Source organism: Glycine soja, chromosome 10, assembly GCF_004193775.1.
Source record: "Glycine soja cultivar W05 chromosome 10, ASM419377v2, whole genome shotgun sequence".
NCBI lineage: Eukaryota > Viridiplantae > Streptophyta > Magnoliopsida > Fabales > Fabaceae > Glycine > Glycine soja.
The window spans coordinates 7,332,824-7,477,002 of NC_041011.1; the positions used below are offsets into that span (position 1 = coordinate 7,332,824).

The window sequence follows — 144,179 nt, forward strand, 5'->3', positions numbered from 1 at the left end:
CTTCTACTATCTTTTATATTAAATTTTAAATGTATTTTATATTTCCAATACATTAAATACATTATTTCTTATCCAATACTTATCATAAAAAAACATTAGGAACCAATGCGTCCGTGGGCATCTTTGGTTAATAAATCGAGTAGTACACATTGAATTAAATTCAACAATTATCTTAGCAAAGTTTTAAAGCCTAGACAATCTCCAAAGCAAGGCATATGCTTTGGAACACCCCAATAATGTTGCAAGCAAAAGTAGATATAATGGAACTACTGTAATCTCAAAATACCCCACCATAAGTTATATTATTGGTTGATTGGATAATTGAATAGTTAGTATTAGCTTTGATATGATACATTTTTATGAATGTTAGTACTCTAAGGTAAAATGAAACAGACTAAAATTTGAGATCTTTTATAGTCTTATTTGTATCTCACCAAATTCTTTGCAAAAAATGGGGCACACTTTTAATTTTAATCTAAAAAATAAACGTGTTACTAAAGAAGGAAAGATAGTTTTTTTTTTTTTTACTGCAAGAAGGTAAGATAGTAATATCAATAACAATGCTTTTATTTTAAACTTTGATATCTTTCAAAACTTAATTTGCTGAATCTAAAACTTGCCAAATTCTTGCAGGAGAAAACTTGGAGAATTGGAAAGAAAAAAAAAAGAGGAGAAAATATAAGGAAACAAATATTTTAATGGATTAAAAGAGAAAGAGAAGATAAAAGGATATTTGACTGAAGTTATTAAAAAAGAAAGAAAGTACATTTAGTAATAATGGAGGCACATTTAATAATTGTCATGGGCCATTTCCTACCTAGATCCGTCTTTTGGAGTTTTAAATGGACTCCCGTTATACGTAAGCTTTTGCTTTGGGCACCATCCGTATTGCTGGTACACCCAGCATTTTAAGTGAAGTGACAAAAATGTCTTTCACTTAAAATTTTAAAAAGCACTCCCTCTCCCTCTCTCTTCCTCACGTGCACTGTTTAGTCTTTCTCTTCCTCCTCCATGCCATCTCTATGATTTTGAGCTTCTGTGCCTGGTCCGTCTGCATTGTGCCCCGTCGTTGTTGTGGTCGTCGTCTTCCGCTGCCATAAAAGTGACACCCTCTACCCCACTCATATATATACTAATAATAAAAAGAATAAGAATGTGAAATTAATTAAAAGTTTTAAAACACATTTAAATAAAAACATTTCAAAAGGGTAAAAGGTTTACATTTATTTAGTGAAATCATAATAGAATTTGTTCAAATAAATGATAAAATTATCTCGGCTCAAAACAAGGTCGCCCATTCTGAATGAAGAGAATTCACACTAAAGGGAAAAACATAAAATAATTATATTATTCATGGAATTATAACATATGAAATAAAACCCTATGCCCCGATGTCACATTTATTAGAGCATTTCCCTAACATAGGCTAAGCTTCTTTGTCTCCAGCATGAAACTCATCATATGCTGGCTTACCTGAAACAAAATGACATTCAACCCAAACACCAACACACACCGAGAGTGAGTTATCACATTTCTAAATAAAATACGGATAAACAAAAACATAAGCAAAATACATTATAGAATTATTTATAACATAACTCAACTTAATACAATCCACGTCACTTCACCACTTTATAATTTAAAATTCATCTTTCAATCACCAATCACATTACACATGAATCACACAGTTGATTTAAAACATAACAACATTCACCAATTTTATGATAAACAATTCATAGGCGTTATGCAACAATTATAGTGAGACTTGAATCTATATGCAATGTGGTATCATGTCAGTGAAAAATCACACTTGGGCGCTTATGAATACATAACAAGACACGCCACACAATGGGTATGTCAGGTCACTCTCACTAAGTAAAATCATAAGGTGACCAATCAAGGTCACTTTATTATGAGAGAATGCTTCAACCGTATGAGATCAACATAGGTTTAATGAAGCACTCAAACTGAGTGTCTTTACTCCCAAGACCTAAACTCCAAAGAATCCGTTAGAATCTCATTTTCCTGATTCAAGTCCAACCCCTAAAAAATAACTTTTGCACGCAGACACTGTTCATGAATTATATAATACACACAACCTCACACTTGTGTTTCAAACACGTTTAACATATTATGCTACAATTTAACACTTCAAATTTCTAACTTGGAACCCTACACTTTTCTTTTAACACTTCGCGCATAAATATTTTTCTCAAGATAAACGTTAGTCGGGTTATTGTATAATTAACAACTTACAACACAAGTAATATCACATCAAATATTAACTACTCACTTATTCACAATCATATCTCATGTCCATAATTTAACATCCCACTTATTAACTAACTACAAAATATACTTAACAAATAGATAAGCATATATTTTAACAATAAGATATATCTAACTTCAAAGCTTATAAATATATTTACATGTATCAAATATATATAACACACCACTATACAAATACATGTAATACTTAATATGAACATATATATTAACGTACTCCTTGCTTAATTCATCAATTAGAAAATGACCCAATTTTTAGGATTCCCACTTAAGAGAGGAACACATCAATTTCATAACAATTTCGTATTAGGACACCAATTGGTCTGTCAAACACAACCAATTCACGATTTAAAACATAAGAACAAAATTACATTTCAAAAAACAACTCAAAATAACCCAAAAATTGATCCTCTAGGAATCCTTACACATGTTCATTCTAATCCTCAAGCGTGAGTAACTCATCACTTACCTCGAGGTAGTCACTTAAGCGTTCTCTGTTAGCAATGGTTACGTCTCTGGTGTCCTGTAGAGCTCCTCCTCCGATTGCTCTGTTAGGATTTTTGAGAGTCAGAGAAAAAAGGAATACAACATTTTGTAAAAGTGCTCTGGGATTAAAAGTTACTTTATATAGTGAGAGTTCTAATAACATAATCTTATTTTGATTGTTTATTTATTCATTTAGTTATTTAAAAGAAAACCAATGGAATGGTTGTTACATAAGTAGCCTAGGTTTCTCCCTCTTTTTATTTCTCCATTTGCGTGAGGAAGGTTGAGAATCCATATAAGGCATACCGATTATCCAATTTGTAAATTTATTTTAATTTTTTTATTTTAATTTGAAAGAAAAAATTATTTTATAATTTTAAATAAATTAATATTTTTGTTAATTTTTTTGTAATAAATAAATGTTGCTATATATATTTTTTGTTTTTAATTAAGAAGTTAAGTAATTTGTTTATTTTAAAAAAAATGTATATGTATTATTGTGATTTAATTTTTTTAAAAAAGTATAAGTAATTTTTGTTATATTTGATATTTTAAAAAGGTTTTTATAAATTTGTTAGCTATCATAAATTTAAAATTTTTATTAGTATATATTTGACAATTTAGTTTAACAAGAAAATGTAAATTTGTAACTATAATTTTTTTTATTGATATAGTCGTATATACATTATTACAGTCATAGTATTAAATATTTATATAAATAATGTTTAGAAGTATAAAATTAATTTTTTTTTCATTAGTTGAAAAAAATTAAAGTTATTGTCATAGTAATTTTTTGAAAAATGAAATAGTATTTTGTTAGAAATAAAAACCAAAATTGTAGTTTCATTTTGGTCATTAATTTAAGTTTACTAAATTAGTGTTGTCAACTCTATATATTTGAAAAAAGAATTTCTATATACATTTATGAATATATTAAAGTAACGAAAAAGTTATTTAAAACATAATTAAAATTTTATTTATGAATTATTAAATAGTAATTGATTGAAGTATTTTTTGAACGCTTACATAAATTGTTATGACTGTTTTAATAGGTAAATTATGGTTAGAACCAGAGGTTTGGGTCGGGCTTTAGGCAGAGTTATAGGAAGAGCCCTAGGGAGAGAAGTCAGTGGTGATGCGGATGAAGGCCCTAGTGGCGAAGGCCCACAGCATATGCATGGTAGCAATGAGAAGCTGCACCTGTTAATGAGGATGTTCAACATGTGAATCATGCAAATGAGAGGTTCATGAACAGCCTCGAGAAGCAGTTGTTGATGATGTATTTACTGATGCCGAGGGTTTTCCAGGCGGGTCCCATGACACATCAGTTTTGATGTACTATGTTTATCATGTGGCAACAAAAGTTTGGAATGAAGAGGAATTTATATTTTTAAATAAATAATTTTTTCATAAGTATTTGTTATTGTTGTGGAAATGATTTAAATTATGATTTTCAGGAACGTCCTAAGCTAAAGTTATCCTCCCATGGAAGGAAGGTTGATAAATTTGGCATGCCTGCTCCAAAGATTGAAGGCTTAGTGGTTGGCACATGATTAAGTCCTCTGATCGCATGTTCGTTGGACACTGGTGATCGGGGACTTATATTGACATTTGTGGAGAGGTGGCATAAGGAAACTACTAGTTTCCATCTTCTTGTAGGAGAGGTGGCATAAGGAAACTACTAGTTTCCATCTTCTTGTAGGAGAGGTGATTATCACCCTCGACGATGTGGCATCGTTGCTACATCTTCCGATTACAGGGGCCTTCCACAACTTCGAGGCTCTGCATGTGGACAAAGTTGTCTTGCTATTAGTTGAATTACTTGAAGTTAGTTTAGAAGAAGCAAGAGCTGAGATAATACAATACCATGAGGCATATGTTAGGCTATCCTGGATGCGAGACATATATCTGAGCAAATGTGACGCAACACTGTGGACTGTAGCAGCTCGAGCATATTCGTTGCATCTGATAGGTTGAACACTTTTTCCTAACAAGAGTGACACACACATTCATGTGGTATTCTTGGACACATTTCGTGACCTGATGCAAAGTGGAAGCTACGCATGTGGAGCTGTTGCACTGGTCCATATGTATGAGAATTTGAATGATGTGTCAAAGAGCCCCGCTATACAACTTACAGGATATATCACACTTTTATAGGTAATTTTAATTTTAATTTTATTTTTTTAGTTCTTTAGTTTATATTGAGTATTGTTTTCATTGTTTTTTGTTTTTAAAATATGTCTAGTGTTGGATCTATGAACACTTTCCTTTTGTTGCTTATTCTATTGCTGTCAAAGATTACCATGAAAGGAAACCACCTGTCTGTCGTTGGAAGTCTGGGAAGGCATTACCAGTTTCGACATATCACAAGCGTTTGGATAGATTGATGTCTAATGTTACGTGTTGGATTCCCTATGGTGACCACCGTGCATTCAGAGAGTTTGAGATTATCTCTTTATTTTCCAGACATATCAGATGGGGTCCATCTATTATCATACATCGACCAGAGAGGGTTGTACGACAATTTGGGTATGTGCAGACCATTCCTCCACACCCTGTTGCTTCTTCTCTATGTATTGAAGACATCGATGATAGATGGATTTAGTTTTCTAAATACATTGCACCAGTTGGTCAGATATGTGTTGCGCCTGGACAGTCTTCAGTAAACTATAGGAAGTGATTCTACCTGATATTTCATCCCTCCATGAGTCTGGCACAACCAGGGGATCCTCCTAGACATTCGCCCATGGTGCACAATAACACATTTGTTGAACCAGATGTTCCTCAGCACCCGATGGCGGCAACTATTATGGACAAAGCACTTGCAGATGCACATGTTGATGTAGACCAGACTCAACATGCAGTGGTATAATATATTTTCAATTGTGATTGTTAGTCATTTTATCTGAACATTCATTAACTCTAAACTTTTTCTGTTGTTCTCAATTTCCTAAGAGGCTTGCCTATCCATAGTTGAAAGGTTAGAAAGGTTGCTCAACCTAAAGATAGTGATCGAAGGGACAAAAACATACACTGTCATTGAAGACTACCTAAGGATCGCATGAGGTGTCATTGTGCAACGAAATGCATACGTTCATTCGAGACGAAGACAGCATATGGAAGACGCATGAAGACTTTTTTTATTCTTTAGGTTTTATATGAATTATGTATACAATTCGAATGAACAATGTTTATTATTTGATGTTATTGGATAAGCATTTTAATTATTTCCATTTAAATTGTATTTGAATTTAAAAGTAATCACCAATTTACATTATTATGTTAAACCTTTAATAACCCTAATTAGTCAAACCACCTTAATTATTCAAGTAACACTAAACCCTAAGTATTGAATTAACCCTAACCCGTAATTGCAAAGGTATAAGTAAACCCTAAATAGTGACGTAAAAACTTTCCTTACTTGGAAAGGTTTAGGTAAACCTTAATTAGTGACGTGACCGTAGACACTATGTACTATAGTAACCCTAAACATAACCCTAATTACTTACGTGACACTAAACCCTGATTAGTGAAATGTCTTTGTCATAAACACACTAAAACATACTCCAAGTAAATACCGTTTCAAAGTTAAGTGAAATACATAATTATATCAACGTCCAATGAAACACACGTATATTATCGTATTACATGACATCCGCATAAGTAACTAAAGGTTCAATCTTCACCTAAATCAGTAAATTCTATTTTCAACTTTGACTAATTTGTATACTGCTACATTTTACTAATATATGGTGTGAGCTACTGTTTTGCCTGATGATGACAATGTGTAGACCATAACAAAGCTAGTGGCAGTAACAAACAACAGTCTCTTAGAAATACTTGTTACATAAGGACATACACATTCAAAATATTAGAACATATTTTTTTTATACAAAAATTACACAAACAAGATGATCATGCTTTTACTTGAACAAAATGATTGTCATACACATGATCGATACATATGACACGATGCACAAAAGAATCTATTGGTGGTTGACTTCTAAGAGAAAAAAATGTTATGCTTTGTTGGAGTGAAAGAGAAACAAGGATGACATTATACCTAAATACAATGACATATCCCATGTCGGTTATATTCATCCGCTTGTCCATGGAAACCTACATGTAACAGTTACAATTATATTTATTTAAAGCAAGTTTAATCGAACAAAATGTAACAATAAACTTATATACCATGGATAATCGGACCGCTTTGATTCCTCAAATCTGTCTATGCCACCAAGCAGGTTGATGTACTCATCAAACCATTTTGTAAGTTCTTTAAGCAACTGGTTGCACACCAATGACCATGAATCTTCACTCATACCTAACAAGGCAACAATTACACAATATCCACAATTACCATCAGTTTTGACATCAACAATGTTTTCAATGAAATCATGAATGCATGGATGAAATTGATCCAACATCGGCATGGTCCTTCTTTGAATTGGTTGCTCAGATGATGATGCACTATGTTTGACTGAAGAATTACTATTTTGCACAATGTAATGCATCAACATACTCCTAGTAAGACAGATCACGCTTTGTTGATCTTTGTTTCTTGGTCATCGATTTCTTCTGAGCATATTTTGTTTTCACCTTTTTCGGAGGAGCACACATAGAGTTTAGATCAGGGTAGGCAATTTTCCGAAGTTTACTCTTCAGACTAACTTTACTACAAACATCAAGCTTTTCAAACCGCTTGGATATGGTTTTCATATCTTCGATTATGCTAACTTTAGGCTCAGATAACCCTTGGTCTAAAAAACTTAGCCTTCGCCAAAACATATGGATTGTCTTAAGTGGTATGGTACTAACAACATATCTAGTTAGCTCACATGCATATGGAAGACCGTGAGTAGTTCTCATGATACATCCGCAACGAGAAAGGTTTTTGCCAGCATAATGTACACATTCAAACTCAGCATCAATCTGGTTTAAAGCATACATTTATACCATGCCAAGTAGTCTCTTATGTAAGGTAACTTTAAAAAAATGTCTAACGACATGTTTACTTGTCTCAAAAGATGCCTTAATTTCAATATGTTACAGCGTGATCATGTTATTCATGGCTTCCTAAACGCTACATAGGTCTCCAAGGCTATTCTGTAGTAGTCTCTTTAAGGCCCAATGAGCAAACTTAACCCTGCATATGAAATACACGACCAAGTAAACTAACACAATTATTATTATCCATTCAATCGTGAACCCTACCAACAACAAAAATTTAGAATTTTCTTACCTGTTAATTGTTGTGTTTCCTAAGTGCATCACCTTATTCGTCTAGACTTTAACAAATCTTTTTTTATAGGGAATCAACCATGTTTGGTTGAAATAGTCAACAAACATTGGCCATGGTGAGCAAACAATTTCTAACTTCTTAAGGCACTAATTGAACTCTTGCTTAGAAGGACAATCGACCAAACTCCCCTAGGCATCCATGACATAATCTCATGCATTTTTTTTTACGAACCAAGGTTTTACACTTTGCCTTCACATTCTTATCAATGTGAAACCAATACAACAAATTGGTAGCCTCAGGGAATACAATTTTCACTGCATTCACCAATGCTAGATCTCTGTCGGTAATAATAACTCTAGGGAGTGTATCACATCTGAGGAAAAGACCTCGAAATTGTTGTAGAGCCCAAACAACATTATTCAGACGTTCTCCCTCCAAATAGGCAAAAGCAGCAGATAATGTCATCTCTGTTGGTGTCACACCAACAATATCAAGTAACTGTAATCTGTACCTGTTTGTTTTGTAGGTACTATCTATCAAAAATACCAAATTACAAACATTAGTTAATTTGATTGCATCAAGATGACTCCAAAATATATCACGTACAACATATTCATCTTTCAATCTATGCCAATGAATATACCGATCCTGTTTAAGAAGTTTCATTAGTTGTTGCATTTCAATATTATTGTCTCTTATGGAAGAACGGTAAACATTTATTGCATTGTATATTTTCTTGATTATTGTATAACTATTGACATTGTGCTCCTTCAACGTTAGAAGAATATTTCTTGGTTTCATCATTGACTTTGTCATATCAGCAACAATGGTCTTCTCATCCTTAGTTAGTTGACCAACATATGAATGTCCAACTAATGACTTCGCCAATTCATGATTATGACTCCCACAAATTAACTTCACCATGCATCCTTTGCCTCCCACAATTGGTTTCGTATGCACCTTAAAGGGTCACCCACATTTTCTACTGCCAGTAACTGTTTTGACCAAATCTTTCTTCTTGGCCATATACTGACCACTCCTTTCACAATCAATTAAAACAAATTAGGTCCTTCCTCTAATATCATTATTTGTGTCGGATCTCATAATCACTGCCTCAAAACCAATTTCATAAGCAACAAATCGAGCCCAATGTAGAACATCATCACGGGTAACAAACACCTGCAATGCAATCTATACAAGTTTAGTCTTCAAGGGATATTCATTTAATTACTTTAATAACAATATATCATATTAATATCTGAGAAGTATTGAACACATCAGAACAATCAACATGTTCTTCATTCACACTAGCTTTGTCTTCATTTTGTTCATTCATATCAACTTCTTCAAACATTATATTGTCATACATCCACTGATCTTCGTTCATCTTAACAAAATATTAAAAAATTTCACTGACAAACAAATAACCCCTAACCACACCATAATTATACTATCATATAATTTTCACATTTTTTACTATATTTATTAATATAATGCATTAAATTAAAAACGAAAAAAAATTGTGTATAAATTCTTTTCACATTAATATCACTTTCAAACTATACAAGCAACAACTTTCAAATGAATATTCAAACTATATCTATTTAAAAGTTTTTTAATTAACAATTCTAATTTTATCTAATTAAAAAATAAAATAAAATTATAAAAATAACAAATAAATTTTAAAAAAACGTGCGGATTGACAATTCCTAGGAAGCTTACAAATTACCAATCTGTAAGTTATATAGGATTATCGATCAATCCGTAAGTATTATGCGAAAAAAATCAAATCAAGAACTTACCTCTGTCGTTAATGGCCAAAGCAACCACCACTTGTCGACGAACCACCGAAAACAATGCACCTCCACCAAAGAGGACACAAGATCAAACGACAAACTCTCACGGAACACCTCTCATGAGAACGAAGGTGAAGGATAAAAAAGGTCACGTGAAGAACTGTGAAGAAGGAAAGCGTTGAAAAACAACTTATAACAGAGGGATATAATAGGAATTTTAAAAATTTATTTGCTGTACCAGTAATTCTACTAATGCCCCAAGGAACTCCCTTATACATATTAGTAATTTTTATCCTTTTTCAACTTAAGCATCCAATCTCTCTAACTTCCCATCTCTCTCTCTCTCTCTTAATATCTTAAATGAATCTCACCATTACACATTATTTATCTTTTCATCCCACAAGTATGTTTTATTTTTAATTTTTTTTACTATAATTTATTATTAAAAGTTATTTGTTAAGTCCTATTAGTTGTGTTAAGCATTGATGCTTCTATAAGTACTTAATGCTTGACAAGCACTACACTCTAATAGACAAAACTAGATAAGCATCAGTTTCGTTTAAGAATGGGTGTTTTTTAAGCATCGCGTTGTAGATGTCCTTAATCAATCTTTGAAGTTTGAAGGCTGACAAAAAAAATCTTTGAATTTTGAGTTCATGAATGGCGAAAAGTTGAGTGAGCAACAAATTCTCAAAATATCTAAATAAGCCACGATGAGGCCGAGATACCTAAAGGATTTTATGTGATGGTATACATATCTAGAAAGTTTAAAAAACTAGGGATTGATTAAGGAATCATTAGAGAATAGTAGAATATGGTGGGGAAATGATCATGGAATAATATTTTTTCACATCATTGTAGTTATCCTTAATCTCTTTGGAAATATCATTGGTGTTTATATTGAGAGTTGAGTATAAAAGGGCTACTTGTAGATCAAATTAATGTGCAATGTATCAAATACTAATAAGTGAGTCAAGCTATCAATGTATGAGAAAGGAGTTATTATTGAGTCAATGTCAATAAAGTAAACTCGTTAACACCGATCCTTAGAAGAATTCACAATGATATGAATCTTACATTGAGTAGAATAAGAAATTTGATGTCATACGTAAGTTATAAGACTCTCCCATCTAATAGACTAATTTTGAGTTGGACTTTTCTGGTATACTTAAATCATAGCATAGCCAAAATAGCACTAGATTTACCATTAGTATTAACTATAAGAAGTCTCTAAAACTTATCTTTCAATATGGTCACACAAAATCACTAGAGTAATTTTGAAGTAGAATAACAAAATAGACATTAAAGTGGAGACTGGAGTGATTTTCTTTAGTGATGCATAATTTCAAAAAATAATATATAGGAGAGTGGGGGACACCTGTCCAGCTACAAGCCATGTTCTTTCACACTTTAACTCATTAGACATTTCCATGGTCTAGGTGCTTCTATCGATTTGCATAATTTGCATATCCCTAGAGTATGGAGGTTTTGGGGAAATATCCTTCTCTTTTATACTTAAATAGGGATTTTCTGAGGGCTTGAAAGAAATTTTTTTAAAAGGAAAAAGTGAATATATTAATAAGTAGCACTAGTGCCATGATACAGAAGAAGTGTTTCCAGTAATGCAAAAATCCAATGTGAACACTTTAAACAAAGAATAACATCCCTACTTGCAAAGATATATTATAGCACAAATTTTGGAGCACTACATCCACAATAATCTTGAAATATACACATTGGATGCATATAAAAAGATACTAGGAATGAGACCACATAACCCTCTTTAACTACTCTATAATACAAAGCTCTCCAACAAGTTGCTCACGGACAAAGATGCACCTTCGAAATCTGAAATAACAAATGGCCATCATGCATTTCCAACTGCATAAATGTTCTTTTTCAACTGCCAGAGTCATAGATGACTAATGAAAGATACAAGGTCCAGTATTTGATTCCCATTGCACAAAAGAATAATCAAAGTTTGGCTCATAGGATTTCAGCCAAGACCAACTTTGGAATAGGTTATCATGCATTGGACTGTACCTCTGAAAACAATGTTGTTTCTCCAGTTCCAGATAATCCATATAGTTGCACACCAAAGAACCTTCCGAACTCTGTTCGATTATGTTGATCCTGTTAACAGAGTGTGTTGAGTATAGTGTTGATGAATGTGCTCCGGCCAAACCGAAGAAGTGTTGGACCATGAATAGCACCGTACCCAAATTTGTTGTATAGCACCACACCAAACCAAGGTATGATCCACTGATTCTTCCTCCAAACCGCATAAAGGGCACTTGAAATCAAAGTTTGGAATGATAATGCTTCTCTTTTTTATGTTATCAGATGTAGGCAGTGCTACTCATGATCCTTTCTAGCCATGGTGCTTAAAATAAGTTTTACATCATAAATGGTTTTCTTGTGATCCCCAACAACCAACAACCGTAGAAGGTAACTATTTTGGGTTGACTATTTTTTCAACATTTGGGCCTTCATCTATCCCTATATAAAGATGGCCATATGCTATTTACAGCCGTTATTTATGCTAAGTAAACTCCCACCTCCTTTTTTATTTTAATTATTCATTATACCCTTTTTCCTTAAAGGGTTACACCCTTTGGAACCTCCTTTTTCTCTTTCCAGAAATGTTATTTTGGAAAGACATTTCCAGTAGAATAAAACATATCTTAACCAAATTACTTAAGAGTCATTGTAACCTGTAATTGTTGATGTTATAAAGCTAGATTGGAAAATAAACGCTTCTTTGAACTTACTTAAAGGAGAAGTCATTGTCAAAAGCTTTGCTTTGCAATTAAGGTATATAATAGATGAAATTAGTGATGAATGTACCTTGACATGAAGTGTCATGTGAAATAAAACACAATGTTACCATTTTTTATATTTTTTTTCCTATCAGATTTATCCTTTTAAATCCATATCTTACACCCCATATTTGTTAGTCTTATTTTCATTCTATCATTATTGTTCTTTAAGTCCTATCTAAAATTTTATTTTCACCCTATCTTTATTATTATTTAAACTCTAAGTTTGAACATCACCTTCACCACATATTCATTATATAGTACTATGTATATTACATGTTACATTGTGTGTTTTCCTTTGAGGGACACTACCTTCTAGATACATTCATCACTAATTTCACATATTATATTCCTTAATTACAAAGCAAAGCTTTTTGAGAATGGCTTATCTCCTTTAAGCTTGTTCAAATAAGCTTTCATTTTTTTAATATAGATTTACAACATGAAAGATTGTAGGATGTAATGTCTTTTGAGTGAGTTGGTTAAGATATATTTTTTTTACTACCGAAAATATCTTTCCAAAATAACATATACCTATTCTAGAAATGTGTCATAGTTATAGAAATACATTTTTGAAATATGTATTCTTCTAGAAAAAAATTATTGAAAAGAAAAAGGAGGTTCAAAGGAGTGTAACCCTTTAAGGAAAAAGGGTATAATGGGTATTTAAAATATAAAAGGGGGATGGTGCACTTAGTAAATATAGTGGTGTATATATCAAGTGCCAGGATGCTTCCTCTTTTTATGTTTGGGCTCCTTATTTTTTCAATTTACTAGGTTGGGCTACTATCTCATCCATTACCCCCAATGAATTGATAATCAATTTCCTCTTCTATCCTATAATTTCAAGGGTTGCAATTTGCAAACCGTGACTCAAAATTAAGAGAATTGAGCGTGCATGAGATATCCCTCTATGAGGTGTCCCTTAAATCTTAATACGCATTTAATTGCTATTTCATATAAAAAAAATTAAATAAAAATAGAAAAAAAATTATAAAGGTTAGAAACATGAAAATTCAAGAATGCTAAAAAAATAAAACATAAATACAATTCCAAATTAATCGGTAAAAATTAAAATAAAAAACAAGAATATATAAATGGAATAAAAAGTAAATGAAAAGTAAACTTAGTGATATTAATATTTTTTGGCAATGGCAAGCTTGAATGTGAGTTTGTTCACTAGTCTGTTGGTTGTTGTTTCACCTAAATGCAAATCACCATAATTTTTTTTCCACTTTTTAATCTTATAATCTTTCAGTTTGGTAGCTTTGTGAAACAGAAGTGGGGAGTCTTGCTATTGTTACTTCATTATTTAACTAAGATGATGATGGCAACATTTTCCCATTTTGTTGGGTAGGTGGCTGTACGTTTGACTTCATGATATGATTTTGGTGAAAGTGAATCAAATACTCACTTTGGTTTCACACTTGAGACAAAAGAAAAGGCAAAGTCAGCAGCACGGGCGTTGAATTATGGTGGAGCAGCTTAGAGGAGTTGCTTCTCTGAAAACATATTAATTAATAATAATATAATCACTCTTTGATCATGTTTGACCGTTGCAGATTTGTTGGGGAGCGTTATACTTGCCACCATCCACCTGAACCCCCAAATTGCCACTATATATACATGTTACATTCCCTATGATATATGATGATATACCAAGAGACAAATTAAACCATGACTTCTTCACCTAGCGTCTAGTTGTATTGATTTAATAGAATGTATGAGTTATTGTAAATCTTCCAATATATGATTCTCACCAATAAAAAAAAGTCATGACTTCTTCAGTTAAGAGTTCAGAAGAGTACAAAGAAGTTTCTCATGATTTTGAATTGGAGGAGGAAGAGGAATTGTTTGAGATTGATCTTGAGGCAGTGAATTGCATTCCACCACCCCATTTCTTGGAAAGTTGTTACTACACTTCCACAGGGAATATTGCCCTTTTGGCCAATTGTTTGTTACCCATATCTGATGTCTCTAAAGCTATTCCTGCAGTGTCTTTTGAAGAGAGGACCAATGTTGTGTTGATTACAGAGCCCACATCGTTGGGGGAGTATCTTAGGCTACCCTTCTTGGGGACTCTTGGAGTTATACACGAGAAAATGGAAGCACAATTTCATTTCCAGTTTCAGCGTTAGTGATGACTAATTAAAAGTTGGAAAATGCTTGATTACACAATTTTATAGGCAGGAGAAACATAGGAAAATATCTAATTAGTTGCTTTTTTAGTACTTATCCTTCCTTTTTTTTAAGAGAAACTGCAGTTTGTGCAAATAACGTTCCTACTATTATATGACAAGGTTTTATCACGTTTACTAATTTTTGTGATTCATGAAATCATCAGTGCTGATGTTATGAGTAATAATACCATTATTTCTTTTAAGCAATGCTATTTCGTATGTAGTCTTGTTTGCACGAATAGTATACGAACTAAGATATGAGGATCAGTATATCGCTTCTTTTTTTTTTTTTATAAAAAAAAAGATATTAATTAAAGAAATCTTAAAATATAAATAAGCTTGGGACATAAATTAATTACATTAGTTAGAATTGGAAAAGGGTCAAATCTAAGCATAGTTTAGGCCCAAAACCTCAAACTAATTCATAAAATATAACTTCTAAATATTTGTTTTTTATAAATTAAAAATATTAATTTTTGTACATAAAGTGTAACGTAATTTTTTTAGTTGTTATTATTTTTTATTTTTAATAAATTAAATGAGAAACTAGTCAACTAGTGTTATTTTAATGAGAAAAATGGTAAGGGAAAAATGGTCTTTTTAATTTTAGAGAATTGCCTATATGTTAAACATAATACATTTTAGTGTAAACTACCATGAAATTAAAGTTTTAGGGCATTTTTCATAATTTTTTTGTTAATTTTCATGAATTTTAATTATTTAGTTAAGCTTGGGGTAAAAATGTGAATTTACCTCTAAAAGACTTTTAAATATTTCTGCAAGTACATGATAGGTCCCTTAGCATGAGATAATTTTTTTGTTAAAATATATCCATTTGAAATAGTTTTGTAATTTAAAGATTTATTAAGTTTTATGAAAAAATAATAGTATTAACTATTAATAAAACTTTAATTTAGAGTTGACAATACTTAATTTTATTTTATTTTGAAAATATTTAAAAAACTCAAGTGAAATCCATATTTAAATAGCTACATAAGAATTTATGTTGTACATTATACTTCATAGATAGAAAAAATGTGAAAGTTGAAAAGTTGTTGACAAAAAGTCGTAACCTTGTATTTGGATAAGAAATTTCAAAATTTGAAGGAATTTGAAATGTCTAGAATTTGAATTGCTTTGATTTTAATTTTTTTTCATTTTTCAAATTTGTTTGGATAGGACAATTCTTTGTTTGGATAGGACAATTTGATAAATCAATTCAAATTTCTTCCATTTTAAATTCTTTGTTTGGATAGGACAATTCAATTTCCTCCATATGCAAAATTTCGATTTTATATTTTAAATAAATAAAATTTTAATATTAAACTTTATAGAAAATAAACACAATCTAATTTTGAAATATTAATTAAAAAATATTTTCAATTTTTAATAATTTATAAATACAAAATATTAATAATTTACCAATGTCGACTAGGATTTGTTTGGCCGACACCGGCTATGGTCTTTTCGAATGACATTAACCAATGCTATTTTTAGCCAACGTCAGCCTAAAAAATTCTAGCAGGCGTTGACAAAAAAATCTACCCAATATTGGCTAAAAAATAGCTTGGTCGATGCCGACTAATAGAACCTACTTGATGTCGGCTAAAAAACATCATTGGTCAACGTTGGCCAAAAAATCTCTAGTCGAAGTTGGCTAAAAAATAGCCCTGACCAATGTCGGACAAAAAACCCTACCCAACATCGGCTATAAAATAGTCTTGGCTGATGTTGGCTAAAATATAGTTTTGACCGATGTCGACCGAAAAAACTCTAATGGATGTCTACTGTAAGAACCTAGTTGATGTCAACTAAAAATAGTCATGTCCGATGTCGGTCAAAAATACCTAGTTGGTGTTAGCAAAAAAAAACTCTAGCCAACATCAACCAAAAAACCTAGCTAATGTGGTTAAGAAATAACTCTGGCTCATGTTAGCCAGAAAACCGTAGTCGATGTCAGCAAAAAAATCCTAACCGACGTCGGCTAAGAAAATCTAGTTGACATAAGCCAAAACACCCTAGCTAACATCGGCTAAAAAATAACCCTAACCGATATTGGCTAAAAAATAGCTTTGGCTGATGTTGGATGGAAAAACCTAGCTGACGTCAGTTGAAAAATCCTAACAGGTGTCTACTCAAAAGTTAGTCATGACTAATGTCAGTAGAAAAAATCTTGCCAACATCGGCGAAAAAAATCATTGGTTAACATCAACTAAAAAAACCTGGATAACAACGACCAAAAAAATCCTTGGCCGACGTTGACAAAAATTTCCCATGATTGACATCATTGAGAAAATTACCCTAACCAACATCATCTAAAAAAAATCTTAGTCGATATCGGCAAAAAATAGCTTTGGTTGATATCATACAAAAAAATTCTAACCGAAAAAACCTTGGCCAACGTCAGTGAAAAAAAACTTATGTCAATATCGGCCGTAAAAACTTTGGTCACACGTAGTAGTGAGTATTGAGCCAGAAAGAGTCGTGAGTAATAACGTGAGTTAGAGTGAGCATCTCCAAAAAAAAGAATTTCAAATTCTATATTTTTTAAGAGAATTTGAAATCTGACTGTTTTAATCTATCAAAATGATTCATAAAAATACCAAAAATTAAATCTCCTTTTAAGTACTCTATCCAAAAGCTATTTTATCATGAATCATTTTAAATTCCTTGAAAAAATCCCTATTAAATTGTTCAATAAAAACACACTAACAAATTTTCTAATGTTATACCATAAGTTTAAGGTGACATTTTTCTTAGTACTTGGTGGAAAGGCCCGATCCATATAAGGTGATTGACATACAGTTAATGTACATAATCCATAGAAAAAGGGGGGAAATCTAAGCAGAAATGTTGTTGAAACTGTTGATTAAATATGGATGTTATTGGTTGACTATACATTTCGTACCTAAGTCATTGAGGAACGCTCGAAAATCCAGTAGAAGTACCATAGTATCCTTGGGGATATGTGAATGCATGAAAAACACACATGGTCGACACCCTTGTAAATTCTGAGTCGTGATGATAACTACCCACTTACGCATATCCTAACAAAGCTATAGTTACTTTGAGATCAAGATCGGTGCCACCCCAACGGTTTTCGGGGTGTGTCTCTTTGTGGATCTGTGTGGTCCTTTATTGCTATTGTTAAACCATGTTTAAGGGACATGCCAGGCTTATCACTCAAAGTATTAATTTGGAATCTCTTTGGAGTCATGTTTACTTTCATTGCTTGACTAATATCATGTTATTTTGAATCTTATGTTTATATGTTGTGATGCTGTATGGTCTTGTTTCTTATTAATGTGAATACAATAAATTTAATATTTAATAATCGTATTAGGAATGCATGCAAATCTTTGTTTATCTGTTAGCATTTTGTAATCTTATCATTGTAATGCATACTTATGTGTTTGACTGTAATGATCTCAACTATATATGTGTTCACGAACGGATCATACCATTCATCAATTAACGGACAAAAGCTAGATTGGGGTACCAAGAGGGTGCATGTGGTATAAAGGGGGTTTCACAATTATTTATACCGTTAATGGGGTCTCAATTAATGTTCTTTCACTCTGGATGTCATTATAGAGTCTAGGTTGTTCATCAATGACATGTGGAGATAGGATCGGTCCTCACGTTTTAGCAACCCAGAGGAAAACAAATAGATAAGGGACCCTTAAAAATTTTAACTGCAGTTTTAATCTATTTTAAATGTTTTTTTATTTCAAGAAATGTAAATTTTATGATTTAAATATTTTTATTTTACATTAAAAAATTAAAAATTATCAAGTATGATTACTAATTTTTAATATCCTTCAAAGTTCATATAGAATTTTTTTAAAATATATGGGCATTTATGAAAATTTTAATATTTAAAGTTTTCTTTTACTTTTTTATGCTTTTTAGCCGTTCAATATTTAAAGATTGAATGAAATTCCGGTAATTTAATATATCAATAATTCAAAGTGTATTTGTACCGACGTATAATCAGTAAGTGTTATTGAAAAAAAGTATCTCTTTGCTATCAAACGAACAAACCTAGAAAATAGTGGGGTTGCTTTATGTTATGTTTTAATAAAAATTAAATGCTAAGTCATTGGGAAGTTAAAATTTGGGGTTACGTAATGAGTAGAATCGGAAAAGCCACAAAGACAAACAATCACACTAGATTTCTCTTTTGATATATCCAGGGTAAAATAAAAATGAATAAATAATTACTTTTATTCTCAATATATAATTTGTTAATAAATGTGTTCCTAAAAGATAAAAATATAAAATTTAGTCTTCAAAAGAGTAAAAAGTGCAATAAATAAATCCGACCGTTAACTTCTATCTGTCATCGTTAATAAAACAACTTGTTTGGTGTAAAAGGATGAATTTGTGACTAAAATGATTGTCAACGTAATCATGTTGACTAAATTGGACAAAAACATCGATAAGATACTATTTTTGGACTAAATGTTAGTAATTTTTTGTTGGATAAAAATGTCCATATGTTTTTATTAGAGAAAAAATGTCAGTACATTCCATTGGATAAAAAATATTAATAAGTTATCATTATTAAACGAAAAATGTTAGTAATTTTTTATTGGACCTAAATATTAGTATGTTTCTATTGGACTAATTTGTTAGACCTGAAATTTAATTTCATTTAATGGTAAATTATAATTTTAGGATAAATTTTTATCATTACAAGCATAACATTACAATAATCATTTAAAAAAATATATTGACAAACATAAAAGATAAATATCCAAAATAAACATTGTACTAGTTTACCAAAATAAAACATTGTAACAGTGTACCAATTATTATAAATTTTTCCAAATTACCATAAAAGATAAATATATCTCATATTTCATTTCTTCGAATCTTGGCTATTTTATTAATCGTGATGGACAGAAGTTAACAGTTGGATATATTTGTCATACTATTTACATTTTCGATGACTAAATTTTGTATTTCCATCTTTCAGGGATGTCTTTGTCAGCGAATTGCACATTTAGGGACAAAAGTTGCTAATTACCCATTCATATTCCCAGGGAGTGGGACGACGAAAAGTTAAGAAAATATTATATGACAAATATGTCCCTATGTTGGGAATTAGAGATGACCACATTGACAATCATTTCAATGACAAATTTATCTCGCTGTGCCACATATGTTATTTTATTAACGGTGTCGAATGGAAGTTAATGGCCGGATATATTTGTTGCACTTTTTACACTTTTGGGGACTAAATTTTGTATTTTCATCTTTCAGAGGTGCATTTGTCAGCGAATTACACATTCAGGGACAAAAATGACTATTTACCCAATAAAAATTTGAGCCTCTTCCTAGCCTGGGCCCAGTGTGGTCACACTTCTATCCTATGCTCAAGATCGGGCTTGTGTGGACAACACACATCGCACTATCAAGAGACACAACACATGTTGGAACGTATTACAGGTTGTTCCAAGGGGTACAAAACCCAATCCCCAAAGAAGTCCTAGTAGGCATCGCGAAAGCCCTACTACTCACTACAAGAATTGTTGAGATTTGCTACAAATTTTAGCTACCAATAAATTTTGTAGTTATTTTAAAGCTAATTATCTATGTATTAGCTACTAAAATGATTTTCCTAGTTAAACTTAAATACTTTTAGACACCTTTTAACACAAAAATTCTTGTAACCAAGTTGAAATTTTTGCTCGAACCCAGACTCTCTCTCTCACCTTACCTTTGCTCCATCGTGACCAATGTTGATTCCAACCACCCTAAATCTTGTCCTCTAAGTCTAAACCGATAGAATCTCTCCTTTTACCGATCTCTAAGGGCCCCAAGAAAATTTTGCCTAATCGAAGTCGTGATTAAGCCATAGCTGCAACCATCAAAGCCATTTTCGACCACAACGATTTTTGATTCTCAATCCCGACATTGCTCTCTCACTTACGAGCTTCTCTCACACATGATTCATTCTCACATTTGTAACATCCTGAAATTTCGCTAACTATATATTGATGTTTAAATGTATTTATATTGTTATTTGATTATATGATTGACTTGGATGAGTTGAGGTATGGTGTGAATAAGCCATGTGTGATTTGCTTGATGTGGATGTTAAGTTATGTGGAGTTTTATTGACCTAAGTTGAAATTAAGAAACTTCAAATTTTACCTAAACCTATCATGGTAAAACCGCGATCCTTGATTCAATAACCGTTAGATCGTCTTCAAATTTGAACTGTAGATTTGTAACCCATGTGCACACGGTTTGAATGTCAAGATTTTTGAAATAACAATTGTTGACCTCTTGCTTAGCGCAACAAGCACACTAAGCACAATTTCAACCATAGAGGGAATTGCACTAAGTGCGAATTGTCGTGCTTAGCGCAAGAGGAATTGCGCTCAGTGTGAATTATCGCGTTCAGCACAAATCCCAACCCGAGAGGAATTGCACTAAGCTCAAAAAGTCATGCTATAGCACCAAAAGTGGACTCCCGCTTAGCGAGCTCGTCTCGCTAAGTGAGATCTTTAAATTATAAATATGTTCTTCAACATGAAAAACACGATTTTTCACTCTCCTCCTTTCCAAATGCCCACCCAAACCCTAACCCCTTCTTCTCCACTTTGCAAGGTAAAGTGGTGTGTCCATTGTCATGCTTTAATATTAAAGGACTCTTATATGAAGGGACATGTTAGAGATATAAAAGTCTTGTTTCTTAACATAACAATTTATTTATTTTTTGAGTAATTGGTCCTTTGCAATCCCAAGATGTGAATTTGTTAATGTCAAGATTGTTACTTACCACCCGATAATGAAATCTTGGAACCTCTCTGTGGCCCTTACATCTAAATATCAACCACTAAGGCATCATCATATTTGCTAGTTGCGTGTATTAAATTATATGCTATGTAACTTCATGCTAAGAATCTAAATATCAACCAAGAGTCTTATCAACAAATCAAGCTCAATAATCCACAAACAAGGGGTAAGAACAAAGTTTATATGTTAACCAAAACCTTTTTTTTTGGTACACGGGAAATAATGACCAAAATTGTTATTAACCACACTCCAAAGTTCTGAGTTAAAAAAAATAAGTTTGAGAACATAGTTATATACCAACTACCAAGGAATTTTTTACAATGCAGAGTATATCTAAATGCATGTGTCAGCTCTACACATTCAATTAGAGACCATATAGTCACATGTCGAAAGTCTAACCACAATTTGAAACCTTGAATATATAACCTCAACACAAAGAACTAATAACCTATTTTTATAATTCTGAAATGTTGCCAGCGTAAAATTAAATATTTCAAACCCTAATTATTTCCAAAAGCTAAAAATAACTATGCAACTGAAATATAGAGAAAAAGGTGTATAACACACATCATAAGCCTCGTTGATAATTTATTGGGTACGGCTGGCCAAGACGTGGACGGCAATGGCCTACACGCATGTCCCCACAATCCAAAATTAAAAAAGAAAACATAAAAAAGAGGAAAGATGAGAATGAACAGAAAAAATAGGGCTTCCTTACTCCTCTCTTTCACTCTGTCTCCTCGTTGGGCAGCCACCACCGACAAACCACCAGCAAACCACCAACGGAAGAGGTGAACCATCACACGACTCACCAACTACATGGACTCCGAACAAGCTTGGAACTTAAAAAATAGGTACGATATCCCTCTCCTCTGCCATTCTCTTAATCATTGCTACAAAATCAACAAACCCAGAGAAAGGAAGGATTGATTGAGGTAGCGTTGATTTAATCGCATCAGAACATTCATTGACATTCATATCCTCTCTCTCCCTAATTCCAATGGCGGATGAGAGCCCCAAACCAGAGACCTTCGAACTTAACAATGGCAGCATGTATGTCTTCCTCACCAATCTTGGCTGCACCATCGTCTCCTTATCTATACCGGGAAAAGATTATCTTTTTCCGTTCTAATTTTTCATTTTCATTCATTGCTATTTGCATTTCACTCTCTCTTTCTATTTACAAGGGGTGTTATTCGACGTCATTCTTGCCTTGAATTTGTTGAATCCTATCAGGTCTCATTTAATTTTGCTATTTTTTTTTATAAAATTCTAGCGTTAGCCATAATGGGTAATTTTGTTATGGCTTGCATAGGCTTAATTGGTTGATGGGCATTAAGTTTCACTTTTCAAAATTCAACCTTTCATGATGAAAAAATACTTCATGTTTTATTTTAGGGTAAATAGCCACTTTTGTCCCTCAATGTATAATTCGCTAACAAATGGGTCCCTGAAAGATGAAAATACAAAATTTAGTCCTTGAAAGTTTAAAAAGTGCGATAAATATATCTGGCCGTTAACTTCCGTCCGTCACCGTTAATAAAATAACATACGTGACACGGAGGAATAAATTTGTCACTGAAATGATTGTCAACATGGATTGTTAGCATAAGGGCATATTTGTCATAATATTTTTTTGATTTTTCATCTTCCCACTCCGCTGACAAATACGTCCCTGAAAGATGAAAATGCAAAATTTAGTCCTCGAAAGTATAAAAAGTGCAACAAATATATCCGCACATTAATAATAAATTGTATAAGAGATAAGCAAAAAAAAGGATTAAAAAAATAGTAAAATACAACTTAAGATTTGAACTCTTATACTTTGATTATCTATCTATTTATCCATCTATCAAATTGTTAATTAGTTTTTTAATTAATCAATATAACTACTTATTTTCCAAAATAAAATAAATTTCTTTAGTTTTATGATATAAAAAAATTGAGTTACCATTTAAAAAAATAAAAAGCCTTTTATTTCTTGTTTCTTCAATTAATTATTAATTTTTATTACGTACTCTATCACAGTATGTCAAATGGAATGCAAGGTTACTGTAACCCCTAAATCAGCGAGAGATACAACTCTACATCCCAAAGACAAAAAATAAATCTTTGTATTAGTTTTTTTTTTGTTTTATTTTGAAGTTAACCTCTGTATTAGTTTGAGCATTATTGTATTTTTTATTTAAATTTATTTGGGTTCTTTATTTGTTAGTAAGTGTTTTCGTTTCATTCATATTATGTATAATAAGTGTTGTCTCAAGTGAAAGCACATAAAGTTATCTAAGAGATTATTTCATATTTGAGGTATATATACACATTTTATTGATTAAGAAAAAAGACTTTTTTAAAAAATAGTTGATTAAATTCTTTTTTAAAAATAAATAAATTTGGTCTCGTGGCCGGTTGTGTTTATTCTACTCAAAACTCTCGACATGTTATTTTCAATCTAAATATAAGGATACTTAAGTTAGAATTGAGATATGAAATAATTTTAAAGATTAAAAGTGAGAAATTTAGTAGAAATTTGATAAAATTATAAGATATAAGATAAAGTTTTTTTTAACAGCAAAGATTAAGATTTGACAAAAAAATCAAAATAATTAATATATATATATATATATATATATTAAAAGGCAATTTAAAAAATATATTGTACAAGTACTAAACGAATAGGAATAAATTACAAACACATAATAATAATAATAATAATAATAATAATAATAATAATAATAATAATAATAATAATAATAATAATAATAATAATAATAACAATAATAATAATAATAATAATAATAATAATAATAATAATAATAATAATAATTAATCACAATCTATTATTAACGTCTGGATATATTTGTCGCACTTTTTATTCTTTCAGATACTAAATTTTGCATTTTCATCTTTCAAGGATGCATTTGTCAGCAGGGTGGGAAGATGAAAAGTCAAAAAAATATTATGACAAATATGCCTATATGTTGACAATCCACGTTGACAATCATTTTCGTAACAAATTTGTCTATTCGTGCCACGTGGACTATTTTATTAACGGTGACGGGCGGAAGTTAACAGCCGGATATATTTGTCGCACTTTTTACACTTTTAGAGACTAAATTTTATATTTTCATCTTTCAAGGACGCATTTGCCAGCAAATTACACATTGAGGGACAAAAATAACTATTTATCATTTATTTTATTTGTTGTTTTAGACATTGAATTAACTTGTTTGTAATATTTTTTAATGTTAATTTTACATTTTGCACGTTAATGTTTTATTTTGATAAATCATTGAATTATCTTTAAGTTTATAATAGGCTAGTGTTGCTATTTATTTCTCATGTTTTTTATAAAAAAAATTTAATTTTTTTTAAATAATAAAAAATATTAAAAAAAATTGTCATTTTCTAATCCTACCCGTATATTGAGGTTTTTAAATTTACCGTTTTTCTGTCCATGTCCATGTACCGTATATGTCCTTGTCCCTATTTTGGTGCATGCTAGGGTATTGAAACCTGCAGGAAAACCTGTCTGAAAGCCTTCCTAACCTCAGATTCAGAGGCACCTCGTTGTATTCTTAAGGTCTTGTAAGAATCTATCACAGAAGAAGAATAAGAGGGTTTTGCAAGAGATTCAAGACACACTCCCTCACTCTCCTTCTCTTCACCTTCCCCTTTCCCTTTCACTCAAACCACCCTTATCCAATTTTCTGGCGGTGACACCATTTTTTTTTTTTTATCTTTTATGCTTCTTCTCCTGCAGCCACAACACTCAACACCGCATTAGATCTGATCACCATCAATCAGGAACACATGACTTCATCTTCTTCATTGAGCCTGCAACTCCTAACCCTACTCCATCTCTGCCTCTTCTAATCCTTTACAAAACATGAATTCATAAATTGTTCCGGATCATAAAAAAAAACAACAAATTTGGAACATCAACAAACTTCTAATCCATGCCTAGAACAAAAATCCAGATCCAAATTAAGAAATAAGAAAAAAATAGAAACAAATCTGAGAGCAAAAGAAAAGAGAACGCTTGGGTACTGATTGTATTGAAGTCTGCAACAGCAGCATCGGCGCCGGCGGAGGAGGATTATTTTCTGGCGGCGAGCAATCCCAAGAAATCGCCGGGAGGAAGAAGTTCCGGGAGACGCGCCACCCGGTGTACTGCCGCGTGAGGAGGAGGGACTCCGACAAGTGGGTGCGCGAGGGTTTTGTTGAGTGGAAGAACGATGAGAGGGTTTCAGATGAGAGTTAAAATGGTGAGACAGACGAGAACAAGAGAGTCAAACTACATATTGGATTGAGTTTCAATAAAAATTGATGTTAACAAGTATTAAATAACATTAATTTTTTAAAAACTGATAATAACAAACTCAATTTATTTATAAATATGTCATTATTTTTTTTTAACATAAGTTTTGATAAAATCAATATTAAAATGATAATATTAAAAATTATATTTTATAGTAGTGATTTTATTCTCATTCTCATCATTTATATATATATATATATATATATATATATATATATATATATTTAAAATATTTATTTATTATAAATTTGAGTTATATAAATAATACTAGTGTAAGTATATTTTGTTAATCTATAAGATTTAATTATTATCGCAATCATTTATAAGAAATCTAACTTTTGTTTAAATTAATGATATACCAACGTCGCCATTGGATAAGGGATATGAAGTGATTGATGTCGAAAATTCTTCTCGTTAGCTTTAGATTGCTTGGTATAAGAGGAAATAAAAAAGTAAAAGTTTAAGAAAATGATAGAAAAGAAAAGAAGAGAGAAGCCAGAATAAAAAAAAATACAAAATATGTAAAAGAAGTTAAATATTGTAGTTTCTACATATTCTGGTGAAAAATACATCATCCCGCTCTCTTCTTCCGTATGTGCCAATTGGCAAAATAGAATCGTTTTCCCTTTTCAGCTCCTTACCATTCAAGAACATTATCAGTATCCATGGACGGATCCACCTTAAGCATTGTGGGGGCAATTGCACCTTTTATTTTATGAAGCTAAGGAATTTATATGCAATGAGTAGAAAGGATACTAGTATGCCAATATTGTGTGTTACACTTGATAGATAAATCAAGTTTGCACGTGATTTGAGGTTCAATTTAGGTACATGTTATATGTAAGAAAAAATATGTGTGGAAAGAAATTAATTACTTAAATATATTTTTATATATCTCAAGAAATTAATATTTGATTTTTGGCAAAATCGAGAATACGTACTGTTGACAAAAATAAAAGGATACTAGCATAATTTAAAATAAAATGTAAGAAAATGTACCTTATAATTAGTGACCAGAACCACTCGCACGTAATTTAAACCAATCGTAGAGGTGCATCCAGATATGTTAGAAAAGCTACTAGATTAAAAAGGAATGATAATGCATTTTGTTTTTCCGTTGTGAAGCTCCCAAATAGATGTTGAACCAAAAAGTAACAAAGTGAAATTTCTCACAAAACATGCATAAACGCACGTATATCCATTCATCCAAATTTAAAATCAAACACACCCTTCTAGTTTAATATTAATTTCCAACGAAAAAGAAAGACACAACTTTCAAAGAATCATGTTGATCCTGATTTTTCGGAAAAACCTTTGATTTGACATGTCATATATTCCAAGCTCAAATCTTGCATGCTTACTTGACATTATGGCTATAATAAGTGGAAAACTGATAAAATATATGACACGTTTGCTTCCACGTTTCGATACAATGGATCTATGTCCATCAGAAACCGTGTTTCAATTGTAACACGTGGTGAGAGAAGTACTTGATCCACGTTAACAAATTCATTCGAAACACACATATAGTTAACTCAGTAAATAAAAATTTAAGCTAGGATAATTTAATTTACCCATTGCTACTTCTCATAGGTTTTCTCCTCAGTATATATATAACTGAGTCATCTCAAGCCAATATATTAATTCTTAAACTTTGAGATAGCAGATCATTTTAATATTTTTCAGGAAGCTATATTATTAGTACGTTAAGACTAGTAACCTTTAAATAAATATTTCTCACTCTTACCAATTGTCATGTTGAGTGGAAGTTCATGTCACAATTTATTTTTCAATCGTGTTGTGTTAGCCATGAATGCTCAAACTCATTATATGGCAGTGTACATGTTTACTTAACGCTTGCACACATATGAACTCTACACTGTAAGATATGGTTATTAATTAGTCAAATATTCAATCTTTATCCTGGAAGCTTACACTGGAAACTTGGTTATGATTGAAGTTGTAAACACCATTTCATGCATTCCTGACAGGGTAATCAGTAAAGTTAACTAAAAGAGGGTCTCATATAGATGAATAGATATAATCAATCCTCACATATCTGGGATTTAAGAATGCATCACTTTGACTTTTCAAGAAATTCTCGTCATAAATTAGATTCATTTGTTGATATCCAATGTATAATTTAACAAAATATGTAATGTAGATGATTGGATCAAAATTGAATCCTTAAGGAAGAAGACTACTATCACATAAAACAAATAAAGGGAAGAAGTAAAATCTAGTCAATTAAGTCCAACATTGACAAATAATTATGTGTTTCCTGAATGAAAAATTATTAAATAATATTTTTGGACCATCATGTATTTATAATGTCACCTAATTAATTTTTACGAGATATGTAGTTTAACGTTTTTAATTTATAAGAAAAAAATTAATAATACTTAATTATGTTTCATCTAGAAACTATAGTTTGAGACCATAGTAATCCCGGATCATATCATAGTTTTTTTTCCTTCTGAGCATGCTATTCATTGTGTATGTATGAAAAATCTCACTTCAATTTCAAAAGTCTTTAAAAAAAACAAAGGAAACATTTGAGACTAATCTCTAGCTAGGTTACAGTTAAGAAAATAAAAAGGGTGTGCCACTCCTCTAATAAGAGCTAGCACCTCGTTTATAAAATGTTAAAAATCATAGAGCGGATAAGGATGCAGGCAGATAAAAACTCGTTAATCCTAATTAATTATCCTCACCTTCAAATTAACTCCAAATACATGAGATGGAGAATTCAAGAGAAATTACATAAATCTTATATATAATTCCATTTATTTATGAAGGGTTAGTTATAACTCCAAATAGTTATAGGAATGTTCAATTTCCACAAGTCTTGGAATAATTCACCCTTATGACACATGACATATAACTCTTCCTAACAAAACATACAAACCACATACGGTTTTTCACCAAACGCACCAAAAGTTACAAGACCAAAAAAAAAAGGACAACATTTGTGCAAGCCACATGAAGATTTAGCACTAGAAGAACTCCTCACACATATATAGGTCCCCCACGTGAACATATTTTATTTAGTACATTTAATTGCTTATTGCACTAGTAGCTATTATATCTAGCTACTAGCTAGCGTCTTCTTGCAGCAGTTTCCCTCTGTGCATTGAAGTAGACAGCAGCAACAGGGAGGCCAAGGTCATTCTCAGCTGAGAATTTGCGAGTGTTGAAGTGATCCCTTGAAGAAGGTGGACGAGTTACACACTGCCTACGTTTTTGCTTCAACAGGACAAACACATACCTGTGTATCCCAATGTTAGGGTTTGGCATCTCATAGCTCACCAACACTTTCCCTATATATGTATATATTTATATATATATACCCCAAAAAATATATAAAATTGGATATTAGATATGTGAATGTGAGTATGCATATTTTTTTAGTACATCATTAAATAAATAGAAGTTACCAAATGAGGCATTTGTTGTGCCTGGAATGTCTGTCACCATCCTGCAAAAGGGCACAATTTGAAACAATTAAGTGGCCTGTATAGGATATGAGACCTGAGAATTGTTATATGCTTTGCCAGTATATATATGTACAGTAAAGTTAGGTCTTATTGGTTAGAACTTAGAGCCCTTCTTCAAAAACAATTAGGTGCATAGAATTGATTAATTTTCAATGTCAAATTTATCAAAAAAATTAAAACATAATTATGTTTGTACTTCAAAACAATTTTTCTTTTAACATTCAAATGTCATTCCTAAAATATGAATTAATTTTTTTTGTAGCATTATTTTTTTTTAAAAAAAAATTATTTATATCAATGTCTATTCCAAATCCAGAATTGAAGTAAGTTCACCGGTCAAAAGTTTTTCCCTCTCTCAGTTCAGAATTCGTTTGGTTTTCAAGTAATGACAACATTATAACTTAACCTCAATAATTTTATTTAGCCTATATGAAGCAAAAATAACTTGTTAATTTCTCGCTATATATCTCTATTAAAATACCAGTGCAAATGCTCTCTCAGGTAAGGATCACTAGGGCCAGGGACATCCGGGTCTGTCATAATCTGCAAAGAGAAAAGGAGGCATTTATTTCGAATGATTGAAAGTTTTGTAAGGAGTACTTGGTATTATTTCAGGGAACATAAATTATAAATATATATATAAAAAAAAACACACACACAAAAAGCTCAAGTTTTTTTATATTCTTATTTTCTTAAAAGAAAGAGAAGAAAAAAAATTATAATATATACCAGTGTATAGAAGGACCTCATATCTCCTCCACCAATCTCAACCCTTGGCCTTGTGGTAATTGTGGAAGGGAAGAACTCGTACCCATTGTAGACTTGCTTCTTATTGTAAGTTACGGTCATTTTTATGGTTGGGGTGAAAGAGCCAAGAACATCTCCTATGACTCTCCCAATAATTAGAGGATCTGTCGACATCCTTGCCATTGTAAGGGCAACAAGAGAAAAAAAGAGAGGAAAGAGAATAGAACTTAATGATTGATTACTTGTGAAGGGAAATGGGAGCATGAACTACATATTTATAGCCTCTTAATAAAGGCAACTATATATTAAAATAGGTTTCTTTTAGGAAAAAATTATTTAGTTAGTTTTTAATTTTTTATTAATTAAAAAAATTTGTTTAATAGTTTGATAAATAAATTTTTTATTAATTAATTTTTAATATTTTTTAAAATGCTATGTGAAGTAATATTTTTTAAAATACTAGTTTTAAATTTTTTATTATCATTTTTTATCTTTAAAATATTTATTTAATTTTTTTATTATCTTTTTAGATATAAAATTTAACAGATAATTTTATCAAGTAATTATGATTTAATGAGTTAATTTAAAAACTTTCAATTAACAATTTTTTATTACCAATAAGTTTTTTAGTTAATTTTGTCAAAGATACCTAAAAGTACACGTTTCGATGTTAAGTCAGTTTTGTTGTTCTCTCTCTTTTTTTTCAATTTGGTTTTTTAACTTAACTTTTAGTTTCAATATTTTTCTTTATGGTAATTTTGTTACCTTATGAAAGTGCATGCATTTACGTTTTTGTACGTGACATTGATGTCGTTATTAAGCCTTTATTGACAACTAAATATCTCAAAAACTTGTCATTTTGAACAAAGAGAACTAAAATAAAAATTAATTAAAGTAAATATTAAATGACTAAATTGATAATTTACACACAAAAAATTAAGGTTCATTCTTTTTCATTGTATTCTTCTTTCACAGAATGTCTCACGATTAATGTCCACTGTGGGTAATGGCGTTTGCGGCAGTGTCACAGTGATTTGATATCTTTGGGATGTATAGGATTTTTTTTTCCTTCTCTATTATTGATCCACAATACATTCACCAATCCAAAATGTTGCAAAGCACATTCTTACAATTTGTCAACAATAAAGAATAATCGTCTTCTCAAATATGTTATTCTATTTTGATAAGTTGAAGTTTTAAAATTTACTAGTATATCAAAGAAATTAAAATCACGGTGAAAAACTATCTATTAATTACCTACTTATAGTAAGACAAAGTTACAGTATAGAGGTTGGTTCATGCTAAGCTTTGGACTAATTTGGTGTTTCAAATTACAATTTGTAAAGGGCATTAGTGGTAGTTTAGTGTCTAATTATAATGTTGTGTAAATGAAAGTGGAAAAATAAGAAAATTAAGAAGAATGATATGATTCAACGTTTTCCTTTGTATAAAATTATCAATTATCAATTAATTCTTTCATATTTGAAGGTTCGGATAGTTTGAATAAGGTTTTAGATTTATTATAAAAAAATAAGGTTTTAGATTTAAATCTTAATATCATTATTGTACAAAAGAAACATATTTAATTTTACTGAGTCTTAATTAGCAAATTAATATGGATTTCCATTAATTCGGGTAACAATAAGTTAAAACATATTTTTACACATGCAGGAACTGAATCAAAAATTATGTTTAATCAAGATTAAATTCTCACAAGTTTACACATTTAATAATCATTTTTAAAAGAAAAACAAACGAGACAAAGACTATATATTTTTTAATCTTTTAAGACATGTGCAAGTGCAGGTAAGTGATTTTTTCTTTTACAGAAAGTAAGTGATTTATTATTATTATTGTTATCATTAAAATCAAAGTAGAACACTAGATATATGGAAGACACGAGCTCAACGAGAAACTTCTGAGAATGAGCAGTACGGAACTCAAAACCAGGTGCGACCATTGGAATTTTGTTATTTGTACACGGACTTTCAAGAATTCTGAAAATTATACGGATATTCATAAATATCAGTTTAAAAATATAAGTGAAATATAAAGAAATTATTTAAAAATAGTTTAAAATATAGATCTGAAAATTTGAATTTTAGGAAATTTAAAATTAATTTAATTAATAAATACTATTATTCATCTATTTGCAAAATCACTACAAAATAAGAATTTTCTAATATAATTTTTTAATAAATATTAAACTATATTCGTTTGTTTCTTCCTTTTTTTTTTCCTTCCTAATGCTTACTAATATAAAATTTTACATGTGATTTCTTACCATTTATTCTAAAGGACTAAATTAAATCTAAAAAATAAATTACACAACTAAAAAAACTAATTTAACAAAAAAAAAACATCAAAAAAAGAATTCACAAATCGATCCCTCCTAATTAGATCAGTCAAATCGGGCGGTGCAATTTGATTTTTTAAAGAATGATAATAAATATTATAAATTATATATATATATATATATATATATATATATATATATATATATTAAATATGACCATATTTTTGCATATGATTATTATTAGTATAATAGATAAAAAAATATGCAAAATGTTTAGTTTTTAAAACAAAAGATACATTTGATTACAAAAGAAATTCTAACGCATAATATATTTTTATTTGTAAGTAAAGGGTACATACTATATAGAGATTATTATTATTATTATTATTATTATTATTATTATTATTATTATTATTTTCTTCAAAATATTTTACTATTAACGAATATAATTATAAAACCTAAATATTTTTTTAGTTAATAGCTAATTAAAGAAAATATTTGATCAAATATGCAAATATTCATAGAATATAATATACCACCTCTGTTTTTTTTATCCATATAAATTAAACACAATATTAAAAAATTTATAATGCTCACATTCGATTCAATTAACTAAATTAACTTCCTTGACTAATACCTTTATTCCTATACATAAAAAATAAATATCTAATTCACTAAAATCAATAAAAGTAAGTTCAATTAATTAATTACTATAATACCCCTTAGTTTTACTTTAATTATACATGTACCTTCTCGTTTTTTTTCCCAAAAAAAACCCTAACTTATTACTATCCGTAACATTAGCACTCCCTGTTCCCTTAACACTGTTAGTTCTATTAAGTCCAACAGATGATGTGCCTAGTACGTGTCTTTTAATGAATTTTTTTGTGTGTAAAATCTCCTTTGTCTAAAATTACCGTAAGAACAAAAACTGAAGTTGGTAATAAATCACCATAAACTTGCAATCTATGGTAACCCAATGAGGTTGCTGTGAATATATGGTGTACATATCAATCTTCACCAAACAATTAAGTGGGCATTAGCTTTTCTACATATGTTTGTGGTTCCCATTTTGCTGTACGTTGAATCTCAATTAGGAACTTTTCACTCTGTGATTCTTTCTTGAAAAATAATTAGAATAGGAATGGCAGAACATGAATCACCGAATCAATTACAATGTAAACTTCATTTGACAAAAAAACTGAATGATCAATTAACCACCACAAACAATTAAGTGATTGCTGCAATTGAAGGTTTATTTTAGTACAAAATCTTATTTAAGCAAATGGAGAAAAATTGAATCCCAATTCCTCTCGCAACCTCGATCAACCCCATGTCAATAAGGTCTGCGCAATTACCAACAAACAAAGATTGAAGCCCATGACAAAGTAACGTAAAACAAGGAAGGGGATGCATGCCTAATTCACTCTTAGAATGAATTAGTTTTTAATAGAGTAATCAATAAAAACTGATATAAAAGTAAGTGTAATTGAACTTACATTTATATTTAAAAAGTAATCAATTAAATTTTAATTATAAAACTAATATTATTTTTTGACAGATAATATATTAAAGTAGATAATATATTTGGAATTTTTTTTTTCCTGATACATAGGATTATTAGATGTCATCACTTTCAATGTACTGTTACTTTGACTCAATTCGACAAGCGTACTTCTCCTGGTTACTTATGACAAAATCATTTTCCTTTTATTTATATTTTACATTACACGTGTATGTTTAGGAATAGAAGCAAAAAATGGGACGGTCCTTAATACCCAGAGGAAACAAGAAACAACACTCTCCTCTCACGATATATGTTCAAATTATATTTAGAAAAGTAAAATATACACTTTTTTTAGAGGCAATTACGATTTATTATATAATTTTTAAATATAAATGTATATCTTAATTTGAATAGTTTATATTTAGAAATGTTGTGTCTCTTATAACTAAATTTGAATATTTCGTTATTGATTTTAATACTTTAAAACAAAAAATGAAGGTTTAATTTTGAAATATCTCATAAGCACTTTGTTTGGATGAAAAATAAAATAGGGAACACAAAAACAAAAGGAGAAAAAATGACATAGTGAGAAATAGAGTAAAATTAAGATAGAAAAGACATGCCATTTTTTAAGAGAAAAAGGCACGTCATTTAATGAGTAGAAATAAGAGATAAAAGAAATATATATTTTTTCTTTATTTGTCAGAATGAATACAAAAAGAAAATGAAGAGAAATGAATAGTTGTATACCTTTTATATTTATAATATCATTTAATAAAAATTAAATTTCTCTACTATTTTTTAATAAAATTATTTTAAATCTTTTTGTATTTTACATTATAGAAAAAATATGTAACATTAAAAAATTTCAATTAATGAATTGATTATTTATTAATTAACAATTAATGGTGTTATCTGAAATATATGTAAAGCAGTTGTTGTTTTTTTTTTTGTTACTTTTTTCACTTAAATTGTTTATTGTATAAATAGATTTGAATTTGACTCATTCTAAGTAAGAATAAAGTGAATTTTCTTTTTGGTATAAATAAGAACAAAGTAAATAATTTTAGTCACTAATAAGAAAATTAATAATTAATATTTCATCACATGTATAATAAATTATGCATGCACAAGTAATATTGACATCAATATCTAAAATTACTTATTCCACTTACTTATGTTTTTCTCTCAATTTTCCTTTCTCCCAACCAAAGAGATACCATTAATGTGGATTATATTAATTAATTTTAGTTTCCTGAATTTGAATCTCTAACAATGTAAAACAATATAAAAAAATTTTATAGCTTTCTTCATTTTTTTTTATCAAGTTAGCCTTTCAAAAATACAAAATTATCAACAAATTTATTATTTATGTAATCATTAATTTTAATCTTTCATATAAAAAAAAATTCAATAACAAATTTACCAAAAATATTTAAAAAAATACTAGTAATATGAAAACTCTTTAAATTTCAAAAACCCACTAAAATAAAAAAAAGCAAATTAAATATAAAAATATTTAAACAAAAATAAAATAAAGTCCCTCTCTGGTCTTCTCTGGCGCGCGCATACAACGTAGGGGTCCATTGAAGTGGTTCTTGATTGGGTAGTGTTTAGGGTCAGAAGCACTATGAGTAATAATGCATGTTGGTACATCCTACCTTTAGCAACTTGTCAAATCACTGCTGTTTTTATCAGAGAATGAATCTTTAATTTATTATTTAAAATATACAGCACAAGTAATATTATGGTATTACTAACAGAAATTAATTTAGTCAACAAAACATTTATAGAACAAAAATTGAATACATTTTTAATATTTGTACATAAATTTTTAATTAATTTCACTCTTTTAAGTTTTTATTTAAATTTAATCATCATGAATATTAAATATTTTTAAGAAAATAATATTATGTAACGATTAAGTGCATATATCATATTTCACCAATTCATATTTTAAAATAACATATAATTTAACATGATTAAATATATGCCAAATTATTAATAAGTGATGGCAAAAAATATAGTCACAAATATATTCCATAAAATTTTTCTGTATTGTTTAAAAATTAATTAGCAAAAATTTCGAAAAAGAAATGTTTAGAAATAGCTAGAACATAATTTAACATAAACTTATACTCAACTATTTATTTTTAATATCTGAGCAAAGAAAAACTGTTTATTTTTAATAGTTACATTATTTTTAAAGAGTTCAATGATCGATCCTGCATTATTATTATAAAATAATTTTACACTATCATTTAATTATAATTTATTATTGATAAAAATTTTAAAATTAATATTTATCTTAAAAGTTAATAAATTTATCATATATAATAAATTATGATTGAATGATAATATAAAACCTTTTACACGGCTAATTTATGTATAACTTTTTTTTCTCATTGTTGAAACAAAGTAAAAAGGGCAAAATAATCTAACCTTGTGAAAACTTTCACGTTTGTCACGTTCTTTAGCGTGCGAGTAATTTTGTTAAAAATGAATATTAATTAGGTTAAATTCTTATACTTTAAATATTATAAATGCGTACTGTACTTTCGAAACCTTTTCTAATATGGTTCCTATCTTAGGTTTTTTTTTTTTTTTGGCTCAATGGAGTAAGTTTTTAAAACTATAAAGCCATTTGGAGAGTTTATTTGAATTTTTGAAGAGGATATGCAATAAGGCTGCAGATAATATTCATCTAACCTAGCTTTTACTCACGGCGATCGAAATATATCGCGTTGAGAATGTTGCTCATCCAATATATTCTATTATTACAGCTAATGTATTGCATCTTTGAGTTAAATAAAACCCAATTCATTCCCAAAAAAATTATTGAAACAGTTTATGACGTAAGATTTTTCAAACTAAATTATTCTTAACTTATTCTAATATTTATACGACCAAATTCGCACTATACACATTTATGTGATGCAAAAGTTTATTTAAAAAGTCGTTAATCAAGTTTTTTATTCAAATCTGTCTTAAATAATCATTGACGCGGAAGTATAATACTTAAATTGTATTTCCCTTGATAAAGATTTTGATAATGATTTCTCTGGTAAAGATTATCCTAATTCTCAAATAAAGGTAAAAGAAATAAATACAAATAAGAAAATAAAAAAATGGGTAAAAATAATATTAAATAATCGTACAAGTATTTTTTGAGTATTGATGCATACGACTTTTCCATCCCTTTTAATTCATTTTTTTCCTCTACTGTGGATAGAATATTTTGTTTGATGAATTTTTTTCTATGTTTACAAATTTATTATTTTTCATCAATATAAATAAAAATAATTTATTTAATAAAAAAAATTTATATTTAATTCTCATAATAACAAAAAATATTCTTGAATTAGGAATCATTTCACACTACAGTCAAATCAATCTTTGACCCCTTAAATTGGAGAGAGACACATAATCTCAAACCTAAAAAAATATGCTTTAAGTCACTTATAATTTTTAAATCATAAAAATTATTAAAATCTTAAGAGAAATATAGTAACATAATAATCAGTTTAATTCATCCTTAAGTAAATTTTAATTTAAGTCTTGGTCCTTTACATAATATAATATATTTTATATTATTAGTGCATAATTTATTTTTTCAAATTTTATTAACATTTTTATAGCATAATATATTGTACACATTATATATATATATATATATATATATATATATATATATATATATATATATATATATATATAATATAATATAATATAATATAATATAATGAAGTCTATAAATAAAAAGAGAAGTTGTCCAAAAGTTAAAAATAGAGAGAGAAATCCATTAACATGTATAATCATATGATAATACACATATTTATACTCAAGTCTATCAATAAAAGCATAATAGAAGAGAAAGAAAAACGAGCCAATAAGAAGAGATGGAGCGCAAAATTGCAGACACTGGAAGAGAACATGCAAATGACAGTCTACTACAGGTCGTGAAGGTTCACACTCACAACAGTGGTATTTTATATTTTTATTTTTATTTTTATTTTTGAGGGAATTAATATTTTATATGTTGGACTGTATAGATATTTTATAAATTCAGAATTTTGATGATCATTTAATATATAAAAGACAATTTTATATACTGTTGGTTAAAAAAAAAAATCGAACTTCAAAATTTTATAAACACCACCTATAAGCACAAGTTTCACATATAAAGATTGAAATATGTTTTCTTAATTTAGAAAATTAATTTTGGATGGACTGATATTAACACAACTAGCTAAAAAAGTATGTTTTATTGTTTTTATTATAAAATGAGCGTGTTCTAATTTAGGTTTCTATAACAAAAAAGTCTCTATTTTTTGTCTTCTGAAATTTAAAATGATCGTTTTTTTAGCAATTGAAATTATCATTTTTAATTCTTATAAAATGAGTATATTTTGATTTTAGTAGTCCCTGTAAAAAATTTTCATCCCTCCAAAATCTAAAATCTCTATTTTTGGTTATAAAGTTAATTTTAAGGTAGAAAAATAACATTTATTTTAGAGATTTAAATTATCTTTTTTAACACTATTGTATGTTGATATTGTATCACAGTCACTCGTGAGTGTCATTTCGAAATTGGAATGGTTATTTGACATTATATTAAACACATAAACAATTAACAAGCCACATAGCAATATATAGGAACCGAAGATAAGGTTTCAACCTTTTGAAAAATGAAAATCAGAAGAAAAAAATTATAAGCACTAAAATTAAAACTCGCTAAGTTATATAGTGAGAGATTTTTCAAATTAAATTATAAAATTAAGTGATTTGATAAATTTATTTCTTAATTTTATTTTACATATATAAACATTACATATAAAACAACGAAAGTCGAAAACGAAAGAAAGAAATTGTGGGAGGGGGATGGCCCCCATGAAACTCAAGTAGCTCTACACCTGTTCACGAAGAATCTCCACATCGAAAAACGTTTTTATATTGAACGAAAAACATTATTCATACATAGTTTTTATTTTTAATTTTAGTATAAACTTTGAATAATTACAAAAATATTGTCTAATTTTTAATTTGAAAAACTATATATGAATGAAATAATGGTAATATGTTGCTTTACTTTTTTTCTTGTAAATTCCTAAATATAAGAAAAATAAAATAAATAAATAAATGAAGCTTTTGAAATTATTTATTGATTACAAAAAAAATATGTCACCTTAAATTATTTGATATTTCATTTATATATAGAGAGAGATTGATATAAGGCCCGAGAAAAAAGATAGTTTAGTTCTTATAAATTGCTTAAATTATGAGTAATTATTAATTATTGTTTTAAAGTGAGATTTTCATGGCCTAATCTCATCATCAATAGGTTATTTTTATTAGGGGTGTTAAGTTACTCAATTCTATTGAAAAATTTGAGTTGGGTTTGTAAATTGTTTTTTTACATATCCTATCCAATCCATTCTTACCATAAAGGTTAGGTTAATCGGATCTCAATATTTTAAAATAATATATTTAAAATTTTTTAGAATAATAATTTATTTTTTTCTAAAACTTTATCAATATATAATGATTAAATATCTTAAAAAATTAAATTGTGAGAATATTTAACTAAATAATTAATGATTTTAATGCTAATACAATATTTTTATTCTATATAGAAATAAGGTATTATATTAGTATGTAAAAACATAAAACAAAATCAAAATAGAGATAAAAAATAACAACTTAAAAAAGAAGAAAAAATTATGGGTGGTTTCATTTAATAATTTAATAAACTATGTGTAGGTTAAAAATTAATGAGTTTATATTTAATAATTAATTTATATATAATAAAAAAATAATTACATGATATGGGTTGGGTCAGGTGGGTTAAATTTTAAAAAATAAAATCTATTATTGAGTCTTAATTAAGTTGGATCGGATTTAACTTTAATACTTAAAAATTCATCCCAATATAATTGGATTTAGTTAGGTGATGATTTGATTCAAACCCATGAACACTCATATACTTTATCATGACAATTATGTCACCAGATCAAAGATTCTCTAAGCCACGAGGACAACCAAGACTTGGACTAGTCAAAATTGAGGTTAACATTGTTCTTTTATGATATATTTGGTTGAAGAAAAAAATATTGATATGTTTTTTGTTTGGTTGCAAAAAAAAAAAAAATTAATTTAATTCAAATTTGGATATTTTTTTTTCATTTCTCTCTATCATGTGAAATAGAAGTAATATTAACATGTATGTATTGTTTTCATCTTTTCATTTTTAATCTCTTTTTACCACATTATTTATTCTATTTATTTTATTTTCTATTTCTCACTTTCATCCTACCATACACCAAGCATACACTAGAAAAATAGGATAAGAATCTCCTATTTTTCTTATTATTTTTAAAACGAAATTACGATGTCTTCCAAGTGATAGTTAAAAGTGATTTTTTTTTCAAGACATTAAAAATTATTTAAATAAATTTTATCTTTTTCAACAAAGTCTTTTTATTTATCAGAAATCAAACTGAAACCATATTTGAAGAATCGGTCATTTAGCAATTATGTTGTACCTTAATTTTATTTTTAATGCATGGATACAAGTTTTTAAAAAATGGATGGTCCTCATTAATTAACTCACGAAAGATGCTACCGCATATTGCATACAAGTCCTTATTTCCCTGGGCAAGGTCACGTCCTCTTCTCTAAACTAGCCATGCATGTTGCTGTCACGTTCATGTTGCGATGAAGAAGGTGCTAAGGCCCTAAGTCCAAAAGGGGGCTTTTGAACCTTCCATATGTTGTTTGGGTTTTTGAACCAATTACGGTAGTTTTTATTTCTTTTTTTTCTTCCTATTTTTGGGGGGTTATGTTTGATATTGAAAGTGTTTTTGATAGATTCAATTCCTTTTATTGTTTTCAAATGAAAATGGGGTGGAATAGCAAACTTGGTCTTAACTCCTTATATCACTGAAATGTGAAACAGAGGTTGAAGATGATGAAGGAGCAGTGGGCTAGCTTCGCCTACTGGTGGGTGGTGTCGACCATTGGCTTGTACCTTGTAGCTCGCCAGCAAAGTGAAGCTTTAGTGGCAGATGGTGACAATACATGGATATTCTTTAATTTGTTGTAAAATTTATTTTAATAGAATAAGTTTGCAAATAAAAATATTGATTATAAATAAATAATAGGTTAAATGACTTTTTTGTTGTTTCGTTTAGTCTTTTATTATTTAAAAAAACATTTTAATCTTTTATTTTTTGAAATTAATTCAAAATGGTTCTTTGGTGTAATTAAGTCGATAATGAGATAAAGAAGTTGGAGGCTAAAAATCGCCAAAATTGATATTTTAGTCCTCTAATTTTCTCCAAAAAAATATGTGATGTTTTAGAATTTTAAAACGAAAATTTATGAGTATTAGTTTTTTATACATAGCAAAATTTTACGAGTATTACATGCAGTACTGAAGGATTTGATGTGTACCTCAAAGCTTTTCAACATATTGTTTTCCCAAGGTAATCGAATTCGATAATTTTGAATACAAACGAAATCTAGTTGATTTTTATCTCTCTCTAAAACAAGTCAGTTGGAACCAACAACTTAATCAAGGTTTAGCCAAATTAAGAGCAAAGAAAGGGAAATTTCTTACAAAGATTACTAGAACATGAGAAAAATAAAGCATATAAATTATACGTATAAAATAAATAAATACCAACTACCTCAAAGTAAAAAAATAAATAAAATCATGATGATACCAACTACCAACAGTACAAAAGCAAAAGCCCATAATGTCCATAACAATGCTGTTGATAGTCCCTTTTGCCACGTTGCTTTCTTTTTCCAAGTCAAAAAATATTAAATGTCCATAATTTCTCAAATATGGCTACATGTTCATGAAATATAAAAATTTAAACCATAACAAAATATTTAAAGCATTTCCTAAGAAAAAAAAAAACTTCTCAAACACAGACTGAGACAGTGTGTTAGTGTTTCAAAGAAACCATATCTCAAATTAGAAATAGCATATGAGATGGCCAAAGTAGAGGAGGTTTATTCCTCATATTTTCATCTAGCAACAATTTTTCAAATGTTTATTTTACTATCAGAAAGTACTGATTCTTATCACCGACAAAAGTTAGTACCAGATAAATCACTATCACATTTACATATTTATTTGCATCTTATCATTGACAAAAATTGGTCTAAGAAGCACATATGTCTGGTAATAATTATACTTAAACTAAATTTATATATTGCTCTTAGCCACACTAAACTATGCAACACTCAATGCCAAACGGAATGAAAATGCTAATATCTTAAAAATCAAATAGCATATCAAGTCAAATGTGCCCTCAAAATTTAATAACATAAATGGCCAGGGGGAGGGTGAAACTGGAAGAAGGTGAATGAAGGTTTTGTGAGAGAAGGGGAGGCGTGAAAGGAGGGTGAACTAAGCGAGAAAGAAAGGGGAATGGGAAATGAGGACGTTGTATATGACATAATTTTTTTAACAGAGGCACCAAGCTTGAACAACAAAATTAACTTGAATTAGATGCTAAATTCCTTGCTTTGAGTACCAAATTATAAGGACACCTCTATGGATCATAAATTCAGCATCTCACACAGATTTTTTTTAGGTGATTTTCTAGAAAAATATAGAAATCAAAAGCAAAAAATGGATTAGGGTGAGAAATGATAAAATAAGATCACAATTCCAATGAATTGATAAGTTGAGATGGAGATTCCTCATTTTGAATTAAAAAATTCAAAGATAAGAACCAAGAGAGAGTTTTTCTCTCACAAAACTTCAAAGTTTAATTCCAAAATGAGTCTAAATTAATTACAAGGTCAACATTTGTCCTATCCAAGGTCTATTACTAAAGGTCCAACAATAAACTAAAAATAATAAGGTCAAACAAACTAATGAAAGAGGCTTAAGTCCAATACAAATGACAAGATCCAACAAAAATCCAAATAAAAAAACTTGTCTAATCTATTATCTTCCAAGTGAAACTCCTTAGGTAGGTATTCATCACTAGACCTCAAGCTCCAAGGAGAAGGACCAACTTCCTTTGGAGGAAATAGGCTTGGCAAAATCATTGGTATATGTAAAGTTTGTAAGCATATTCTACTTCTCATTGATAAAGTCTATACATTAAAGGACTAATTATAATTTATTTAGCATAAGTCAATTTTATAACAATAGTTTTACTATGTCCTTTAGCAAAAGTTCATGCACAGTAAAACAAAGTATCAATTCTATTATTTATTTTTTTGCAAAAGGACACAACACTGTATAGAAGTTTGAACTTGAACTAAACAAACATAAAATAACTTGTTTAGTTTTCAGTTAAATACAAAGAGATAGAGATATGAGATGCATAGAGTTTTATAATGGTTCATCTATAGCACTAAGACTATGTTTAGTTATTGTATACCTACCAAGTTCTACTAACTTTAAATAAAGTTACAACTTATAAGTATTGTTTACTATCACTTATGATTCTTACAACCCAAGTTTATCACCAAGCTTGAAATCACCTAATATTTTTTGTTCTACCAAGTCACTACTGACTCTAAAATAATTAGAAGATTTGTTGTTGGTTGGTTTGCTCATTGACTAGTTCTTAACGTCTTATAGACGATTATACAATTTAAGTACTTAGTCTTTTCTCTTAGGATACACAAGATATTTTGAGAGCTTTTTACAACTTTGTAAATATACAAAGGTAGAGATTGAAAAGAGAGAATTAGTTCTTTCTCTAGCAAGTATCAGTTGTCTCTAAACAATTGGATTACTTCATTGAAGGTTGTGCATGAAGAAGTATCTATTGGAGCATTCAATTCTTGCATGTTCTCTCCATGTTAAAAAAACCACTCTCATTAGCTTTCTTGAAGCATACTTTAGAAAATCATGTATTTTTGCTCAGAGCAGGTTGTCACAATAGGTGTAGTAGGACACGTTTTTTGAGATGTTTGAACTTGAAAGTGCTGAATGTTCTCTTACTTCTTAGGACTTCAACAAATCCTAGGAAGAATATTTCTAAAACAATTCTTGCAAAATAAATCTCAAACACAACTGATGTTAAATGAAGTCTCAAATGCTTTATCAGAATTTAATGTGTCTGCTTCTGTCTAGACCATCAGACACATATACAATATTTTTCGTCTAACTACATATAAGACATAACTTTTAATCTTTGTAATTAATTGCATCTAATAAATATTATTGAGAGTGTTGATTTATCTTATGACTCAACAAATTCTTTTTAAATAAAAAAATGTTGTTTCCATTTCTGTGAAATATTGTTATATGTGAATATGGATTTGTTTGATCCTACAAAGATTATGTCTTTTTGTAACAAGTATAACTTTGTCGCTATATAAATGATTATTCAACATATGCACGTGTTTACTTTCAAGTATGTTTTTTTTCTGTCATAAATATAGAAACGTTCAAAATTCGTTATTGTAAAAATTTTAGTATATTTTTCGTCCTCACAAAATTGAAATATGTTATTTTTTGGCTTAGAATAAGGTTTGAACATCTGAACCTATGTACATGACTTTTTACGTCGGTTATATGCACAATTAATGTAAAAAAACTTGACATTTTACACCCGTTATATGCATAATCGAGGTAAAAAACCATCAAATATGCATTGGTTATATGTATAACCGATGTAAAACTCATCATTGTAAGTTTGAATTTATCCAAGCCTACATCCGGACCAAAAAATGATATATTTCAATTTTGTGAAGACGAAAAACGCACTGAAAAATTTGCAAAGATGAATTTTGAACATTTTCATATTTACAAGAGCAAAGAACATATTTTAGCCTGCTCTAAATGATCTTTGTACTCTAATTTAATAATTTAATGGCTTTTTAATCATTTTTTAAACCGTAACAAACTGTCAACTTTTTCGGTCCATAAAATAATAATAATAAATTAATAATAAAATTAAAATATTTTTTATTACAAGACATGAGTGGTATATGCCAGTATCCATCCATTCGTAAGATTCAAATCTAAAATCTTATTTAAGAAGACGACATTCAGTTCTATTTAGACCAATGACATATTGATATATTTAAATATATTTTTAGTCTTTATAAATACATATACATTTGTTTTTGAGTTTAATGGTATGCATTGCGCGTGTAAAATACTTTTACACTGTCATCTTATTATAAAGCATCGATAATATGATTTTTAAAGTAATTATCATAAAAGTCAACAAGCTTATTATACATACTGGATTGTGATTAGATGATGCTGTAAAACTTTTTACATGAGTATATTATTTTTTCTCTCATTGTTTTTAGTATTTTAAATGTTTTTATTTTTTATTTTTTTTCTTATGAAATAAATATCTCAATATTACTCTATTTACTAAAATTTAAAATATATTTGATGATATTATTATTATTATGGAAAAGAGACATTCTCTGTATTTATATATATATATATATATATATATATATATATATTAAAATTAAAACAAAAGAGGAAAAAATAAATAAAATAGGTTAAATAAAAAATTTATAAAATTAAGAATAAAAATGTCCTTAAAAATATACATTAAAATAAATATCCTTATCATAACTGTTAAAGATTATTATTTTAATTCTTATTATTTTTATTAATAATAAGAGAAAAAGAAATACTCCATACCATTTCATGTACTATTTTTTTTTAAAAAAATAAAATAAAAAATAAAATAAAAGGTTTAATTGCAAATTTTATCAACAAACTTTTATAATTTTGAGAATTTACAACCCAATTTTTCTTTTTGCAAATTTTACCATCCAATTTTCATTATTTCCTAAATCTTTCCACCAAAGTTTTCTTTTCATGAATTTTGCTATTCAGCTTTTTATCATTTTGCAAATTTTAGCATCCAATTTTTTTTTATTTTTTGTTCATTTTAATATTATGTTAGTAAAAAAACAATGTTTTTTTTTCTCTTTAAGGGTGAATTTGGTTATGTGGAAGAGAAAAAAATAGAAGAGAATTGATAAGAAATATTTGAATCAAAGTAGAGAGAAAGAGATGTGCGACTCATACTATTTTTAAAAAGAATCCTCATGGGCAATGGATGATCTAGAATTTATTTTAGTGGGAGCAAAAAATAGTTTATAATATTTTTTTTATAAATGATCATTTTAATCTCTAAATGTGTAAACAGGTAACAATTTAGTTAAGAACAAAAATTATGATTTAATTCTTAAATATGTAAAAAGTTTGACAATGTACTATATGTTAAGTTTTGTGAGATCATTTTATGATTAAGTGTAATGTTCAAACACTATTTTGATATTAAGTTATACTACTTTTCAATTATCAATTTGAGGTTGACTGTACTTTTTACATATTTGTGAATTACATTGATTTTTTTTTTCAAAGACTAAATTATTACTAGTTTACCTAAAACAAAAATATCACATGCTTTTAAAACTACATAATGTCATAACAAAAAATATTTAAAATATTGAAAAAACACTAAATAGAAAAGATAAAGTAAAACAATTATTAACAATATATTCTTTTTTAATTTTTTATATTTATTTTGCAATATAATTTTATGAGAGTGAGACCTATTTTTTTATGGAGACAAAATTTTCTTATATTACTCATATATTAATAAAAAATAAAACCTTATAAGAGTAATTATCCCACACTGGTATACATACATCCCTCCGGGAAATAATACTTTCGCAGAACCAAACCAAGACTCACATTTTGTTTAACATGTCAATCATAATAAAATGTGTAAAATTAAAATATTAGGTGATAAAATTGACGAAAACAAAAGCTAGATAATAAAATTTACAAAATTATAAAAATTAATTGATAAAAGTTACCATAACATAAAATGAGCAATCTAACTCCATATTATTAATTAATTACTTAATACTAATAATTAAGGATAATGATGTCCAACCCATCATCGCCTTGTCTAAATTTCTAACTTTCCGCTCTCCCAGGTCTTAGATCTTTGTCTCTGTCTCTGTTTCTACTTTGAGGCCTCCGTTGTTGGTGGGTGGGTCTTTCTTCTCTCAAAATGGCCACCGGAGTGAACAGAAAAATTTCTGCTGCATCAGCTCGGGCCCACACCAGAAGGGCAAAGAAAACCAATTCCCTTTCCCTCCCATCGGGTACTATCTCTTCGTAATTCCACTCACCCTTCGTTAAAGTTTCGTTTTTTATTGCATTTTAAGCTGTAAATGTTTCTGGGTCGTGCTGCATCAATAGTTAGAAATGAGGATATTAATCCCAAACATTTTGTTTGTTTGTTTGATGGGCACCGAGGATGCTTGGGGAGCTTTTCGCAGCGCTTGTTTTAATCAGGGTGGATAATTCTCTTTTCTAGAAGTATAGATAGATGCAGATTGTTTTTGTTTTTTGTTTTTTTTTATCGGTAGGAATCGAAGAAGACAGGTAACAACTGAGATAGACCCTCTTGTTACAGATTGTTTTGTTTGGACACGTAAAATGGACCATCGATTGTGTGTCAGTTCAATAGTTATGGCTTGAATTGAGCCTGCGGCATTATTAGTTGCTTACGAATTATGATATTCCTTTCCTCATACTTACATATCATTTATTATCACTTAAGTTTAATTATAAACTATTGCTGTACAACTTTTTACACTGGCAACCGATCAGAAATCACTCTAGATATGACTTTGAAAGAATTTTTTGCAAAAGTCAACATAATGAATTGGTAATCGATGATTGGATTACTATGTAAATAAATCTTTGCACTGGCAATGCATTCTAATTAAATTATTGTTAGTTATCAATAGAGTTGGTGACCTTTTATTTTGTCCATCCCTTTTCTTTATAAGCGGTTTATTTATTAGTAAAGCTAAAGTTTAGGGAGAGGAGAGTATCCCATTCCTAATCCTGGTATGCTACAAGCCTTATCCCAAGTTTATAATGGTACTTACAAATTGCTTGCTATGGGGGATTTATGGTAGGAGGAGTCCAACCTAAGCAATTTTAAGTATCTTGCTTCGATCATTGCCAACAGAACCAACCCTTGTTGGCTGTAGGAGTTTTATAGCTAGTCTCACCTGTATTGTATCTTAGGGTAATTATTAAGTTGTATTTTGATATTCATGCCTGAGTTATGGACTGCAAATTGTTGTTTAATCTTTATGTTTTAAGTTGTATTCATCTGTCTTTTTAATTTGGTATTATGATCTCTTAGGAATTCTTGGAACAGCACTAGCAGTGTTGTTTATTGGGTTTTTAGCATGGGCTTATCAGGTTATTCAACCTCCCGCTCCCAAGATATGTGGCACTTCTGATGGACCGCCTATAACAGCACCAAGAATCAAATTAAGAGACGGAAGGCATTTGGCATACAAAGAGCATGGCGTTCCAAAGGATGCAGCCAAGTATAAAATCATCTCTGTCCATGCTTTTGATTGTTGCAGGCATGATACTGTGGTTGCCAATACCCTATCGCCGGTAATTATTAATGTTACATTTTTTTGTCGTTCATAGCATTCTCTAATATCTTTGTTGTTTGTACTATTATATTTAAGATGGGTTTTTCCAGGATGTTGTTGAGGAGCTGGGGCTCTACATTGTATCTTTCGACAGACCTGGTTATGGGGAAAGTGATCCTGATCCAAATCGTACTTTAAAAAGCCTTGCTTTAGATATAGAAGAGCTTGCAGATCACCTGGGATTGGGGTCCAAATTCTATGTAGTTGGTGTCTCCATGGGTGGACAAGTTGTTTGGAACTGCCTTAAGTACATACCTAACAGGTATGACTTATCATGGTTATTTGTTGTTTTGTTAAAACTATTGTTTTTTAAAAACATATCACTATTATTTTTCCTTTTGCATCATTCGCTCTTTTGTTATGTTCACATCGACTTGCTTGCCTATACATGTTAGTGGTGTGAGACACAGCTGTCAACCTCTCTTTGTAAAACATATTTCAATGCTGACAGGCTGGCAGGTGCAGTACTCATAAGCCCCGTTGTGAACTACTGGTGGCCTGGTCTTCCTGCAAACTTAACTACTGAAGCATTTTCTAAAAAAAAATTAGAAGACCGATGGGCACTTCGTGTTGCTCACTACATACCGTGGCTAACTTACTGGTGGAACACTCAAAGATGGTTCCCTGCCTCTACTGCAATTGCTCATAGTCCAGATAACCTTTCTCATCAAGACAAAGAACTTGTGCCTAAGATGTCTAATAGAAAGAGTTATGTGGTAAGTATCCAGCGTTTAGGTGATTACAAAATTGTGAATCCATTCAGTGTGTGATTTAGCTGTTAAATTTGTATTGGTTAAATTCATAAAACTTTATTTGATTTTGAGATATGTTGATCATTGTTTTGTCAAAGATCAGAACTCTCACCAACTGCACAAATTAAGGTTGTGAATATATTCTCTTGGAATTTGACCACAAAAAAAGTGTTTTTCAGTTTTTGTAAGTGGATGTCTGCATTTTTTGAAATTGGTTGTAAACAATTCTCAACACCTAATGTTTCTGAATTCTCTGTAAGCATACTGTGTTTTTGTTTTTGATGTTATACTGATAAAAAAAAGTTTCATAACTTTTGAAATTAATAGCTACAACAGTTTGTCTTTGCTTACAACTACGACTATTAAAAGATATATGATACACAGAAATATAGACTGTAGTATTTAAACTATGATTATTGAGGCATTATGTTGGCATCAATTTTGGAGTAGATGCAGCATTTGTAGGCAAATATTAGACTTCTAAATAATATCTTGTTTCCCAAGTATTTGGTTTGGATCATGTCATTCATGCATTTTGTAATAATCAAGTCTTAATTGTGCTTTTGGTCTTCCTACTATCGTCATTTCTCGAATCCTCCTGCCCATTTTTTCGCATATTTTGTCTCCTACCATTTTAACTGTGTAATTTTGATCCATTCATCAATTTTTCATTCAATAAAAAATAACATACCCCGGTGCCTTTAAGGCTCCTCTCTTTGCGAAGGTTAGGGGGAGGGTAATCGTACGCAGCCTTCCCCTCGTATAGGCAAAGAGGCTATTTCCAGATTGGAGCCCATGACCAGCCAGTTACCAAGGCACAACTTTACTGTTGCGGCAGGACTCGCCCTCTAACTTGACATTCCCAGTATTTAATGACATTGCTATCTTGGCACTCTACTGCACATCCATGTCAGCATTTCTATTAAATATTGAATGTTAATTTAACGAATAAAAAAAATGCACACTTAAAATAGTGGGAGGATCAAATTCACAACAAAAAAATTGGGGGAGGGGGGGACCAAATTCAAAGATAGTAATGGGACCAAAAGTGTAATTAAGTCAATAATTAATCAATAAAATTGATATATGATAGAAATACTTACCCTGTATCCATGAATAGCTTGCAATATGGACTGTGGAGTATCACTTTATTGTTGGAACTTGATATCTTTTTACAGATACATCATCTGCGGAAGCAGAATAAATGAGTTGCATGATAAATATTTTGAAGCACTTTTTATCAGAGACGCAAAATGTTTGTTTGTGCTCGAGACTTTTTGTGCATGGCTCCTATAAGATCCTCATTCTATTAATTCTTTTATCTTCAAATTACGTAAGCTACTTATTTAGAAAATTGTTAGAGCACTACCACTTGTGACCTTGTTAGGTTGGCATAGCAGGTAAATCAATCTTCATGATATTATTGTCTTGTATTTCTCAAGTAGCTATTGTCTTGTGTTTGTCAATTTTTCTCTCTGCATCCCACGGATAACTTCCTAAAGTTTATTGATTTCACAGATACTATATTGAGTTCTTTCACAATTTGTGATGGATCTTTGAGTAACAAATTGAATTTTAAAGGTTCCACTGTAATTAAGGGATGCAGAAATTCTAAATTTTTATGCATGCTATTTCGTGTTGAAGCATTGCACTATGACATCATTTAATCTGTGTAGTTTATCCAACCTACAGGGGAAAGACTTTTGCCATGTATATTTTTGTTGAAACAAGACAATTTGTTACTTGTGCACACAGTTTGATTTGATAGTGCTTTGTTACATGCCCTTTTGATATTTGATTTTTCAGTTATCTGACTAATGCTAAAGGAACTTTTTACTTTCGTAAGTGCCCTGAATTTCTTCCACTAATAAAGAAATGGTGGTTTATTAATTGAACCATTGAATTTGATTAGCCTCATTTTAATTGAGCGTGCTTGAAGTTCTGTAGTTGTCTTCAACTAAATAATTTCCTCTCATAATATCTAACAACATGCCTTGTTTCTGTTAGCATATTTGGCTTGGAAAAGTTTTAGCTCTTTTAAGTCCCTTAAACATCAGTTTCTTACCTCAATTCTTTATAGAGATTTATAAATTTTGTTTTTTGTGTGGCTTCAATAGGCACAGGTAAGACAGCAAGGTGATTATGAAACCCTCCACCGCGACTTAAATATTGGTTTCGGTAACTGGGAATATAGTCCCCTTGATCTTGAAAACCCATTTCCAAATAATGAAGGCTCTGTCCATCTTTGGCATGGAGATGAGGATCTGATGGTTCCAGTTACATTGCAACGATACATAGCGCAAAAGCTTCCATGGATTCACTATCATGAACTCCAAGGTTCTGGTCACATGTTTGCTCATGCTGATGGTATGAGTGATACTATCATTAAGTCACTTTTACGTGCAAAGTAGGCTTCTTCTATGTTAGTTACTGTCAGTGCGAAGTTGGCGGCTTCTATATTGGTTACTGTCTATCTCAGGTCAGTTTCGGCATTTAATATCTCAGTTTTGGAGAATTCACTGTTGAACAGAATGATGTATGATCAACTTTGAACAATATTTGAGTACACTTAATGGTAGGAAGAATCCTATTACTTCTTAATAATTATATGAACTTTACTCTTTTGTGTGGGAAGTTATTTAACAGAAGTTGACTTGTTCAAGTTACTCTCAAGCTGACACAATGGCGATGAACATCACTATTTTGCAAAACCAGTTTTAGACTTCTTGGGTTATTATTTGGAAGCAGAACAATGTTCACAATGATTCAATTCTTATCAACGCTCACTCTGCTTGGCTTTTAAATGCCTGATTGTTCTATAGCAGAAATCAATCCTCAACGCCATGTACTTGACATTAATTTGGACACATCCTAATTATTTTCATTTTTCAACGGTTCTAAATGTCTGTAAAGTTTGTGGTTCATATATTAAAACAACTGACAGATATAGATGATGGGATAGATAAATAGATGAGAAAAAAAGGAAAAATAGTTCATGTTATGATCTAAATTGAACACCCATCATCCAAAGCAAGCATGGTTATGTTCAGCACCAGTGTTTGGAATTGAAATATTCGAATGAAATTTCCATAGACTTCAGTGGTGTGCTTGCAAGGATTTTGACGTTCAAATTACTCTGATTTGCAAATGGAGGATCACAGATAGAGAGAATATATTCAATCCCATTATGTCTATATATGCTTCTTGATTTGGTTATTTTGATGTTTCTTGGAGGATATTGTTCGGACTTTGGACAAAAATCTTATCAAATTCTTTACAATGCATCTGATAAAATTAATTAAAAAGTTAATTGAAAATTGAAAAATTAGTTGATAAAAATTAAAAAATTATCTTATTAAATTATAAGTGTTTGATAAAATTACATGTTACAGCAGTTGAAAAATATAAAATTATATAAAAAAATAATAAAATTTGACTTTAAATAGAAAATATTAAAAAATCAAATAAATATCTAAAGACAAAAAGGAAATAAATATACAAAGTAAAAAACTACTAAAAAAAATTTATTTGTCCAATAGTCAAATAAATTTTGTAATTAATAAAAAGACTAAAAATTAAATAAAATATCTTGTGAAATACACTTCTTCATATTTAGGTTCATTCACGGTTTAAGGGTTCTCGGTAAATATCTTTTTGAGATTTAGTTATTGGGTCAGCGCATTAAGGTTGTGTGAGTGTTTTTCTTTGTTTGGATGTTGTTAGGTGCACTCAGCATTTTTGATTAATATCCAAAATGTCCCTGACTCGTTGTTCCTTTTTAAGTTACTTTTTCTGGCTGAGTGGTGATTCGTAAGTAGATTTTTCACATATGAATCAATTTGATCCGTATTGGTTTTTTGGTTTTTTATTTTTATTTTTTTAATTCCTTAAAATTTTGTTTTTTTAAATTATTAATATGTTAAATAACTCATTTGTGCATTAAATTTTTTTACTATTACAAATTTTAATATATATTAAATTTTATAATAGTAAATATTATTTATTTATAAAAAATTATACGGATTAAATAATTCGTATAATTTATATTAAAATTAATTGTCATAAAATTTATTATTTAAATTTACATGCGTATTAAATATACATTAAAAATTTTAATATTATATATAATAATATTATTTATTTTATAATATAATTGACTCATTAATTTAATTAATTAAAACATTATACTAATAACCTAAAACGTCTGTATGAGTCATATGAAAAAGGTACAGAATACTGAGTGTTATTTGTCTGAACTTGAATTCTTTCTAAATTCTAGAAAGAGGGATATATAATTATCAATAATGTTTTTAGTCGATTTCACCCTTTTCCATGTCACGTGTAATGCCAAACATAATGCCACCCATAAGAATTCAGAAGTAAATTTGTAGCATACGAAAGAATAATTCGTGCGCGTTGCTGGGTGTCTCACGATAGGCATAGCTTCGGCTTTTCTGAATTGTAATCAAAACCATGTCCTCCACTTGCCAACAAATTAAAGAATAAAAAAAATGCTGTTTTCTCATTAATTTATAGATTTTGAAGCTTCATGATGTCATGTGTTTGTTTTGGCAGTGTTGCCTAAAATGTTTTTCTTAATTGGCAAAGCCTTATGATTGCTATCATCTCTTGCAAAAAGCCTATGACGACTTTTGAAGTATTTGGGGTGTAAAAAAATAGTTAGCAGCTCATTAGGTTGCCACGCAGCACTATTCCTTGTCATAAATCATATATCATCATGTGCTTAAGCAACCTTCATTCCTTTAAAATATCACCACCCAAGATATATTAAAAAAAAATATCACTAGTTCACCACCCAAAAGTCTAATTACCCAGCTTCTGGGGGCAAACCTTACATATATAATATAACTCCTTACTCCTATGTTTGGTAAAGGTAAAAGAGAGAAAAAATGAGTGAAATTAATAATAAAATAGTATAAAACTTATACTTTTACATCTTATTTTAATTTTGGTTTGATTCACTCCGCCAATGAGTTTGTTAGTATTATTATCCGATCAAAATTAGAATTTTACTTTTGATAAATTATGATTTTTAATACAATTTTTTATTATATATAAAAATCATTGAGATGAACGCCCAATTTTAATTAGAGAACAACAATAAAAACAATTAAGTATCTTAATTGAAAATTTTCCTATCTTTTTTTTTTTTGAATCTTATTAATTAACTTTATGGGGAGAGAGAAGGGATGGATTCTTTGCTGCTTCAGAGTTTCAATACAAGATAGTGTGACCAATCATATTCTTCACTTATATAGTATTGTAATACTACAACGAGACACAAAAAGTGGGACAGGGGGTTGAAAACTCTTCAAAACAAAGAAAGAAGCAAGAAAACTTAAACCCCAAGATATGACTCAAACCCTGAAAGGTAAATAGACCAACAGGAACTACCTTTATATTAATTATTTATCTACCTTGATGTCTTGGGATCAAATTTTTTCCTCAAGATCCCAATCTGCTTAGAACTCAATCCAAAAGCCTTCTGCAGAAGCTCCTCATCAATCCCTGAGCCAAACACAGCAGAAGGTATCTTCTGAATACCAGGGTTTTGGCTATTGAAGCTTCCAAACAATGTGGCAGGTTCATCACCAACGTTCATCATGAAGTGCACTAGCCCTTTAGGGAGCACCATGACCTCTCCTTGTTCAAGCACTCTAGCAAACACCCTATTGTTGGAATCAACAAAACCTGAGTACACGAGATTGTAAGATTGATTTAGTAGCCAAAAACAAAGAAAGAAGGAAGAGATCCTCACTACGAATTGTCCCCACTAACATAAAAAACTAGTATATACTTAATGTTTAAGATTATTACATATACATTCGAAAATATTTAATGAAACTAAAAATGATTATATTTGAATTAAAATTCTTATTCAATACCTTGATATTTGGTAGTTATACCATTAGTAATGAGTATTGAATAAGGGTATTTCTAAGAAAAATGTATTAATTGGACTTTAAAATCTTAAAACATTAATTATTTTTGGGCAAAAAATAGAAAATTAAAACATTAAAAGATATGGAAAATGAGATACTGATAATTAACAATTAATATTAATTTGCTGATAAAAAAAAAACCTGAGTACACTTTTCCTTGCAGCACATGAACCAGCTCCGTGGCTCGGGGGTGGAAATGGGGTGGGTTGATGCCACCAACTTCGATGTCAGCTCGCGCGAAAGACAAGCCTAGAGTGTTGAGCCCTGGAAAATTGGTAGGGTTTGCTGAGACCACAGCTAGGCCTGTGTTTGAGAAGTTCTCTGAGGCTTTTGTGAGTCCTGAGAAGACAAAGTCCTCAGTGATGACCTCGGAGGAGTTCTTGCATGGGAGAATGTAGTGCATGTTATGTGCTGTTTTGATGGCACCAAATCTTGGGTTTGGTATGCAGAAGTCTTGGACTGGATCAGGGTCAGAGGCAAATGAAATGGCCACACTGTGGGAGAAAATTGCAAGGAAAAGCCAAAGGGTGTTTCTTGAAAACATTTTTCAGATCTCTTTTGTTCTTTTGCCTCTTTCCTTTTCTGGTTCAGTATTGTATTGGCTAAACTTGCGTGTTGAACAAAGAGTGTGTTGAGGTGGATTATATAGAAAAATGAAATGGATATCTCATGTGATATATTTTAATATTTAAGAAGCTTTTTAAATGAACTGCACTACGCTCTTGGAATGATTACATGGTATAAGATGCAAGAGCTTTATTACAGGATCTTAGGCACATATTCTGCAATTAATGTTTCTTTTGGTATTAAAACTAGTTCAATATGAAGTACTCAATATTACAGGGTAGAATGTCAATGACATATTGAGGTTTCCATCAAAGACGTAAAGGATTATTGGATAGATCTAAATGGCAATCATCAATTTTACCCTTATTCAATTAGTTTCTCAGTACTAAAATTAAAGATCTCCTGAAAATAATTATCCACCAGTTATAAGATTTTAGTAAGATATAGAAAAATCAAACTCGTTCCATAGAAAGATGATATATAGTTAACTCAGAATCCTTAATCACTTATTATACCAACTCACATTAATTAATGTTTCTAAACCATGATTCAAGCATATAAGGTCCTACGTACGTACTAATGGTCGATTTTTATTACAAGTACGTGATTTGCTGTATTATAAGAATTTATTTATTTTCATCCGTAGGATTATAAGTACTTATTTAAATTAATGAAAAGCGATTAAATCATAGGCTATTCCACGCCATGTATAAAGCGGCGCTGACAACAACCATGATTAGAATGATTAATTAGGAATCTGTGTTTTAATTAAACAGGAAATTCTCTCTGCGTGCACCACCACGTTGTTACATTAGTGAGCCATTGAATTCATGTGCTCGTGCCATGCATCCATCGATTGTATGTAATGTGCTGTTCTCATTGCTTTGCTTGTATGTGAAGGAAGCTAGGCATGCGATCGAGTTGGCAAAATTAGAATGATGAACTTTAATCCACGCATCGGTGACGTGATTATTTGTCAGCAATATTAGTGGAGGGAGGGGATCGTGGTCCTGTACTTAATACTGTTTAAGCCTATAAAATGAGACAAATTAAGTATATATAATACTGTTGTTGAGTGGTAGGATTGTGGAATGCATTTTATTTTATACATGCGTCTCAATTGAAAAGAAAACAAAAATATGAATAAAAATTGATCCAATTCATAAAAATTATACTCATATCTTATAAGGATTTATAAGATGTGAGTTCCAATCATGTTATTGATGTGAAAATTTTATTGATAAATAATATGTAAGTATTTTTATAAATATTTAACGAATTTTGTCGCATGATGAACTTCTGAGATTTAATATACCTAAACTTTTCAGATATAAAAAAAAAGACAATTAGAGGGAAGAAAGTCTATGCATGTGAATCATTATATATGATCGAATTTGTTACTTATTTTTTACACGTTGTTGTGTCAATATGAATGGTAACCGGAAAGCGGAAACACATTAGGATAGGTCTAAGAGTCAAAATTTGGGTAGATTATACAAAGTTATAAATTCAAACTTTTTTTAATATAAGTCAATTCGAACTTTGTTGTCCTCGTTGTTAAAAAATAAAATAAATCTGCAACTCTGCATCTTTGAGCTAAAAGCCCATGGAAAATAAATGGCCAATGGAACTAAGCCTTGATTATTCTTAGAAATTAATCAGCTATTTTTTTTTTTTGGTGAATTGAAATTCATCAGCTAATTAATAAGAAAGAAATTGGAAACATTTTGAAAAATAATTGAAGCTGCTTCTTGTATATCTCTTGCATTCACGGCACTAAAGTAGCTATCTATTTATCTTTTATTATATGGATTGCTTGTATTTAAGATAAAACGGATAGTTTTGTCTTCTAATAATTTGTATTTGAGATAAAAAGTTGTCCAATAATTTATTGAATAACAAAAAAAATGGGTTTTTGTGTTGTCCATCTTTTCATTTTTCATTTGTGTCATCCATGATTTTTTCTCAATCAAACATGAAAATTACACTTGTCCGATCCAGTGCCACAATTTTTAACGAATCAATATGTATACTACACAACTAGAATTTGTTTTAGACAAGGAAATTTTTGTAAACAAAAATAAATAAACAAGTATGAGTGTGAAATTAGAGAAAAGGAGTGTGAGAAAAGCATGACCTTTATATTTGGTGGGCTTCAAACTTAGTGAAATGTTGACCCATGCTTGCTGCACCCATGTTTTCTTTCTGTCCTTAATTCATTATTTCACTTGGTTGTATTGTCTCTGTAGTCTCTTTGAATTTGTTTTTATTTCCATGGCCTGACTATTTGTACTATCACTAGAATTGTGTTAAAGTTACAAGTTTCATTCTTCCTCTTTCTTTTCCTTTCTGAAGTTAAACTTTTGAAAGCTATCTTGTATATCATGTAACGTGTAATAACAGGTATTAATTGCAACATAAAACAAGAGTGACGGGAGAAGTAGAGGCGAAGGAGGTACAGTGTTAGGGGGTGAAGAAGAAGAAGTAGCAGGGTAATTTTGAGATATTGAAAATCATGGAGGTGCAGGTAAAACATAATAGGGTGCAGGTAGCAACAACCTGAAATCCCATATGTTTGATTTTAGTATTGGGGCCCAGAATATGCTTGGGCCATGGTGAGAGAGCAAGGCCAGCCCATAATCTCCCAGATTGGGAATCTCACGCGTGGGAAAAGATGTCTTGTTTGAGAGGAAGCACGTTTTCATGCTTCCGTACGTGTGCAGGATATGCCATGCCATGCATGTGCATCTTGTTTCTACATCAGAAAGAGACATATGTATGGGGCATGCATCTTGGTCGCAATAGATTCTTGAGTGCATTAGAACAGTAGAAAGGGTTTCACTCGACCGCGTCAAACATTTCTGCTTTCTGGGTTTCTGTGTCATGCTTCTTGTTATTATACACCATAAGTATTAGTATCTGAATTTCATTTATTGAAAATTAAATTGTTGATATAAAAATTGTGATTTTACACTAATAATATGAGATATTGCATAATAATATAATTATAAATATTATATATTGATATTCTATAACTATTCTATTAGATAGGAACATATATACGGAAAACTATGTAATGGGTGGAAAAGTTAGATCAAGAAAATAGGACAACAAGATAAGAAAAAAAAAGCGTACAAAATGATAAATAAATAATACAGGTATTAATAATGTAAAATTCTTTTATATGTTTATTTAGTTACAAAATGACATATATGTTAAATTAGTTGATTTTGATAACAATTATTTCTTTTTCTAAAGATTGATATCATATTATTTGGTGTGTGTTTAGAAACAATGTGCAAACATAAAAGTTGTGTGAGGGATGGATTGAATTAAATGTGAATTCAGTTGAATGCAACTATAATTTAAACACACTCTCAGATGACAAAGCCATTACATCAGATTCCAAAATATATAGACAGGATATCTGATGGTGCATGTCTTTTGTACAACAACAATCATGAAAATGAAATGCTAGCTTAGCAAGTCTACGAGTATGAGATAGAGCATTTCCATGTCTTTTACCAAATCAAAATAAGAGTTTATTTTTAGGTTAAATTGTAATTTTCATCTCTTTAGTTTTTTGAATTCATAATTTTGATTCTTTTAATTTTTAAGTATAATATTTAGTCTTTTTAATTTTATAAATTTACGATTTTGGTCTCTCTGATAGATTATTAACTAATAATTATGATTATCAAAGATATTAAATTATGAATTATTTAAAAAAACTTTAATAAAAGATTATAAACTCTAATATGGTGTTAGTATTGGTAAGATGATTCAATAATAGAGGTGAGGTAAAAGAGATGTGTATAGAGAAGCAAATTAGTAAACTCTTACCAGAATATCAGAAAGACTAAAATTATTAATTTATAAAATTAAGAGAATTAAATATTACAATTAAAATCTAAAAAAAATAAAAAATATGACTTTAAGAAATTATGAAAAAATTATAATTTAACCTTTTTCTTGTCAGTCATCTATCATCAATGTGATTCCTCTTATAAATTTTTTCAAATTGTGCAAAATTATAATAAAATAAGTTGGTTACTAATTAATTTGTGACCACCGATTGATCAATGCAACAAAAGTTTTGATCACAGCAATAAATTAAAGAATTTATTTTCGATTAAACTAGTTGAACCTACCTATTTTGAATTCATTATTTAATATAGGTTGTGGCTCCTTTGAAAAAAAAAAATAGGTTGTGGGTGTTATAAATACTTCTTCATACAAATAATCATTTTGAAGTTCTCAAAAAATAATCATTTTAAAGTTCTCTATAAAATTGTTTTCTAAACTAATTTAAACATGCACTTAAAGTATTATTTAACTATATTATCTTCCCTTATCGAAATGTTTGCATTCAAACTTTATTTCAAAAAGAAAAAAGCGAAACTAGTCACTTATATATTATATATGTCTCATTCTACAACACAACACAACAGAGAAAATGCGGAAAAACTATATCGCCCAAGAAAATTGCCATGGCATAGAAAGTAATTAACTGAAAAAGATTCATAAATCACCACTACCAAGGTATGTTGTTCACCACAAATACATATCCTCTTCGTGGTTTGTCGTAGCATCCAATACCTCACAATCAAAGCGTACACACTCACATTAATTTCTAAGGGAAAAAAAAGAAGAAAAAAAAGGAGAAAGAAATTAACAAATTAAAGGGTACGTATACGTGTTGAGCTGAAAGCAGTGTCTTCACCAAAACTAGGTTACATAAACGACACCTGTCCTTAACGTGGCGAAAGCTGCAATGTTTGGTCTCTGATTTTTTTTGCTCTCTACATGGGACAATCTAAATTCCACAATTTATATATAATACGTTGCGTCATTTAACAACTCTTTTATTCTTTAATAATAATAATAATAATAACGCTGTGCTAGCTTTTGTGGCGTCTTTGTTTGTGAGTTTGAACATATATACACTGTGTAAGTGCTGCCACCATTTTGAAAAACATCTAAAACAAAAACTCTTATTTTTCACTTCCTCACACCCTCACTCTCTAAATTTATTTTGGGGTACGCAAGGAACGTGTTTCGCTTAGGATCATCATTTACTAGCATTTTTGGGTGAAGGTGTTGTTTTCAGGTATCTCTTTTTCTCTGTTTTTTATTTTATTTTATTTTATTGTGAAATGTAATTGTATATGTATACCTGTTGATCCTGTGTTTTTCATTGCACCTTGGTTGGTTTCTTTCTATCTTTTGGTTTGAATAATAAGATACAGATTTAACAAAGACACAGGATGCATGTTCGGTCCTTAAGTTGGTAGCTGATGTTTTTGGTTTGATTTTGTGGGATTTAATTCTCTTTATTTGAATGTTCTTGCAACTGTGCAAGCATTAGGATTTGGTAGTAGCTAGCATGCATATTTTACATTTTCTAATACACTCTATATTGTGGATTGAAATTTAATAAAAAAATTTAATTAGGGTGTCATTTCTTATTTATTGAGTTTTACTAATGATTTTATACTTTTTTTTATAAATTTAAATTAATAATAGAAAGTGTAGAGAGAGTATTACAATGATTAATTAATTGTTGACTGGATCAGCTATTTTTTTATTGGATCAGCTGGTTTGGTATACCTTAATCTCGTTTTTCATTATGTTTTTCTTCTTCTTTCGAGTATTCCATGTCAAGTTTTTTTTAACATGTGTGTTTTTTTCAATAAAAATGTATTCTCATTCAATCACTATACTTTTTTATTTTTAATAAGTTTCTTAATTTTTATAATAATTACTAAAATTCATATAACAGTTTTTTTTACTAATTGATGACTGTGCTGAAAAATAAACTTTTGTCAATATCATATCAATATTTGAGCCACTTGGTATTTTCGGTGCCTAATGTGAACATGATATTTAAGGGATGACATGTTTTTGAATTGTTTATTATTATTATTGTTATTACTATAACCTTCGTAAGGCACCTAAAGAGTGAAATACTGAAATTTGTCTATAAACTTGTATAAGAAAAAAAAGTAAGCTTAATTTATAACTTATAGTATTAAACTTCATAGATTATTTTCAAACGTATTGCATTTTATCTTTTTCTTTTCTTATTAGCATTTACAGAGAAGTTTACGCAAAAATTACCCTAATTTTCTAAAGCTTCTGAAAATCATAGCATGTTTGAAAATCAAGTAGAAAATGACTTTTGAGGAGAATTTTTTTTTTTTTTTGCAAATGATCAAAATCATTGCTGTTGTTTTTGTGACTTTTGAGGTAAAAAAACTTTTGCAAAATGATTAAAATCATTATTTTTGTTTTTATTATTCGATGGATCTGTATTTGGAGTGCACATCACAATAAGTTGAAAACTGTAAATCAAATATGCACTCAAACATGATCTTAATAATTAAGAAATTCTAGTTTAATTGATTAAACAGAATGTTGATTAAGTAGAATGTGTAAGATCTTGTTTAATTCTTGCGGGAAAAAAAAATATAACAAGGTTGTAGATCTATATCTTTAGCTCTCCATTTGGTGCAACAGTAATGGTTATGGAGGTCCATACCTATTACCTACTGCACTTCTCTGTTATATGCCAATAAAACCGGTAGTTGCTTCGATATTTATAGGCACTAGACAAAGGGTAGCGGTGCAGGTTCCAACTTTCCGTGCTACTCGATACTCATAATATTCTTGACTTTGTAGTAATTTGTAAGTGGGATTCAGTGGAGAAAAAAAAAATTTCTCCTCAGTGGAACAAGAATCAAGATCAACATTTGTATCTCCATCATCTAGTTTTGGATAATAGTAAATGTTACGCAAAATATTTTCATATGCTTTGTTGCACCCGACAAAGGAAAAAGGAGTTGATTCTCTGGGAAAGGCACAACTCTCCAACTCAATTTTATATTATTTCAAAGTTTTCTTTGTTTCTTTCTTTTTTTATTTCATTGAATACTAACCGTTGATATTGTTGCGCTCACCAGAATGCAGTGCTGTTTTCATTATTCATAGAAGTGTAGAGCATTTAGCTGTAAAATATAATCACTCATAAAATTAAGGTGCAATTTGTTTATGAGAAAATATGTTATGTTCGGACAAATACATGGTAAATTTATTAATTTTTATGATGATTTTTTTTTATTTATTTTAAAAGTCATGGATATTGTACAATTGTCACTACAGTGGCATTAGTGATAGACCTAAGAAATGGAAAATATCTGTGTGTAATTCTCGCGCAACATCCACAAGCGAAACTGGCGTTGTTGTCTTGAAGCAGCTCATCACTGATGATTGACACGTTTCCGTCATTTTGATTGTGCTATTTGTATTTATATCTAGACTCTAGTAACACAATGACAAAATAAGAATTAACAAAAAATATCTATAAACTGGTATGTTTTTTCTTACTAACTTGTGTTCTTACATTTGAACAAAATTGGGTATGCTTCGTCATAAAGCTAAAATGAATGACTAAAAAGAAAAAGTGAAAAAATTTATTTGTAACCATAAAACTAAAATAAATATATTAAATTATCTTCACAGTTTACTTTAATGAATTTATTATTTCTTTTTATTTCTCTCTGTTACGTCATGTGTATTTTATTCCACAATTCTCTCTCTTCTTTATAAGAATTTTATAGTATACCTAATAATATGCTGGTATCATATAAGAAAAGAGTAGATTTGTAGATATCCAAATATAGTTACTGAGAATAAATTTAGTGTTAGTAGCTCCATTGACTTTGTGGGAAAAGTTGAATATGACACAGAGTTTACTACTTCCATCACAAGAAAGATCACCATCATAATAATGTTGCTATATTATTATCTTTTCTATAAAGGGATTTAACTCAATATGATTGAATAGTATGGGGGTGAGTTATTATCATCTTTTGACCTTTCACAAACAACACTTAAGAGGTTGTGTTTGACTTGAACTCTTTGCAGCAAAGAGAAAAAAGAGAGAAATCAAGAAGAGCATATGGTGGTGCCTGAGTCTCAGATGAATTCCCAAAACGAGGTAGAATCGCCGCTACAATTGGAGGAGCAGCAACAACAACAAAACAACAACAACAACAAGAACCACCCATTCTCATCACTAGGAAGACAATCTTCTTCAATATACTCGCTCACCCTCGACGAGTTCCAACACACTCTATGGGAGAATGGCAAGAATTTTGGGTCCATGAACATGGACGAGTTCCTCAGCAGCATATGGAGTGCAGAAGAGAATCAAGTTTTGAACAATTCCGTCTCTAACCACAACAACTTGTCTTTAGAAGCTTCAACAGAGAAAGGTGTGATAAGGAAGGAACCAAGCCTTCCTCGGCAAGGTTCTCTAACACTTCCTGCACCTTTGTGTAGGAAAACAGTGGACGAGGTTTGGTCTGAGATACACAAAGGACAACAATCTCAACAACAACAGCAACAGAACAATAACACTAACAACAATTGTGGCAGTAATAATAATAATAATGTACAGAATACCGAATCTGCCCCTCGCCAACCTACGTTTGGAGAGATGACTTTGGAGGATTTCTTGGTTAAAGCTGGGGTAGTTAGGGAACAGGGTGGAATGGCTGCAATGCCTGTTCAAGCTTCAGCACATCAGCATGTGCAACAATATGGCATGTATCCAAATAACAACCCTACAATGGGGGCTTCTTTTGTCGGTAGGCCGGTGATGGGGATGGCCGGTGGCGTCCGTGTTGGCAGTGGTGGTAGAAATGTGGTTGCACCGCCTTACCAGGCGGTGCCTCAGGGTGGTGTTGGTGTTGGTGTTGGTGGTGCAATTGCGGAGTCTTCAGGGTATGCTGGAAATGGAAAGAGGGATGTTGGGTATCCACCGGGGGCGCCGGGGGTTTGCTTTGGAGGGAGGGTGGTGAATGGTGGCGGTGGCTATGCGGCAGTGAGTAATATGGGAGTGGTGGCGCCGGTTAGCCCGGTTTCGCCGGAGGGGATAGGAACCGGCGAAAACTCTGGTGGGCAGTTTGGGATGGACATGAGTATGTTGAGAGGGAGAAAGAGGGTGTTGGATGGTCCTGTGGAGAAGGTGGTGGAGAGAAGGCAGAGGAGGATGATCAAGAACAGAGAATCAGCAGCCAGATCTAGAGCAAGAAAACAGGTATATATATATACCTTGTTGATTGATTTCACAAACTGCATTAATTATTATGTAGCTAGATGTCTTATTAATTATTCATCTTATGAAAACTATACTTGCTGCTTATTTGATTCTTACTTCTTAGAGATACTGTGCAATGTGCATTGCTTCTTGTGAATACATGCCATACATATATTCATCCTTTACAATATTTATTCTTGTAAGTCATTGCACTAGCCACTGGGATAGGTTTTGTGATGATGTCAAATTGTCAATAAGAATGTTATGGAGAGCATTTTGTTGGCTGCAACATGCCTAGGTGCATTGTGGTTTTCAGTTGGAGAGTTCCCCCACAGCTGATAATTTGGTAAAGGGAGTTAGGCAGATTAATTATAACAGTCCTTTTTTTTAACATTATATTCTTTTACACTACTGCTTACATCTTCTTTATTGATTAACTTTTTCCTCCTTTATTGACAAAAGAGAGGGTGTAAAGGGGTAGGGTAAAAAGATGTGAGAATAGCCTCTTTTTTTTTCAATTAATGATAAACTGTTTAATAGTGATGGGGGAAAAGGTACATAAGTAGGGATCATCACCACGAAAGATAAGTAGGGATAACTTTTGAGAATTCTTGCCCTTATAAAACTTCCCAAAACGTTCAAACAGAAGGAATAAAATTGCACTGCAGGGTAACAAATGAAATTGCACCACAGGGTTAACAAATTTTAAACTTTTATAAAACAAAATGCTTGCTTGTTAATTCATTCTTATCTTCACAAAAGCTATATGAACCATTGAATGTAAATGGGGTGGGGGTGGGGGAAGTGGAAGAGAAAGGAATGGCCAAGATTAAATATTTTAAGAAATTTATATGTATTTTGCCTTAACTAGATTTCATAATCTGTAAATATTCTACAGATTATTGTTGATGAGTGATGACCTTCCTTTGCGTGACATAACCTTTATCTATTTTTGCCTTGGCAGGCATACACTGTTGAACTGGAAGCAGAATTGAACCAATTGAAAGAAGAGAACGGCCAACTTAAACTAGCTCTGGTATGCCTACTAAATTGTACTTTGATTAATAATTTGATCAATAATGTTGAATATTTTTCTTTTTTTCTTTTTCTTTATTGTACTAATAGTAATTTCATATCTAACATGGATCATGCTTCTATCTCTAGGCCGATCTTGAGAGGAGAAGAAAGCAACAGGTAACTAACATGCTCATTCAGTTACATACATTTATTTGTTCTTATATTTAGGTAAACTTGATTGTAAGGTTGTCCTTTCAATTTCCATAACCATAAGAACAATTCAATATGCGAACCATATATTTAATATTAATATTGGCTAGCAAGCAAATTACAAATATTAACTAGTATGTACAACAATGTGATCAATTATTTTATTTCCCATAAGGATAAATTATAGAAAAATTTCTATCTACAGTTTAACCAAACAGCTGTAGTTTTAAGTTCTGAACTTCTAATCACCTTGTGCAGCATTTAGATCAGGAAGTGAATGGAAGAGTTCAAACCAACGCCCAGAAGGCCAAAAAGAAATTGAGATCATTGAGAAAGACCCTAAGTTGCCCTTTATGAGTAAATTAAAATTAAGGATCTACATGTGTAACCGATGACAGTTCTTTATTTAGATTTTAGTACATAGAGGAGTTGGTTGTGGTGGATATTCTTGTGTTTTGCTTGAACAAAACTCCATGATGCAAAAGCAAGAAGGAAGCATGACATGGAAAAAACTGAGACTAATGCCAAAGCCAACTAAAGGGAACAGTAACACAATTGCTCAAGCAAGTTCGTGACCAATCAAGGATTAGATGACTGTTTTTCAAATGAGTAACTAGTTAGTGGAATATAGTAAATATATATAGTTTGATGACATTTTCAATGTCAAATAAATAAAATCATAGTTGCCTGTATGGCTGTATTAATATTGTGCAATATAATATATGTGTGTGTGTGTTAATAATTATCATTCAGCGTGTAAGCTAATAATTATCACTCAGCAATGGCCATTTACGTATTCATGTTGATGAAATAAACCAAAGGGCGTGAACATGTAGAAGTTTATTGCTAGTTACTGAAACTAATATTGGCTGCGTGTTCAAGAAAATAAAATGAAATCCTAAAATTAATATTCTTCACTTAAACGATTGTACCAAATTACTAATGCTTTAACTTTCTCTTGCCCCGATCATTGCTTGTTTATGTATATTGGAGATTTTCTGGCGCCGGTTGCATTATAATATGAAGACAATTTTGAATTTTGATTAGAATATGTATGACAGACACAGAAGCTGAAAGTGTTGGTAGTGGATCATAATTTTATCACGGCTTGTTATCATAATAAAACTGCTTTTTAGACACTTAAGAAGGTGTCTTTCGTTTAAAGAGACGAAAGTGGGGTAAGAATGAATTGAAATGAAAAGAGATGAAATATTTTAATTAAAGTAGAGTATAAAAATATGAAATTTACATTAACTTTTAAAACTTTAATTTTAAATGCATCCAAGTATAATTAATCCTATAATTCGGGTTTTTGACCTCCCGTTTTCTCTCACTTATTTAAGTGGAGTGGGGTCGGATTAGAGAGTGAGATACTGAGAGACTCACTTAAAAAAAAAAAAGTTACAAAACATTGAGAGAAAGAAAGAAGAGGAAAATCACTTAATTTTTGCATACCCACTTGAGAGCGTTTTTCATATTATAACTGCGAATTCATTCACCGTTGGATTGGGCTGATTTTTGGACAGAAGGTTCTATGCGCGTGATACTTTAAATTGTTCGATTGGATCGGGAAAAAGATATCTATAGAGATAAGTGTTTCGCATTATCTGCTCTATATCTTGAGATTTTATCTTCTTGTCTCTGTTATATCAATTGAAGGTTTGTTTTGATTTGACTGTTTGTAGCACGTTTTAGTGCATTTGTTAGAGAATTTCTTGTATCTTTATTGATTATAGTGAAGTTATTTCTTTGGCCTAGATGACGTGTGGTTTTTATCGCATTGAGGGATTTTCCACGTTAAATAAATTGTGTCTCTGCGTTTTTTTCATTTCTATTTTGCGCTCTATACTTGATTGGTGTTCCTCACATGTTCTTCCAAGTTTGGGAGAATTTATTTCCGTTGCATTGTGTTATTAAGTTTGTTATTGTATTGACTTATTTTCCCATCAAAATTATTGAAGGTGAAGTCCCACATCCGAGTAGAAGTAAAAAAGTTGAGCATAAGAAGAAAATCCATAAACTTGAGTCTTAAGGTTTTAGGTTAAAGTTTAGTGTAAGTTTCCTTATCTGGTTGCTTAAGTTATTCTAACACCTTAGACTTAAGAGGATATTAAGTTTTGTTCATGTGTGCATGGATGGTTTCTTTGTAGGATTGACACATCTTATGGTTTTGTTATACACTTAAATTAACAAAATTTTTTGCTTATAAAAAAATTGCTTAGATTGAGAGCGACAGATATTGGTTTATAATTTTAAATTTTTAATAACAAAGATTGTGAAAGTTTTTATTTATTATTATTTATAAATTAATTATTTAAAATTTTGACAATCTCGGTATAAATTGACGGAAAGATCAACAAGGATTCATTCACATATAAAGGATCAAATTAGAAAAATATAAAAACATAATCAATCAAAATAATATTTTAGCTTATATTTTAAATATAATTAATGCATTCAAGATAATTATTTATTATAAATTTTAATTATATAAAATACAAATTTATTATGTATAATACGCTCACTAAATTTAAGTATATAAAAAATCCAACTATAATGTGTTTAATTTTTATAGTTTAAGTTATTAGTTAGTTAATTCTTCAATAAAAAATATTTATATTAACTAAATAGAAAACGTTTTTTTTTCAAATTTTATTACCTTATTCATATATTTAATAGATGTAAATTATAAAGATATAATCAAACTTTCATAATTCACATCTTGTTGTTTTGGTAAAAGAAAACATGAATTATGAAAATTTGATTATATCTTTAATATTAATATTAAAAATAATCTACAACCTATAATACCTTTTGACTAAAATGTTTAAATCTTTGAAGTACTCATACATTTTTTAAACTTTAAGAATAGTAATTGAGAAATTAATAAACAATAAATTTCAAATTTAATTATATTATATTAAAATTATAAAATTTGTCCACTTTCTATCATAAATTACTATGATAAATTTATTACTTTTATAATAAGTTTTTTAAAAATAATATCTAACATATTTTCTAGTTATATACTGTATACAATTTTTTACACTTATATTGAATGAAAATTAAAATCATATTTTTTATTTATTAAAATTACATTAAAGTAGTATTGAAAATTACGAGTAATTTTTCTTTTTGTAAAGGAATACTTTGATTTTTAACTAATATTCTAGAAATACACATTAACATTTAATTTCTTGGGATAAAAACGTATAAAGATGAAAATGTAGTACAAATTTTTAGTTGATAATAATTACTTTTCATTGAAAAATAGTATATGTTTAGAAATAAAATTGTGTGCAGTTAAAAAAAAAAAGAAAAAAATTTATGTTTTTGACTAAAAACACACAAATTTATTTCTGCAATTAAAAATAAAAAAATTCAATGAAAACGAATTATCAACAGAAAAGGGACAATGGCGAAGGGTTTTGCTGCTTAGTGGTTGGTTAACTCTATCAACCCCAAATGCTATTGATTCCACCATTTCCATTCACCACCCAAATGCTCTTCACAGATTCCCTATTTCTCTCTTCTTCAACTTTCTCAGGTCTTTCTCTCTCTCTCATACCATGATTCTTCTTTTTGTTATCTTCAATTATGCTTTCTTCTCTTTGCTGTATCGTTTGCCACTTTCTTCTTCGTTACAATTTTATGCATTTGCTCTTATCTTCAAATAATCGCACTGAGCTTGCACATTGTTGGTTTTATGACTCCACCTTCAAAGCAGTTTTAGCTTTTCTATGTGTTAATTCAGTGATTCTCCATTTTTGTGTATTCCCCCTTTGTTCATATTGTTATGAGTGGCGTGTTAGTGTAAGGGTGTGCTTATTTTTTTATTTAAAAACAAATCATTTTTAGTTTTTAAAATGTAACTAAGCTAGGGTACTGGGGTGAAAGGGTGGTGCGATATACTTGACAAAGCAGAATTGAGGGAGAGCTTGAAAAAGATGAAAACAGGAGAAAATGGGAAAGCATTTCCCAGACGTTTCTATTTTTTTATTTTTTATAAAACACATGTTTTGGAAATATTTTTTAAAACTGAATACGTTTTGGATGAGAAATTGATTGCTGAGTAGTGTGGAATTAGTTTAGAAAACAATTTTTTTAAAAACAATAAGTGAGAAGGGAATGAAACAGGTCCTAACATTTTCTTTTTTTTTTTTTTTTTAGAACAGGTATTCGAAGAAAGAATTCTGGGTGTATTGAAAGTTTGAATCTTTTAAGCCTCTAAATTTCCTCCATACATTTACCTGCATTTCCAAATTTTGAAGTTTGGATACGGTAATAATCAAAATGGCCTCTTGCGTGTCAACAATTTTTGCACCTTCTAATACTAGAAATACACCAAGGGTGTTTACTGTTGGAGGAAGAAATCTGACTTGTAATTACCCTGGGAGAGCTTGTTTCACGAAAATGTATGACCGCAGGAATGGGTTTTCCGGTGGCATCCAAATGTCGGGTTTACTTCAAGTTAAGTGTTCAGCCAATTCACACAGTGTCAGTCCATATAATAGCCAAGGCCCTTTTCTAGATTTACATCCTGAGGTGTCAATGCTTAGAGGAGAAGGGAGCAGTACAGTGAACAGCCCAAGAAAGGATAGCTCAGGTGGGGATTTATCTGAAAGCCTAGGAACTACATCTATCCAAAGTGATTACAATGAAGCAAAAATCAAAGTTATTGGCGTTGGAGGTGGTGGGTCAAATGCAGTCAATCGCATGACAGAGAGCGAAATGCATGGTGTGGAGTTTTGGATTGTTAATACTGATGTTCAAGCCATGAGAATGTCGCCTGTCTATCCGGAGAACCGTTTGCAAATTGGTCAAGAGCTTACACGAGGTCTTGGTGCTGGTGGTAACCCTGAGACTGGAATGAATGCTGCGAAAGAAAGCAAAGAATCGATAGAAGAGGCAGTCTATGGAGCCGATATGGTCTTTGTTACAGTAGGTTCATGTACTTTTATCCAATTATATCTTCTGCAAATTTAATCATGATTTTGCATTATGGATTATCTTTTTAGTTCTGGTCTAAATGTTTCACCATAAGACATGATTTACATGCTCCATTATAATATCAAAATGTGTCAAGGACCAACTCTCGTAAATGCGTAACCTGTTAAGTGAGGGTTCATGGTGATTTTTATATCTAGCAAGTCCTATCATGCTAGAGTTCTTTGAGCTTGAAGCGAGCCAGCTAAGATTTTACTCCTAACAACTTCTTATAAGAGGGACTGACTCTCTTAAAAGCTTAAGATGCTGAGTGAAGAGAAATGATTTTTATATCTAATATTTTATAAGCTAATAGCTCATAATATAATAGGACCACGATAGTTAAAGGAAAAAGGGCATTCTATAAAAAATTGTTTTTATTATGATGTTGAAGTTAATTTAGCTTGGTACACAATGAGATCAAGTACAAATTTGGTTTATTGTGATATTTCTCTTAAGAGGATGGGAGGGAAAGAAATTGTTAATGTATTTACCATTCTGGTTTTTGATTATTAGTTCCCATTTCAGATAAGGACCAGCAGTTCTTGATATTTGAAATCTTCAAATATGTAAAACTTTCAAAATCTGGAACAGGCATGCTTGTAGTTCTTGTAAATTGTTCTTTATTGGTATATTTTGCTAAACTTGGAAATTGAAATTAACTATTGCAGGCTGGAATGGGTGGGGGAACTGGCACAGGTGGAGCTCCAATTATTGCTAGTATTGCAAAGTCAATGGGTATATTGACGGTTGGTATTGTCACCACCCCTTTCTCGTTTGAAGGGAGAAAGAGATCTATTCAAGCCCAAGAAGGAATTACAGCCTTAAGAGATAATGTTGACACGCTTATAGTTATTCCAAATGACAAGCTACTAACGGCAGTTTCTCAATCTACCCCTGTAACTGAAGCATTCAATCTGGCTGATGATATTCTTCGACAGGGTGTTCGTGGCATATCTGATATTATTACAGTATGAATTATTGTTAATGATGTTTAAACATTAACACATGCATTCCTGTTTTCTTTCAGTTTTTCTTGTCCCTATCAAAATTTGATTGTAAAGGAGTAAAAGCCAAAGGATCAATGAAAAGGGAATGATAGCACGCAGCAACAGAGGCCCAAACGCGTTAGCAGGAAACCCAGAGATTGGGAGGAATACGTTCACTAGGCTGATATTTTAGGCTATTGCAGTAGTGCACAAATAATACATTCTGTTATAGTGGAATCGCTTTATCCTTGCTTTTGGTTTTTAGTGGAATATCTAGTGGTACAGGTGTCAAGCAGGGATAGGGTCTGTTAGCATTTTCTGTTATATGTCTATGAGTGTGCACCTATATATATGAATGAAAATGGCAGAAAGGATATCAGAAAATTTACCAAAATCCTGTTATGTTTCTTTCTTATCTTCTGCAGGTACCTTTCCTGGCCTTAAATATAGGAAACTTTTCTTTTTTTCTCAACACCCTAACATTTTTGGTGCTTTCATTGCCTCCACCCATGGCTGAAAATACCTGTTCCCAGTCCCTTGCTTGATTAGAAGAAGCCATCACTATCCTCACCCAAACACAGAGCTCCCTCCACTCCAAATTAGACGATGTTCTCTCCCGCCTTCACACCCTCGAATCTAGATCCCCTGTCTGTCCCCTCTCCCCTTCCACCCCCAGGATGAAGCTCGATATCCCTCACTTCGATGGGACCAACGCGACGTCTTGGATTTTCAAGATATTGCAGTTTTTCGACTATCATGGAACCCCAGATGACGAATGCTTGCAAATCGCTTCCTTCTACCTCGACGGCGCCGCCTTAAGTTGGTTTCAACGGATGTATTGAAATAACCAACTCACCAGTTGGGCTGATTTTCTCAATGCTCTGGAAATGCGATTTGCTCCATTGTTCTACGATGATCCACAAGGGGCCCTTTTCAAGTTAACCCAGCACGGGTCTGTCAATTCTTACCTCTCGGAGTTCAAGAACCTTGCAAATCGTATTGTCGGTTTGCCTCTGCCGTTCCTCCTTAGCTGTTTCATATCGGGACTGACGTCGGACATCCGTCGTGAGGTCCAGGCGCTACAACCCTTGTCCATAGTTCAGGCTGCGGCACTAGCGAAGCTACAAGAAGACAAAATCAACGACGCCAAATGGCCATCGTGTCCTTGACACCCCAATTCCTCCTTCGTCGCCCCTCCCATTACTTTGGTACCACCCCCTCCACCTCTACTTTTGGCGCCACCACAAACCACCTTTAAAAGGCTCACCGCGTCCGAAATGGCCACCCGCTGCGAAAAGGGCTTGTGTTACAACTATTATGAGCACTATGGGTCCAATCACAGGTGTAGAGCCAAATTCTTCCTTCTCGTCGCTCCTGACGAACCCCTCCCAGATGAACCCATTCTGCCTGACCCCGCAATCCCTGTGCTCTCGGAACTCCCATCAAAGGATCCCTCAGCCTCGCACTCTGTTTAGTTGAGCCTACATGTCATGGCCAGACATTCCGTATCGTCCACCCTGCGCGTCACAGGTTCCGTCCAGGGTCACAAAGTCGTCATCCTTGTCGACGGCGGGAGTAAGCACAATTTTATTCAGGATCACATAGCTCGTTTCCTTCACCTGGCGACCCAGCCCACTAAGCAGTTACACGTAATGGTAGGAAATGACACTGAGCTTTGCTGCAATCAGGTGTGCAAAGCAATTTCCATAATTATCCAGGGCCATCAATTCGTTGTGGATCTTTATGTTATGGCATTGGGGGGTGCAAATATCGTTTTCGGGGTAGAATGGCTCAAAACATTGGGCCCAATCACTACAGATTATTCGGCCCTTACTATGTCTTTAAGTTGGAAAAACGAACCAGTAGTTCTTAGTGGCCAAAAGGGACCCAGCCCAGTAGAGGCCACCCATGCCCAGATCCGGCGCTTGCTCCAAACAGACTGGGTCGCGGCCTTCTTTCACCTTCAGCTTCACGAGAGTCCTTCTCTTCCCCCTTCTCCAGATATTCCTTTACCCATGGCCCTCCAAAAGCTCCTAGACACTTACCAACCAATTTTCCAACCACCCACAACCTTACCCCCGACACGATTACATGACCACCAGATTCATCTTCTACCAAATTCTCAACCTGTCCATGTTAAGCCATACCGCTATCCATATTTCCAAAAACACGAAATAGAGCTATAGGTAGAAGATATGCTTCGCCGCCATCTCATCAGGCCAAGTCGCAGTCCATACTCTTCTCTAGTCTTGCTTGTTAAAAAGAAAGATGGCACATGGTGTTTTTGCATGGATTACAGGGCCCTCAACGCCATCACAGTCAAGGACAGGTTCCCTCTTCCTACTATAGGTGAACTCCTGGATGATTTGCGTAATACTCAGTGGTTCTCCAGGTTGGACCTTGCCCAGGGATTTCACCAAATTAGAATGTCGCCAACTCACATCCCCAAAACTGCCTTTCGCACTCACAACGACCACTATGAATACAACGTTATGCCGTTTGGTTTATGCAACGCTCCATCAACGTTTCAGGCGACGATGAATGACTTGTTCTGGCCCTTTGTCCGTAAGTTCGTTCTCATCTTCTTTGATGACATCCTGGTTTACAGCCTGAATTTTGAAGAGCACCTTCTACATTTGGAGTTTGTTCTTCACACACTCCGCTGTGAACAATTCTTTGTCAAGTTGTCGAAGTGTGCCTTCGGACAGTAGCGCATTGATTACCTGGGTCATATCGTCTCGGCTAAGGGTGTCGAACCACAGCATGGGAAGATACAAGCAATGCTTGAATGGCCAAAACTTCTTCCCTCAAATCCCTTCACGGGTTCCTCGGTCTCACAGGATTTTACAGGTGATTCATTCGCTACTACGCACAATAGGCGGCACCTCTGACTCGTCTTCTTTGCAAGGACCAATTCCAGTGGTTTGACAAGGCTCAAGCAGCTTTTGACGCCATGAAAGCCGCCATGACTAGCGCTTCAGTTCTAGCATTACCAGATTTCAACAACCCCTTCTTCCTCGAAATTGACGCTTCCGACAGTGGAATGGGCGCTGTCTTGTCACAACAGGGACATCCAATTACCTATTTTAGCAAACAATTCTGCCCTAAATTGTTACGATCCTCGACCTATATCCGTGAGTTGCATGCAATTACTTCGGCAGTAAAACGATGGTGACAATACCTTCTTGGCCACCCTTTCGTGATTCTAACAGATCATAAGAGTCTTCGAGAACTGATGACCCAGTCCATTCAGACGCCAGAACAACATTACTATCTCGCAAAGCTTCTAGGCTACGACTATACTATCAAGTATAAGTCAGGGCAAAGCAACATAGCGGTTGACGCATTGTCTCGTCGGAATGAACAAGTAGCAAAAGTCTCCTGGATATTATCTGTGCCTCACTTCCAGTTCCTCGACGACCTCAAAAGTGAATTAATGGTTACTCCAGAGTATGTTACACTGTTCAAGGCTGTCCGTGACTACCCTCTAGATCATCCTGGATTCACCATCAATGATGAACTGCTACTTCACAAGGGGCGTATTTGGCTGAACAAGGGGAATTCATTCATTCCCCTTTTGCTCGAGGAATTCCACAAATCCCTTTTGGGCGGTCATACTGGGTTCGTCAAAACATTGAGTCGCCTTCAACAAAGCTTCACATGGCCAGACATGAGAAAAGATGTTCAATTGTTTGTCAAATCTTGCACCGATTGCCAATACACGAAGTACATGCCACAAAAACCACAGGGTTTGCTTCAGCCTATCCCTCCTCCCACTTGTCCTTGGGAAGACATGGCCTTGGACTTCATCACAAGCCTACCTTTATACCAAGGAGCCACTGTAATTCTAAAAGTGGTGGATCGCTTTTCAAAGAGTGCTCATTTTGGTATTCTTCCCACTCATTTCATAGCTCATAGAGCTGCTCAGCTCTTTATCGACATGGTGTGTAAACTACATGGATTTCCAAAAAGCTTGATTTCTGACAGAGACCCAGTTTTCATGAGCCGTTTCTGGCAAGAGCTCTTTAAAATCAATGGCACTAAGCTGCGCATGAGCACAATGTATCATCCCCAAAGTGATGGATAAACCGAGGTTCTGAATCACATACTGGAGCAGTACCTGCGGGTTTTTGTGCATAATCAGCCCTCGCAATGGCGAAAGTTCCTCAGTTTGGCAGAATGGTGTTATAATACCTCTAGTCACTCGTCCACCAATTTAACCCCGTATGAGGTGACTTATGGAAAACTACCACCATCAATCCCACACTACCTACCTAGGTCCTCTTCTGTCGAGGCGGTGGGTTTTATGCAAGGTTCAAGGCAAGAAGCCTTCAAATTGCTTCGGCGAAAGCCTCAACGAGCCCAAGAGTTAATGAAGAAGGGTTCTGACGCGCACCACCGCGATGTTTCATTCAACATCGATGACTGGGTCTATGTGAAGTTGAGACCCTACCGTCAATCTTCAGTTTCGGGACAAGTCTTTCATAAATTGGAAAAGAGGTACTATGGTCCTTACAAAATCACCCAGAAGAGAGGACCAGTAGCTTACAAAATGGCCCTCCCCGAATCGTCCAAAATCCACCCTGTTTTCCACTGTTCCCTACTGAAACCACATTTTGGACCACTACACTCTGATAACTCTCTCCCGCCATCAGCAATTGAAGGTAAACCCATAATTCAGCCCATGACTATTTTGGATCGAAAATGGAATAATTCTACCCCACCAAAGCTTCTGGTACTTGTACAATGGCTTGGGCTAAGTCCTGAAGACTCCACTTGGGAAGATTGGGCCGAATTGCAAGACACATACCACCTTGAGGACAAGGTGTTTCTCATAGGACCAAGGAATGATAGCACGCAGCAACAAAGGCCCAAACGCGTTAGCAGGAAACCCACAGATTGGGAGGAATACGTCCACTAGGCTGATATTTTAGGCTATTGCAGTAGCGCACAAATAATACATTTGGAATCGCTTTATCCATGCTTTTGGTTTTTAGAGGAATATCTAGTGGTACAGGTGTCAAGCAAGGATAGGGTCTGTTAGCATTTTCTGTTATATGTCTATGAGTGTGCACCTATATATATGAATGAAAATGGCAGAAAGGATATCAGAAAATTTACCAAAATCCTGTTATGTTTCTTTCTTATCTTCTGGAGGTACCTTTCTTGGCCTCAAATACAGGAAGCTTTTCTTTTTTTCTCAGCACCCTAACAGGGAACCTTACAACCTTAAAGTATGTTGCACTGACTTCATCTGTTTTGTAATCTTGAAGGCATGATTACGACATACAGATATGATAGAACTAGGACATGAAAATGATAAATTTTAAAAATTGCAATATATTACATGACTCATTCTAGACATAATAAAGTTATACAATTTATCTAATTATAGTGATATTTTCATCCGTGTTGGTATAAATTTTTTAAAAACAAAAGTAAAAAAAAGTAATGTTTTCCTTGTTTTTGATGTGTTTGTGTTTCCTTGTTTGTGATAGTCTGTTGTTCTTGCCCAATGCATAAGGTTATAGGGCTACTACGTTGTTTGACTTGTTAATTTAAAATTGTCATAACCCAGATAATCTTGCTAGCATTAGTTTTGTTTTTTTTTTAGCATGAAATCATATATTTTGTTAATCAATATCAATTTTCAATACCTGTGGATATAACAGACTGGCCATCCTACTAGTAGGATATTCTGATTATATATATTGATTCATTGCCCATGGTTTAAAATTGGTGATATCTTTCTGTAAAATCATTAATTCTCATTGCTTTTACTAATTTATTGCAGATACCAGGGTTGGTGAATGTAGATTTTGCTGATGTTCGGGCTATAATGGCCAATGCAGGTTCTTCACTAATGGGGATAGGAACTGCAACTGGTATGTATGGAAACTGCAATGTAGCCTCCAATTCTTGATCTTCTATTTGATTCATAATTATGCAGTGATTGGAATCTGAAGAAGCTCTTGATCCTCTGTTTTGATTACAAAAAGATTGTATAATGTGTAGAGAGTAGTGTGATTGTGTGATACTCAAACTATAAATGTTCGACGGTTGTACATATTGGCTCATCAGCATGCATGTCCAAAAGGAAAGGATTTATACAAATGAAGTGATTTTTGGGGCATGGCTGGCATTGCATTATAACTATTTTTTGTATACCCAACAAAGCAATATGAAGGGTGTAAGCATATGAAACAAAATACTAAGCCAGTGATCCAATTTTTATTAGTAAGGTCAAGTACTAGTGTTTTATTACAAGCCCAAGTCCACTAATACAAGCACTAGTATATAACCAACCCTTAATAACTAAGGAAATAAACCAGGAAACAATTCCTTAGGTTGCTTCCTCATTTACATGACTAATTGATTTCACAGTATATTCTGAAGATATGCTAATATATTCTAAAGTAATCTGAACTCTGAAGATATTCCTAATATTATGCTGTAATGGTTAACATAATACAATTTTTTTACCTCTTCTACACCACTTTCTGTTTTTCTTGGCATTCTAATTTTTGAGCCACATATATTATTGAAATTTATCACGTGGCTTCTTTTTGTGTTTAAGGAAAATCAAGGGCAAGAGATGCTGCATTAAATGCCATCCAGTCACCTTTACTGGATATTGGTATAGAGAGGGCTACTGGAATTGTTTGGAACATAACTGGTGGGACTGATCTGACCTTGTTTGAGGTGGCTACCTACCCTTTGGCACTTAAATATTTGTTTCCATTGTGCCCATAATTTTTTCCCTTCTCTTTATTATTATTATTATTGGCTTCCTTTTTTCCTCTGCTCCTTTAGAATTTGCATCATAAGGACCAAGGGAAATTACTAGCAGTAGAGCTGTCAAATGGGCTGGCCCAGCTGGCCAAAGTGTGGAAAGCAGGCCGGCTCAGCCTTGCACGAATTTCTTACGGGCAAATTTTGTCAGCCCAACCTGATCTGTTTGCCTGCCTGGCCGGGCTAAATTGGCTCATTTTTTTGTTTAATTTTGCATGAATTTTGAAAGGAAAAAAAGGAAATAATAATACCAGGTCAATTGACCTAGTAGCTTTCAGGCCTAAATTTCACTGGCCCATCTAGCCCTCCAGGCCAGGTCAGGCCAAATTGGCCCAGTTGCTTTTGAGCCTTTGATTTGATAGCATGGCCTAGCCCAACGACGGCCCTCTTACTAGGAGCTTCATGATACTCAAATGTAAACACATTTTTCCTGACACAGGGCCATATTTGTTGGCATGGTGTCTTTCATAATTTATACCGTGATTTTTCAATTTCCCATGGATATGATATTTAGTTGAGAGAGCAAAACCTTATTCTTATAAATTCCATTGTTAATAGACAATGCACCTATCTTGTTACTGCAATTCCATAATTTGCTTTTCCATTAAGTATTTTGTGAACTTGGAATTTTAATTGAGCTAATACCTGTTTGAGGAATACTTGGCCTTCATGATAAGCTATCTATTGAATTCATCATGCTCTTGCAGACTACTATGTAGTATGTATGGTACCCCTTTTGTATGCTATGGCTTTTAATATAACCATTTTCAGGTAAACACGGCAGCAGAGGTTATTTATGACCTCGTGGACCCTACTGCTAATTTAATATTTGGAGCAGTAATAGATCCATCACTCAGTGGTCAAGTAAGTTAAGCTTTGTAAATCTGTCTCATTAATTATATGAAGTTGTAAATAATATGCAGTGACTCCACCAGAAATGAATTGCACCACATACCCACTCCTGTGTAATGTGTATAACTAGAAGCAGATATAACGCCATTGTTCCTTGATAAGTTAATCATTAACAGATTTAGAAAAGGTTATACGATATGTTGTCTTTGCAAGTGTATAGAGACTAGTTAGCAATGAATTTGAATTTCTAAAATATTAGTATAATCCTTTCATTGTTTTGGGTTAATTTCACTAAGTGAATGATCGTTAGCTTTAAAAAAATCACCCAACACAATTGACTTCAAATATTAATTATTTAGTCCTCAAAGGAAATAAGAAAATGTCCTACTTTCACATTGTGGATCATAAAATTTGAGTACTATTAGGAGAAAAGAACTAAAAATAATATATTGCCTGTGTATAAGTGGGCCAAGTTTAAGAATAGTGTTTCTCTTTCAGTATGAGGTTAGAGAATAATAAAGTTCAATATATGCTTTACTCTCCTAACAGAATTTTTAATATATTAGATGATAGTGGTAGAAAAGATTAATAATTTTTTGGGTAGTTGGACACATTAATAGTCATAATATGGAAGAGAATGGACTTTTATAAAAGATAGCTTGAGCTGTATGTAAGACTTTAATTTTACAATATGTACAATTGTACATACCAGTATCATTTGCTGAATTTGAGATCCTGTCCTTTCTAAGTCAATTTCTGCAACTCATGCTCATTTCTTATTACAAGCTAATGGTAGTAATCTTTCTTTATGTATGGTGAACTTGTCCAGTGATTATTTGTGTTGGTATTTGGGGTTGAATGCTTTTCAAACTACCATTTCTGAAAGTTAGTTTAATTATTTGAACATATAATACATTGTGGTGAACCATGAAAATTGGCTTCGTACAGGTGAGCATAACATTAATTGCTACTGGATTCAAGCGTCAAGAGGAGAGTGAAGGGAGGCCTCTGCAGGTAAGGATCAACTCTTCCCACTAACCCTGTTCCTGTCATGCATACACGGCATACTGTAATTCTGGTTTTTTTTTTTTTTTTTTCTGAGCACAGGCCAGTCAACTCACTCAAGCAGACACAACCTTCGGCACCAATTGGCGGTCTTCCTCTTTCACTGATGGTGGTTTGTTTGAGATACCAGAATTCCTAAAGAAGAGAGGAGGTTCACGCTATCCGAGGGCGTAATCTTTTTCATCCTAATTTCTTTGATCCCTTGCATTTCTTCACCCTTGGATATACATAGCATTGGTCTAGTTCTTAGGTCCCTGTCTTGCCCTTTTTCGGATTTTAGTCAGAGTTGTGTATACAGTTTGTTCATGAAAGTTTATTACTTCCCACTGTCCAGACTTATGGGTCTAACCGGAGGTATTGCAGCATGGATGCTTTTCTTGGCATATTTGAATTAGTTTATTAGCTTGTACAGAGATTTCAGTAATGCTGAGAGCTTGTTATAGTTCTTTGGCATGTTATAGAAAATTCATTATTATTATTCATCAAGTAATTATATTTTGGTATATTTTCTTTGTTAATAATACCTAATGGTATCATTTGTAACATGTATAAAATAGGGTTCAATTTAAATAGAGAAATGTTAACATTTAGCTCTAAAAAAATCATCTCCTTTTAGCCTTATTTATGGAAATGTGTCTGGTATGAGCTTCATCTTTAACAAAAAAACTTCCTCTTTTGGTTCCTTAATTATGATTATAGGAACCACACTTGGCACATTTCTCTAAATGAGAGAGAACAAAAGAAGAGGATTTCTATAGGTTCTAAAAGAACACATTGTCTTATTTGTATTGTAAGAATATATTTACGTGTGAAAAATAAAAACACTATTAAGAGTCTTTGCCTTGTGCTTGACCTGTGAAATTAGTTTCTAATTGTGTGTTTGGTAGGAAGGAAAGAAATAAGTGAAAAATAGAGTGGATGGTGTGACACCCTCTATCTCACACACACATATTATTAATAAAAGGATAAGAATGCGGAATTAATTGAAAATTTTAAAACACATTTAAATAAAAACATTTCAAAAAGATAAAAGGTTCACATTAGCTTAGCAAAATAATAATAGAACTTGTTCAAATGCTGATAAAATCATCTCGATTCAAAACAAGGTCGTCTATTCAGAATGAAAAGAAGACACACTAAAGCGGAAAACATAAAACAATTATATTAATCTTAGAATTATAAAATATGAAATAAAATTCTATGCTTTGATGTCACATTTATCAGAGCATTTTTCTAGCATAGACTAAACCTTTCCATCTCTAGCATGAAACTCGTCATACGTTGACTCACTTGAAACAAAATGACATTTAGCCTAAATACAAACACACACTGAGAATGAATTATCAGATTCGTATATAATAAAACACTAAAGCATGTGAAACATATAATACTTAGAGTTGAATTTATATAAACAACATCATTTCACAAAATCACACATGTTATTCACACTCACTCAAGTTCACACTCCAGAAAATAACATCAAACCGCAATTGTTAACTCAATGAAAGTCAAACACAAGCGTTGATGTGATCCTTACTAGGAGCGGATCGCTTGATATAGGTTACAGAGTTTTAGATGACGCCACTTCCAAAGAGGAAAGATAAGTCAGGGTAGACGCCACAAGGATTACCTTGATAAGTCTGAGATTGGTTCAACAAGGAACCCAGAGAGAAACTCTCACAAAATTATATCAAATGCCAAAAGTCCCTCTATTGAAAACGAAATCCATACATATAGTGTATCTGAACGAAAATAATAGAAATAGACATGGACTTTTATATCAGTTTGGGCCAAAATTACAATGAAAAAATTATAAATAAAAAATAGAACATATTTAACATGGGCCTTCAAATTAGTCTGGGTCTTTAGCAACGATTAATATGCTTAGTAGTGCCTCTGCTTCTAGGCCTTCATCCTTCTCCACTTGGGCGTTGTTAAGTATGCCTGCTACCATTTGTTGGAGGGTATCTACTTACTGTTTGGTCATACTCCTGGTTATAGGTTCGTGTATTAGGGTAGTTTCAGGATTCTTATCATTCCCTCCTTCTTGGAAAGCATTTGCTCTCAAATGTTCAGAATCATCACCTGCAACAAATGGAGTCAAGTCAGCAACATTAAATGAAGAACTTACTCCATATTCACCTAGAATATCAATCTTGTAAGCATTGTCATTGATCCTCTCTAGTACTTGGAAAGGTCCATCTCCTCTGGGTTGAAGTTTGGACTTCATTTGTTTAGGGAACCTTTCCTTCTTCATGTGTACCCAAACCCAATCACCTCGTTCAAGTACCACTTCCTTCCTGTTCTTGTTGGTTTGCTTGGCATAACTTTCATTCTTCTTTGCAATTTGAGTCTTCACCTGCTCATGCAATCTTTTCACATACTCAACTTTAGCATGTGCATCCTTATGCTTAAAATCAGAAATGTTAGGCAATGGTAACAAATCAAGAGGAGTCAAGGGATTAAAACCATACATTACTTCGAATGAAGTGTTGTGTAGTGCTATGTACAACCTTATTGTATGCAAATTCAACATGAGGCAAACATTCTTCCCAACTCTTTATATTCTTTTTAATCACTGCTCTAAGAAGAGAAGACAAAGTTCGGTTTACTATCTCAGTTTGACCATCGATTTGAGGATGGCATGTGGTGGAAAAGAGCAGCTTTGTTCCAACCTTACCCCCACAATGTTCTCCAAAAGTGACTAAGGAACTTGGTGTCTCGGTCTAAAACGATGCTTCTTAGTACTCCGTGGAGACGCACCACTTCCTTGAAAAATAAATTAGCAACATGGCTCGCATCATCATTCTTCTTGCAGGGTATGAAATGTGCCATTTTTTAGAACCTGTCAACCACAACAAAAATAGAGTCCTTACTATTCCTTGTCTGAGGCAAACCTAAAACAAAATCCATAGATAAATCAGTCCAAGGAGATTCAGGAGCAGACAAAGGAGAATAAAGTTCGTAAGGCATGACCCTAGATTTTGAGTGCTTACAAACAATGCATTGTTCACAAAATTTATGCACATCATGTTTCATATGCAGCCAATAGAAATGCTTCTGCAACATGTCTAAAGTCTTTTGAACCCAAAAATGCCCCATTAATCCCCCCACATGGGCTTCTTTCACAAGCAATCTCCTCATGGACCCTTTAGGCACACATAATTGTTTTTCTTTGAACAAATAGTCATTATGCCGAAAGAACCCATTTTGAGTAGTATGTACATGCAAAATATTGAGAAGCAAAATCTGGATCATGGTCATGCAATTCTTTAATGTGCTCAAACCCAATGAATTTAGTTTCAAGAGTAGAGAATAAAGCATACCTTCTTGAAAGTGCATCAGCAACTACATTGGACTTACCTTTCTTGTACCTGATGACATATTGGAATTGTTCAAGAAACTCCACCCACCTGGCATGTCTCTTGCTCAGTTTGCCTTGACCCTTAAAATGCTTCAAGGATTCATGGTCACTATGTATGGCAAATTGTTTGGGTAGAAGGAAATGTTGCCAATTTTGTAATGCCCTTACCAACGCATACAATTCCTTGTCATATGTGGAATAATTAAGGACAACCTCATTCAGTTTTTCACTAAAGTAGGCAATGGGATGTCCCTCTTGCATTAAAACAGCCCTTACCCCAACCCCAGACGCATCACACTCAATTTCAAAGGATTTGTCAAAATTAGGTAATGCAAGAATTAGTGCATGCATCAATTTTTCCTTAAGTGCAGTGAATGCATGTTCTTGTTTTTCCCCCCCCATTTAAATGCTACATTTTTCTTGGAAATCTCAGTAAGAGGTGCTGCCACAATACTAAAATCTCTAACAAATCTCCTATAGAAACTTGTCAAACCATGAAAGCTTCTTACCTCATTAACAATTTTGGGGGTTGGCCATTATTAAATGGTTTTCACCTTTTCTTGATCAACCTATACTCCCTGTGAACTAACAAAAAAACCAAGAAAAACTACATGGTCCATACAGAACGCACATTTATCCATGTTAGCATACAAGCTCTCACTCCTAAGGGCCTCTAAAACTTGTCTCAGATGCACAAGATGTTCATCATGGAATTTGTTGTAAACCAAGATATCATCAAAATAAACCACAACAAATTTTCCTAGAAATTCCCTTAACACATGGTTCATTAATCTCATGAAAGTGCTAGGGGCATTGGTCAGCCCAAAGGGCATAACCAGCCATTCATATAACTCATACTTAGTTTTGAGAGTTGTTTTCCATTCATCCCCTCTCTAATCCTAATTTGATGGTACCCACTTTTCAAGTCAATTTTAGAGAAAACACAAGCTCCATGCAATTCATCCAACATATCGTCTAGCCTAGGAATGAGATGTTTATACTTTACCGTGATGTTTTTGATGGCCCTGCAGTCTGTGCACATCCTCCAAGTTCCGTCTTTCTTTGGCACTAGAATAACTAGGATGTCACATGGACTCAAGCTTTCTTGCACCCACCCCTTCTGTATGAGGTCTTGCACTTGCTTCTTAATCTCCTCGGTCTCTTGGGGATTGCTTTTGTAAGCTGGTCTATTAGGCAATGAAGCTTCTAGAAGGAGGTCAATTTGATGTTCTGTGCCTCTTGAGGGTGGCAGTCCATGAGGAATCTCCTTGGGAAAAAATCCTTAAATTCCTGCAACAAGAGTTCAACACTAGGAGAAACAGAAATAGTTAACTCATTAGAATTATCAATAGAAATTTTACTATCTTTGCAATACAGTAAATAGAGTGGCTCACAAGTAAGTAACATTTTCCTTACTTCACTCGCCTTTGCTAAACAATTAAATTTTCTCTCATGTGTATCGCACTTTCTCTCATGTGTATCACTTTTTCTCTCATGTGTATCACTCTTCTTTTTCTTATTCCTCTTTGGTGCCTCACTCTTTTCTTTCTTTTGTTCTCTCTTTTCTCTCATTCTGATTTGGTCATCACACACTTCTCTAAGGGATAGAGGTTTAAGAATAATTTTCTGGTCATGGTGCTAGAAAGAAATCTTGTTGGTGAAGCCATCATGAACTGCATTGATGTCATACTACCATGGTCTTCCCAACAGTGTATGAGTCGCCTCCATTGGAACCACATCACACAGTGTCCTATCATTGTATCTTCCAATGGTGAAACACACCTCAACCTGCTGAGTCACTTTTACCTTTTCATCTTCAACTGAAGTTTGTATGGCCTAGGATGTTGGATCAAGTGGCCTCGAAATAATTAAGAATAGGGGGTTGAATTAATTATTACTAGACCTTTACTAATTAAAATTTACCCTTCTTAGGCTTTTACTATGTTGTTAAGAAAGTAAATAACATAAATATAAACTTAACCAAAAGTAAAAGTGGTAATTAAAGTGCACAACGAAAATTAAAAGAGTAGGGAAGAAGAAGACAAACACACAAGAGTTTTATACTGGTTCGATAACAACCCGTGCCTACATTCAGTTCCTAAGCGACCTGCGGTCCTTGAGATTTCTTTTCAACCTTGTAAATTCCTTTACAAGCAAAGATCCACAAGGGATGTACCCTCCCTTGTTCTCTTTGAACAACCTAGTGGATGTAACCTCCACTAGAACTGATCCACAAGAGATGTACCATTTCTTATTCTCAATCACAACAACCCAAGTAGATGTACCCTCTACTTGTACCACAAAGGATGTACCCTCCAATGTGTTAAGACAAAGTTCTAAGGCGGTTAGTCCTTTGAAACTTTGTGAATGGGGAAACAAAAGAATTCTCAGGCGGTTAGTCCTTTGAAATCTTTTGTTTTAGGGAATGAAAAGAATCAAAAGAATTCTCAAACTGCGTCGTTTTGAATTAAATAAGTAAACAAGATACTCAAGTTTAAACACATAACAGAAAGACATTAAAACAAACTATTTTATACCTATAAAAAATACATATTCACTATCTTAATCAACATAACCTTTAAATATAATAAAAAAATCATAATAACTCTCAAACACAATCAATCATCAAACATTTCAAATTAATTAAATTTAATTAACAATCAACTAACTATGCACAATAATTTCTATTTAAAAAATTTTCAAATTTCAAATTTCAAATTTTAAATTTCAAATTCCAACTTCCAACTTCTAATAACTTCCACTTCCATTTTCAACTTTCAACTTCCAGTGACTTCCATTTTCAACTTCCAACTTCTATTTTCAACTTTCAACTTCCAATAACTTCTAAATTTTAATTTTCAAACTTTCAACTAGTTGGACACAATTACCAAAGATAAAAAATCAATCATGTATATTGAAATTATTTAAACTAAATATAGTTAATTAATTATAATAAATTTTAACATGTCAAATAATTTTGGACTTATCTTCAATTTATAGAACTAAGTCTGTTCTACTGTAAACAATTAATTAGACACTAAATTTTAAGTATCAAATAACAATCATCAACACATATCATGGTAATTATTTACTTAATTCAATTATTCTAACATGTCAAAACATTTTTTTTAACAAAATCTAATCATCTTAGAAACAAAACATAAGAAATTCAAGCATTAATCAATTCAAACAAAATTCAATTAATCATACATATTCAAAATTAAAACTAAATATAGTTAATTAAACATTGTAAACACAATCAAACAATTTCAACAATTATTTTCTATTAGCCACAAAAATAACATAACTGAAAATACTAATCATACCTTAATTCATAGAGATGGCTTAGATGTTGCCTCTTTTGAGATTTTACTAATATTGTTGTTGCCGTGTATAACATGTCCACTTTTCTTGGGGGAAATGATTGTAAATTTGGATACATCTCCCGTCATATGCTTGGAACATCCACTTCTTCCTTACAGATTCTTCTTTGTTGTTTTCATGAGATTTTGTCATGAGACACAAGTTGACTTGGTCTTCATCATCATCTTGAAATAATTTCAGATTTGACCTGTTCCTGAAAATACTTTTGAAAAAAAAAGAATTTAAAGAGGCCATGAATCTTGAAGTTGTTAAACTTTTTACAAGATATCTACTTTGATACCACTTGTTGGATCAAGTGGCCTCAGAATAATTAAGAAGGGGGGGTTGAATTAATTATTACTAGACCTTTACTAATTAACATTTACCCTTCTTAGGCTTTTACTATGTTGTTAAGAAAGTAAAGAACAAAAATATAAACTTAACCAAAAGTAAAAGCGGTAATTGAAGTGCATAGCGGAAATTAAAAAAGTAGGGAAGAAGAAGACAAACACACAAGAGTTTTATACTGGTTCGGCAACAACCTGTGCCTACATCCAGCCCCCAAGCGACCTGCGGTCCTTGAGATTTCTTTTCAACCTTGTAAATTCCTTTACAAGCAAAGATCCACAAGGGATGTACCCTCCCTTGTTCTCTTTGAACAACCTAGTGGATGTACCCTCCACTAGAACTGATCCACAAAAGATGTACCCTTTCTTGTTCTCAGTCACAACAACCCAAGTAGATGTACCCTCTACTTGTATCACAAAGGATGTACCCTCCAATGTGTTAAGATAAAGTTCTCAGGCGGCTAGTCCTTTGAAACTTTCTGAATGGAGAAACAAAAGAATTCTCAGGCGGTTAGTCCTTTGAAATCTTTTGTTTTAGGGAATGGGAAGAATCAAAAGAATTCTCAGACTGTGTCATTTTGAATTCTTTGACAAAGGAGAAGGAAGACACAAAAGAATTCAGCCGGTTAGTCCTTTGTTCTTTTGGAAAAGGGAGAAGAGAGACACAAAAAGAATTCAGGCGGTTAGTCCTTGGCGAATTCTTTTTGGCAAAGGGAGGAGAGAATGAAAAAGATGAATAGCACAAGTTTTTGAACAAAGAACTTTTCTTGAGAGAGAAAGTTTTGAACAAAAACTTTTAGAAAGATGAAGAGAAGATGAAATAGAAAAAATCTGTTGAAAGAGATGAAATAAAATATTGAAAGATTGATTGAAAGAGATGAGTAAGATCAATGAATGAATGTTTCATGCCAAGGTCACATATTTATAATTTCTTGATGACTCAAGTCAAAACTTGTAACTCTTGACAATTCCTTTAAAACTAATTACTTAAAAAGTTATGACTTTTGAAAGAATCTTCAAAAACAAGTCACTTGAAGAATTGTGACCTTTGGAAATGAATTTTTCTAAAACAGTAATCGATTACCATTAAGGTGTAATCGATTACACATCAACAGATGTGACTCTTCATTTTGAATTTTGAAAATCTTAACGTTTTAAAACACTTGTAATCGATTACATGTTTATGGTAATCGATTATAGCTTTGTAAATCAGTTTGAAAAACAATGCTGGCTACTGGTAATCGATTACTACCTTCTGGTAATCGATTATCAGAGAGTAAAACTCTTTGGTAAAAGATTTTGTGAAAACTTCATGTGCCAAAGTGCGTAAGTAATATAAAACATACATAAATGACTAGTCATACAAGAAAATAGAAAACTTAGAACAATCGAACAAGATAATAACTTAACCATACAACAAGCTTAGAAAGACAATACTTCATTCATGACATCAAATAAACTAGAAAGTCATCTACAATATTCAAATAAAACATATATGAATAATTAAAAAAAAAACATAAAACTCAATACCAAATGTAAGTACATACCACTAGTCATATATCATTAAAGTAATTAAGTTTAAAACACATAATCATAAACAACCAATAGCAAGTCAATATAATCATCATGTTCAGTCATACTAAGCAAGTATTAAAAGAAATACTAAGTATTCAAATGTCATAAAAACATAGCCAAATACAAGGCTTAAAAACAATATAATTATAATCTAAATCTATTATCAGAGAATCAAAACTTAATTCTAAGTAACAAAAATTAGTTATTAACACATACATGGTAATTCATTACTTATCTCAATTATTTTAGCATATCAATATAATTTTGACAAAAATCCAATCATGTCAAATCATACATAAATGGATAAACATACAATAAATCTATTCATACAAGAAAGAAAAATCTTATAAAAAAAACAAGATAATAAATCATTCACAAATCATAATAAAAACATGTATCAAATAAGTTATAAGTCATCAAAAGTAACCAAGTAGAACCATAACACATAAAACAACTAACAAGGAATCAAAAGAATTCTCAGACTGTGTCGTTTTGAATTCTTTGACAAGGGAGAAGGGAGACACAAAAGAATTCAGGCGGTTAGTCCTTTGTTCTTTTGGAAAAGGGAGAAGAGAGACACAAAAAGAATTCAGGCAGTTAGTCTTTGGCGAATTCTTTTTGGCAAAGGGAGAAGGGAATGAAAAAGATGAATATCACACTTTTGTTTTCAAGGTTTTGAAAAACCAGAAAACTTTAGAAAGCTTTTAGCAAAGGAAGAAGAAGAAGAAGTTCAAAGAGATTCAAAGGTTGTAAAAGAATGTAATCAATGTTCTTAAAAATGCAAGTTAAGGACTTGCTTTTATAGACTCTTCATGTCTGGTCAAGAAAACCATTAGAAGAGTTATAACCTTTAGAAAAACTTGAAAACCATTGGAAGAGTTACATCTTTTGATTTTTGTTCAAAACTTATCACTGGTAATCGATTACCAAATCATTGTAATCGATTACCAAATCATTGTAATCGATTACACAAAACATTTTTGTGAAAGGATGTGACTCTTCACATTTGAATTTGAATTTCAACGTTCAAACACACTGGTAATCGATTACCAATATATTGTAATCGATTACACCATTTTGAAATTGATTGGAACGTTATAAATTCAGTTGAAAGCTTTTTGAAAATAAAACTTGTCACTGGTAATCGATTATAGTAAACTGGTAATACTGGTAATCGATTACCAGAGAGTAAAAACTCTTTGGTAAAAGCTTTTGTGAAAACTTCATGTGCTACTCAATGTTTTGAAAAAAAAATTGTACTTATCTTGATTGAGCTTTTTCTTGATTCTTGATTCTTGATTCTTGAGTCTTGAATCTTGATCTTGATTATTCTTGATTCTTGATTCTTGAAAACTTAAAACTTGAAACTTCTCTTGAATCTTTCTCTTGATTCTTGAATTGTTCTTGACTCAATCTTGAAATCATTCTCATGGGCTTTTTGTCATCATCTTTGTTATCATCAAAACACCTTGAATCAATCTTGATTCATCATCATGATTCAATCTTGATTATTCATGTTTCTTGCTTCATGATTGGTTTATATTCTTTAATGAATGTCTTGTGAATGATTAGTAGTGTATGTATGTTTTTTTTTACTTGTTACGCACTTTGGCTTTTTTGTTGATGCCAAAGGGGGAGAGAAATATGGATTAAATCAAGAACTCACATAAGTAATTAACTTAATTTAAAATGAAGCATAAACTCAAAAACAAAGGGGGAGAATATGGAGAATTAAGTGAGAGATCGACTAGGAAAAAGTGTGTGTATGGCCTAGGATGGGGCTTACTATCCAAATTGAGTTTGGACACTAACCTGGAACTTGCAACATTGGTACAACTTCCTCCATCAACAATTAAAGAGCAAAGCTTACCATTAATTGTGCACCTGGTGTGGAAAATATTTTCTCTTTGGGTGTCGTCCAGTGGCTGCATCTGACTTCCCAAGAGTCTTCTCACCATTAGCATATCTCCCTGCATAGCTTCCTCCTCAAGCTCTTCTTCTACCTCTTCTTCTCCACTGATTTCAGATTCACTGGTGATTTCTCCATCTGCCTTCATGATCATGGTCCTCCTGGTTGGACAGTGAGAAGCAATATGTCCTCTACCTAAGCATTTGAAGCATTTTATGTTTCTGGTACCGATTTTGGATGATGAGGCAGAATTATGCTTAGTTTCAGCACTGGACACTGCTGACTTTCCATGTGGACTGGACGAGTTGCCTCCCTCCTTCTTGGATCTGTTGGTCCAGTTCTAGTTGAAATTGTTGGATGAGTTCCTTCTCGCTGCAATTTTCCTCTTCAGCTGTTGTTCAACCCGGACTGCCTTATGTAGCAAGTAATCCAATTCTACATACTCTTGTAATTCAACAACATCTCTAATGTCAGGATTTAGGCCACTCAGAAAATGAGCCATTGTGTCCTCAGTTTCCTCTTCAATGTTGGCTCTCAATAATGTCATCTCCATCTTCTTGTAGTACTCCTCCACAATCAAGCTTCCCTGGGACAGCCTCTGGAGTTTCTGTCACATGGTTCTGCTGTAGCTAGTTGGGACATACCTCTTTTGCATCACCCTTCTCATCTCAGTCCATGTATTTATCTTCCGCCCCTCCTCTCTCATCATCTCTCTTTGATTTTTATTCCACTAAACAAGGGTATAATCTGAGAATTCAGCTGTTGTTAACTTCACTTTCTGCTTTTCAATATAATCATTGTAGGAAAATACATGCTCAATTTTCATCTCCCAGTCAAGGTGTAGGCATCTGGATCATTCCTGCCCTTGAAAGGAGGTACATTGAGTTTTACTCCCTCAATTTTGTTCTACCCCTCCATTCTGTGTTGCCAGGGTCTAACATTGCCCATTCTATTACCACCATAATGTCTTCCAGTATTTTGATTCAGTTGGTTCTCCAGACCTTCTATTCGTCCATAGAGCTCTTCATTGTTACGGTTTAGCAATCGTTGCATTTGTGTAGTCATTACATCCAATAACAAACGGTGAGATCCGTCCAGTTGATGATAATCACTACCACCATCGCTAGCTCATAATAAACAGAGAAGAAAATCTTCTACAGTAATTTTTTTTTAAAAAAAAAAGGTTTTAGGACCTCACCACATTCTACTCACGTGTTTCTCTTTTTTATGGTAGTTTACTTGTGTTTGATGCTCTGAATATAAGATTTTCTGTGATGTTTTCACTCTTGCCTTTTACCACTCACTCCCTAAGTTCCTGGATGAATCAAATTAGACACACAAGGTAATATAATAGGAAAGATTTAGATAACATATTAGATTTGATTGGACAACAAATTAGATTTGATTTGGATAACCGAATTGATATGGATAACATATTTAATTTGGATAACAAATAGAAGAAACAAGGAAACTACTTAATCACAAAAGAAGAACAGAACAAAATTAACGAAGATGACATGTAAACTTCAAATGGTCATAACTTTTGCTACGGTTGTTCGTTTGAGGCCCACTATATATCAAAACGCTTAGAATTCATAGGAGAATCCAGATAAAGGGATTTGGTCCATGATTTTCTTGCCAAAAAAATGCCTATAACTGCCTCAATTTCGTGTTCAAAGATCAAACACCCACTTTCTTTTTTCTTTCTTTCTTTCTTTCTTCTTTTCTTCTTTTTTCTTTTCAAAATTTCTACAAATTTTTTTTATAATGCTTTCTTTTCAAATTTGTCTAGGATAATTTAGGAAATTCGTTTAATAATCAAATAGGCACATAGATTCAAGAGCCCACTCAACCCCTAAATTCTTCCAGTAAGCCCAATTATCCTCAAACAAAATTTGAAACAAAGTTCAAACAATTTTTTTTACACAAAGTCTAAAAGAAACAATAAACAAGAACAAGAACGTGACAAGAACAAGAATGAAAAACAAGAACACAACAAGACGCAAACAAGAACACAAATAACAGAACAAGAACAAAACACAAACCTGGACAAATTACAAAGAAAAAGTATTGGATAGGATAGAACCTGTATCAAGAGCCGAAGCTCTAATACCGGATGATGTGATCCTTACTAGGAGCGGGTCACTTGATACAGGTTACGGATTTTTGGATGACCCCACTTCCAAAGAGGGAAGATAAGTCAGGGTAGACGCCACAAGGATTACCTTAATAAGTCTGAGATTGGTTCAACAAGGAACCCAGAGAGAAGCTCTCACAAAATTTTATCAAATGTCAAAAGTCTCTTTATTGAAAACGAAATCCATACATATAATGTATCTGAACAAAAAAAATAGAAATAGACATAGGCCTTTAAATCAGTTTGGGCCAAAATTACAATGACAAAATTATAAATAAAAATAGAACATATTGGCATGGGCCTTCAAATTAGTCTAGCCCTTCAGCAACGATTAATATGCTTAGTAGTGCCTCTGCTTCTGGGCTTTCATCCTTCTCCACTTGGGCCTTATTAAGTATGTCTGCTACCATTTGTTGGAGGATATCCACTGACTGTTTGGTCCTACTCCTGGTCATAGGTCCCTGTATTTGGGCAGTTTCAGGATTCTTATCAAGCGTTATGCAACAAATACACTAGACTTAAGCCTACATGCAATGTGGTACAATTTTTCAATGAAAATCCTCGTCGAGCGCCTAGGAGTACATGACGAGACATGTCTCACAATGGATAAATCAGGTCACTCCTACTAAGTGAAATCATAGGGAGACTAGTCAGGATCACTCTGTTTTACGAGAATGCTCCAACCATATGAGATCAACATAGGCTTAAAGGAGCCCTCAAACCAAGTGTATTTACCCCCAAGGCCTAAACTTCGAGAATCCATCAGAGCTTCTCCCTCCTAATTCAAGTCCAACCCTGAAAATAGTTTAACACACAGACTCTACCTATGAACTATGTAATGCACACAACTACTCAATTATTTTCAAAATCTCAATTATTTTCCAAAATTATTTTAACTCATCGGGCCTCAAGTGATTAACTCGTCGGGTTCCCACCATGGAACCCATCATAACTCATCGCACATTAACTTGTCGTCCTTAAAGGGTCTTACAGTTATGTGATTGCATAATTCATAACTCACAATTCATCGCATACTTCAATTATACTCATATATCATGTTATACATTCATAGCAATAAATATAAGACACAATCCAATATGTATACATCGACTCAAATAATTTTCAAAATCATATCAAAGCAACATTATAACATTTTCAATGTCAATTAATTAATAATATAAATTCTAGGTAGTATATTTGCACTAACCAAATCAAAACATTAAGTATAAAATACTGATATGTACCCCTAAGTCTTGATTAACTAACTAAAAAAATATTTAACTAATAGGTAAACATGTATTATAATAATAAAATATATCTAACTTCGAAGCTTATAAATATATTTACATGTAACGAATATATACAAATATATATATATATATATATATATATATATATATATATATATATATATATATATATATATATATATATATATATATAAAAGCAAGAACTGCATGAATATTTCCACTGCTGCAAAACCGTTTGCCAATTTAATATCTCCCATGATTAACATATTAAACATGTATATATTGCACCTTGAAAGAAAATCTCTAACGTATCAATATATTTACTGCTGCAATCCATTTACCAATATAATATGCCTAATGATTAACGTATTAAACATATATATTACACCTTCAAGGGAAACCTCTAATGTATCAACATATTTACCGCTGCAAATCCATTTACCAATATAATATGTACAATGATGGTACAAAAGTTGTGCCTCGACAGATGCAATTTGATGCCATAATAATTCATATTCACATATCTAATAATACAAAGGTTACATGAATTGAGAGGCAAGCGATGATAAACAAATTAGACTGTTAAAACATTTGAAAAACAACTCATATATTTATCTAACACACATGCAGACATATTGTTAATTTTTATAACCAAAGGACACAGGGGCGTGATAAGAATTATTCATACGAAAAATCAATTTGAGGTTTGACAATTCACCTAAGTTTTGCAAATGAAATCAATGTAATAGGTCGTAATGACAATTAAAGCGTATATAAAAAAAATCGTATAACTCCATATATATATATAATTATTATATAATTTAAAATTTGAAATCAAAGCTTGAAACATATGTAAATAAATCAAATTTGCACGAGTGAAATTCAACCACAATGACAAGTAAAAAATTTAGAAAAAATAGAATTTAATTTCAAGAAAAGAAACAATCCAAAATAATCCAGAATTGATCCTCTAGGAATCCTAGTACATGTTCCTTCTAATCCCCAACGAGTAACTCATCATTTACCTTGATATAGTCGCTCAAACATTCTCCGTGTGGCGTTTCTGATGCTCTCTAGAGCTCCTCCTCTAGTTACTCCGTTAGGGTTCTTATGCGTTAGAAAAAAAGAGAACAAAAAATAAAGTGAATAGAAATAGGTGAGAATAAAAATGTTTTGTTTAATAGAAATAAAGAAAAAAAATAAGAAAAAAAGTATTTAATTACAACAATTGATTCAACTGTGCAGGAAAATCTATAAAAGCATTTGTGTGAGCAATGTGCAGCGCATAATCATTTTTTGCAATTATGTGCATGTTTGGATAAGTATGAGTAAAATAATTTTGAATTAAATTAATTTTGGTTAAAATTGATTTTAAAGTGATTTGATTTATATTTGAATTTTTTTTATAGAATCAAATTAAGAGTAAAATTTAATACAATTTTTGTGATTCAACCCAAAAGCAAGCATAATTAATTTTTCCGTGTGTGGTGTATAATCCAATTATTGTTTTAAAAATAATCAATTATTGGATATCCGAAACTAAATACCTATGGAATTCGATTTTTCCCAAGCAAGGGCTAGCGGAAGGTGGTCCGAGGATCAGAACTAGCTCTGGTTCCATCTTAGAGTGTATAATGTGAGAAACCTAACTCAACCCCAAAAACTAGCTCAAGGGATGAGGGTTGCCCCTCACTTATATATTCTAATGTGAGATTACTTTTAACCGATGTGAGACTTGAATATTTCCCGGTCCTTATATTACATTTGTTAGATACCCATACATAGATTGTTTTAGCTTAGTAGTTTTGAGTTTGATTTTTAGTTATACAAGTGTATTCAATGCTAAAAAAAGTTTTAAGTGTATAATAATTTTATTGATTTGAACAACATTATGTCTTTTATATATATATATATATATATATATATATATATATATATATATATATATATAATCTCTTAAAAAATCCAACTTAAAAAAAATTGTAGTGGCCATGAAAAAGATCCAGCAATTTGCATTAGTTGATTTTTATTTTTATTTTTTAGTTTTTTTGAGGGGCATTAATTGGTTTTATCAACTATTATTTAGAAGGAAAAAGAAAAGGTAAACAATACTAATACCAAGAAGGCAGGAATACTGTACAGGCCCAGCAAGACGCCAAGACCTCTAGTCAAAATCTTTGATACAATGCCACTATGCTGAACATTTTTCTTTTCTTCCTTAAAGTTTGGTGTCTGTGTATGCATAAAATTTGGATTGTATATTTCATTGAGAAGAAAAGGCATGAATAATAATATTTTTATTTAATTAAAGAAAAGGAGGAAAATCTGTTTATTTTTAAATCAAATTTCTTTTCTTTAATATAAATTTTAAGCTTTCCGATCCCTAATTTTCTTTCCCCTATGGCAAATATAGGGGCATTGAGAAGCAGTCATGTCATGAGTATTGACGTAATAGGTAGGGCAATGGAGGAGACAACCCACGTGTAATGTATGGTCACTAAACATCTTGGTTTGCATCAAGCCAGTGACAAAGGGGCTGCATCACCTTGTTATTCTCCATAATGCGGTTCAGTCAATCGGGACGGTGACGCATTAATCCACCCTCTATGTCTTGTTAAAGAATGCAAACGACAAATAAATCTCTTGTATTTTCAACAATTTATGTCTTCATATGTTATTTACATTGACATATAAGGAGTGCATATAGGTTGTGTTCTTCTAACAATGATTTTTATACGTAACAGTCAGAATTTGATTCCCTAATGATATACTTAAGAGAGATGATTGTTTACTTGTTTGGTAGGATAGAAAAGAGAAAGAAAGAGTTAAAGGAAAGAAAGAAATTATTTTTAAAATGACATAATTATCTTTAAGTAAAAAGAGGTATAATAAAGAGAATAAAAATATAAAAATTAAATATTACATCAAAGTTTAAGATAAATTTAAATATTTATTTTTATCTATTAATAAAATAAAAATAAAAATTATTTATTTGTAGTTAATGTTTGTACTATATAATATAAAGAAAAAAAATAAATTATCAATAGAAAAAAATAACAAAAACCCAAAATAAATTTAACAATATTAATAAATTTCAGAATTATTTATTTAATTATATAAAACAAAAATAACACTTTTTATAAAATATAATTTATTTTTTATAATCATAAATGATATAACTATCCTTTTATCATCTTCATTCTTTTTTTTATTATTGTTTCTTTCAAATTTGGAGAGAGAAAAATCTTGAAGTGGAACCTACATTATATTTTTTTTCTTCTCTTGTTTTCTTCTCTACCAAATGAAGTAAAAGTTTTTTATGGAAAATGTTAAATGTTCACTCCATTTTAGGGTGAATTAGGGTGGAAGGAAGAGTGAGAGAAAAAGAGAAAAATATAAGGTAGGTAGATAAATAAAAGGTTGTAATATTTACAATTAGAGTAGTGAGCGCAAGTAATAACATTTAAGCATCTTTTAATGATAAATTAAAAGACTAAACTATACTAAGAAATTGAGGAAGTTATATCCTTTATAAACATTATCTTGATAGTTATATAAAATAAATGTATTATGTAAATTTCTATTAAAAAAATTAATTATTATTTTCACTTTTATATATATATATATTATTTATAATTTTATCAATAATTAATTTTTACCAAAAGAATTTATAACTGACCGATCTTTAGTAGAGTTTACAATTCTCAACCAATTTTTTATTATCTTTGGCAATTACTAATTTCCTCTAAGAAATCTAATCTTAGCTACACTGAGATTAATGTAATTAATAAATATTTGAAATCACTTAAAATGTACTGGCTCCATATTGTAACAAGTGTCTTACTAAAAAAATCCCAAAATGAGTACTATTTCTTATTCTTATTATAAGGTGAAATTAACTAATTCATCCTATTTTTCTAAAACATGAATGTGTCCTATTTTTTAAAAAAAAAAACACAATAAATTTGTCCTTTTTTTTTTTCCAAAACTATCATTTGTGAATAAAACTTACAAACATTATTATAAGTTCTCAGTGTCACATCATTCTAAAACCGGCTTTCATGAAGAATATTTTTGTAAAAAAAATAATTAATACAAAAGATATTTTAAATTAAACCTTATAAAAAAGATCAAGTCATACCTTTTATTTGATCTTATAATAAAGGCTGGAGCTAATATCATTTTAGCTTTTTAATCTAATATTAATTATTTTTTCCATATTTATACCCCTAATAATATTGTTTAGGATATTTTTGAACCATATGTTTCTAGTAAAAATAAATAATAATAAGATTAATTTCATAAAATTGTTGCATTCTTTTATTTATTTATTAAATTAAATTTTTTCGAGAAAAAAAATTAGGACGACACTTATTATTATGAAATGGAAGAAACATGATAAATAATTGTTATATTCTAACATAATAAATATTTTGAATAAAAAGATATTTTTCATTTCTCTAACTAATACCCTAAATTAAGATAGTGTTGGCCTGTTGGGTGTCCCCATCTCCACGAAGAGCTTAACACTTCCAAGCCTCCAAATTGCTTGAGTGGCATGCAATGAGTTTCTAATTTCTAAAGAACCAGCACACAAGGTATATACCAATTTCTAAGTGAAACCTAGCCTCCCTAATTGTGTGTGTAGTGTAAATGTAACCACGTTGCCTTGACGTTGTGGTTTCATCGACTGATTAAGTGAATTTTGAATTAATTGGAAAATTAGCAACGTTTCATGTTCGTGCAAGCTTCCTTCAGCTTTACCAAGTTATTATTGTGCTGGCATATGCCTAGGTTATTTTGTTTGGATCCTGTAGATGCTATGTGTGGGATTTGACGTTTTAATTGTCTGTTATTCCCACTACTAGAAATATAATTTTTTATGACACCTATTCTATGACAGTTTTCTTGGAACTGTCTTAGAAAATGAAACAGTGGCATTTTTGTAATTATTGTAATGAAAAATGCATGCCTTTTACGACACACGTTCTAAGACGGTCCCTGAAAACTGCCTTAGAATGTTACATCTAATAAAATTTACGACGGGCTTTAATAAAAAAATCGTCTTAATTATGCTGAAAAAACAAATAAAAGCCCTATATGCGCAACGAGAAGTAGCCATAACTCAAGCTCGACCCTTAGGGCAATCCCTTTCTGTCATCTCCTCGAGCTTCTTCTCACTCCAATGTCGGTCGATGCGTATGTTGAAGGTGTTGTATAGTTCAGCGGAGGCCACCTTGCGGCGCTGGGCGTCAGCCTTCTCGGGCTTCTCCTCGATGTCGTCTTTCTTGCGGATTTGGTCGCGCATATCGTTCTCGTTCTTGACGATGAGCTTCTTCTGCTCGTGGCGGTTCATGCCGGCGCGAAAGCCGCGACTGAAGAGGAGGTGGGCCTCGTGGGGGATCTGGTAAATGGAGTTCATGACCGCTCCCTCTCTTTGTTGTGGCGTTTGGCTTCACGGTCCCGATCATGTGCCCTCTCACGCTCGCACGCATTCTCTATCTCTGTCCCGGTCTTGGTCACGATCACCGTCCCAGTCTCGGTGGTCTCTGTCGCAGTCGGAGGAGGGCTTGGGATTGGATGAGTGGTTGTGGGTGAGGAGCTATTCCTGGCGGCGCTTCTAGTTGACGATGTCTTCCTGGCGGCGCTGGAAAGCCAATTGCTCATGTTGGGGTTTGGTTAAGAACACTGACTTGGCGATTGAGACAGGAGCAGCGACGTCGTCGTTTGAGCGTTTCATGATATGAAACAAGTGATTGATAGATTAGATAATAGAGAGAGAGATCGCTTGGGTAATTGTAGGAGGGGAGGGGAGAAAAGTGAACGTGCAAACACCAAACCACTTCCAGACACTTTTATTGAACCTCCACTACCTTCTCCGCAATCAGACACTTGTCTTCTGCGAATGCTTGACCATACTAATGTTCTCAGACTAAAACACTGTTTCTATTCAACGACTGAGAAAGATGATTTGTACCTTAACCTAGTTTTGGAGTATGTACCTGAAACTGTCTACAGAGTTTCAAAGCACTATGTCAGAATGCACCAACATATGCCTATCATTAACATGCAAATGTATACATACCAGGTAAACTAGAAATTTTAAATTGATTGACCTTTTTCTATTTATTTTTGGTTATAAGTTTCCCTGATCATGCTTATAGTATTCAGTTATTTACTTTGAGCTTATTACTTTTGTGTTGTTATTGATTGATCTTGCCAACACTCTCATAGATATGTCGGGGTTTAAATTATTTGCATCATGTGATTGGAGTCTGTCTTCGGGACATCAAACCCCAGAATCTATTGGTAAGATTTTATTTTCCTTAAAATTTCCTTGTTTGTGAACCATATTTAATTTATTTCTTGCAAACACGAGAAATGATTATTCCCAGTTTGATGCTTAATACCATTAATTAAATCAATTGATCAATATGAAATATGCATGGTAAACCTCATTTAAATCTTGCCTGGCGGCAGATGCTTGTAAGTTATAAATCTACCATGTTATTGCTTGGAAGAATTAATAACTAGACAGTAAACTGTGCCACATTTTGTTTATTTTGTTATTCTCTATGGAAGGATTTACCAGATCTTACTGTTTAATGTATGGTTTGCGAGTGATTAGTTCTGCTCATTGTAGATTTTAATATTTTTTTTGTAATGATTATTTTGACATAGTATATATTGCTTGGAATCCTTCTTTTATAATACCAAAGTGTTTTGAACTCATGATGTGATTGCATGTCACAGGTTAATCCCCATACTCATTAATTAAAAGTATGTGATTTTGGGAGTGCAAAGATGTTGGTAAGTTTATTTTCGTTTTTCCTTATCAATTTGAAAGTTGTACAATAGTTTGTGCCTAAGCTTCTGATACTATTGTGCTATAGGTGCCTAGCGAACCCAACATATCGTATATATGCTCATAGTATTATAGAGCTCCGGAACTTATAGTTGGTGCAACAGAATACGCAACTGCTATTGATATTTGGTGTGCTGGTGACGAGAAAGTTTCGAGCAAGAGTAATTTTGTTGGTGATGTTAATCTAAGTTCAGAATCTGGTATTGTTTCTAAGTCAAGTGTTTTTACCTGCTAAATGTTGTTGCTCAATATATTGTTTGTAATTTCTATTTTCTGCTAAATACGAGCAGGGCATTAGTCCATCAAACATTCTTGCAATGACATTTACTATAGCAGTTGCTTCTTAAATGAAAGAACGCATAAGAGCTATAGCTGGGAAGGCAACAGCTAAAGAACTTACTATCAGTACTTTCATTCATTTTCCTTGCAGCTTTGTCGTTCACATGGAGAAAAGTATGTTGCTGTGAATTTGATTCAGATTTTCACTTTAATTTGTCCTCAATCTACTGATTAAAGGATACAACTCATGTCCTTTTTTTTCTTGTGAAGTTGTAGTTTATTTCCTTGCTATTTAAATGTTAATTGTGTCGTTTATCATAATTCACAATCCATCTATCAATTCAAAAACTGATAACTCATTTATATAATTAGTTTTGAATATATTTTGTTGATTTGTTCCCATGAATATCTTAGCATCTTGAGATTAAGTTAGCAGAAATAAAATAGCTAGTTTAAGGACATTTTTGTATATTTAAATTTAAAAGATAATGACATCCTACATTTTAAGAAGCAATAAATTTCATTTGGTACATATAATTCAGATGGAATAGCTTTTGGGAAAAAAATGCTAATTTAACTGCAATGTTTATAAGTTGAATTAGAAGAACGAAAAATTCTTCACCAGATTCTTTTCTAACTCTATTTCTTATGTCATATTATGTGACTAGTATAGTACATGGTTTCCTCAATTGTGCTAGCAATAATAGCTTTGACACTGTAATATTGCTAAACTATTCTGCTTTCATTCTTTCACTTGCATGTGGTCAAAATAGTCTACAGAGTTTCATCTTCTTTAACTTCCAACCTAGATCAGACATATTATGTGACAAATGAAACAACACATCATGATTTGAAGATAAAGGAAAAAAAGGGGGGAAAGGAGCAGAAGGACAAGGATCAGTGATGTCTGGAGTTAGAAATGTGAGGGTAAAATTCTTCACAGTTACCTCTAACACCCCTGTAACACAATTACACAATTGAGGAGAGTTGTCTAGGAAGGTACCTTTGTAGATTAATTTATGTGTTTCTACAATCATGCTAGAGGAATCTAAATATATTGTTTGAACTTGTTACATTATCTGGTTAGAAAATTGAGGCCACAATAGAGGTCCGATCCATAAATTTTGTATACTACGCATGCATGTGTGTATTGTATTTATCATACTTTCTATTCCTCCAAATCTTTTGGATTGATGGAAAGCCAATAGTAGAAGCTATGATAGCACACAAAAAATAAAAAAAAAAATCAAATTCTAAGTCGGTTATGCAAAAACTGTCTTAGAATGACACAGTGGTTATACGCATAACCGATACAAAAAGCCACACACATTCTAAGTCGGTTATCCAAATAATCGTCTTAGAAATTAAAAATCGGCGTTATATAAACCACCATATTTTACAACATCCCTATTTAAGACGGGTGAAAACTGTCGTAGAATGGCCCCAATAGCCAACTTAGAAAGACTTATTTGTAGTAGACTCCCAATTTTATATGGAACCAAGTATAATATTATTTGTCCCCATGCTTGGATTCTAGCATTTTTTTTAAACATTATTGTTAACGAATTTTTTATACGATGATCTAATCATAAATTATAATATATGTAAAGTTTATTAACATGTGAATTTCTTAATCAATTTTGATCTCTTTGTAAGTTTAGGTTGACTTTTGAATGATAAACTTATGTGAAACACACATATTGAAATATATGACATAGTATAGGATCTAATTTTATAGTCAGATAAAAGGACATTTTGGTCACTAAAGTGTATAGCATTAGTTTTTGAAAGTAAGAAAGTTGGAAAATAATTCTTGAAAATACAAGTTATTTCATCTAAGTCCATAAACTTTTCATTTAAGTTTCCAAAATTAAATAAGTTGATAAGTGATTAAAAATATAATAAATAAAAATATTACATATGACTATCTCATTAGACTCTTTGTTGGCCTCAAAAGTTTATAAGCTGACAACATAATTATGTCATCAAATAACACTATTACTTGACAATAACAACTAAGACAAAAAAATTAATGAAAAGTTATCATGCTAAATTCATAGAAAACATAAGGAGTGTGAGTGAAAGGGAGGAGTGTCCAATGTTACATAAGAAAATAAATTAGATTTTTCTGTAGGACTACAAAATGAACAGGTGAGTTTTTTTTTTGGGGGGCATCCTATTGTTTGCCTAAAACTATTACTTGTTGTCTAAGAAATTTGTGAAGTTTATTTTTATTTACATGGGGATAAATGGATATCTAGCTTGTTTTTCGCTCATTTGTTATTATTTATCATCTTTTCCAACTTTACTCTTCTTTCTTGATTTCATCATCTTTTAAAGTCTTCTGTAAGCTAAAAAAAACTAGTTATGATACAAAAATAGTTTTTGTCTTTCTTATACAAACCAACTATTATTTTGTCTTATTGCAACATATTAAAAAAAGAGTAAATTACATAAATCTTCTCTTTCGGAGGTTGAGTTATTACACCTAATATTCTTCCATTTTATACATTATTTTTACCCTCGTCACCACCATTGTAACAACGTCTATTCTTCATTAGTTTTTCTAATAAAAACATAAAAAATAACTTTATGTAAATTAGTAGTTAATGTTAGGATTGAGTGACATTTCTCGGGTTGAGACTTGTTGGACTTCGATGCCGAAAGCTCCCAAAAGAGGACTTCGATGCATCATTGTAATAACAATTCAATGACGTTAGGGGGACAAGGGGTGTTACTATTATGAGACCATAAAAAATTAGAGAGTTTTGTGTAGATTGAAAAAATGGAAGAGTATTAGATATAATTTGTGTAAACTTTAGAGGGGTGTAATTAACTCTAAGAAAAATGATCTTTTGAAGCTTAGATCCTTTAAAGTTTGAGTTTTGGTTAGAACCATCTAAATTATTGTATACTAGTATTCAATTATGAATCTCATGTTTATTTTTATAAGAAATTAATTGTAATATACATTAATAGTGTAAAGATCCTCTATACTACGTTCTATTCAATTATAAATGAATCATCTTATATTAATCATTTTAAAAATCATATTTAAAATAACTTTTAAATAACTAATTTGTGTAAAAATTTATAATCATATTTAAAGTCATATAAAATCAAACTCTTACCATAATTGATCACACATATTGTTCAAGCTATTAGTTGGTTAATATATTAGTCCATTAATAAGTTAATTTATTAACTAAAAGTATCAATTTAATTTAATTTTTTTATTCATAAGAATCAAAAATAATTATTATAAATTTATAAAAATTCATATATTTTACTCAATCAGTTCAGTTAAATTATATTTAATTTGAATCTGCAATACCAAGCAAGAATACTAAAAAAGAAATTCTTCAAAAAAAAATTAAACAGAAAAAAAAATCTATAAAAAAAGTCTCTTCTATATCAATACGTGATATACATTTATATCTTTCAATTTTAAGTTAAAATATTATAATTTTCATGCCCTACCAAAATCAAATCTTGCATCCTCATTGATTGAATCGAAAGCCAGGAATAGTCTATACTGTTTTGCAGATCAACATCAACCTCACAATCCTTGCAAAAATCCAGCCAAGGAATCGTTCGCCCCCTTCCACTCTCTTTCTTTTATTATTTCTTTTTCCTATGTAATTTTTCCCAATTGGTTAATTTGTGTACTTTGCAAGCAGGAACTAACTACACTAAGCCACACATTATAAGAATCCCACCTCAAACAAGACACGTACCTTTGTCACTTACCATACAAATGAAGAGTCTCCAAGTGGGTGACGTGTGAACTAATTTCCCACCCATATCATTGCTTTTTTTCACCCACCCAATAACACACTACCAAGCTCTAAAATCTTCTCCTTTCCACATAAAAAAGATTGCAATAGAGAAAGAAAGAACAAGACCACATCTATAGCACACAGAATCACCAAAACAGCCACAACACAACACAAAACTCTGCTATATTCCTCTTTTGCATGAAAGAGAAAACCCTCTCAATGGCTCACCAATATTCCTCCTCTAATGAATCTGATAGCCAGATCATTCCTCCTCAACCATTCAAATTGAAGAAACCCCACCAACCCAAAGGCAAACAAATGGGGCAAGAACAAGAAAACGAGTCTCAGTATCTCGAGGAATTAGTCTCTGACTCTCGGCCACGAAAATATAGTGGCAAAGATAATAACAACATACTTGGGCAAATCCCATCTGCTTCGAAAATCCACAACAAGGTGGAAATTGCATTGGATCACAATGCTACAAAAGAAGGAATCACAAGTGTTGAAGGTGATCATCAAGATAGTGGACGTGAGAAGTTGAAGAGGCATAGAGTGGAAGTTGCTGGAAGGGTTTGGATTCCTGACATATGGGGACAAGAGGAGATCTTGAAGGATTGGATTGATTGCACAGCATTTGATGCTCCTTTGGTTCCAAGCAGAATCGTTATGGCACGAACGGCTTTGGTTGAAGAAGGTAGAAGAGCCACATCGGGTGGATTGAGAATCGAGAACAGGTGTTGAATTTTTTTCATCAATGTTTTATTACTATGTGGATTATTCAGTTTATTCGGTGACAAACCATATATTAATTGTTATTGGTTATGTTATGAAGAATGTTTTGTTAATCCTATGATGATGTTTTCTTTTGGGTATATATGTATACATTTACATATCCTTCGTTATTTGATGATTTTGGAAGCGTTTGATACCTCAACAAAAATAAGAAAAAAATATTAGACTACTTCCAAAATCTTGAACCTTAAACGAGTGTACAAAGCCACATTAGTTCAATTAATTCACCTATACTTGTCTTTGTTGTCTCTTTTCTGAGTATATATAATCGTTGACTTCTTTGCTTTGTGTGGGGACTAATTTGTTCAAACACCAGCTTTACCTTTGGCAATAATAAGGTATTTTTTTGCACGTGCTTTCGAATTCATCGCAGGTAGTTAGATTAATTTGCCTACTTTTATTTATTTACAAATGAAATATTATAATTAATTAATAAGTTTCTGGTGTGACTGCCCGCGAATTTTTTAAGACAAAATTCGATCGTAAAATTTCTAGATTATAGCTTCCTATGATTAATAATAGATATTTTTAAGTAACCTTCCCACCTTAGACAAATAATTCTCGTATAATTTTTTATTTGGGTAATTAATCAATTCAAGAGTTTTCATAGATCCCATGCCATATTTGAACCTATCCTTCAATGCTTTGAGATGATAGCAGTAAACATCAACATAGCTAGAGAGGATTTGGCAATCAATTCAATCACAGATAAATTAGTTTAAACTAGAATGTTTCATTCATTTCATAGCTATTTTAATTATAAGTCTAAACAATTTTTAACATAAAATATAAATATATAATAAAAATATTATTATTCTTTGGCAATAGAGAATATATAATTTATTTTATTGAATGAAAGTTAAGTTAAAGAGGGAAAATTATATAAAAAAAAATATTTGTCAATTTTTTATGTCGATTAATTTGATTTAGTATGTCAGAATTAGATTGATATCACGATTGACTAATATTATAATCTTAAAATAGATTTTTTAATTTAATATAGTCTGTCAAGAATTACGATTTTAAAATTAAATTGATATTAACTTAATTAAGCAATAGTGTTTAAGTGGAATAAAAGATAAAAATAAATAAGAATATGATACTTAATGAAAGAGAAATTATGTGACTTAATGAGAAAAGAAATAATTCTTAAAAATACTTTTATTCAAGAATAAAAACTAAATTTTATAATGTAAGAATAGATGAAGATTCGATTTCAACCGAATTATGATGAATTTAGAAGCCCCGCTTTATAATATAGCAATAGAGTTTAATAATAAAAATCAAAGATTTAATACAAGAGTTTTAAAATGCTCAAAAAAGTATTTTTAAACAAGTTTAACCGAAGCCATAGTTCAATTTTTTTTAAGCAGCGCAGAAGCGCTAGCCATAGTTTAATAAAAAAAACTTCTTTATTCAAAAAAAAAAAAAAACTTCTTTCGTATATTTTTTATATTAAAGCAGCTGAAATAAGTTGCTTGTCAAATATGAAAAGTTTGAACAACTTTCAATATTGTGAATAACACACAAAATACAACAAAGGGATAATAAAGTTTAACTCTTTAAGTCATTCATTCAGTTCAACTTTGTGCCTAGAGTGACTTCCAAATTTTAAGAGAATCACAGAAACTAAGGAAAATTGAAATTTAACTACCAAAAATTTTATTTTATTTATTAATATACAATTATTTTAGTCTTTGCAAATTTGAGTTAATGTAAGTTTAGCTATAAAAGAAGATTTAATTAAGTTGAATGAGGTCATCTCATATTTGTTAGTTATTTTTATAAGAAAGATGCAAAATTAATGTAATGCGACTTTATCATTACAGTTAAATACCATTTTTATCTAATTTCTCTTTCATATTTAATATTGTCATTCTAAAAGGGTGTTATAGATTAAAATTTTAAAAGATTATTTTGCCTTAAAAACCTTTGGATTTTAAAAGACAAGAGTATTATAACTTTTAAGATTTTTTAAAAGACTTTTATGATTAAGATTTTATAGTTCAGATTTTAATGGATTTATAAAATATGAATTCATAAGATTTGAAAGGATATTATGAATTTTCAAGATTTAAAAAGATTTTATGAATTTTTTTAAAAATTTAAAATTATTGATAAAAATTCATGAATTGTTCTCACCTAATACTTTAAATAAAATTCATCCTATACAAAGAATCCTAAGCCTATTATATAATAAATCAATTTTTCCTAACATATTCAGAAACACAATATGTTCATTCTCATTCAATTATGTTAACTGTAGAAAATTATATACCGCAATGTCTGTAAGTAGAATGAATATTTGTAATCATTCTCACAATAAAGATCACATCAAATAAAAAGTATGTCCAACAATTGTTTCAAACCTCATTTATAGATGTACCAACTCATGTAAAAACAACATTTATATATTTATTCAGTTATATACAAATCAACTTCTCATGTTCCAGGACATGTTGTCTATATCACATGTTGTGAAGAATTGTAAAAACTTCTCATATCGCATTGTAATCAAGATGTCCCAAATTCAAAGAATTGTAAAGATCTCTCATATCACATGCTTCATGGCATGTTGTCTATGGGTCAAAAGAGTAAAAAAAATTATGAATGTCAATTGCTTTCTACAAAAAGACAAGGAATTATGTATGATGGAGAAAGAAAAGTATGCCAATTGACATAAAAAGAAAGAAAGAAAGAAAGAAAGTCTCATGAAATCTCAAGGATTTGAGTGGAATTATTTTATGTGTATTTTCTACTAAAAAGTCTCACAAAAGTCATTAACATTCATCATAAGAAAGAATCCATTGAAACTTATATACTTTTGAATTGTAGAAAACTTTTTTTAGAGTTATAAAAAAAAATATTAATTGAATATATACCAACGAATTTTATTGGATTTCTTGAAAAATCTTAATAATCTTGATTGAATATCACAATACTTGTTTCTATTATTTTAAATTTTTTATTAAATACCTTAAGATTTTTTTAAAATCCTTTCAAATCATGATTGAGTACAAGTCCATAAGGTCCCAAGTTACAATAGGTTCTAAGTTATATTCTTATTCTCATCATTTTACACCAAAAAGTTGTCATATTGTTTACTAAACACGAAAATATTTAAGTCCAACTAAATTATCTTATTTTTTGTCCTACGACTATTTTTTTTACGATTGTATAGGTACGAAGTAATTACTACCAAAAGTAATGTCTAATCTTTGTCGAGGACCATGAGCACACACAAGATGTGTATTCACCTCCCAACATGATTTATTTTATATCCAATATCAAAATTTGAACTTTGAACAACTTGTTTATGGGACACAAGCGTTACCACTTGTCAACTCTTGTGCTATCTTTTATCATCGGAAAAATATTTTCTCTACTCATATGATTGTTCCTCGCTCATCACCTGTAAAACAAAATACACACATTATCATAAAAAATGATTTCTACAAGCATTTCCTGATGCCAAATCATTAATAGTAACATCAACATCAATGTTTTTTTACATATCTTTCTCAATAGATAAAATTGTTAAACCAGTCAACCTTTCTTGTGACATTGATGACCTCAAGTAAGTTTTTATTAATTCTAGCTTTGAGAAACTCCTCTTGGTTGATGCTACAGTAACAAGCATGATTAATAAAACTCTATAAGCAATTGAAATATTTTGATAACAATATGCCACTTTAATAAACTAAAGAATTTCAAAGGCTGACATTAAGTTATCAAACAAAGTCACTTGCAATACATTAAATTCAAAGAAAAAATAATCTAAATCAACATCCAATAAATCACCATGAGAAAAGGTAGAGTGAATGTTAACACAACTTTCTCTCAAGTCATTGCCATCTAATGACTTTAACTTCTTTGAAGTAAACAAAAATCCAAAAATACGTTCAAAAGATTTTAATTGTTCAAATCTATTCTTTAAAGAAGTAATTGTCATCTCTACAACATCTAGAAAATAATTAACTCTAAATGACTCATCAGCTAACAAAATTTCTTCATCGTGATTATTTTCATCAATTTTTTTCCCTAATAACACAATGTTTTTTTTTTTGAAAGATAGGCCCCATATTCATATCAAGTGCAACACTTTTTAGCAGCATTCATACTAGATGTGAAACCATCATCTCTATACTTTAAAAAAGAAAAAACAACACCATTTCTAATTGTTTTACGGTAGTATCAAGCACATAGACTTAGATTGTAATTTCTTATTCACCATATTAATTGCGAATAAGATGTCATACCAAATAAACATACCAAGCAAAAACTCAAAACTCTCAAGTGCATTAACCAAACTCTCTGCTTCACTCTTTGACTTGGCATCATCATAAGATTTATGTAATTCCAACAAAGCCAAACTTAGTCAGGGATTATGAAACCTAATAGCTTTAATACTTTTAATTTGACTTTCCCAACTAGTGTTAGACAAAGATTTAATAGTTAAACCAAGAACATTATCAAGCAAAACTTTTCATCTTTTTGGAGAACTCAAAAGTAATTAATATATGCGTTGAACAACTCCAAAAAATAAAACAACTTTAACACAAGAATGCGCCATATCACTAGCAGTAAGATTAAGACTATGACAAACACAAGACATATATAATGCTCTTGGATTTATTTCAAGAAAACACTTTTGAACTCCTTGGTGTTTTTCTTTCATATTAGAACCACTATCATAACCCTGAACCCTTACATCATCAACTTAAGATCAAGAGACTTTAACACATCTTGTAAATCATTAAAAAGTCTTAAGCCAGATGTGTCATCCACTTTTAAAAATTCTAAAAAGTACTCTTCAACTTTTATTTCATTTGACATATTTACACATTGTACTATTAGAGTCATATGCTCTTAATAACTCACTTCAGGGGTACAATAACATTATGGGCCAAAAGGGATATAAACTCATTTTAAATTTTATGCCCAAGATAATGATAATGAATTTCATGATTTTCAATGCATCTAACATGATCTTGGATTATCACATCAAATTCTGCAATCATTTCAATTAATTCTAAAAAATTATTATTGTTATCTTGATATGATTTTTCATGTGATCCCCGAAAAACCAAATTATGTTTAGCAAAACATTTCACAGCTAGAAATATTCTAACTAAAACTTGTCTCCAACGTTCTTTCTCTTTCATAACCTCATGCTGCAAGTCTTTATCAATTGTTTGATTCTTATCCAATCTTTCTCTTAATTCATTCCAAGCATTTATATTATTCATATGCTTAATACTATTCTCATGTTGTTTAAGTCTCTCACTAATATGCCTCCAATCTTTAATGCCTTCATTTGCTATCAAAGTTTTGTAATTTTCAGATTTCAACAACACACAACAGAACCAATATACTTTGTCAACATGTTTGGAGTAAACATTTTTTATCACTAGTCTCGTCATTGCTCAACTTTCTAGAATAATAACCATATGAAAAAATGTCTAGAAGTGTTATACAAATGAAAAACAAGATTCATTTCACTTATGGGCCCTTTTTCAACTAAAATGTCCCTTGCTATGTTATCAAGATTATCCCAATTTCAAGGATCATATATATCTAATGAGGGAATTGATTGTTCTTCATCAATGCCAAAATTTTCATTATTGGATACATTTTTCACATCATTAGGCTCAATTGAATCATTAACTTCATCATTCTCAGCCTTGCATGATTTTCGTTATTCAAATATTCATTTAATTGGTTTAAATTTTCATGAGAACCTACATTCTTTAGAACAAATTTATCAATAGTTCCTCGTTGTGATTTTATCAACCCTTCCTCTTGTTTTTTTTTTTATTTTTTCACTTCAAGATAAATGCTTTTTAGGAGACATCTTATAAAAGATAAATCAAATAGTCAATTAACAAAAAAAAAAAGAACAATAGCACCCAATGGAAGTAGAAGTCGAAGTTGAATACTCTTTCACATGTTTGCTAATTCCAAAAGCTAAATTCAAACATTGTAAACATGATAAAAATGATATAAAATTAGTCACGATAATTAATGATATTAATGCAAGAAAAATTATAAATGGACTTGAAAGAAAAAAAAGATAAGTCTCATATAAGCAATATTCTTATTTCGACTATTGAGTGTTATGTTTTGCATAGGCTCCTTAAATTATATATTCACAAGATTGTTTCACTTTAAATTTTAAGCTGCAAAAAATAGTACCAAATCATGGCAAGCAGCAAGTACAACAATACCAATGCATCATTTGATCAATCCAACACCAATTATACAAGTCAAATTATAATATACATATACATATACATATACATACACACACACACACACACATACTAGAATAACATTATAGAATGAATGAATAGTAAATAACCTTCGAATTTCAAGCCTTGCGAGTTCAATAATCCTCTCGGTAATCTATAATTGTTGTGTGCGGCACTAGCAACAATGTTGTTCACGACCCTCTCCGCGATTTGGTCCTTCCCTCCTTGACTTGTTGGCTTAAGTTCAGAAGGAAATCACGATCTAGAGCACAATCCAAATGTCGTTGGCAATGATAGTCACTACTCAAACTCAATATAATATTAATAATTAGTGTATTACTCTTCCTTTTTTGGGGGGTTCTCCCCTCTGTAGTTCCTTGCTTTCCATACCTTTTATCAGAGAAAATATATTAGCATTTCCACAAAGCTAGAAATTGGTGCATGCTATTGAATAATTTAGTGGAAGTTCAATGTTCAATTGCTTGTAACCTTTAAATTTGAGGTTGGAATTTGGGAATTGCCATTGCGTGCGCTATATCGAGAAGTGGAGAAGAAGTTGAAAGGGTGAGTGGTGCATGGACTTTTTTTTTGTTGATTGATTAGTGTGTGAATTGATAAGCCATATTAAAATGATTTTTTTAACTATTACAACAAAACAAAACTTTGGGCCCCTTAAATTTATGGGCCTAGTGCAGGTGCACCTCTGAACATAGTTGAGGGTCGACCCTATATATATATATATATATATATATATATATATATATATATATATATATATATATATATATATATATATATATATATATATATATATATATATATATATATATAAATATAAGAATATTTGATTTAACTTTTCTAAAAACTAAAAAATTAGAGGATAAGGTATAATTATAATTTCTTATATAAAATCATTTGCTGATTTTTTTTATATTTTAACTTAGGCACTAGGTAGTTTACCACAACTCATACAAACTACATAATTTAACATACATTTGATTGTATTTTATTACTATTTTAATTATTTATTTATTTTAGAAAATATACCATGTTTTGATAGGGCAAAACATTTTTACACTGTTATCTAATTAGAAATAACTATATATTGTAAGTACCCAAAGAGGTTGGCCTAGTGAAAGTGTGTTACATTCACAAGGCATGAGAATGTGTACAGAAATACTCCACAAGGAGGTCCTTGGTTCGATTCTTGCGAAAGCATCTCCTTGAAGAATAAGTTTACACATGTCGTTCTAACCCTCAAGGATGTGAAGTTTCCTCTCCATACTTTTAATGCAAAAAAAAAAATATTTATACCAAATTTATTGACTTAAAAATAATCACCTTAAAAGTCATATCGATAACGAATTCTAATTAATTAACAGTGTAAAATTATTTTACATTATATAATAATTATAAATATACTTTAAATGAGTTATATCCAAAAACATTTAAGAAATTGATCCCTTATCATCATTTCTTAAAATCTTAGCATTCAAATTCACATTCTCCCAAATATGTTTAAACCATTGTGTAGTTCTAGGTATTGGGTTTCTAAATACTATGGGTTGTTGTTTGTGGCCAGTGTGGAAGACTTACACATGTGTGTTTTCCTTGAGAATGGGTAAAAACATCTTCATCTCGTGAAATGACAACCACCACCCTTGCCCCTGGGATGAATAAAATGCAACACAAATGGCACCATGGTCCTAACTTAGGGTTTTTGACCAAAATAGGTCAATTTTGCTAACTAAATACCATTTTGGATTGGTCTCCAAAGTATTTATTAGAGTGGGTGAGTTAAGTCACGTAAGATTTTGGGTGGTGTCAATTAACTCCTCTTCACCTAAGTGGTGCCACTCTACAAAGTGTCACCAATTCAGGTCATTAAGTGACTTAGTGGCACCACCTTGGGTGGATTTACCTAGTTAGACATGTTTTTTCAAGACAGTGCAATCTTCTTGACTTGGTGACACCACCTTGCATGACTTCACATAGGTGACACGAGACTAGGTGGTTTCACCCAATTCTTATTTAATAATATTTCTACTAAATATTATTATAAAACTATAATTTGACCCATCAATTTTTTTAATTAAAACTATTTTTTTCTACAAAACTAAAAAATGCCCAACATAGTTTTCTATTAAACTTTATTCTTCAACTATACTATTTTCTATTAAATTATTAAATAAAACATTTTTTTATACGACATATTTTTTTCTACAAATCACAACATTAAAATTGTATGCAAATATTTTTTAAAACTATTTATATCATACAAAACTAAAAAATTGGCAACAATGATTTTAAAACTATTTTTTAGTTTTGTAGAAAAAATATTTTTATTTAAAAAATTTAATAGGTAAAATTATAGTTTTATATAATATTTAATAAAATTAGTATTAAATAAGAATTAGGTGAAGTCACCTAGTCTAGTGCCACCTGTGTGAAGCCATGCAGGGTGGCGCCACCAAATCAAGAAGACTGCACTGTCTTAGAGAAGTGTGTTTGACTAGGTGAAGTCATCCAGGATGACATCACTAAGTCACTTAGTCACCTGAACTGGTGACACTTTACAAAGTGGTGTCACCCAGGTGGAGAGAAATTGAATGGTGCCACCAAAATCTTATGTGGCTTGAATCACCTACTTTGGTAAATACTTTGGAGACCAACCCAAAATGGTATTTAGTTAGCAAAAATGACCGATTTTGATCAATAAACCTCTAACTTAGCTACTTGTGTTGGCCTTTTTAGATCCCATGATTACAATGCATGAATGTCATAAACGTCACCCCAAATGTTCACTAGTTGAGAGCATCCATAAATTAAAAAGGTGCCTCTACCCTTTCATCGCATTCATAGAGAGACAAACATCATCGTAGATAGCTTAGGTAACCTCGCACATGCTTTGTCGTATGACACCCAAGTCGTGCATAATTTGACAACTGTTATTTATACCTCTCAATTTTACTTATATATATATATATATATATATATATATATATATATATATATATATATATATATATATATATATATATATATATATATATATAGAGAGAGAGAGAGAGAGAGAGAGAGAGAGAGAGAGAGAGAGAGAGAGAGAGAGAGAGAGAGAGAGAGAGAGAGAGAGAGAAACCAAAAACTATTTTTTGGACATTTTGGAAAGTAGTTTCCACAAGTGTTGAAAATTTAACACATTCTAAAAAGTACTTTTTAGAGATTCAATTTTTAAGAAAACACATGGGGGAATCAATTGCATTGTTTAGGATAATCCTAGAATATTTGTCATAACTATGAATGAAGTGTTGATGCATCCATGAGATTCATATTCCTATAACTTCTTCCAAAATCTCAAAATTTCTCTTTTTCCTAGGGTTTATTTAAAGAAATCGAGAAAGTGAGTATTATGCATAGCAACCACAAAGCAACTTAAAAGTGATTGGTGCTTGAACTCTTTTTTTTTTTCCCTTTCTAACAATTGGTTATCGAAAAAGTATTTTCCAAAAAATGAGTTAAATTTTTAACACTTTTGAAAAATAATTTTCCTGAATGTGTTAAAATTTGAATCTATTTCGAAAATTCGTTTATGAAAAAAAGATTTTTTTTAAAGAAAAAGTAAATAAAAAAGGTATATTAATAAAACTAAGAGATGTAAATAACAATTGTTGGGAGTTACTTCCTACACCTTCAATTTTGGTTGCTGCGCTTTTTTAAGCTTCCAAAACACTTAATCCGAATGTAAAATTACATTATGGAAAGGTTGGAAACACGTTTTTGAAATGTAATTTTACATCCCAGATTAGGTGCAGGAAGTAATTTGGAGGTTTAGGAAGTAATTGCCCTGGTTTTTACGCAGTCCTTTCTTTATGGCCCACGTTTCTTAAAAAAGTTCAAAGAATTCGCCTAAGTAATTATCCATATTTAAATATTTATTTTTTAATAAATGATAAAACGCTGCGTATTAGCGAAAATTAAACCACCTTGGCGAAGAACATTCTCGGTTGTTGAACTCTGAGCAGCCAGTGTGAACCAGTCTCACCTCATTGATTCATTCTCCGTCAGAAATACCTTTCCTTTGCGAAAGAGAAGAGATCTGAAACCCTAACCCTAACCCTAACCAGAGGTAATGGATTCAGTGCCTCGAAGAAGCAGAGGAGGAGGCGTTTTGGAAAACCTCGACAAGGTCCTAATGCGTCGCAACTGAGTCTACGTCACCTTCGTCATCGCAGGCGCCTTCCTCGGAGAACGGGTCAGTGCCGCTTTTCCCCCCTTCAATTCCAACAATTGCATTCTCATTTTCCTAATTTTAACTATTTCTTTCACGGTTGGAGGATGCGCGTGTTTATTGTCCAAATAGTTTATTCAATTTCTTTGTTTTGGACTTTACATTGCTACTTGTTTATATACTGAGGTTCCTGATTTCGCGGTTGCAGGCTGTGGATTACGGAGCTCACAAGATCGGGGAGCACAATAACGTTGGGGTAAAATTTACGAATTGAAATTATGATTTGTTTGCATCTTATTCTTGTTGTTGGTCTCTGTGTATCAAATCTTTGATGTTATCCTAGTAGTTTATATTGGTTTTAAGATTTTCATGAGTTTAATTTCTATGATGGATTATTAGTGAGCCAACTAATAAGAAGGGGGCGCAGTATGGCATTTTTAATGCCTTCCCCGTCTATACTGTTCATGTAACAGTGCTCATTTTTTAATGGCTTCCAACAGTTCATGTAACAGTTTGTCTAGTTGTTTAATTATTGATTTAGTCCGTTATACATACACAATCTTTATGTAGTCTTAGTCTATTGAAAATTTACTACAATTTTGTAAACTATTACATGTTTAATTTTTTGAAATAACAAAGTACTATAATCAATATTTCAAGTGCAGGTCAAGAGTTGTTAATTTAAGCTGCTTCTTCTGTTCATATTTTATCTCGATGAATGTAGCTTAAAATATGTATCCGAAATGTGAATGTATGAATATAGGAAATCTATTTCCATGAGAAGTCTTGATCCTTAAAGCAGTCAAGAAGTAAATGCACATGGATACCTGTCGCAATTTCTAGTTTTCTACAACATTTATTTGGACCTTATTTTTGTTTTACTCAATCCTTTCAAGTAAACTAATATAATTTACTTGATGGTTGTGTTAGTAGGTGTACAAAATTGCTCATGTTTGTAAATTGTGAGTTGGCCAAGCAAATGACAGAGCTATTTCCGTGCATTTTGGTGATTGTTTGGGAAAACTTGAAAATTTTTTCCACCTTTTTATTGCAAGAAATTTTCCTTTCATTTGCCTTTACCTTTTTTATTGACTTGGGTTTGACACATCTGTCTACTCATTTTAAGTCCAAATGGCACCTAGATGGAAAGGAAAAGATGCAAAAGCTAAAAAGGATGCACAAGCTGAAGCGCTCAAGGAACCCATGTCAAAGATTGTATCTCAACTTCAGTCTTCTCTAGTTCAATCAAATACTTGTGGATTTCTCTCTGGTAGTAGTGTACACTTAGCAGTGGGAGCAGAACAACTTCATTTGCTCGATAAAGCATGCTTTGGCTCACCTGTGAGAACAGTTGAAAAGGACAAACCTCGGTTTCAATTAAGCTTTGAGGAGGCATTCTACCTATGCTATTCCTTGAAATGCCTTAAGATTAATAATGACAGTGATGATACTAGTCCCCAAAACAGTGAAGAGCTGTGGCATTACATGAAGTCAAAGAAAGAAACATTCCCTTGTTTCTACAAGGCTTATTCCCACCTGAGAATGAAAAACTGGGTAGTGAGGTCAGGAGCTCAGTATGGTGCAGATTTCGTTGTCTATTGTCACCATCCAGCTCGGGTCCATTCCGAGTATGGTGTGCTTGTTTTATCAGATGGAGAAGATAAAGATCTAAATGGAAGGTTGAGAGTATGGTCTGATGTTCATTGCACAACTCGACTTCTTGGAGGTGTTGCAAAAATCTTATTGGTTTTGTATGTCAATAGAAATGGTAGCAGCAATGAGTCTCCATTATGTTTGGCAAACTACACCATTGAAGAGCACACAATCACCAGATGGAATCCAGAACAGTGCCGCGAAAAGATGGTAATTCATGCTAATTCTGATAATGGAACTGGGTAAATACTTCATCATATGGACGCAACAAAATATATCAAACATGAAAAAAAAAGTATTTTTTTTATTGTCTTTGTCCAAAGATATTAGTTATTCAAGCATAACAATATTCTTAAAGATTTGATTCCTTTTCCGTTTAAAGTTATTGTCATTTCACTTTTTATTTTTGAAGGTTCTATATGCTACACAATTAGTTTTTTTTTTTTTTTTGTACCAAGAAAAAAGAAACTAAATGACTAGTCTTCTTTTGTTCGTGTTTTCTGTGTTTTGGTTTGAACCTAATATTTAGTCACTGGTGAAACCACTTCGTTTTATAATTTAGGTTTAATTGTATTTTTAGTTCTTATGTTACGTGTGATTTTGTTTCTTAGTTTTAATTGCTCATGCTCACATTTGAGTAAAATCTTTCTTTAGTTTTTTACTTTTCCCTTCTTTCCCCTCCTCTGAAGTCTGAACCATGATTCTAACATGGTATCAAAGTGATACCACCCACCTTGATTTCTTTTTCCTGCTGCTTTGTTCATTTGGGTTTTACTTTTCTCTTTTCCGTTTTCTTTCTATTTTCATTTTCTTGAGAAAATTCCAACAGATTTACCATCATTGTTTTCTCTTATTCATTTCTCTGTTTTTCGATTTGTTTTCTCCCTGTTCTTTTTCTCAAGAAAACTTTTGCTCTGTTATTCCCTTTTTCTTAGAATTGGATTTGGTGAAGAAATTCTTGCCAGTCTTGAACTTCCTAAAAGTGTTTCATGGTTTCCTTGAGAGTGGTGTTTTCATTTTTCGATTATGAGAACGGGTTTTTCAGCGGCAGTGATTGCAAGCTATTGTTTTTGGCAGCGAGATAGTGTTTAAAGACTAGTAGTGTTCTCTGATTATTGTTTGACTAGATTAGGGAGCACAAGTTAATTGTGATGATGATTTTGTTTCAAGAACGACGATAATTGTGGGTTTTATAGTGTATGCTGCTTCAAATTTGTGGATTATGATTAGAAAATTGAATTTACGTTTGGAAAAGTTTCTATTTTCTCACTATCTTACAGTTGACTTGGTTGCACTTTGAATTTCAAAGTCTCGTATTCTAGTTTGGTGAGCTGAAAAATTGTACTCACTTGTGTTTGTGAAAAATCCTCAATGAAGACTGATTAAAGTTTGGATTTCAAGAAGTTCGTTGGTGGTTCAATGGTTGAAATATTTGGTGATTTGGAGATTGTAGTCAAGTTGTTTGATGAAATGCCTGTTAGACTGCTTGCATTGTTGAAAAAAATTAAGCATTTTTTAATAGGTTCATCGGTTTGCTTCTTGCTTGCCGCTAGTTAGTTTTTGCCATCATGGAAATTTGTAGATATTGAAATGTTGAACACTGAATCTTGGTTGGCATTTTTCTTTGGAGGCTATTGATAGTTAGGTTTACCTTCCTCATATTCACGAGTCAATTTGTCAAATTTGTAGAATCTCTCTCGTATAACTTATATAAATGATAAGAGAACTACTACAAATTAGCTTATATATAAACTCAAATTAGATTATGTATAAATTAATGTGAACTTTTAGCAAAGTTTATTTCATTTTTTCCTTCTAAAAGTGTTTATGAACAAACTTGTCCAAACATAGTCTCTTAAAAAGTTGCAGGGTAGTCACGCATGTTTCATTTTTAAATAATGATTCTTTAATTATTTTTTAAAAAAATATTAAGAGTTTTAGATACATTATTTATATAAAATATTAAGAGTCAATAAGTGTAGTTTTTATAAATTTAAGAGAAATTGAAATACAAACAAAAGTTATATTGATTTCATTTTGATCTATAAAATATTACTAATTGGATGGTGATGGTCTATCAAATTTAAAAAATAAAAAAGATTGAACTATCATTCATTTAAAACTATAAGGACCATTCAATCCAATTCTAGGGACATATAGCTTCGTTTGAATAGAACTGGATCATAGATTTTCCGCCTAAGAATAAGGATTAGTCATTCATCACTTTACACATGATAATTCAGTATATGTATTTTTTTAATACACCGCATAGAATCATGGAAATAAAATTTTCTTAATTTCATGTCTTGCGTATTGAATTATGAGTATAATAATATCATCATATGATAAATTGAAAAATTATATACCTTGAGACAACTGAACCTGTAGTATTTTACACAAAAAAAAAATAAACATATAGAATATAGTATATATATAAATTTATTAATTATCATAGAGTCATAAAGAGTGATTCAGATAGGATTTAAAGGCGTGGCGAGAAGAGATTGGGTGAGAAAAAAAAAAATAAGAGGAACCGTAGTGACTTCTCCATTTCTGATTCTCACTCCCTATGACTCTATCATAATTAATAAATTTATATATATATATATATATATATATATATATTACATACTATAGGTTCACCTTCTTTTTTTTTTGTGAAATACTATAGGTTTAGATGTCTCATGGTATACAATTTTTCAATTTTTCCGTCACAATTACATGGACTCTCAATCTGTTTCATCTAGGCTGCGTTCGTTTGAAGACAAATTGAGCGAAAAAGAGAAGAAATGAATGATAAAAGAGTTGAAACCTACATTTTTATACTTATGAATAGGGGTGGGTAAACGGACTTAGGTCCATGGACTGGCCTGCGGGATCCACGGTCCGTGCGGGTAACGGATCAATTTCTTTAAACGGTCGATGATTATATCATATTTTTGGGTCCGTTCCGCTTAACCCGCAGACTATGCGGGTTTGGCCCACGGGGTCCGCGGGTTATCCGTATTAGGTTTGATTTGTGTGACCCAATTACATTAGGTTTGATTTTCTCTCTTTCACTTAAAACTTTTCTTTCTTGTTCTCTTCAGAGACTTGTGGTTGCATGTTAACTCGTTGCAAATCCAATTTACAAGTAAGATATAAAGATTTTTTAATAATAGATAAAGAAATATATTAGATAAGATAAAGATTTAAAGATAAAAATAAAATATTTAAATTAAAAGATGATAAAGATAAAAAAAAGATAAGATAAGAAAAGTAAAAAATAACAGAAATAAAAGATTAAGATAAAAAAGAAAAGTGACTTAAGAAGATGAAAATAAGGAGATAGAGAAGACTCAAACTACTTCAAATATGGAATCATTTTTCTTGGAGATGTTTAAGTTTCATATTTTAGATTTATTGCTTGGATTTTCTTTTGTTAAGACATTATTTATTTTATTGATGTAATTGACAAATTGTTGAGATTTTATTTACATTTGTGTTGAACTTAATTTGATTGTGTTACATTTTTATTGAAATTAAAATTCTTTAAAACTAGACTCGCGGACTGGCCGATTTGACCCGTGGGATCCGCGAGGCGGGGGCAGACCAATTTATTTGGTTCGTGTAAGAATGTAGAGCGAGCTGACCTAGTCTGCTGCCAATGCGGGGCGGACCAGCCCGCTTACCCACCTCTACTTATGAAATACAAACACCTCTTTTATTTAAAATGTGTTGTGATGGACATATCTCTGACTTCGACACACCTCTTTTAGCTACTAATAAATGAAATTTTTATTCTTTTAGAAATTAAATTATCACAATTTACTCGTTAAAAAACCAGAATGATTATTTACCTTTAGTTTTTACCCGAAATTAAACCACCTTGGCGAAGGACATTCGGTTGATGTATCATTTGCCTTTGTTGAATGACTGAGTGAAGCGGTCTCACCTTAGTTGCATTCTCTGTCTGAAACACTTCCATCAGGAAAGCGCAGAGATCTGAAATTCCTCGTCTTCGTCAAAATAGAGTCCCTTTAACGCTTCTTCTTAGAACGGGTCAACCCTTTTTCGGTCACAATTGCATGGACTCTCAATCTGCTTCATCTAGGCTGCGTCTGTTTGAAGACAAATTGAGCGAAAAAGAGAAGAAATGAATGATAAAAGAGTTGGAACCTACATTTTAGAAGAAATTGCTTGGATTTTCTTTTGTTAAGACATTATTTATTTTATTGATGTAATTGACAAATTGTTGAGATTTTATTTATATTTGTGTTGAACTTAATTTGATTGTGTTACATTTTTATTGAAATTAAAATTCTTTTAAAACTAGACTCGCGGACCGGCCCGTTTGACCTGTGGGATCCACAAGGCAGGGACGGACCAATTTATTTGGTCCATGTAAGAATGCAGGGCAGGCTTATACGGGCGGGCCTTGTGCGGGGCAGACCAGCCCGCTTACCCACCCCTACTTATGAAATACAAACACCTCTTTTATTTAAAATGTGTTGTGATTGACACATTTCTAACTTCGACACACCTAAATACTTGTTTGACATTTTTTATTGTGTCTGAATTAAAAATTATTTTTTGTTGACTTTAAGCCGTTATCTTTACACAGCTAGTACACTTAAAAAAAATAGAACATTGATTTAAAAAGATAAATATACTATCAACTTATATATTTTGTTATATGTTGGAAAAATAAAATAAAATAAACACTCAAGCGCGCATTCAAAAACTAGAAATGTAATTTGGTGCAAAAAATTAATATTTGTTTTGGGTCCTTAATAAAAAAACATTTATTGAAAGTAACTCAAGTTAAACAGGTGATGTGCTTCTAACTGAAGAGTACAGTAGGTGTGTTTTAGATCCATTCGTCATCTGTTCCAGACACAGGGTTAATTACTAGTTTCGTTGTCTTCAATTCTTTATATGTTCGAAAATCATGGTCCCAAAACCAAAAAGCGTGTTAAGATTCTTATGTACGCATATATTTAGTTTAAGTGAGTTCATATTATTGTGAGTAAATTCAACTAAAACTATGCAGAGTAATAGAGTCAGTGTATCCATAGTAGTATCAAGTGTTTGCATTCACGACTCAAAACTCTTCCACGTGACTTCAAATCTAGTGTTGTATATTTCTGATTTACTGAATGTGTCTGACCAAGTCATTGCATATAATAACAATTTGAAGCCTAATTGTGTTTGGTATCCCATCTTGGATGTGCTTTCAGAGAGGGAAAAAAGAAAAACTACAAAACATTCCTACAGATGTAGAAGCTATAAATATTTGCTTTTGTGGATATGGATCAACTTTGATGCAGTGAAATATCAAATTCACACTTATTTCACTACTTGAATTTCGAATTACAACAGAAGTAGTAATGTCAAGCCGGGCTAGACCAAGAAGGTTGACACCTTTTCTTTTGGGGATCAGCTGCAAAAAACCTGTTGATATCTGAGTTCCATGAATGCATAATGGATCACTTGATACTAGGACAACTGCATCTTACATTAAGAGCATTGTACAAGCAATAAATTTCACCTTGAGTTCAATGAATCGTCCTTTTTAGAGGTATAAATGAACCGAAAATTGGTTACAAGCTATGAAGCACGGACACACTGTCGAAGTGCAGCGTCCCGCGTCGGAGACGCACCGGACACACAAACGGGTATGACTCCGGTGCGACACGGTGTCCGTTGCCGCCGCCGTCGCCGGACACGGTTGGATGTAGGAGACGCGTGATTGGACGCAGCCCAACAAGTGGACACGCGCGTCCAAACGTGGCCCAACCAACTATTTTATTATTTATTTAAAAAAGGCTTACCTAAAACGAAAATCGTTTCTGCACGTCTTCTCCTTGCCGCAAGCGAACCTCCATTGCTGGTCGCTACCTCTGTTTCCCCCTTTGCATGTAGGCCCTTCTTTCTTTTCTGAGTTTTCTCATCTGCTCCATGTTGTTGCTTGCGTTTTTCTCGCCTCCGTTTCCCTCTTTGCTGCTTGCTAATTTTGGTTTTGTTGCTTTTGGTTTCTCTCTCGCCTCTATTGTTTCCCCGTTGATGCTTGCCTGGTTTTATGGTTTCTGATTTCATTGAAATGCTTTTGTGCTTCCACTGTTCCACATTTGTTCCCTTTAAGTAAAATACCAATTCTCTCTCTTTCTCTTTCCATGTGTCGTGGCTAAACTCTGAAGTACCCATTACCCAATGCCATTTGATAGTTACAATGCATTTGTTTTACTTTCTTAATTAAAAAAGGGGCACAAAAAGAGAAACGAAAATTAAAAAAAGAAAAGAAAAGAAAAGAAGAAGTACAACACAAAAATTATTATTATACAAGTCCGGGTAGGTGTGAGACATTAATTGAAGTATACTATTCAGTTTCTCCTACCTTAATTTTTATTTTTATTATTTTATTTAGATACTTTTTTGTTTTGTTGTGCCAGCAAGAGAGTTTGAATGTTTTAAGGTGGCCTCAAGCTCAAGCACGTTACAGCGCACAAAAAAAAGGGTTTTTAAGAACTTTTCTTTTTAATGATAAGTTCTGTACGACAGCTAAGAAAATAGAAAAGAATATATAGAGAAAGAGATTGCTTAGGTATGTAACATCAAAAGTAATACGTTGGAAAATTATAATTTATTATTTATTATTTAAAGATGCAATTATCATATTTTCTAAATAAAATAAATGGGTCGATGTTAACATATTTTTGTAGGATTGAAAGTTTACTTTTTCATCAATTAAAATTTTAAGGGTTTACTTGTATTTTTTATTTATTTTTTTACTTTTTAATTATAAAATTGTCACATTAGTTTAAATCTGTTTTTTGGTTTTAAAAAAATTATACAAAAATTGTTTTTTGTTGTTTGTTTTTTACTTAGAAATTGTTTACATTGATTTTTATTTTTTTTAAATTGTTGTAGAGATTAGTGCTTCTAGTCCTAGTCAAGCTAAAGAACAAGATGATGATACCAAACCTTTATGGACCTATGTTACAAAGATAAAAAGTGTAGGTGGTGGTGGAAATTATGAGATAAAATGCAATATTTGTGATTTTACCTTTAATGGGTCTTACACTAGAGTGAGGACACACTTGTTGAAGATGATTGTAAAGGGAGTTAGAGTTTGTCAAAAGGTAACAATTGAAAAACTTATAGATTTGAAGAAGATAGACAATGAGGCAACATTGAGGGTGGAGAAGTCAAAAACAAAATTTGTGTCATTGCCTCCGGTTTCTACTCAACACCAAATGGATACAAACACTCTTGGTGTTGATCCAAAAAAGAGAAAGACATCAACTGTAGAAAATGCCTTTAATTTGCAAGCTAGAGAGACACTTGATCATGAAATTGCTAGGATGTTTTACTCTTCGGGGCTGCCTTTTCATTTAGCAAGAAATCCTCATTATAGGAAGGCGTTTGCCTATGCTGCCAACAATCAGATCAGTGGTTACCAACCTCCAGGTTATAATAAATTAAGGACAACATTACTTTAAAATGAGAGGAGACATGTGGAGAAGTTGTTACAACCAATTAAAAAAGCATGGAGCCAGAAGGGTGTGAGCATTGTTAGTGATGGATAGAGTGACTCGCAAAGAAGATCTCTTATTAATTTTATGGTTGTCACAGAGAGTGGATCTATGTTTTTAAAGGCCATCGATTGTTCAAATGAGATCAAAGACAAGGATTTTATTGCCAAACTTATGAGGGAGGTAATTATGGAGGTTGGACACTCAAATATTGTGCAAATAGTGACGGATAATGCAACCGTTTGTAAAGCAGCAGGTTTAATAATTGAGGCTGAGTTTCCTTCCATCTATTGGACTCCATGTGTTGTCCACACATTAAATCTTGCTTTGAAGAAGATATGTGTAGCCAAGAATACAGAAAAAAAAAAAAACAATGTTGTTTATGAAGAATGTTCTTGGATCACCCAAATTGCGGATGATACAATGTTTGTGAAAATTTTTGTCATGAGTCACTCTATGAGACTATCAATTTTCAATTCATTGAAATTACTATCCATTGCTTCAACAAGATTTGCCTCCACTATTGTAATGCTCAAGAGATTCAAGAAATTGAAGAAAGGACTCCAAGAGATGGTCATTAGTGACCAATGGTCTTCTTATAAGGAAGATGATGTTGCAAAGACTAAATTTGTTAAAGATACTTTGTTGGATGATAAATGGTGGGATAAGGTTGATTATATTCTTTCTTTCACTAGCCCTATCTATGATGTTCTTAGAAGAACTAATACAGAAGCTTCATCTCTCCATCTAGTATATGAAATGTGAGATTCAATGATTGAAAAGGTGAAGAATGTCATATATCAATATGAGAGAAAGGAGGAGAGTGAAGGATCAACCTTTTATGAGGTAGTGCACTCCATATTAATTGACAGTTGAACTAAGAGTAGCACTCCTCTCCATTGTTTAGCTCATTCCTTAAATCCAAGGTAATTAACTCTATACTTTTTTACTTACCTTTTTTTTAGAATTACATAAATTTTAATCATGTATATATTTCTTTTTAATTATAGATATTATCGTCATGAATGGCTAAGTGAAAATTCTAATCGAGTTCCTCCACATCAAGACTTGGAACTCACTCGTGAAAGATTAAAATGCTTCAAGAGGTTCTTTCTTGATGTGAATGTAAGGAGGACGGTGAATATTGAGTTTGCCAACTTCTCGGATGAAAGAGAAGGTTTTGATGATCTTGATTCTTTAAATGATAGAGGACAAATGGATCCAAAAGCTTGGTGGCTAGTTCATGGCGTTAATGCTCCAATACTTCAAAAGGTTGCCCTTAAGCTACTTGCGCAACCTTGTCCATCTTCATGTTGTGAAAGGAATTGGAGTACATATTCATTTATACATTCTTTAAAGAGAAACAAGATGGCACCACATAGAGCTGAAGATTTAGTATTTGTTCATAACAACCTACGACTTCTCTCAAGGAATACTCCACAATATCATCAAGAGGAAACTAAAATGTGGGATGTAGCCGGAGATGATTTTGGATCACTTGATGATTGTGGTATTCTTGAAATTGCTAGTTTGTCTTTAGATGAACCAGAGTTAGAAGGTGTCTTTTTCAATGATGATTGCTAGTTTGTGAAATTCTTGAAGACTTGAAGATGCTAATTCATCATCTTGCTTTATAATTTTTTTTTAAAGAAACAAAGCGTACAAATTGTATAATGAGGTCTCTTAGTGTTTTTTTGTGACTCATTATCATAGGAAAAGTTCTTTTTAGATGATGATGAATATATAAATCTTGATTTTCAATTTAGATCTTTTATGCATATCACTCATATTTAATTTTATGTAACTTTATTTTATTTAATTATATATATATATATATATATATATATATATATATATATATATATATAGCCGTGTCCGTGTCCTACATTTTGGACATTACAGGTGTCCACGTGTCCGTGTCGTGTCCGGTGTCCGTGTCGGTGTCGGTGCTTCATAGGTTACAAGAAATATCTGAGAAGTGGGTGAAGAGGCAAGAAGGACTAGCAAAATCACTACTGTTTCACCATGAAGGAACTTTTACAACTGCAACCACCAACTGCACTGGGGTTTTCAGTCACCTGCACATAAAACCAGAATCTGACTGTAAATTTGTAATTGGTTAGATACCTTAATGATGCTAATATGGAACCTTATAACAAAGTAATGATAACCAAACGCTTCTTTTCTCCCTTGCACTCTTCATATACACCTTACTGTACCAACAGCTACGTCAATTTTCACATCAAAACTTCTCTTCAGACATACAAGTTAATAGTTTTGTACTTGATGAAAACCATACACACCACTTTTAAGGTTCTGCTGCAAAACTTTCTCTTAAATAAGCATGATACCATGAAATGAAACAAAAGAGAAAACATGGTTGTGAAATCATTCAAAAGTGAACCCAAATAACATGATGACAGTTGGTTATCACTGATTGTGCTTACGCAGGATAATAAAACATAATATCACAGTGCATGGAATGATGTTTCTTAATGTTTTAGTATCAAAAGACTTCTAAGAGCATCTATCGGCATTACTTGATTGATTACAAATCAAGTCAAGTCTATTTAGATTTAGAACAACTGCAGCAGGTTCACCTAGGATTTTTTTATGAAAACCTTCAGATAAATTCCCAAATTCTTTTGCTTTTTTAAATTTCCAAGATTTCAAAAGATTGTATAGGTCCTTAATGTCCTTTGAATTTGTTAGAAATCAGAAGAAGGAGATATTAAAAGAATATATATTCTATAAGGAATAAGGGTGCAGTTAGTTAAGTGGGTTGTAGGTAGGTAAGTATAAATAATAGGGAATAAATAAAGTCAGGAAGAGTTCTGTAACAGAAACTGTATTACAGTTGTCCCTTGTAAGGGTGTTTGATACCCTTGAACAGTGAGTTATACAAGAGCTGTTCTTCTCAATTCATATTCTTTCTTATGAGACCTATCAAAAATCTGAACCATAGATAGCATAGCAGTGAAATGTTCTCCAATTCAAACTAACTATTAATACAAGCAAATCAGCAACACCCCAACAATAACTGTGATGAACTTTAGCTGATATTGAGGAAATTTTCCTTCTTAGAGAACTCTAGGAAAGAAAAACAAAAGAAACAATTATTCCTCAAAAGCCATCAATTCCCAAACATGCACAAAGAAACTTTCCTCCCTAGTTGTTACCACAATAATAAAGTCCTGTGTCACAATAAAGGTGAAGTGCAAATAATGAAGATAGCATTGAGGGGGTAAAACAAAAATAATAGGTCATGATCAGCTCACAAGAGTACTTGACTTACCACAAAAGCTGAACGGATTAGCTCCTCAACATAATCAACAGTCGCCCCTTTTACAAAATCGTATGATATGTTGTCAACAACCAATTTAACTCCTTTCTCAAAAACTCTGCCAATATAATAACAAAAGTTGTAAAGACAAGGGCATAGCACATTCATGCCCAGGGGTCCAGGACACAGTAGGCAAGAAAATCATCTTGAAATTTCAGTGGGAAAAGGTAATTACTTGTCGTCTGAGTTGATTCTATCATCTAGATTAAAAACATACTGGAATCCAGAACATCCACCAGTTTCCACACTCAAACAAGCGTTTTTCCATCTGTTGATGATTCACTACCTTCCAGTTTCTTCATTCTCTGTTACATGTTAATTAGTTGTAGACATGGGTTAATAACTCAGTACTGATTACAGGTAATGATACACAGCTTCTGTGACTTATACACTATGAAATCACATTCACAGGCATGGGAAAGAGGGTCCATGAATCAAATTAAATGTAAATTTCATGGATTTAAACAAAGCTTAAATATCTTTTTAGTCCTTGCAATTTGGCGTTTTTTTTTTGTTTTTCGTCCTTACAAAATTATTTTTTGTTCTTAGTCCTTATAAATTATGTTTGTTTTGTTTTTCGTCCCTATAACACTTTAAATAATGTTTTTTCACTGTTCAAAGCGCTATTGAAAGTGTTTTAAGGAATAAAAACAAAAGAAACATAATTTACAAGATTAAAAGCAAAAGGATAATTTTGCAAGGACGAAAAGTAAAGAATGTTAAATTACAAGGACTAAAAAATTATTTAAACCTTTAAACAAAACAATAGGTCATGATAAACCTGTCAAAAAAAAAAAATATAAGTCATCATAATTGACCACTGAAGCAAGACAAATAGACAGTCGATTTTGGAATGCATTTATTTGTTAATAATTTACAGAGAAGGAATCATGCAGCCACGCCTCTAGTTGGAGAGACAGGAGTGCCTTAGTTTCTTTCATTTCAATGAAAATGACTAAATTTTCAACTTGAGTTACAGACTGTCGGAAATAACAATCCAAAATTCCTTACTCTTTTAAATCAAATTGGGCATTAAATGAAAGTGTAAGAGTATGTGAAGGTAGCAGAATGACATCAAGGATTAACAAATAACAACAGAGCTTGCTCTTCCTAGGGCTTCCACGGGACAACCAAACCCTCAAAGTGACATTTCTAACAATAGCATCCAAACAATAGCATGTTTTATGGCTTTCCCAATACTAGCACCAGATATATCAGACAAACAACAAATTATAACATTTTTTTTTCTCTCCCAATTTTGCACTTGCCAAACACAAATCAAGGCACTGTTCACGTGACCAAACCAATATCTATCACACATGAAAAATAAATAAAACAACAATAATCTTTTCTTTCAATTGTGTTTACAAAAAAAAGTGTCACGGAATTGCAGGGAAGAATAGCCAAGGTTGGATTTTGTTTCCTTTTTCGGTTTCAGCGGCGCATTGAAAAAAAAACATAGTTGGATCCGAAAATGAAAAAAGTTAAGAAAAAAATAAAATTGGGAATGGGAACATACTCGAACGCAGTTTTGGGTGATGTGAACGGGCTCGGAGGAAAAAGGAGAGGGAGTGGCATGATGAAGAGTGGAAGCAGAAGAAGAAGAAGAAGAAGAAGAAAGACGAACGAGGTTGTGGTAATGTCGGAATCGTGCAGCCAAATGAAGAGCAAGGCTTTGAATCATTGATCGTTGTTGTTCTGTTCTCTTCTCTCGCAAATCAAATGAATGATGTTGTTTTGTCTGAGATTGCGTTTCTCTCTGTTATTCGATATTCGATAGCATAGGGTAGGTGGCAGGCGCTTTCTATTGAGATTGATTCAGCCACCTCGTATGATCCAACGGCTCACAATTTAACAACTCACCCCACGATAATAATAAGAAATATATTCTTTCAAACACATTCTCTTTCTTCCGTAACAAGTGTGTTATAGAAAATGTTAGTGTTATTTTTCATAATAATAATTAAATTATTTTTCTTATAATTAAAACTCAAGGCTTTTTTTATTATTTAACTTAAATATATTTTTTATTCTTATAATTTAGAGTTTTTTTATTCTCATAATTTAGAGTTTTTTTATTTTTATTTTAGTCTTGGTAAAATATGTTTATTTTATTTTTTATCTTAAATTATTTTAAAGAATGTTTTTTCATTATTTAAAACATATTTTTTTACTGTTTAGAATGTTATCTAAAATATTTTAAGATTAAAAAATAAAATAAATATATTTTAAAAAAGCTAATAAAAAAATTACAGAAATAAAAATGAAAAACACTCATTTGCACGGAAAAAAAGTATTTAAATCTTATTATTTTGTTGTTGTAAGCCAACCTCAAGATACATTACATGAACATCGTAGCTCCGTCCGATCATCGAGAATGCGAAGTTTCTCTGCACCTCATTCCATTCGGGTTTTCGCCCCAACATCGTGCTTAAAGCTGCTAATTAGTAGTTTTTTGAATGTGATACAAGGTGGATGCGATATGAGTTTTTTAAACTTTTGACAAATGCAAGTATGGAACCAAGAGAAATGCTAGCAATAAATAGACTTTCATTTCAACATGTTTTTCTTCAATAGGTTGAAAGGGATAGAGGAGTGCTGACAACATTTTCTCTCATGGGATTAGTTTAAAATCTATTAAAAACTATACAATCATGAGTGAGGTTCATTTAAATAAAAAGCTAAGACTTATATAATTTTATGATTTCCAACAAATTTTAACTAGTAGTTGAAAGTGTGTCGAAAAAAACATATTAAAAAATGTGTTGCAAGTATTTCTCTTGGTTGAAATTCATGTGGGCGCTGTTAATTTGGGAATGGGACCACACATATTTAGTAGGACTCATGAACTTCATCCAATAAGTGAGAGTGTGTTTGAGAGCGTTAGAGGATGTATTGCTAGCATGAGTAGCATCATGCCACTACACATCTACTTGAAGAAAAGAATTAATTTTCAACCACTTAGTATACACGGTTATTTTAGGGAACTGATTGTTTTGGTTTTTCAAAGATATCACCCAAGCAGCTAAAAAAGTTATTAGTTCTTCAATAAGCTAATTCAAACACACTAACTTAAGAAGTTTTGCGCTATTAATTAGTTATAGGGTGTCACCTATCTAAATAACACTTCAAAGCTTTCACTCATTATAAATAATCGTGGGTTGAATTTACACTCCAAAGTCCAAAGTAGAAAAGTAAAAAGATACAGGACATATATTATTTGGCTAATGTTGAATTGCATCTTATTTTTTCTGTTTTGGTCATTTTGTTGACAAGAGACTATTTGTATTGGCCTTGAAAGTGTCTATGCCATCTCAATATAGATAGCATTCCCTGTGTCTTTTATGGTTGATGATATCTTTAAAACTCAGATTTTTGCTCTGCTGGACTTACTGTGGAGGACTGGTAAAATTTAGGTTGTCTGCAAGTTGGAGGGGGAATAAATTCTGACAATTGTTTGAGTTGCATTGAAGAAGGAGCAAGCCATGTCATTGTGACATCTGTAAGTCATCTTTTTTTTTTCCTTCTTTGGGCTGTTCAATGTTTTCATTCCATTATCATTATTTATCTAATATACATTGAGAAAAAAAAAACATGTTTCATTAAATGTATATGGATAGAGCTTCCTCTTAAATGCACTCTCATTAATCACATTGTATATAGCGCTTGGTCTTCAATCATGAAGAGCAGTTTCCCTTTCATTTTGATGTAAAGTTGTTCTTTTTTTTTTTTGTTTCAAATCTAGACTTTAAAAATGAAAACACAAAAAAGGATCCATAATATGTTTGTCAGATGGCAAGAAAAGCTCGTTAATTTCCATTGGGGGGCTCCAATCTTGATTTGCATTAACTCAGCTCACTGATTATCTCATTGAAGAACATGTTATGTGGATTTTGTTAATGGAAGTTATTTAGACATTTATATTTATTGATTCTGTCTTTGCAGTATGTATTCAATAATGGACAAATGGATCTTGAAAGGCTAAAAGATCTTGTTCAAATTGTTGGAAAAGAGAGGCTTGTGTTGGATCTCAGTTGCAGAAAAAAGTTACTAAACTACTAATAGTTATCTTTATATTTGATGATGTTGGTAAATTTATACCAGAAGAAAAATGGGAGTTTTTTAACAATTGGCTAAAAGTGTTCAAATACTCTTGACTGGAGCAGTTCCGTGTTAGCTGAGGGAAGCGTTTGTAATCAAGAAACCGTTTCATGAATTGATAATTTGATCCACATGTGAACGAACGTTATGGACAATTTTATGATGTTACCTACATGTCGTAACATTTCTATTCTTTTTTATCCATTAGTTGCATTATTTATTAAGCACTCATGGTTTTCATTGCTCGGGATGGTAAATATGCAATTGTCACTGATAGATGGCAGAAGTTCAGTGATGTTTTTTGTTGATCCTCATGTGACGGAATTTCTTGCCAACTTTGCTGATGAGTTTCTGGTTCATGGTGTTGATGTTGAAGGGAAGAAGTAAGTAATATTTTTTGTTTTATGATAACTCCATATTTATTAGAATAGTTGGTAATGTATCCTGGAAGAAGTAGAAAAGTATTCTGTAAGTAACTTGTTCTGCCTATTTGTTGGTTTTTTCAATGCTACTAGAAGACATCAAAAATCTTTACATTGTATTCTTGCATAGGTCTCTCAATCTCCGTCACTCCATGTACATCCTAGTTTAATTCCCACTTTTCCTGATATCCAAGAGCCTCCACTTTCATACAAAAAAATATTGACAATTAATTTGGGAATAAGATTCGTTAAAATGTTTTTAGATTTTTTGTCATCTCAAGTGCACTGGAGTGAGTGGACTAATCAAATACTACTTTTAATAGTATTTTTTGGATTGTCGACATATCAAATTTGAGCTCAAACTTTGATTCTGTACGAAGGCCATCAAAGTAGTTTAATTGGTGATTGATGAAGCTTGCTTCCCTTTTTGGTTTTGTACATAAAGAGATTGTTTCATAATCAGAAGTACTCTGCAATTAATAGTTATGAAATAAACAAGTTAGATATCAAAAGATCAATTTAGTTAATTTTTTGGATTTGGCAATTGTTGAATTTAAAAGGGTAGAATTAAGAGAGACAAAGAACTCAGAGAATGAAAATGCTTTATTATTAAAGGGAATGTAGAGACTATTTTGTTGGCTAATATTAATTGAGTGAAATTCCCTAGACACTAATATCCATGAACATTTTGCTAAGTGCATTAAGTATTATTATTTGCAACACTCCCTCAACCTAAAGCTTAATAAGCTTTAAGCTTGTTACAATAAATCCTCTTTTTTTTTTTTAATAATACTGTATCCACTAGACATGGTTGAAATGGCAGCATAAGGCATGCTTAGATCAATTGCTAAATGCTATAACAATAGTTGGAGATTAACACAGCTGGAAATGGCTAGAGTTAACTTAAAAGTCACCAGAAAAGCTAGCAGCAGTAAGATGTCGCTGAAAAATTGACAATAGTTGAATATTGCCCAATGAATTGAGTGCAACTCCTTATACACTAATAGTCTCGTACCCTGAACAATAAATGCATCTTATCATGTGATGCATGAATATACTATTTGTCTATTTCCCCAATGCATTAACTATTATTATTCCCAACAGTATTGTATACACGCTCCTTATCATTGTTGTCTTGTTAAATCAACAGTTGATTAAACAAAAACTATATGTTGTACTTCAATCAAAGTATTGTGTGAAATGTTTCAAATTATCTGTTCTGGTAGTTATTTCAAAATATTAGTTAAAGAATATATCTGGGAATCTATGGTTGTGTTCAAGATCAACAGAATTTATTTCACAGATTGAAAAAAAAAATCACAACTCCATATGCATGCATTGAAAATACATCTGATGATAAATGAAATCTCCTTGTAGGTTGAGAATTGATGAAGAGCTTGTGGCTTGCTTTGGCAAATATTCACCGGTTGGTAGCCCTTGATTTTATTTTCACCCATTTTAAAGAACTTTTCAAAATTTTCAAATATCGTAAGTTTTCAATCATTAAGGATTGTTTGGGGGTGTTTGACCTTGTTAAATAATGTGTGTCCATTTCCATTGAGGAGTGGCATATGTAAGAAAGAATTTTTTTCGTTGTTTGAAAGACTGGCTCTGAAATACTAACAGTTAAAAACTTGTGCCTCTAATCGATCAGATTTCCATTGTGTTTGTATCTGGAAACTATTTGAAGAAACTATTTGAAGTGTGTATATTATTGATGCATTTTGATTTTCAGATTCCTGTTACTTATGCTGGTGGTGTGACTGAAATGGCTGATCTAGAGAGGATAAAAACTGCCGGGTTGGACGGTGTGAATGTTACTGTGGGCAGTGCCTTGGATAGCATTTGCCTTCAAGAGGTTGTAGCTTGATATGCCCAGCAAAACGCCTTTGAAATTAGTATGTTTTCTTTTAGTTGGGGGTGGGGACTGGTGAGCAAGGATCTCTTTGTTAGTGTTTCTCTGGGTGTGAAACCGACTAACCGTGTATCAGGTTATTTTTGTATCATTTTTTCTTAATGATTCTAGCATTTGCCTTCATCATTAACTTCTGTGAGATTTGACATGATTATTATCTGCCACTATACTTATTTGCACCTTTATAATCTAATTTTAAGACAATGCTTACATATTTTTCCTATGTATAAGACTACGAGTGTCTTGTTAATTAAAGTCATGCTAAGATAGCATTGTGTCAAGTTTTGCATGTTGAATGATGCGTTATGTTATATGTACTAATACAAAATACTGTTAGGGTTATAGTTTTAATCAGCAAGTTGTGTTGTAGCAATACAATGGAGTTCATACGTCAAGCTAGATTGTGTATTTGTTAAATATGCACCCTCACCCACCCAAATTCCGTTCATTGATTTCATAACATACCAAACATAGGAAAGGAATAATAAGGAATAATCTTGAGTGCTTTTGCATAAATAATTTAATTAAACGTTTTTCTAGTGTCTTGATAAAAAATGCAGAAACATATATAAAACTTGAAGCAATTGTGGAATAAAGTGGCAGTTTATTCATTTTTACCCTTTGGTGGAAAAAACACGAAAAAATTCCAATTTGATATGTTGGATCATGGAAATAGTCTGGCGGAAAAGGATAAATTATTATATAATTTAGAACTACAAACAAGTTTGTGGTCATTGAAAATTTGAAATAATGAATTGATCATAATAAAGAGAACAGAGTTATTTCAAACTTTGTAAGTGACAAGAATAATACAATTCCTTCTCTTTTCTTTACATAATTTAGAACTAAAGATTAACAAGACACACTCTAAAATAGAATGAAAGTGACAAGAAAAAATCACAATTACACAATCCCTTCTCTTTTCAAACTTTATACTAGGAGTGTAAATGGACTCAGGTCAACTTGACCCAACCCGATTAGGTTATTTAGCTAGGTTAATTTTTACTAACTCAATTAAGTTAGGTCAGGTATCAAGTTGATGAGTTCCAAAATTGATTAAGATGAACTAAATCAACTTACATCTTACTACTACTACTATCATTATTATTTGTTGAGTAAACACTCACCTAGACACAATGTATTGCATTATGTTTTTGTTGTTTTCTTTGTATTGATTTTTAAACCATCAAATCTCAAAAATACATGAAAACTTGCACAACAGATGAGTCATTGGATAGGATAATTAATTTAAAAAAAAATTACTAAAAGGTGTAAAAAGATGTGCAACCCAAGGACTTTTTAGGAAGTTATTCATTTTAGTACTACTTTTGTGTAAACATATTTAACCGCGAAGTTCTAATGAAATTTAGTATATTAGTATTCTATGATTGTACCTTATTGAATAGGATTATAAGTTATTCTAAACTCTTTTAAATTTTTCTCTTATCTTGGTTAACCATTTCGACCAAGTAGGAATATTTATATTTCTTTTTAGTTTTATGTGAAATGTCATTTTTTATTTGATCTTTTGCATTATATTTGTTTTCTTCAAATTTTCATAATATGATAATATTATAATAAACTAATCTATTTACCACACCCTGAACTAACTTGTCACCTATTTCATCTGTTTGGGTTTTAAAATAGATCAAACCCAACCCAATTCAATAGATTATATTCATACTTTGTGGCAGCTGCTCCCCAAAATTACTTTCTACCCCAATTTTAATTTTTTTTATTTTTTAGATTGGTCATTCAATAAATGCAAAAAGTATCATCAATCTGGAATATAATTTTACATCCAGATTGACCAATGCATAAGGTAAAAGGTGCAGGAATCAATTCCCCCTTTGTATACAAGAGAACTACTTCCTTGGACACCCACAGTTGCGTCCAAATCTTCTCACTTTCACAGTGTCCTCCTTTTTACTTTTTTCAATTTTTGTTGATTTTTTAACGTAAATCTTACAACACCTTTGTTTTTATATATATACAAGAACCAGTTCTCTACCTAGATGTCACTTCATCAATAGGAGAATCTCCACCTAGATGCTACTTTAGTATTTTTAATGGGAGAAGGAAATAAGAAGTGATTCTTACTTTAAGAAATTACCAAATAAATAATCTACATTGGAAATGGTCTTGTGGTTCTTATTAAAGTAGAAGGGAAAGAATAAAGGGACTCCATAAGTCAACATGCATGATGCATGTGATAGAAATCCAAGACCCCCTTTCGTTGGATGTGGAGGCTTACTAGAAGTTGACCTCACTCAACAACTTATGTATGTAGTGCTGGTAATTAATCGTGGGAAATTGCAAAGCCACCACAATAATAAGAGAAATAGCAACACCATTATATATGACTAATATAATCATATATATTGTCAACAATTTTCCCCTTGGTTTAAACGTTTAAAATCTCTAATAAGTTCATATTTAACGTTCCTGTTTTTCTTTCTTTCCTATGCTATGGAGGATGAAGTGCTTACATGTATGGACATGTTTCTATCTTACGTGGAACGTCCTCTTTACTATTTGAAATGAAAACAAATTAAGACAACAGAGAAGGATGATTATCTGATCGATACTGTTCCTAATCTATTTGGTCATCGATAATTATCTTTTATTCATTTGGTCATATAGTTAAACCTTTTTATAATATTAGATGATTTTGAAACACATGGCAAAGGTGCTATATCTTTCAATGACCTTCGTTACCTTCCTCCTGCTGATCATAAATGTTCTCAGTATTCAGTAAAATTATAATTTATGAAGCTAGTACAGCATAAGATGCAAATTCTATACTCTTCATTATTCAAGATTAAGAAGTTTGTACCCAGAACAAGAATGTTTATGGTTACCCACGCACTCACTGCTGTATATATAATTTTATTGGCATCAGCAACATTTATAATTTTAATAATCAATGTGAAACTACAACTATATTTAGAATATGTTTAAATAAACTCATCCAGAAAAACTTGTAGCAAATAAAAAGAAAATAAAATAAGTTCCTCCATATGAGTTAAAATTAACTTATGTCTCATGCATAAGCTAAATATAAGTTTTTGGAAGAAAAAAAAACTAATTTAATTTGCGTGTAAGCTAATTTTAATTTATATACAGAGAAATTTTCTTATTTTTTTAATTTTCTTTTCATGTAATTGCTACAGAAAAGTTTATCCAAACAAACTTAGGACAAGGTAAACTAAAACCAAAGCCAGAAAAAAGTAGTGAAAACTTTAAATATACATATGATATAGCTACTTTTATTCTGGTATTGTTTCTAACGCTGGTTTCCACCCATGAGAACCATCGTTAACTCTTGTACACACATCTACATCACCATCCATTCCCTTTCCTTGTACCAAAGACAACACCTCTCTAACAGAAATCCCTCCTTTTTGCACTATGTCCTTCAGCTCTTGCTTACTAAGAACAAGCTTAATCCTAACCACCTCATCACCCTTATCTTCCACTTGATCATCATCATGATCAGGTTCAGCAAACCTCACCCTCTTTTTGTTCACTTTTTTCGGCGAAGGTTGTGGCGGCGGCACGAGGTAGTATAACTGGCCCTTGAGCAATCTTGTGTTGGGGTGGAGATGGTGTAAGACTGGTAGGGATTTGGATATTGCATGGCCCGGAAACTGGTTCAGAACTTGATGGACTTTGATGGGTGCTTTGTATTCGAGGATTTTGCCGTCACTTTTCATGACCCTTACCACGTTTTCTTGTAGAACTATGCAGTTCCCCATGGCTTTGGTTAGTTTATTTATTCCTCGGTGATTGCAGAGTTTTTTTATTTTATTTTTGACAATGGAAGAGGAAGGGTCACTTGTGGTGAAGTATTTATAAACAAGTGGGTGTGGAAAATGCCCTTAAGAGGGTTCTAATATTACGCAATAGCCCATTTTTGTTGTTGTTTATTGTTATTATTGTTCTAGGTTCTAGATGGTTCCCCTCCCAAATGTCTTATGCCATGTTAAGTACTACTACTTTCGTTCATATAAATTTAGAGCTTGGGAAAATGAAGGAGCTAACCCGGCCTAAACAATGAAATTGATTCGGCATGGTCTAAGTCCGTTTAATTTAACCCCTCGAGTTACATGGGTTTACTAAAAAAGATTCATTTTTATTTGGATTCTCTTTTGTTTTTAGTTCAGTTTCAATTTGTCAGTCCTATATATATTTATAAGATATAGTCAACAAATATTTTTGTTACTTATTATAAGATTTCATTTCTTTTGTGTATTAATTTTTTCTTACTAAAATACTCTTATTTATTTTAATCTATAATTAAATGGTACTTTTAATTATCATTTTATCTCTCCTGTATGAAGATTGGAGAAGATAAATAAGCTTTTATTATTGTTAATGTTAGAGGAAATTTTGGAAAAATATTAATTTTTTTAATAAGGGTAATTTAATTGGTAATCAACTATGTCTTTTAAATAAGGAAAAAAAGAGTAATAGATTATATGTCTGGTTAATAAGTGTTCTTAGGATATTAATTAAGGAACTAAAATGAAAAAAATATTTATTGTGAAAATTACAGGAGATTGTAAAAAAAAGTTATAGACAATATAATTTTACGCATCCCAATAAAAAAATTCTTTTTAATTTCTTAATCGTTGCTCTAAGGACACTGATTAGCATTTGTCATATATTATATATTCAGTTTGGTCGAATTATGAATTAAATTATATGTATTGAAAATGCCTATAATATTCATGTGTTTCAAGCTTGGTGTATATTATATTGTTAGGATCATCACATATGAGTTATTGTCCGTTTTGACGTTGGTTTTAACCTCATAATTTTTCCTTAAAAAAACATTTCCATAAGTTAAGGGAGGAGAGTTTTCATTATGAACTATTCCTAGTCGATATGAAACCATTTTGATGTATTAGAATAATATATAAATTTTATATTTTAAGAAAATATTGTATATTTATTTTAAAAAAACTTATTCAAATTCACATTATTAAATGTATCCAGAACTAGTTCAATTGGTCACTTATTTACTCAAATAAGTGTCATGTATATAAAACTAATTAGACCTGGTTAGTCACATCTAATTAAGAATTGGATCCATTATAACTATAATTGATGTTGAAATGAAATCTTCTATATTAGTTGTGGTTAAAATTAATGTAGAAAGTTTATTTATTTTAAAATTATATTACAACTATATTGTCTCGTTGATATATAATATTTCAATTCAAAATCTATAAACATAACCAAAAATAGATATTGGCCGAAACATTATATATGTATATATAAAATAAATCTCGTATTTCAAAATATTAAGTACAATTTTCTTATCTTATTAGTGACTAAATTGAAAACAGGATGTCTATAATTTCTCTTTTACAAGTGCAACTAAGCTAGTTACATAGGCCAAATGTGAGAAATTTGACTATGATTTCTTTTTGTTTTTGATTGATCTAATAGGAATTCAATTATTTCCTCTAAAGTAACTCACCTTCTCTCTTTGTTCCACATTTAAGTTATTATAAATATCTACTCACATTATATTCATTTATGTTTGATAAAGTTAGCACCACCACTTTGAACAATCAACAACACCCATTTTTTAGTGGTTGATAGGTTTAGATATAGTAGAAAATGAGTGTTAGAGTGTATGATCTGGTGGTAGAATTATTAAGGATGAATGAATATAACTCAAGAGGAAGGTTTATAATAAAAGAAATGTGGAATGAAAGAGGGAAGTGATAGTTACATTGGAGGAAGAAACTAAATTCCTATTGGATCAAATGAAAACAGAAAGAAGGACAAGTCAACAATTTTCTCGAATTTGGCCCATGTAACCAATAATTAAAGAGATCTTAATTTGTTATTATTTATGCAAACGAAAATTCATTGAGTACGTGAGCTGACAAAAAGGTTTAGAGCATTCTAACACACTATTTTGGATCTTCAACCATAAAACACTATTTTGGATCTTCAAACAAAACGCACACGTGTCATCTGTAGAAAGAGATAAAAGTATTAGGGTTTAAAACAAAAGAGACAAGGGATTTGAAAACGAAGTCATAATTAGAGTGGAGAAAATTAATTACCTCGTGAAGAAATGAGGCGTATAAAGCTAGAACTCATAATAAGGTTAAGGTTTGAAAGTCGAATGCACGCTAAGAACAAACAATTTTGAAAAGAAAACCGAGGAGACGCATAAACAGAAAACAAAATTAACTAAAGTCATATTTATATAAGAGATGTCAAGATGGTGCGTAAAATATGTATTTGCTAGAAGCAAGTATATCCTACGCAGTAACAACAATAGACTTAAAAATTTAGATATCATACTCTAGAGATTAATTGTGTTCTCAAATAATCTAAATCACATTAATTAAGTAATTTTGAGTTTTTATCTTGAGTTGAAAATTGTTTGTATTTGCATTCAAAAAATAAAATTAAATACAAACAATAATTTTAAAAAAGAGATATGTTTGAATAAAAGTGACTCGAATTATGATTTTACATATATCATTTTTCTCCTAATTCATATTTTAATTAAGAACTCTCAGTTATCAATTGATTGTCTAATACCTCTTATTCTAATTATTAGTCAATGGTCAAGGTTTGGGAATACTCTTCCCCCTAAATCAATCTTGCACTGGTCATTTGGAATTTAATTTAGAATTAAGGATGAATAACAAATAAGTTTGTAAAAAGGGGATTCATGTTGTCAATATGGTCATGCAAACTTTATGAATACTATCATTCTATAGGTCACTTAATTACGAGAAGATGATCACTAATACATAATTAACTAATAATCAGAGTGATCAATTCCAATATAGAAGTGAAAGCGATACAAAAATACAATTAATTGAATAACATCAAAGAACTTTATTAAAGAGAAGAATTAAAATACATGGGTACAACTACATCACAATTCAAGTTCTAGGGGTTTAGCCAACCATGGTCATAAAATAACTAAACAACATATAATATTGCATTATAAATAAAATAAATCAAAAACTCTTACAGATTTGGACCACAATTGTTCCTGATGTAGTTCTCCACTCATAAGCTTTTATTGTTCGTAAAATATCTAACGAATTTCGAATCCCCCAAATACAAACTCCAGCTTATTGTTTATATACTCCTAAAGATAATTACTTTAATTAGGAACACTATAGATAGATATTCTAATATGATTTCTAAAGATAATTATTTTAATTATGTGCAATGTATCTTGATTAGATCCCTAAAGATAATTAATTTAATTAGAAGGCTAAAAATAATTTCCTTAATTAAGCTCACTATGATCATGGTGATATCCACCACGACCGTTATTGAAATCCTGACGCTAAAGCTTGAGATGTTGTGAAATGACAAGGGCTCTCATGGTTGACCATGGCCTTCCTGGTTGACCATGACTGTGGTCAACGTACCATGACAGTCATAAAGTGAAATTAGGATAAGATCTTCATGAAATTGTGTGTTTTTTAACTTTTCCATTTGATTGAGTGATTATATTTCTGTAAGGTAAAAATTAATGTTCAAATGTAAATTCTGTCAATAAAATAACATAAAATATCACTCAAATTATGATTTATCACAAGACATGTGTCTTCAATATAAAAATGCATGAAAATACTTTCCCCTAGACATTTTAGAACAAAAAAATATTAGTGCATTAATGAAATTAGAAAAAAAAATTATACTTGATATATTTTAGATCTATTATACTAACAACCAATTGTTTCTTAATATAACCAATCTAAAAGTCTTGTTTCAAAATGTTATAAAGGAATCAATATTCTAGATCAATATTACCCAACTCAAAAGTATTTCTAAATTAATTCTCTCCACAATTATAGAAAAGTATTTTCTATATTAGATCTTTAGCAACTTAGGTGAGATGTTCATCAAAATATTGCAAAAATATCATTACTTCATATACTATATAATTTTTCTACAAATCAATATTTTGTGTACTAATAATCCCTAGTTTGACCGATTTGAGTATTTGACTGACCAATCTGAGCCAATTTTAATAATACGCTCTCATGAACTAAGCAATGGTAATTGCAAAATTTTGTGTTTTAAATGAAATTAAGTTAAAGCTTTACCTTAATAATTTTTAAAAAGTTTAATATTAAAAATGTAACACTAATAACATCAATTTTTTTTGTATGACTAATTTTCATCTGAACATCTAATTAACTACCTTTAACAAGATCTATCTATTCTCTTAATTGTATTTTTTTTATTCACAAAATTAAAACCTAAGACTTCATTAGGATTTGTCTGGACCCTCGAGCATGCCACATACATCAT

At 31.5% G+C, this 144,179-nt stretch overlaps 10 protein-coding genes and 3 pseudogenes across 15 annotated transcripts; 9 read left to right on the forward strand and 4 right to left on the reverse strand.

Moving 5' to 3' along the window:
* The first annotated feature begins 3,907 nt into the window (after nt 1-3,907).
* On the forward strand, nt 3,908-5,380 carry LOC114371289. Its single transcript, XM_028328766.1, has 5 exons — nt 3,908-3,952; nt 4,028-4,135; nt 4,230-4,313; nt 4,432-4,599; nt 5,021-5,380. Exons 1-5 carry the CDS (start codon nt 3,908-3,910, stop codon nt 5,378-5,380), a joined length of 765 nt encoding a protein of 254 aa, XP_028184567.1.
* An 8,916-nt stretch (nt 5,381-14,296) lies between these two features.
* LOC114369181 lies at nt 14,297-14,954 on the forward strand. Its single transcript, XM_028326372.1, has one exon. The coding sequence runs from the start codon at nt 14,411-14,413 to the stop codon at nt 14,771-14,773; it is 363 nt and encodes a 120-aa protein (XP_028182173.1). The 5' UTR covers nt 14,297-14,410; the 3' UTR covers nt 14,774-14,954.
* A 13,972-nt stretch (nt 14,955-28,926) lies between these two features.
* On the reverse strand, nt 28,927-30,386 carry LOC114369737 (protein CENTRORADIALIS-like). The gene is made up of 4 exons (XM_028326983.1): nt 30,170-30,386; nt 29,922-29,983; nt 29,381-29,421; nt 28,927-29,263 (listed from the first exon to the last, which is right to left on the reverse strand). Exons 1-4 carry the CDS (start codon nt 30,368-30,370, stop codon nt 29,043-29,045), a joined length of 525 nt encoding a protein of 174 aa, XP_028182784.1. The 5' UTR covers nt 30,371-30,386; the 3' UTR covers nt 28,927-29,042.
* Nucleotides 30,387-46,906: 16,520 nt separating this feature from the next.
* LOC114372038 lies at nt 46,907-52,127 on the forward strand. Its single transcript, XM_028329422.1, has 5 exons — nt 46,907-47,121; nt 48,180-48,442; nt 48,534-48,745; nt 48,935-49,199; nt 51,353-52,127. Exons 1-5 carry the CDS (start codon nt 47,028-47,030, stop codon nt 51,644-51,646), a joined length of 1,128 nt encoding a protein of 375 aa, XP_028185223.1. The 5' UTR covers nt 46,907-47,027; the 3' UTR covers nt 51,647-52,127.
* A 2,341-nt stretch (nt 52,128-54,468) lies between these two features.
* Nucleotides 54,469-55,831, reverse strand: LOC114370471 (germin-like protein subfamily 3 member 2). Its single transcript, XM_028327831.1, has 2 exons — nt 55,340-55,831; nt 54,469-54,947 (listed from the first exon to the last, which is right to left on the reverse strand). The coding sequence occupies exons 1-2, from the start codon at nt 55,740-55,742 to the stop codon at nt 54,670-54,672; spliced, it is 681 nt and encodes a 226-aa protein (XP_028183632.1). The 5' UTR covers nt 55,743-55,831; the 3' UTR covers nt 54,469-54,669.
* Nucleotides 55,832-60,648: 4,817 nt separating this feature from the next.
* On the forward strand, nt 60,649-66,799 carry LOC114370006 (protein ABSCISIC ACID-INSENSITIVE 5). Its single transcript, XM_028327291.1, has 5 exons — nt 60,649-60,875; nt 63,692-64,868; nt 65,833-65,904; nt 66,033-66,062; nt 66,354-66,799. Exons 2-5 carry the CDS (start codon nt 63,726-63,728, stop codon nt 66,450-66,452), a joined length of 1,344 nt encoding a protein of 447 aa, XP_028183092.1. The 5' UTR covers nt 60,649-60,875; nt 63,692-63,725; the 3' UTR covers nt 66,453-66,799.
* Nucleotides 66,800-69,486: 2,687 nt separating this feature from the next.
* On the forward strand, nt 69,487-81,284 carry LOC114371221 (cell division protein FtsZ homolog 2-1, chloroplastic-like). Of its 2 annotated transcripts, none has more exons than XM_028328666.1 (8): nt 69,487-69,642; nt 70,271-71,036; nt 71,753-72,052; nt 77,865-77,955; nt 78,648-78,772; nt 79,634-79,726; nt 80,663-80,728; nt 80,822-81,284. In XM_028328666.1, the coding sequence occupies exons 2-8, from the start codon at nt 70,389-70,391 to the stop codon at nt 80,951-80,953; spliced, it is 1,455 nt and encodes a 484-aa protein (XP_028184467.1). In that variant the 5' UTR covers nt 69,487-69,642; nt 70,271-70,388; the 3' UTR covers nt 80,954-81,284. The 2 variants fall into 2 exon arrangements, with proteins under 2 accessions (XP_028184467.1, XP_028184468.1); XM_028328667.1 differs by having other exon boundaries at nt 69,497-69,642; nt 70,266-71,036.
* An 18,614-nt stretch (nt 81,285-99,898) lies between these two features.
* Nucleotides 99,899-102,298, forward strand: LOC114369872 (annotated as a pseudogene).
* A 3,379-nt stretch (nt 102,299-105,677) lies between these two features.
* LOC114370132 (protein BIC1-like) lies at nt 105,678-106,687 on the forward strand. The gene has a single exon (XM_028327415.1). It carries the CDS (start codon nt 105,846-105,848, stop codon nt 106,386-106,388), a length of 543 nt encoding a protein of 180 aa, XP_028183216.1. The 5' UTR covers nt 105,678-105,845; the 3' UTR covers nt 106,389-106,687.
* Nucleotides 106,688-116,659: 9,972 nt separating this feature from the next.
* Nucleotides 116,660-118,998, forward strand: LOC114369282 (tRNA-splicing endonuclease subunit Sen2-1-like). 5 transcript variants are annotated; one of them, XM_028326481.1, is made up of 4 exons: nt 116,660-116,942; nt 117,127-117,174; nt 117,849-117,924; nt 118,045-118,998. In XM_028326481.1, exon 4 carries the CDS (start codon nt 118,050-118,052, stop codon nt 118,815-118,817), a length of 768 nt encoding a protein of 255 aa, XP_028182282.1. In that variant the 5' UTR covers nt 116,660-116,942; nt 117,127-117,174; nt 117,849-117,924; nt 118,045-118,049; the 3' UTR covers nt 118,818-118,998. The 5 variants fall into 5 exon arrangements, with proteins under 5 accessions (XP_028182282.1, XP_028182279.1, XP_028182280.1 ...); XM_028326478.1 differs by having other exon boundaries at nt 117,849-117,880; XM_028326479.1 differs by having other exon boundaries at nt 117,852-117,924.
* Nucleotides 118,999-127,929: 8,931 nt separating this feature from the next.
* Nucleotides 127,930-131,204, reverse strand: LOC114370790 (annotated as a pseudogene).
* Nucleotides 131,205-132,244: 1,040 nt separating this feature from the next.
* LOC114371290 lies at nt 132,245-136,012 on the forward strand (annotated as a pseudogene).
* Nucleotides 136,013-139,070: 3,058 nt separating this feature from the next.
* LOC114369140 lies at nt 139,071-139,681 on the reverse strand. Its single transcript, XM_028326325.1, has one exon. It carries the CDS (start codon nt 139,622-139,624, stop codon nt 139,136-139,138), a length of 489 nt encoding a protein of 162 aa, XP_028182126.1. The 5' UTR covers nt 139,625-139,681; the 3' UTR covers nt 139,071-139,135.
* Nucleotides 139,682-144,179: the final 4,498 nt, after the last annotated feature.

What these genes read in the sequence shown, in the direction of transcription:
- LOC114370132 (XM_028327415.1), top strand. Translation starts at nt 105,846, where the DNA reads ATGAAAGAGAAAACCCTCTCAATGGCTCACCAATATTCCTCCTCTAAT.
- LOC114369737 (XM_028326983.1), bottom strand. Translation starts at nt 30,370, where the DNA reads ATGGCAAGGATGTCGACAGATCCTCTAATTATTGGGAGAGTCATAGGA. An exon ending in CTGAGAGAGCATTTGCACTG is followed by an intron (nt 29,422 to 29,921) that starts GTATTTTAATAG and finishes GCCCTTTTGCAG; the next exon opens with GATGGTGACAGACATTCCAG. An exon ending in CACAACAAATGCCTCATTTG is followed by an intron (nt 29,264 to 29,380) that starts GTAACTTCTATT and finishes ATACATATATAG; the next exon opens with GGAAAGTGTTGGTGAGCTAT.
- LOC114369140 (XM_028326325.1), bottom strand. Translation starts at nt 139,624, where the DNA reads ATGGGGAACTGCATAGTTCTACAAGAAAACGTGGTAAGGGTCATGAAA.
- LOC114369181 (XM_028326372.1), top strand. Translation starts at nt 14,411, where the DNA reads ATGACTTCTTCAGTTAAGAGTTCAGAAGAGTACAAAGAAGTTTCTCAT.
- LOC114370006 (XM_028327291.1), top strand. Translation starts at nt 63,726, where the DNA reads ATGGTGGTGCCTGAGTCTCAGATGAATTCCCAAAACGAGGTAGAATCG. An exon ending in GCCAACTTAAACTAGCTCTG is followed by an intron (nt 65,905 to 66,032) that starts GTATGCCTACTA and finishes TTCTATCTCTAG; the next exon opens with GCCGATCTTGAGAGGAGAAG. An exon ending in AGAGGAGAAGAAAGCAACAG is followed by an intron (nt 66,063 to 66,353) that starts GTAACTAACATG and finishes CACCTTGTGCAG; the next exon opens with CATTTAGATCAGGAAGTGAA.
- LOC114372038 (XM_028329422.1), top strand. Translation starts at nt 47,028, where the DNA reads ATGGCCACCGGAGTGAACAGAAAAATTTCTGCTGCATCAGCTCGGGCC. An exon ending in TTGCCAATACCCTATCGCCG is followed by an intron (nt 48,443 to 48,533) that starts GTAATTATTAAT and finishes GGGTTTTTCCAG; the next exon opens with GATGTTGTTGAGGAGCTGGG. An exon ending in CTTAAGTACATACCTAACAG is followed by an intron (nt 48,746 to 48,934) that starts GTATGACTTATC and finishes CAATGCTGACAG; the next exon opens with GCTGGCAGGTGCAGTACTCA.
- LOC114370471 (XM_028327831.1), bottom strand. Translation starts at nt 55,742, where the DNA reads ATGTTTTCAAGAAACACCCTTTGGCTTTTCCTTGCAATTTTCTCCCAC. An exon ending in GCAAGGAAAAGTGTACTCAG is followed by an intron (nt 54,948 to 55,339) that starts GTTTTTTTTTTA and finishes TCGTGTACTCAG; the next exon opens with GTTTTGTTGATTCCAACAAT.
- LOC114371221 (XM_028328666.1), top strand. Translation starts at nt 70,389, where the DNA reads ATGGCCTCTTGCGTGTCAACAATTTTTGCACCTTCTAATACTAGAAAT. An exon ending in CCGATATGGTCTTTGTTACA is followed by an intron (nt 71,037 to 71,752) that starts GTAGGTTCATGT and finishes TAACTATTGCAG; the next exon opens with GCTGGAATGGGTGGGGGAAC. An exon ending in GGGGATAGGAACTGCAACTG is followed by an intron (nt 77,956 to 78,647) that starts GTATGTATGGAA and finishes TTTGTGTTTAAG; the next exon opens with GAAAATCAAGGGCAAGAGAT.
- LOC114371289 (XM_028328766.1), top strand. Translation starts at nt 3,908, where the DNA reads ATGCGGATGAAGGCCCTAGTGGCGAAGGCCCACAGCATATGCATG. An exon ending in AGGCCCACAGCATATGCATG is followed by an intron (nt 3,953 to 4,027) that starts GTAGCAATGAGA and finishes GTTCATGAACAG; the next exon opens with CCTCGAGAAGCAGTTGTTGA. An exon ending in TATTAGTTGAATTACTTGAA is followed by an intron (nt 4,600 to 5,020) that starts GTTAGTTTAGAA and finishes AAATATGTCTAG; the next exon opens with TGTTGGATCTATGAACACTT.